The sequence below is a fragment of the Mauremys mutica genome, chromosome 4 (assembly GCF_020497125.1).
Source record: "Mauremys mutica isolate MM-2020 ecotype Southern chromosome 4, ASM2049712v1, whole genome shotgun sequence".
In the NCBI taxonomy this organism is placed as follows: Eukaryota; Metazoa; Chordata; order Testudines; family Geoemydidae; genus Mauremys; species Mauremys mutica.
In genome coordinates, this window is record NC_059075.1 from 122,043,345 (window position 1) to 122,174,795 (window position 131,451).

A 131,451-nucleotide genomic window follows, 5' to 3' on the forward strand; every position below is an offset into this window, starting at 1 on the left:
TCCAGGCTGCCTGTGTACGGCTTCATGAGCCATGGCATTAAGGGATAGGCTGGGTCCCCAAGGATAACTAGAGGCATTTCAACATCTCCAACAGTTGTTTTCTGGTCTGGGAAGAAAGTCCCTTGCTGCAGCTTTTGAAACAGACCAAGGTTCCTGAAGATGCGAGCGTCATGTACCTTTCCTGGCCATCCCACGTTGATGTTGGTGAAATGTCCCTTGTGATCCACCAGTGCTTGCAGCACCACTGACAAGTCCCCTTGCGATTTATGTACTCACTGGCTTGGTGCTCTGGTGTCAAGATAGGGATATGGGTTCCATCTATCGCCCCACCACAGTTAGGGAATCCCATTGCAGCAAAGCCATCCAGTATGGCCTGCACATTTCCCAGAGTCACTCCCCTTGATATCAGCAGCACTTTGATTGCATTGGCTACTTGGATCACAGCAGCCCCCACAGTGGATTTGCCCACTCCAAATTGATGCCCGATTGACCAGTAGCTGTCTGGCATTGCAAGCTTCCACAGGGCTATCACCACTCACTTGTGAACTGTGAGGGCTGCTCTCATCTTGGCATTCTTTTGCTTCAGGAGAGGGGAAAGCAAGTCACAAAGTTCCATGAAAGTGCCCTTATGCATGCAAAAGTTTCACAGCCACTGGGAATCATCCCAGACATACAACACTACGTGGTCCCACCAGTCTATGCTTGTTTCCCGGGCCCAGAATTGGCGTTCCACGGCATCAATCTGCGCTATTAACACCATGATGTCCACATTGCTGGGGTCTGTACTTTGAGAGAATTCTGTGTCCATGTCCTCATCACTGTCATCACCATGCCACCGTCACCTCCTCACCTGGTTTTGCTTTGGCAGGTTCTGGTTCTGCATATACTCCAGGATAATGCATGTTGTGTTTACAGTGCTCATAATTGCCGCGGTGAGCTGAGCGGGCTCCATGCTTGCCATGGTATGGCGTCTGTGCTTAAAAAAGGCATGAAATGATTGTCTGCTGTTGCTCTGACGGAGGGAGGGGTGACTGACGACATGGCTTACAGGGAATTAAAATCAACAAAGGGGTGGCTTTGCATCAAGGAGAAACACAACTGTTACACAAAATGGCCCCCTCAAGAATTGAACTCAGAACCCTGGGTTCAGCAGGCTGTTGATTTCACAGAGGGAGGGGGGAGCAAATTAACACAAAACAAAACTGGTTTCTTTCTTGTTTTGGTCCACTCCATTACTCTTATACATCTTAGGCTGGTAGTAGACGGTGCAGTACAACTGCAAGCTGTTGTTGTCTCCTGGCTGCTCACTAATAAGTGCTCTCTGGGGATGATTTTCCAACCAGTTATGCACCCACCTTGGGTGCTCCATCTAGGTTGTATTTACCTAGCTTGTTTATGCTAAAGTCATGCAATACAGTATCAAAAGCCTTACTAAAGCCAAGATATACCATGTCTACCACTTCCCCCCATCCACAAGGCTTGTTGCCCTGTCAAACTTCATGGGGAAGTGTTGCCCATTGGGTGTTCCCAGGGTGGTATATATAGTTTCCTAGATTTCTAGGTGGGGAGGTGGAGACAATGTTGCTGGAGTTTTTGGTAGGAACCCCTATAAAATTGAGCCTGTCCCTTTTTCCTGCTGCCAACATCTGCTAGAAGGATTATAAGTTAAGAATGCTATTGAAAAAGCTGAGTCAGACTAAATGAGTTAGGAAGGGGCTAAATTGGGAATTTACTTTTGTGTTGGTTGATTGATGATTGAAAATCAAGAGGATTCATCTTTATCCACTAAATGAAAAACTGTGGGAAGGAAAATGGTTTTATTTATGGTGTTAAATGGTGGAGATATTTGGTGCTTGAGAAGCAAAAAAAATCTTTTCTACCAGAAGTGGGGTTTGAACCCACGCAGACATATGTCTATTGGATCTTAAGTCCAACGCCTTAACCACTCGGCCATTCTGGTAATCATCCCATGATGCCTCTTGCTATAGTGAGCTTTGATCCCCAGAGCATCACTTTACCTGCTACTGGCTTCCATGGATTTTTAACAGCTCCAGGGCGGGGGGTGAAGCTGTGAGGTTGAGGATTCCCTCATCTCTCCCTTTTATTTCCTAAGAGTGGTTGCTTCATATAGTTTCTCACATGGCTCACTAGTGAAACTCTGCTTAACAGTTGCCTTCAGGCTTCCAGCTTGCTATGAAAAAAGCAGGTGTTCTTCTTGCAACGCCTGCCTTGGAACCTAGTATAAAGTGAATCTTGGCCACAGCTGGCACTTGTCCCAGCATCTTCAAATTTTTCTTGATGCTTGATGTACTTCCTCTCCAACCTTGCCAAATTCAGTTTATGGGTGCACTTCTTGAAGCATGGTAGGTGCCACCAAGCATTGTGTTTGACTAGGTCCTCCATGGTGGTAATCCCCAAAGATTCAGCTACTAGGTGATACACTTTGTCTCCCCACTGATGCCTAAAAATCATCAAGACCACAGTAAAATCAAGGATTTATGTAATAAATTACTTTGGGATTGTAATTAATTATGTTATGCAACTCTGCATACTGCTTGCTGATGGACTCTGGTAATTTCTGGCTGGATGCTGACATCACAACCCTTTTGACATAATCAACAAAGCGCATAATCAATACCACTGAACCACTTCTTTTTTGCCAATGACAGGAATCAACTTGAAGCCCTCCTTCTATTTATAGTTATCTGTAACATAAAAAAAAATAATTAGGTGTCAGCATTAACTGATAATACAGTAGTGTCAGTCAAGGGCCATCCTTTAATTTTGTGAGGGCTGCATGGTTGACATGCCTGTGTTAACGTATAATTTAAAAAGATATATTTTTAACCATTTTCTCAAATATATATCTGCGTAACGAAGAAGACAAATTGGAGAAAATCCAGAGAGAAGCAACAAAAATGATTAAAGGTCAAGAAAACATGATCTATGAGGGAAGATTGAAAAAATTGGGTTTGTTTAGTCTGGAGAAGAGAAGACTGAGAGGGGATATGATAACAGTTTTCAAGTACATAAAAGGGTGTTACAAGGAGGGAGAAAAATTGTTCTTCTTAACCTCTGAGGATAGGACAAGAAGCAATGGGCTTAAAAAACAGAAAGGGTTGGATATTAGGAAAAACTTCCTAACTGTCAGAGTGGTTAAGCACTGGAATAAATTGCCTAGGGAGATTGTAGAATCTCCACCATTGCGAATTTTTAAGAGCAGGTTGGACAAATACCTGTCAGGGATGGCCTAGATCAGGGGTGGGCAAACTTTTTGGCCTGAGGGCCACATCTGGGTGGGGAAATTGCATGCAGGGCCATGAATGTAGAGCTGAGGCATGGGGTTGGAGTGCAGGAGGGACTGTGGGAGGGGATGCGGAGTGTACGAGGGGGATCAGGGCAGGGGGTTGGGGTGCCCGAAGGGGTGCGGAAGGGGGCTCAGGGCAGGGGGTTGGAGTGCAGGAAGGGGCTCAGGGTAGTGCCATGGGGGTGGCGATCCTGCAGGCCCGAACCAAAGCCCTGAGGGCCGGATCTGACCCACGGGCCATAGTTTGCTCACCCCTGCTCTAGATGGCAGAGTTCACAGCAACCTTTCCCAGCAGTGGCGGGATGGCTCTGACTAGGCAATTCTGGTGGTGCAGCTGCTAGGTTCAGGAATGGGGCTTGGTATTATATAGTGTCACTAAGACTGAACCATGAACCCAGGACCTTCGGGTTATAAAGCAGAATGATAACAACTACACTACGGAACCTGCTGCTTAGAGAAACTGATGTCCTCTGTGCATTGGTCTATTGCTCCTAGCCAGGACTCTACAGGCCATTCCTGCCCCTTTTCCTAGCTCTTTAGCTCAAGCTGTAGGGAGCCATCATTTTAGCTCAGGAAGCTTGCTGATCTTAAACACAAAAAAGAAGCTTACAAGAAGTGGAAGCTTGGACAAATGACCAGGGAGGAGTATAAAGATATTGCTCAGGCATGCAGGAGGGTTTCTACAGATATGTTAGCAACAAGAAGAAAGTGAAGGAAAGTGTGGGCCCCTTACTGAAGTGGGAGGCAACCTAGTGACAGAGGATGTGGAAAAAGCTAATGTACTCAATGCTTTTTTTTGCCTCTGTTCACAGAAAAGGTCAGCTCCCAGACTACTGCACTAGGCAGCACAGTATGGGGAGGAGGTGACCTACCCTATGCGGAGAAAGAAGTGGTTCAGGACTACAGTATTTAGAGAAGCTGGACGAGCACAAGTCCATGGGGCCGGATGTGCTGCATACGAAGGTGCTGAAGGAGTTGGCTGATGTGATTGCAGAGCCATTGACCATTATCTTTGAAAACTCATGGTGATTGGGGGAGGTCCCGGATGACTGGAAAAAGGCTAATGTAGTGCCCATCTTTAAAAAAGGGAAGAAGGAAGATCCAGGGAACTACAGGCCAGTCAGCCTCACCTCAGTCCATGGAAAAATCACAGAGCAGGTCCTCCAGGAATCAATTTTGAAGCACTTTGAGGAGAGGAAAGTGATCAGGAACAGTTAGCATGGATTCACCAAGGGCAAGCCATGCCCGACTAACCTAATTGCCTTCTATGATGAGATAACCGGCTCTGTGGATGAGGGGAAAGCAGTGGATGTGTTATTCCTTGACTTTAGCAAAGCTTTTGATATGGTCTCCCACAGTATACTTTCCAGCAAGTTAAAGAAGCATGGGCTGGATGAATGGACTGTAAGGTGGATAGAAAGCTGGCTAGATCATCGGGCTCAACGGGTAGTGATCAATGGCTCCATATCTAGTTGGCAGCCGGTATCAAGCGGAGTGCCACAAGGGTTGGTCCTGGGGCCGGTTTTGTTCAATATCTTCATTAATGATCTGGAGGATGTCATAGATTGTATCCTCAGCAAGTTTGCAGATGACACTAAACTTGGAGGAGTGGTAGATACACTGGAGAGTAGGGACAGGATACAGAGGGAGCAAGACAAATTAGAGGATTGGGTCAAAAGAAATCTGATGAGGTTCAACAAGAACAAGTGCAGAGTCCTGCACTTAGGACGGAAAAATCCCATGCACAGCTACAAACTAGGGACCGAGTGGCTAGGCAGCAGTTCTGCAGAAAAGGACCTAGGGGTTACAGTGGACGAGAAGCTGAATATGAGTCGACAGTGTGCCCTTGTTGCCAAGAAGGCTAATGGCATTTTGGGCTGTATAAGTAGGTGCATTGCCAGCAGATCGACGGATGTGATCATTCCCTTCTATTCTGAATTGGTGAGGCCTCATCTGGAGTACTGTGTCTGGTTTTGGGCCCTACACTACAAGAAGGATATGGAAAAATTGGAAAGAGTCCAACGGAGGGCAACAAAAATGATTAGGGGGCTGGAGCACATGACTTACGAGGAGAGGCTGAGGGAACTGGGATTATTTAGTCTGCAGAAGAGAAGAATGAGGGGGGATTTGATAGCTGCTTTCAACTACCTGAAAGGGGGTTCCAAAGAGGATGGATCTAGACTGTTCTCAGTGGTAGCAGTTGACAGAACAAGGAATAATGGTCTCAAGTTGCAGTTGGGAAGGTTTAGGTTGGCTATTAGAAAACAAATTTTCACTAGGAGAGTGGTGAGTGGAATGGGTTACCTAGGGAGGTAGTGGAATCTCCTTCCTTTAAGGTTTTTAAGGTCAGGCTTGACAAAGCCCTGGCTGCGATTATTTAGTTGGGGTTGTTGTCAGAGTGGTACCGGTGTGGTGCTCTGCTTTCTCCTTGTTGATATCACTCGGCTGCGTGCGTGAGTTCCCTCTGTATGCTGCCCCAGCTCTGCAGATAGCTGATACAGCAGACCCGACAAGAACCCCCAATAACCACAGAGTCCAGTAAGATGCAAAGTCACGTCGGCTAGGTTTATTGCGACCTCGGACACAATGGCAGTTCCCTGTAGGTTTCTTAGCCTAATTCAGGGCATACTACGAGAAAGTGCCTCTTGGCAATGGACCCGGCTCAGTCAGTGGCGGGAATTTCCACTGCCCCCTCGGCCGGACAAAGACTCCGCCCCAGGAGTGCATTCTTATACACAGATACAAACAAGTTACACATCACACCTGACGTATTGAGGTGCAACCTCTCTACGTAGCAAGTTACAACCTTTCTACGTATTAAGGTACCGCCTTCTACCTTGTACATGTTGGTTCGATCAAAACAACTCTATCCATCATTTTACCCTTTTGCCCCTGTCATTGGGATGGGTCGGCCTGTCCTCCTGTTATCTATGGAATGTTTCAGTATAGTGTGTTCTAGTGCTGTGTTTATGCTAGCTGAATATATGTTTATGCAGCATCAGCCCTTTTCGTGCCAGCTTCTGTGAGCAGGGCCTACCTCTGGCTCACAGCTTAACTTTGCTTTATGTTAGCAAAGTCTTGACCATTACTTTAGTTCAGGCCTCAGGCCTCATACTGGGCCTTTATCAGGGCCTGCACTTACTACATTCCCCCGCTTTTTGTCTTTTTATGGGGAGGATGTTTACCCATCGTCCCGGAAAAGCATAATGTACGTACTAAAGATAACCCAGTGGGCTAAACACTGTTATGTGGTTACCTTATTTTACCATCCATACACTCATGCCCCATCTGTCCGTTTAGTCTGCACATTCCCTCGTACGACTATTAGACAGACTTTATTATCCAATTATTTTAGTCCCTTATGTTGGGCCTGAGAATGTTAGGCCCGGGACCATGGATACATGGGGGTCAGTAGCCTTTTTGGTGTTTTATTGAGGGCCTCGTGAGACCATACAAATATAAATGTAAATGTGAATGTAAAATATAAAATATAGAATATACATATTGTGTATATAGATATGAATATGTATATTATGTAATATAAAATATATGTAATATATACTAATTATTACACCCATATATAGGTATATAGCTTATAAATGATTGTTATTAATTTGTGAATTAGTGTGCTTTAACCTCTTACTCCATGACATAATTGTTTGGGTGTACCACAGCAGTGTTGATTGCCATTTCCATTCCCTTGTTCACTTTACCTTGCAACTTGGCTTTGTTTGATGGAACCTATAGCAGCACATGTCTATTAACACCACCACCATTAGGGCCTGGATCCCCATTAGGAATATGCTTACATCCTCGGGGATTGCCCACCAGGGTGTTTCCACCGCTTGTTGAACCCCATCCACTTCAGGCATTTGCTGCTGGATTAAGTGGGCTATTGGTATGAGGGATTCCTTAGTCCTTGTTACTAATTCATGTATATTTAAATGTAAGAATTTTACAGATGGAAACAAATTAACCAATAAGTTTTCCAAATGTTCCAGAATAATGACCGTTTCAGTGACTATCTCTTTCATTATTAGTAGGAGGCTGAGTGTTTTAAAATACTGGGATGGGGATTGTGATAGTGTGTCCCACAGTGCTGTGTATATGAGAAGTAAAACAAAAATTTGGAGCAGTGACACTACCACTGAGGCCTTTATAGATGAATATATTGTAATTAGTTACTACACAGTACTGTCCATTCATGTTATAGGTTATCCTTAAGGCTGGTTGTCACCCTCTGGTCAGCTTTACTGGGCAGGAAATAGAAGTGGGTAGCTTTTCTGTTCCATTGGTTGATGTAGATCCAGTTGTTTCTTATGGATGCCGTCTTCCAGATAACCTACTGAATGGACAGTAACCAATTTATGAAATATTGCTGTGTCAGTATTTAATATTGGTACCCAAACACTGAACAAGATTGTTTTGAATAACATGTGCCTCAGTTAGGATGCAGTGTTACTGACGCAAATTATGACTGGTACTAACAGGCAATTTGTTTACCCAATTTGTAGTTACTATGTAACTTAGTTTCTTTACCAATTTGTTTTTTCCTTGTCTTCATGTTGTTTGCTGCTATTCCTTTGTTGATTTGTACCTGTGTGTTGGTTAAACAGTTTAGCAAGGTTATACACATTGTACATGTTGTACAGCAATCATACAATACAGCAATAATACAGCAGTACAATAATAATACAGTAGTACAGCAATAATACAGTTGTTTTTACACAGTAACCAAGTTGAAATTAAATGACAGTTTTTCTGGTCCAGCTAGTGGTTTTTAGCTGATTGTTAAATTAATTGTCCATATATTGTAGATAGAGGTATAATTGACCAGTCTCTTATTTATAAAACACTTCATTTTTCTTTTCTTGATGCTTGGGGGTTTCTTCACTGTATACAGATATGAACTGGTGTCTTCAGGGTGTGATATTTTCTGGTTTCTTTGGTCTGTGGGATGCAACTTAAACAACTTTTGTTAGTTAACAGTAAAGTTTTTTTTGTTTGTTTGTTTGTTTTCAGTAACCCAAACTTAATACACACTTTTAACTTACTTTGTTTACAATGTAATAAGAACAATGTAATAGGGACCGAGCCTTTTATAACACAAGCTATACTTTTGCAATTGTTGTATAGACATTCATTTTTATTTGGGGTGCATTACTAATATTTAATACTAAATGTAATGCTTAATGGCTAAAATAAATGTTCACAATCTTCCATAAGAAGGTATATTGCTTTCCCTTGCTGAACACTTTGTTACAGCAAAAGAGTTAGTAACATAATTTTAACTAGCTTTCTAGAGTTAATTTGCTTGTGATACCAACTTCACTCTTGTTACTGTTTAGAAGCACAAACCTTAACAACCATTGCTTCCCATTAACATAACATAACAAAAGAAAAGCATATAAAATTAAACCAACTATAAAATTAAACCAAAATAAATTTAAAATATAGATACATGCAAATACTTTGAGGGTATTTGAGGGTATACTTTTATGATGCTTTGTTATGTTTGGGAGCCAAAGGTGGAAACCTGTTGAAAATGTTAAAACCTGTTGAAATTGTTTGGTTAGCTTTATGCATAAATTGTTATTTTAAGACATTTTGGTTATGACATTCTTATAACTATATTTAAAAGTGCAAACAAGTTTATAAAAAGCCCAAACAAGAAATTGACATTTTGTTAATATTATCTTTACCTTAATGTTGAGGTTTTCCCTTACATTTTTTCTTTGAATAACAATTAAAAAAAAAACTTAAAAAACAAAACTGTGATTGATAAAAGAGAATTCTTTTTGTTTGCAATTGCATTATTTGTTGAGGCAGAAATATATGTACATATATTTATAACTGAAATCTTTTTGAACTTTGCACAAAAAATTGGTGCTAATAATATGATTATACCTTAACCATGATTTTAAAATAGTGTGGTACCACATCTCATATATATTTTTAAATGGTATAAAATTGACTTTTGTTGCAACAAAATAAAAATAATTTTTAAAAATAGTCACGTGACACACACAACATAGACACACATGACATAAAGGACAAACATACAATTAAAAACAAATGGCGCCAGAATTCTATTCATAACTATACAAAATAACACAACCAAAAATAAAAAATAAAAAGGGTTAAACATTTGAATAAACAAGTTATTACCTTATTTAAAACTTGTAGCATAAATTTGATAAAAAATATATAAATGTTTGCCAAATGTATTGTATTGTATTTGGTAACAAGGAATTTTACATTACTTTATATTTAACATTATAAAACTCTGCTATATGGAAATAAAAAAAGCCCATATTTCAAATATTAGTTAGTGGTTTGTGGTTAGCAGAGAGTGCATTTCTGTTGCTTGGCAACCATATCTTCAAGAAAGTTAGGAATAATTTCAGCTGTTGCATTCCTGAAGGGTTAAAATAATTAATTTACTGGATTTAAAGTTTTTACCTTGTTTTCTTTTTGTTTCTTGTTTTATTCTGTTTTCAATTGCTTTATTTTTTGGAGATTTCTGTAAAAACTATAACTTTTAACTTTTAAAACAAAAAGAGAGAGCCAAAGTGAGGCGAGGCGGAGGGGGGGGGGGAAAGGGGGTTTGTGAAGAGCAACCTAGGAAGGTAGCGAGACCTGAGCCAAGAGAGATTAACTCCATCAAGGTATTTGAAAGTACAGGCAGCAGCAGCAAGTTTAGCAAACTGAGCAAACATCTAAAGGACAAAACTTAATTGGTATGTAAAAATATTTGAGAAAGAAGGTTCTATTTTCAGATATGAGCGTGGAGTGTGGTTCCATGGGTCAGAGTAATTGGGAACCTGCACAGTTGGGAATTGTGCCCCTGGTTTTTATCCTGGCTGTGAGAGGAGATTGGGGGTAGTTACCTGCTCTTGTAAAACCTGAATTTGTTCCCCCAGTGTCTGTTGCTTTTGTGTGCATGCCAAATGGATAGTGGAAGTGCCCTTTTTTGCTGCAGTTAACTGTTTTTGGGCAGCTCCCTGTATTAATGCATCAATTGTAGGTGTTAACCCGCTTAATTTCAGTTTTTTACTTTGAAATTCTTTTTTATTTACTCCCCTGCGATTGAGCAGCAGCTCCTGTCTCCTAATGTGCTCTGTGAACTGTTCCATTTTTTCCTTCATTTGATTTACCAATTCAGTGAGAGTATTGTTTGCTACTCTTTCCTTCTGTGCACTTACTAGACCCGTTCTGACAGGCACCAGTCTAGGTTCCGGTTTAAGTTTAACTGGAACCTGGTTTTTATCATAAGGTGACAGTTGCAATGCAGTGGACCCAGTTTCATCTTTTAATTTTACTAGGGTCACCTTTTTCCACTTCTGTCCCCATTCTTCAGGCACAGGGTAGCTACCTGAAGCCTGCTGTTTACCACCAATATTTATAACAGGGGATGGCACATGTATTTTTTGTAAGTTCCTTACAGCTGTTTCCAGTGTTTCACTCTGTTCCTGTACTGGTTGTCTCTGGGCTGCTTGCCACCCTGCAAGGGGGATGGGAGCATTCCAGGGCTGTGTAGCTTCTTTTGATTCTTTTAACTCTTTCTTTGTTACTGTTACTTGTTTGGCCAGCATGCCAGCATGCTGTTTAAGCCATTTCACTGCCATAGACAGGAGTTGCAAAATTCTTGCTTTTTTACTTTTATTTCTATTTCTCAGAGCCTCGGTCTGTACCGTCGCTCTACATATGCCAGTCCATGTTTCCCCACTCTCTTTTTTCAGTTCATATGGACCCCCTTTACTGGCAATCCAGCGGGTCCAAGAGTTATCAAACTCTGTGGGGATCATAAGGGAGGGGTTCAGGGGGTTCCCTAGCACGAGGTATGCTGCCATGTTGGATTGCGATTCTTACCACGGCAGGTTCGCTTACTCACCAGATCAGCGGTCGGGGTCACCAGTGTTGTCAGAGTGGTACCGGTGTGGTGCTCTGCTTTCTCCTTGTTGATATCACTCGGCTGCGTGCGTGAGTTCCCTCTGTATGCTGCCCCAGCTCTGCAGATAGCTGATACAGCAGACCCGACAAGAACCCCCAATAACCACAGAGTCCAGTAAGATGCAAAGTCACGTCGGCTAGGTTTATTGCGACCTCGGACACAATGGCAGTTCCCTGTAGGTTTCTTAGCCTAATTCAGGGCATACTACGAGAAAGTGCCTCTTGGCAATGGACCCGGCTCAGTCAGTGGTGGGAATTTCCACTGCCCCCTTGGCCAGACAAAGACTCCGCCCCAGGAGTGCATTCTTATACACAGATACAAACAAGTTACACATCACACCTGACGTATTGAGGTGCAACCTCTCTACGTAGCAAGTTACAACCTTTCTACGTATTAAGGTACCGCCTTCTACCTTGTACATGTTGGTTCGATCAAAACAACTCTATCCATCATTTTACCCTTTTGCCCCTGTCATTGGGATGGGTCGGCCTGTCCTCCTGTTATCTATGGAATGTTTCAGTATAGTGTGTTCTAGTGCTGTGTTTATGCTAGCTGAATATATGTTTATGCAGCATCAGCCCTTTTCGTGCCAGCTTCTGTGAGCAGGGCCTACCTCTGGCTCACAGCTTAACTTTGCTTTATGTTAGCAAAGTCTTGACCATTACTTTAGTTCAGGCCTCAGGCCTCATACTGGGCCTTTATCAGGGCCTGCACTTACTACAGGGGTTGGTCCTGCTTTGAGCAGGGGGTTGGACTAGATGACCTCCTGAGGTCCCTTCCAACTCTGATATTCTATGATTTTATAAGCTGCGAGTTGAGTCCCTCATGGACATCAAACTAGTAGCAATTACTGGGCAGCCTGCACACCCACAGATGGGTAGACACCACTGTTTTTTTCCCTAAGAAGAGCACTCCCTTAGCCCATTTGCTACATCTGCTCCCTCCATTCTAAGCAGGCACAAAGTGCATCTTGAACCCACAACCTTTGCACATCCCTTCTAGCTCTAGAAGTCCAATGCACAACAGGACTGCGAGAAGTATCTCTCCACTGCAGTGAAAGCCAAGGCTTAGCAGGAACTAAGGGTATGTCTACACTATGAAATTAGGTTGAATTTATAGAAGTCATTTTTTTAGAAATCGTTTTTATACAGTCAATTGTGTGTGTCCCCACACAAAATGCTCTAAGTGCATTAAGTTGGCGGACTGCGTCCACAGTACTGAGGCTAACGTCGACTTCCGGAGCGTTGAACTGTGGGTAGCTGTGGGTAGCTATCTCACAGTTCTCACAGTCTCCACCGCCCACTGGAATTTTGCATTGAGATCCCAACGCCTGATGGGGCAAAAACAGTGTCATGGGTGCTTCTGGGTACATGTCGTCAGGCCCTCCCTCCCTCCGTGAAAGCAATGGCAGACAATCGTTTCACGCCTTTTTTCCTGGGTTACCTGTGCAGACGCCATACCATGGCAAGCATGGAGCCCGCTCAACTCACCATCACCATACATGTCCTGGGTGCTGGCAGACGTTGGACTGCATTGTTACACAACACCAGCTCATTGTCTTTTGGCAGCAGACAGTGCATTATGACTGGTATCTGTTGTTGTACTACTCCTGGGTGCTCTTTTAGCCGATCTCAGTGAGGTTGGTCAGGGGCACCTGGGCAGACATGGGAGTGACACAGCCAGGTTATTCCCATCTTCTGCCAAGCACCCAGGAGATGACGATGGCTAGCAATCGTAATGCAGCATCTTCTACCAAGCACCCAGGAGATGACGTGGCTTGCAGTCATACTACACCGTCTGCTGCCACCCTAAGATTTAGAAGATAGATGGAGTGGATCAAAACAAGAAATAGACCCAATTTGTTTTGTATTCATTTACTCCCCCCTCTCTCCCTCCCTCTGTGAAATCAACAGCCTGCTAAACTCAGGGTTTAGAATTCAATCCTTGAGGGGGCCATTCTGTGTGACAGTTGTTTGTGTTTCTCCTTGATGCAAAGCCACCCTGTAGGAGGCTAGGGAACCACGGAAGATTTTGTTACGGCCTAGCTTAGGCAGTTCCGCTTTCTCAGCCTCCAGTTATTGTAGGACACAGCATGCTAGTTTTAACCTGCCGTAACTGGCTGGAATTGCTGCGTGGCAAGCCCCTAGGCTGTTGGCCAAAGGGGCGGCCCCGGAGGGTGGAGAGTTTCTATTGCATTATGTATGAGCTGGTTTGCTGCTGTTTGTATAAATATGAGCATGCTTTGTGTTTGCTTTTGGACTCCGAACCAGGCCGAGTTGTAGGGCGCTGGGTTCCCCGCCTCAGTGACAGCAACGCTTGGCGTCCCCGTTGCGGATGTGTCACTTTACCTTCATTAAAGCCAATAACTCACAGTGTGTGTGGGCCTCATTCTTACAGAGCACCCTGGGAGGGCCGGGGCCTCCCTGGAACGCAACACACCCCTTTTGTTGATTTTAATTCCCTGTAAGCCATGTCGTCAGTCGCCCCTCCCTCAGTCAGAGCAACGGCAGACAATTATCTCGCGCCTTTTTTCAGCACAGATGCCATAGGACTGGGAACATGGAGCCCGCTCAGATCACCACGGCAATTATGAGCACTGTAAACACCACGCACAGTATCCTGGAGTATATGCAGAACCAGAACCTGCCAAAGCAAACCCAGGTGAGGCGGCAATGGCAGCACGGTGACAAGAATGATGAGGAAATAGACGTGGACATAGACGTCTCACAAAGTATGGGCCCCGGCAATGTGCATAACATGGTGTTAATGGTGCAGGTTCTAGCCATGGAACACCGATTTTGGGCCTGGGAAACAAGCACAGACTGGTGGGACCGCATAGTGTTGCAGGTCTGGGACAATTCCCAGTGGCTGCAAAACTTTCGCATGCGTAAGGGCACTTTCATGGAACTTTGTGACTTGCTTTCCCCTGCCCTGAAGCGCAAGAGTACCAGGATGAGAGCAGCTCTCACAGTTCACAAGTGAGTGACAATAGCCCTGAGGAAGCTTGCAACGCCAGACAGCTACCGGTCAGTCGGGCATCAATTTGGAATGGACAAATCTACTGTGAGGGCTGCTGTGATCCAAGTAGCCAATGCAATCAAAGAGCTGCTGATATCAAGGGTAGTGACTCTGGGAAACGTGCAGGCCATACTGGATGGCTTTGCTGCAATGGGATTCCCTAACTGTGATGGGTCAATAGATGGAACCCATAGCCCTATCTTGGCACCAGAGCACCAAGCCAGTGAGTACATAAACCACAAGGGTACTTTTCAATGGTGCTGCAAGCACTGGTGGCTCACAAGGGATGTTTCATCAACATCAACGTGGGATGGCCAGGAAAGGTACATGACGCTCACATCTTCAGGAACTCTGGTCTGTTTCAAAAGCTGCAGCAAGGGACTTTCTTCCCAGACCAGAAAACAACTGTTGGAGATGTTGAAATGCCTCTAGTTATCCTTGGGGACCCAGCCTACCCCTTAATGCCATGGCTCATGAAGCCGTACACAGGCAGCCTGGACAGCAGTCAGGAGCTATTCAACTATCATAGAATCATAGAATCATAGAATCTCAGGGTTGGAAGGGACCTCAGGAGGTCATCTAGTCCAACCCCCTGCTCAAAGCAGGACCAAACCCAACTAAATCATCCCAGCCAGGGCTTTGTCAAGCCTGACCTTAAAAACCTCTAAGGAAGGAGATTCCACTACCTCCCTAGGTAACCCATTCCAGTGCTTCACCACCCTACTAGTGAAAAAGTTTTTCCTAATATCCAACCTAAACCTCCCCCTCTGCAACTTGAGACCATTACTCCTTGTTCTGTCATCTTCTACCACTGAGAACAGTCTAGATCCATCCTCTTTGGAACCCCCTTTCAGGTAGTTGAAAGCAGCTATCAAATCCCCCCTCATTCTTCTCTTCTGCAGACTAAACAATCCCAGTTCCCTCAGCCTCTCCTCATAAGTCATGTGCTCCAGCCCCCTAATCATTTTTGTTGCCCTCCGCTGGACTCTCTCCAATTTATCCACATCCTTCTTGTAGTGTGGGGCCCAAAACTGGACACAGTACTCCAAATGAGGCCTCACCAGTGCTGAGTAGAGGGGGATGATCACATCCCTTGATCTGCTGGAAATGCCCCTACTTATACAACCCAAAATGCCATTAGCCTTCTTGGCAACAAGGGCACACTGTTGACTCATATTCAGCTTTTCGTCCACCGTAACCCCTAGGTCCTTTTCTGCAGAACTGCTACCCAGCCATTCGGTCCCTAGTCTGTAGCAGTGCATGGGATTCTTCCGTCCTAAGTGCAGGACTCTGCACTTGTCCTTGTTGAACCTCATCATATTTCTTTTGGCCCAATCCTCTAATTTGTCTAGGTCCCTCTGTATCCTATCCCTACCCTCCAGCGTATCAACCACTCCTCCCAGTTTAGTGTCATCTGCAAACTTGCTAAGGGTGCAGTCCACACCATCCTCCAGATCGTTAATGAAGATATTGAACAAAACCGGCCCCAGCACCGACCCTTGGGGCACTCCACTTGATACCGGCTGCCATCTAGACATGGAACCATTGATCACAACCCGTTGAGCCCGACCATCTAGCCAGTTTTCTATCCACCTTACCGTCCATTCATCCAGCCCAGACTTCTTTAACTTGCTGGCAAGAATACTGTGGGAGACTGTATCAAAAGCTTTGCTAAAATCCAGAAATAGTACATCCACTGCTTTCCCCTCATCCACAGAGCCGGTTATCTCGTCATAGAAGGCAATTAGGTTAGTCAGGCATGACTTGCCCTTGGTGAATCCATGCTGACTGTTCCTGATCACTTTCCCCTCCTTTAAGTGGTTCAGGATTGATTCCTTGAGGACCTGTTCCATGATTTTTCCAGGGACTGAGGTGAGACTGACTGGCCTGTAGTTCCCTGGATCTTCCTTCTTCCCTTTTTTAAAGATGGGCACTACATTAGCTTTTTTCCAGTCATCCGGGACCTCCCCCGATCGCCATGATTTTTCAAAGATAATGGCCAATGGCTCTGCAATCTCATCGGCCAACTCCTTTAGCACCCTCGGATGCAGCGCATCCGGCCCCATGGACTTGTGCTCGTCCAGCTTTCCTAAATAGCCCCGAACTACTTCTTTCTCCACAGAGAGCTGGTCACCTCCTCCCCATACCGTGCTGCAGAGTGCAGCAGTCTGGGAGCTGACCTTGTCTGTGAAGACAGAGGCAAAAAAAACTATAGGCTAAGCAAGTGCAGAATGGTGGTCAAATGTGCATTTGGACGTTTAAAAGCACGCTGGCGCAGTTTACTGACTCAGAGAGACCTCAGTGAAACCAATATTCCCATTCTTATTACTGCTTGCTGAGCGCTCCACAATATCTGTGAAAGTAAGGGGGAGATGTTTATGGCGGGGTGGGAGATTGAGGCAAATAGCCTGGCCGCTGATTACGTGCAACCAGACACCAGGGTGGTTAGAAGAGTACAGGAGGGCGTGGTGCGCATCAGAGAAGCTTTGAAAACCAGTTTCATGACTGGCCAGGCTACGGTGTGAAAGTTCTGTTTGTTTCTCCTTGATGAAACTCCCCGCCCCCCGGTTCACTCTACTTCCCTGTAAGGTAACCACCCTCCCCTCCCCCCTTCGATCACCACTTGCAGTTGCAATAAAGTCATTGTTGCTTCACATTCATGCATTCTTTATTTGGGATAACTGCCAAGGTAGGGGGAAGGATGAAAGCACTGGGTGGGGTCGGGGAGGAGGAAAGGACAAGGCCACAGTGCACTTTAAAACTTAAAATCTTTAAAACTTATTGAATGCCAACCTTCTGTTGCTTGGGCAATCCTCTGGGGTGGAGTGGCTGGGAGGCCGGGGGCCCCCCCACTGTGTTCTTGGGCGTCTGGGTGAGGAGGCAATGGAACTTGGGGAGGAGGGCAGTTGGTTACACAGGGGCTGTAGCGGCAGTCTGTTCTCCTGCTGCCTTTCCTGCAGCTCAGCTATATGCTGGATCATATGAGTTTGATGCTCCAGCAGCCTGAGCATTGACTCCTGCCTTCTGTCAGCAAGCTGATGCCACCTATCAGCCTGCCACTTACTCTCTTCAGCCTGCCACCTCTCCCTGCATTCATATTGTGCTTTCCTGCACTCTGACATTGTCTGCTTCCACACATTCTACTGTGCTCTGTCAGTGTGTGAGGACAGCATGAGCTCAGAGAACATTTCATCCCGAGTGTGGTTTTTTTGCATTCTAATCTTTGCTAGCCTCTGGGAAGGAGAATATATATGCAGCTGGTGGAGGAAAAAAAAGGGAGAGTGGTAGTTAAAAAGACACATTTTATAGAGCAACGGGTACACTCTTTCATGGTAAACCTTGCTGTTAACATTGCATAGCACGTGTGCTTTCGTTACAAGGTCGTATTTTGATGGCTTCACCCCTCCCCCCACCGTGTGGCTATCAGCGGGGATGATTTCTGTTCAGCCACAGGCAAACAGCCCAGCAGGAACAGCCACCTCTGAATGTCCCCTTAATAAATTTCCCCTATTTCAACAAGGTGACCATGAATGATATCACTCTCCTGAGGATAACACAGAGAAATAAAGAACGGATGTTGTTTGAATGCCAGCAAACACCAGGACCATACGCTGCAATGCTTTATTCTGCAATGATTCCCGACTACGTGCTGCTGGCCTGGCATAGTAAAGTGTCCTACCATGGAGGATAGAATAAGGCTGCCCTCCCCAGAAACCTTTTGCAAAGGCTTTGGGAATACATCCAGGAGCGCTTTATGGAGATGTTCCTGGAGGATTTCCGCTCCATCCCCAGACACGTTAACAGACTTTTCCAGTAGCTGTACTGGCCGCGAATGCCAGGGCAAATTAATCATTAAACATGCTTGCTTCTAAACCATGTCTAATATTTACAAAGGTACACTCACCAGAGGTCCCTTCTCCACCTGGCAGGTCCAGGAGGCAGCCTTGGGTGGGTTCGGGGGTTACTGGCTCCAGGTCCAGGGTGAGAAACAGATCCTGGCTGTTGGGGAAACTGGTTTCTCTGCTTCCTTGCTATGAGCTATCTTCAGCCTCCTCCTCCTCATCTTCCTTGTCCCCAAAACCCGCTTCCGTGTTGCGTACTACTCCATTGACAGAGTCAAAGCACAGGGTTGGGGTACTGGTGGCTGCACCTCCTAGCATGGCATGCAGCTCATCATAGAAGTGGAATGTTTGGGGCTGTGACCCGGAGCGGCCATTTGCCTCTCTGTTTTTTTGGTAGGCTTGCCTGAGCTCCTTAATATTCACGCAGCACTGCCACGATTCCCTGTTATAGCCTCTGTCCTTCATGCCCTTGGAGACTTTTTCAAATGTTTTGGCATTTCATTTACTGGAATGGAGTTCAGCTAGCACAGATTTGTCTCCCCATACAGCAATCAGATCCCGTACCTCCCATTCAGTCCATGCTGGAGCTCTTTTGCGATTCTGGGACTCCATGGTCACCTGTGCTGATCAGCTCGCCATGCTGGCCAAACAGGAAATGAAATTCAAAAGTTTGCGGGCCTTTTCCTGTCTACCTGGCCAGTGCATCTGAGTTGAGAGCACTATCCAGAGCAGTCACAATGGAGCACTCTGGGATAACTCTCGGAGGCCAATACCGTCAAATTTCATCCACACTACCCCAAATTCGACCCGGCAAAGCCAATTTCAGTGCTAATCCCCTTGTCGGAGGTGGAGTAAAGAAATCAATTTAAAGAGCCCTTTAAGTCGAAAAAAAGGGCTTCGTCGTGTGGACGGGTCCAGGGTTAAATGGAGGTAATGCTGCTAAATTCAACCTAAAATCGTAGTGTAGACCAGGCCTGAGTCAGCAGACCTTGGGTTGGGGACCCAGGCCTTGAGCATCTACCCTGGTTGTCAGCATTCAGTTAAGGATTTTCTAACCTGGGTTCGCACCTGGGGCTCTGGTGTGCACGCTGCAACATGCAAACCTGAGTCAAACCAACCATACCCTAGACTCACTAGAATCTTCCCCAAACATGGCCGCTCTGGCCCTTTGACCATGGTGAAATGTGAGAAAACTTGACTGTCTTCTCTGCGCGTTGCAGGAAGTTCAAACTGCCTGCCGACACGTCCTGCTGAATTGTCCTTTTGGACTGTGCGGTCCCAGCAACCCAAGCCAGCAACATGGAGAAGCCACCTGCTGACGAATTTCTCTTGCGCTGTCATTCCTGTCAGGAGATGGACAGAGCTTTCTTGAGATGCTGGTGGACATTTTGGCGGCTTTTTCTGACCCACCAAAGGAACATAACAGAGCTTATGATGGAGCAGGAGGACATAGAAATGGCAAATTGAGATTGGCTGATGCTGCTTGTGACAGCTGCTGATGCCCCCTGTGTAGACCTGGAGCAGGGCCACAAGCCCAAACTGGTGGGATCACATCATCACGCAGATCTGGGGTGACCAGCAGAGGTGCCAGAACTTTGGCATGAAGAAAGCTACGTTGCTGGAGCTTTGCGAGCAGCTTGCCCCAACCCTCCAGTGTAAGGACACGTCCCCGTGCCGGCTGAGGAACAGGTTCCTGGAGTGGGTTGCTATAACTGTCTGGGACAGGGGTCGGCAACCTTTCAGCAGTGGTGTGCCGAGTCTTCATTTAGTCACTCTAATTTAAGGTTTCGCGTGCCAATAATACACTTTAACGTTTTTAGAAGGTCTCTTTCTCTAAATCTATAATATATAACTAAACTATTGTTGTATGTAAAGTAAATAAGATTTTTAAAATGTTTAAGAAGCTTCATTTAAAATTAAATTAAAATGCAGAGCCCCCCGGACCGGCCACATCTGGAGCATTGCGTCCAGTTGTGGGCCCCCCACTACAGAAAAGATGTGGACAAATTGGAAAGAATCCAGCTGAGGGCAACGAAAATGAGCAGGGGGCTGGGGCATATGCCTTACAAGGAGAGGCTGAGGGAACTGAGCTTGTTTAGTCTGAAGAAGCAAAGAGTGAGGGGGAATTTGATAGCCTTCAACTACCTCAAGGGGCTAGGCTGTTCTTAGTGGTACCAGATGACAGAACAAGGAGCAATGGTCTCAAGTTGCTGTGTGGGAGGTCTAGGTTGGATCTAAGTTGGAACTATTTCACTAAGAGGGTGGTGAAGCACTGGAATAGGTTATCTCAGGAGTTGGTGGAATCTCCATCCTTAGATGTTTCTAAGGTCCAGCTTGACAAAGCTCTGGCTGAGATGATTTAGTTGGGGTTGGTCCTGCTTTGAGCAGGTGGTTGGACTAAATGACCTTGTGAGGTCTCTTCCAACCCTACTCGTCAATGATTCTATGCCAGCCTTCATGGACTACAGAGGGAATTAATGAATGTTAGCATGGGTTGCATTGGAAAAGTTCATGATGCCAGGATTTTTCGCTGAGCAGTAATTTATATTCAGAGACAGGCTGGGACACTATTCCCACCAATGGGCTTTGTCATAACTGGACTTACTCGCCCCACAGTTATTCTGGGGGACCCAGTGTACCCTGTTTTGTCTTATGAACAGAGCCGGCTCCAAGCACCAGCACAGCAAGCTGGTGCTTCAGGGGGCCCATGGAAGGGGGCGACACGTCCATGTCTTTGGCGGCAATTCGGCGGTGGGTCTCTCAGTCCCTCTTGGAGGGAAGGACCGGCCGCCGAATTGCCGCCGAAGAATGAAGCGGCACGGGAGAGCAGCCACCAAAGTGCCGCCAGTCACAGCTTTTTTTTTTCTCTTCGCCGCTTGGGGCGGCAAAAAAGCTGGAGCCGGCCCAGCTTATGAACCCTGATATCAGAGGCCCTGGCAGATTACACTCTCAGCTGGTGCAGAATGATTGTTGAATGTGCTTTTGGCGGTGTGAAATCCCTTTGGAGATGTCTACAAACCCCTTGCCAGGCAGGCCCACTGCCATTACCACACCAAACCACCAGTAAGAACACAACATTATCAAAAGAAAAGGTGCATGAACCAGTGCAAACAGTGAAACCATGCACAAGACAGACACTGTCTACCATTGCCTGGCCCCTGCCTCCCCCTGCCCCTTCCCCTTCCCCTTCCTTCCCCATTTGCCATGACCCTGGGTCAGCCTTTCATATGGCTGGCTTTCTTCCCTGGGTCCTCCAGCTGATGAGCTAATTACCTCCTTAGCTCATCAGGCTCCCTACAGTTCTAAGTGATCTTCTACCCTGCCATACCCAATCAAGCCACCCAACTCCCTCCTACTCTAACCACACCTGGTGTCCTGGGTGATCTAAGTGACCAGCCACTGGCCTCCAGGCAGCTCTATTTGTAGCTGCTCACAGCCCCCTGTCCCTGTTGCAGGGCTGACCCTGCAAAACACACTACAGGGGTGGAAGCATAGAAGCATTGGGGATTGGTCCTGCTTTGAGCAGGGGGTGGGACTAGATGACCTCCTGAGGTCCCTTCCAACCCTGATATTCTATGCTTCTATGATTCTAAGCAGATACAATATACACGAATGGAGCCAAACTCTATTAGCTGAACCTCTGCATTATCTGAAGCCCTTCCTAGCCCCCTGGCATGAGTTACATGAGATAGTTCCCTCTGCTGCATGTAGCTCCTGCTGGGGGACAAGGAGAGGACTTGAATAATGAAGCAGAGACCAGCCAAGATTGCAAGGAGGAGGAGCCCTGGGCCATGGAGGAGGCCACCCTGCTGCTGAATGGCTCCTGCCACCTTGATTATCCAAACTCCCGATTATCTGAATAAAATCTGTGTCCGCCCTGCTATTCAGAGAATCGGCAGTGTACTGGAGACAGTACCATGGCCCTCACCCTGTGCTTTTCACCGGTTCATAGAACCATAGAATCTCAAGGTTGGAAGGGAACTCAGGAGGTCATCTAGTCCAACCCCCTGCTCAAAGCAGGACCAAACATAAGAACATAAGAAAGGCTGTACCGGGTCAGACCAAAGGTCCATCTAGCCCAGTATCTGTCTACCGACAGTGGCCAATGCCAGGTGCCCCTGAGGGAGTGAACCTAACAGGCAATGATCAAGTGATCTCTCTCCTGCCATCCATCTCCATCCTCTGACGAACAGAGGCTAGGGACACCATTCTTACCCATCCTGGCTAATAGCCATTTATGGACTTAGCCACCATGAATTTATCCAGTCCCCTTTTAAACATTGTTATAGTCCTAGCCTTCACAACCTCCTCAGGTAAGGAGTTCCACAAGTTGACTGTGCGTTGCGTGAAGAAGAACTTCCTTTTATTTGTTTTAAACCTGCTGCCTATTAATTTCATTTGGTGACCCCTAGTTCTTGTATTATGGGAATAAGTAAATAACTTTTCCTTATCCACTTTCTCAACATCACCCATGATTTTATATACCTCTATCATGTCCCCCCTTAGTCTTCTCTTTTCCAAACTGAAGAGTCCTAGCCTCTTTAATCTTTCCTCATATGGGACCCTCTCTAAACCCCTAATCATTTTAGTTGCTCTTTTCTGAACCTTTTCTAGTGCTAGAATATCTTTTTTGAGGTGAGGAGACCACATCTGTACACAGTATTCGAGATGTGGGCGTACCATGGATTTATATAAGGGCAATAATATATTCTCAGTCTTATTCTCTATCCCCTTTTTAATGATTCCTAACATCCTGTTTGCTTTTTTGACCGCCTCTGCACACTGCGTGGACATCTTCAGAGAACTACCCACGATAACTCCAAGATCTTTTTCCTGACTCGTTGTAGCTAAATTAGCCCCCATCATATTGTATGTATAGTTGGGGTTATTTTTTCCAATGTGCATTACTTTACATTTATCCACATTAAATTTCATTTGCCATTTTGTTGCCCAATCACTTAGTTTTGTGAGATCTTTTTGAAGTTCTTCACAATCTGCTTTGGTCTTAACTATCTTGAGCAGTTTAGTATCAAGCCCAACTAAATCATCCCAGCCAGGGCTTTGTCAAGCCTGACCTTAAAAACCTCTAAGGAAGGAGATTCCACCACCTCCCTAGGTAACCCATTCCAGTGTTTCACCACCCTACTAGTGAAAAAGTTTTTCCTAATGTCCAACCTAAACCTCCCCCTCTGCAACTTGAGACCATTACTCCTTGTTCTGTCATCTTCTACCACTGAGAACAGTCTAGATCCATCCTCTTTGGAACCCCCTTTCAGGTAGTTGAAAGCAGCTATCAAATCCCCCCTCATTCTTCTCTTCTGCAGGCTAAACAATCCCAGTTCCCTCAGCCTCTCCTCATAAGTCATGTGCTCCAGCCCCCTAATCATTTTTGTTGCCCTCCGCTGGACTCTCTCCAATTTATCCACATCCTTCTTGTAGTGTGGGGCCCAAAACTGGACCCAGTACTCCAAATGAGGCCTCACCAATGTCAAATAGAGGGGAATGATCACCTCCCTCGATCTGCTGGCAATGCCCCTACTTATACAGCCCAAAATGCCATTAGCCTTCTTGGCAACAAGGGCACACTGTTGACTCATATCCAGCTTCTTGTCCACAGTAACCCCTAGACAGTGATGAGCTGCCAAAATATTAACAACCGGTTCCCTCCTCCTCACCCCATGAGGGGGTCATGCCCCCCCCCAGGGACTCCTGCCCCATCCAACCCCCCCTTGTTCCTTGACAGCCCCCCCTGCCCCAGACCCGTGCCCTATCCACCCCCCTTCCCTGTCCCCTGACTGTCCCTTGCCACCCCATCCAACCCCTTCTCTCATTCCTGATGGCACCCCGGGACCCCTACACCCCATCCAACCACCCCTTCTCTCTGTCCCCTGACTGTCCCTGGAATCCCTACCCCTAACTGCCCCCCACCGCCCCATCCAACCCCTGCTCCTTCCTGACTGCCCCCCGGGACCCTTACCCCCGTTCAATCCCCCTGTTCCCTGCCCTCTGACCGCTGACACTAATCCACCCCCCCAACTCCCCTGCCCTCTTCCAACACCCGCTCCCTCCCCCCTTACCACGCTGCCTGGAGGTGGAGGCCGAGCTGGGCTGGGGCTGGGATCGGAGCCACCCAGCCGACGTTGGTGCCGGACCCGGGGGCTGGGCAGGAGCCGCGCCGGACCCGGGGGCCGGACCCAGGGGCTGGGCAGGAGCCGCGCTGCCCTGCCAGACGTGGGGGCCGGACCAGGGGGCCGGGCAGGAGACGCGCCGCCCCGCCGGACCCGGGGGCCGGGCAGGAGCCGCGCCGGACCCGGGGGCCGGACCCGGGGGCTGGGCAGGAGACGCGCTGCCCTGCCGGACGTGGGGGCCGGACCCGGGGGCCAGGCAGGAGCCGTGCCGCCCCTCTGGACCCGGACCCAGGGGCCGGGCAGGAGCTGCGCCGCGCTGCCTGGCGAGGTCGCAGCTGGACCCGGGGGGCAGGAGCCCCGCCGCCCGGCCCCAGGGTCCGGCCGCGACCTCGCCGGGCGGCATGGCGCCTGGAGCCCTCCTCCCGCTGGCACCCCCACCCCCTGGCCGCAGCTCACCTGGTGGAAGCCTTCTCAGTCCTCCCAGGCTTCCCGTGCGAACAGCTGATTCGCAGGAAGCTGGGGAGGGGGAGGAGAAGCCGGGGGAGCTTCCGAAGAGGAGGCAGAGGCGGAGTAAGGTGAGCTGGGGCCGGGGGAAGGGCAGGGAGCTGCTAGAGCTTTTGTTAAATTTAAAAGCCCTTTTGGAACTAGTTGTTCCTCCAGGAACAACTGGTTCTTAAGGGGCTTCTAAATTTAACAACCGGTTCTCGCGGACCGGTGCGAACTGGCTGCAGCTCACCACTGCCCCTAGATCCTTTTCTGCAGAACTGCTTCCTAGCCATTTGGTCCCTAGTCTGTAACAGTGAATGGGAAGTCAATGTCAATTTCCACCAGCCGAGGATCTGACCCTTTAAGTCTTTCTGCCACCTTAGCACCAAGGATAGTGGCTGTTTTGTGGCACTGCAGCCTGGGTAAGCTCACTCCCCGTGTGAGAGGAAGATGGTCCCAGTGCAGTCGCCAAAGTGGGTGACTGTGCCTCATCTTCCCAGGGATCATGGACACCATCGGTGGGAGGAAGAGAAGGGATTGTAGGCGCTGATCGCCAGGTCCCTCTCAACCAGATGCCTGTGGTGTTCCTGTCTATTTGTTAACTATGTATCTCACACAGACAGGCATTAAGTTACTAGCAGTGACTTATTGTTAAGACTCATGGATTACTTGAATATAAACAACACAACTCCAGGGGCTGGAATAGAGTGGGGGGGCTGCTCAAAGAAGAGCTGGAGAAAGGGTCCAGTCTACCCAAGGCTGGCTTCATTAGAGAGAACAAGCCCAACTCAGCCCACCTGTAGTGATTAACCATTGAGGTGGCTGGTTGACAGCTCATTGAGTAAGGAGCACCTGGGCCTGCAAAGCTACCAGAGTGCAGTTAAAAGAGAGTGGGCCCAGTGGGAGGGATTCCCCAATCATCCAGCCCGGCCACGATCGTATCCCCTGAGAGGAACCTGCCTGGTTTGTACCAACCCAGCGCCAGGGGCAGGGCTTGTGATTCCTGAAAGAGGAAGATGTGGGCTAACTGAGCCTTTATAGGGACCCTAAGGACAGGGCCGGCTCCAGGCACCAGCCGAGCAAGCTCGTGCTTGGGGCGGCAGATTGCAAGGGGTGGCATTTGCTGCTTCGGCCGCCCCCGCAGGTTTTTTTCTTTTTTCTGTTTGGTTCACTGCTCCGGCCGCCCTGTAGAGGGCAGCAGTGCAGAGAAGAGGCGCGCCCTGCTGGGAGCGGTGCCAGGTCTGTAGCAAGCACGGCAGGGCAGCCCGCCAACCCGAGCGGCGCGGAGCCCTCCTGGCAGGCAGCGTGGCAAGCACCCCGCTGAAGGAAGCCCTGGCTGCTCCCCTTCTCTCTCCCCCCCCCCGCTGCCCGGGGAACATCTGCAGGGCTAGGGGTCCCCTTGCACCCGCGCTCCAGCCGCCCTCCAGGTTTGTTTGTCCCCCCCCACTTTGCTGCTCCAGCCGCTCACAGGTTTGTTTGTCATTCCCCCCCCCACTTTGCTGCTCCAGCTGCTCGCAGGTTTGTTTGTCGTCCCCCCCCTTCGCTGCTCCAGCCGCTCACAGGTTTGTTTGTCGTCCCCCCCCACCTTCGCTGCTCCAGCCGCTCGCAGGTTTGTTTGTCGTCCCCCCCCCACCTTCGCTGCTCCAGCCGCTCACAGGTTTGTTTGTCGTCCCCCCCCACCTTCGCTGCTCCAGCCGCTCGCAGGTTTGTTTGTCGTCCCCCCCCCCACCTTTGCTGCTCCAGCCGCTCGCAGGTTTGTTTGTTGTCCCCCTTCGCTGCTCCAGCCGCTCGCAGGTTTGTTTGTCGTCCTCCACCCTTCACTGCTCTGGCCGCTCGCAGGTTTGTTTTCCGCCCCCCTTCGTTGCTCTGGCCGGGCTGCAGGTTTGTTTTTCCCCCTCCTTCGCTGCTCCGGCCGGCCCGCAGGTTTATATGTCCCCCGCTTCGCTGCTCCGGCTGGCCCACAGATTGTTTTTGCTTGGGGCGGCAAAAATGCCAGAGCTGGCCCTGCCTAAGGAAGAGGGGTTTAGACTCACTCCAACAGCTAATACATCAGACCTCCCTCTGCTTGAGGTACTCTGCTGTAAGTAACTGATTGGTAGAATGGAGGGAGCTGAAGGCAATGCACCCTCAGGGCCACCAGGGGGCAGGCTGGAGGCCAGCACCGCAACAAGCACCTGACTGGGGAGCTGAGGCCATAGCAGTGGGTCTGGCTCTAGCCAACCCCCAGCTCCCATTAAGCTCCTGGGTGGAGTTTCCCTCTGGCCGTCTCCTGTTTTCCCTCCCCTGTTATAGCTGTACAGCAGCCCCTAAGGTCAGTGCCGTAACAAGGACAAGGCGAGTGAGGCACTTGCCTCCGGCGCACAAAGCCGAGGGGTGCAGAAAGCGGCGGAGGAAAAAAAAAGGCGATATTATAACCCAGGTCATCTCCCTCCGGCCCCACCTGCCGCCCACCCCCCGCACCTCCCCCGAGTGTCCCCCTGCCCCAACTTGCTCCTCCCCGCCTTCCTGGCCCTGGAGCAGGGCGTCCCTGTCTCTCCCCTGCAGCTCCATGCTGCCTCCCTGCAGCAACTGCTGCCGCAGGCTCCTAGCGCCCCCCAAACTCGAATGCCAGGGCAGACTGACTCTGAGCCTGCCCTTCCACCTCAGACCCTTCCCTTTTCCGGCGGGACCCTCCACCAGCACAGGGGGGCCCCCTGCCTGCAGTCACTGCTCCTGGCCCATGCTGGGCAAGGAGGCAGCCCCATCCCTCACCCCCAGTGAGGCTACAGTCAGGGGCAACAGCAGGAGAGGAGGTGCATGCAGCACCCCCCGGCACCCACCATGGGGGAGGTGAGGGAGATTCCTGGACCTGAGAGGGGCCCTAGGAGCACATGCAGTGACAGTGGTGGGGGTGAGTGTGCTGCTGGGGGGGCAGGAAAGGGGGGGCCTCTTCCCCCAGAGCTTGGTGCTGCCAGCAGGGAAAGGGATGGGGGGAGTCCTCCTCTTTTGCCCCTGTCCCGGAGAAGCCTGCCTGCACCCCAAACTCATCCCCAGTCCTGCCCCACCCCAGAGCCCACACCCCCAGTCAGAGATTTCACGCCCCCACTGCACCCTCAACCCCCTGCCCAAGCCCCTCCAGCACCCCAAACACCTTATCCCCAGTCCCAGTCAGAGCCATCACCCCCCACACTCCTACTCTCGCCCTGAGCCCCTCCTACACCCCAAACCTCCCAGCCCAAGACAGAGCCCTCACCCCTACTCTCACCCTGAGCCCCTCCCACACTCCAAACCTCTCATCTGCAGCCACAACCCACAGCCCTCACCCCTGCACCCCATCCCTCTGCGCCCCTCCCATCCCCAAACTCCCTTTTAGAACCTGCACCCCCTCCCATCCCCAAACTCCCTCCCAGAGCCTGCACCCCAATCCCCTTCCCCAGCCTAGGGCCTACACCCCAGACCTCCTTCCTCACCCAACCTCCCTCCCGGAGCCTTGGGCGGGTAGGGGGGGTGGAGTTTGGGGGGGCAGAGTTTGGGCAGGGGCGTGTTCTGGGCACCACCAAAATTTCTACAAACCTGCCACCCCTGATCCTGCCCTGCAGACCTGAACTACCAGCATTCTCAGGACACATACTGATCCCTAGTGGCCACTGCTGATATCCCGCACCTCCCTCCTCTCTTAACCTGTGAGTCCCTCTCTGGATTGGAACTGGACTGGAACCAAAGGCCATCTTGGACGCAACATTACCAGCCCAAGCAGTAAAAAATCATGAGTTAGACCCCCCAAAATCATAGGCTCTACTGCTGCCGCTTCATTCATCCTTTGGCGGCAATTCGGTAGCAGGCCCTTCCCTCTGAGAGGGACTGAGGGACCCGCCACTGAATTGCCGCCAAAGAGCCGGCCCTGGGGGAGGGCGCAATTTTATATTCTTACCCCGGGCACAAAAATACCTAGTTACGGCTCTGCTTAAGGTCTTCCATGCCCTCGGGGCCAGAGGCAGCCTTGGGGCCCTTAGACCTGCTGCGTCATGCTTTCTCTGGGCAGCTGCAGCCCAGTTCCCGGCTGGCTTGTCCCCGCCGTCACAACCAGCTTAGTGCCACTCCCACTTTGGAAAGAAATCAGGATGGAGAGGCTATGGGTCAGGAAGGTGGGCCTTCAGCAGAGCAGGGGGAGCCCAAGGCTGGGGTAGCAGGGGGGCTGTGAGTCAGGATTGAGGGGCATTGGCACAGCTGCAGGGGGCTGGGCTTGGATAGCGGGGGCGGGGTGGCTGCAGGTCGGGCCTAAGCTGCATTAGAAGAGCTGGTGTGGCGCTCCACCTGGAGTAGTGAGGGACAAGAGCGGATCAGCAAGGGGGCCAGTGGACAGTGGAGGGGCGGGGCAGGAGGCACTAGGGCAAGAATAGCAAGGGGCTGAAATCAAGCTTGCAGGGACTTCCTGTCTATTCTACCAGCTCCCACCACCACCAGCTGATAATTACACACACACACATATACACACACACACACACCTCTCTCCCTGTGTGGGGCAGGCTGGGAGAGAATGTGGGGTGCAAGAGAGGCACTGAGAGATCTGGGCAGGCTTTAGATAAGCCTCTGGGTGAGAGGGATAGCTCAGTGGTTTGAGCACTGGTTTGCTAACCCCAGGGTTGTGAGTTTAATCCTTGAGGGGGCCACCCAGGGATCTGGGGCAAAAATCAGTAATTAGTCCTGCTAGTGAAGGCAGGGGGCTGGACTCCATGACCTTTCTAAGGTCCCTTCCAGTTCTAGGAAATAGGTATATCTCCTATTATTATGTGGGGCCTGATCCTCAGTGGGTGTAAATGAGCACTGACTCCAGTGGAGCAATACAGATGTACACCTGCTAGGGCCCTGTCCCTTGGACCCTGGGATATGGAGGAATCCAGACAGTGCTCCCCACCCTTCCCAAGGCCTGGGGTTTGCCTTCATTTCCTGGGGACTGTACATCCAACATCTGGGCCCCTGAGATGCCTGTGATCTGGGGATGGACTGCCCCACCAGCAGCAGAGGTGCAGCAGGTCTCTGGGCTGGAGGCCATGAGGGATGCCTCAGTGCAGAGGTCACTGCAAGCCTTGGGGTATAATTCATCCAAGTCCCAACAGCAGGAGGTAAATATTAAACACTGAGGGGCTCTGTGGCTTGCACCTTGAGCAGATTCTCACACCTGGGAGCCCTGAGGAGAGATTGTTATTGATGGCCCTCAACAGGCTGTGAACAGGATCGGAGCTGAGGGGTCTTTCTTAACATACACCCCCAGCCAGCAGGTGGGCTGGGACCTTTATCGGCTGCCTGAGAGGTGAGTGTTCAGCACTCCCAGGATATGCCTTTGGCTGGACCATTTCTAGCCTGTTTCACTCACTGTCACCTTGCCCCCACCTGGCAAAAAGAAGGGGATGCGCCATGGAATGTAGCCAACTGATCAGAGGAAAAGCCTTTGTACCCCACACCCAATCAGCCTGCACAACTCATTGCCACGAGGTATTGCTGGTGCTTAGCAGGATTTCTAATAAGGGCAGTCTTTTGGGAGGAAAACAAGACCATGCAGAGTTAGGATACATGTTCAAGGAATAAGCTAGGGTTATGTAAGGACTTTAAACCCTCATGCTTCGAGGCACAACCCTGCAGCCTCTAACGAGTAGGGGCTAAAATGACCTTTCTCTGGGGGCTGGTGATCGCGCAACTGCAGCATTTCTTGCATGTGAAACAGCCGGGGCTGGCTATTGTACGAATCAAGATGCTGGGCTAGATAAGGCATGGGTTGGATCCAGTCTGGCAGTTCCTCAGCCCTGTGCCCCCAGGGGAAGAAGGCACAGGAGGGAATGGTGGAGGGCCAGTCTCTGCCCTCAGTGCCTGGAAACTCCTCCCCATCCTTGTGGGCTTTTCTTTTTGGTGACCTTGGCAGATTTGGCTTCCTGCCAGTGGCTTTTGTGTTCCTCTTATAACCCACTGGCCCCAGCATCCTGCTGAGGATTCTGTCCCCATCTGGATCGTCCTGAGGTTCTTCCACACCTGCCTGTGAGTAAGTGCGGCTGCCTGGGTATCACGGGGTGACTGGCCCTGGGCAGCAGGGAAGCCATCACAGGTGCTCCAAAACCCCACTCCCTCTTAAAGGGCCAATTGCCCTGTGTCATAGGTTCCAGCCTTTGGAGAGCCTGCTGTGGCAAGTGCACCTGCTGAAAGCCAGGAAGGCCGGCCACAATGCCCCCGCCATGCGCTGTGAAGCCTGGCATGGGCACTGCCCCAGCAGATTCCCAAGAAGAGCAGGGCACCGTCCGTTGTCTGAGCGAGGGGAAGCCCATGTAACGCCTACACCGCTGAAAGGAAGCCATTCCCAGAGGCGTGGAGACAGGGGTGGGTTCCGCACTCCTCTGGCTGAGGAAGCCCCAGTAGATACTGATGGGGGGAGATACCAGCAGCGGCTCCAGCTGGAGGGTGACTGTAGCAGGGGGCATCCCAGCTGGCTTCTGGGCATCAGTCCCCTACAGTTGCCCGGGTGGTGATGGGGGGGCAGCAACCCCACCACCACCATCAAAGGCCAGGCCAGTGGAGATGACATCAGAACAGCAGAAGAGCCACTGGATGGGGAAGATCCCATGTGGGCTCTGACCTGGGCAGCATTCTCTGTTCTTCCCCCTCCAACAGGAGCAGAGCAGCCGCAGAAATGGCAGCCTCTTGTCGTATCAAGCCCTTGAGCCGTGTGGCGGTGTGTGGAGGCACCCACGGTAATGAAATGTCAGGCATCTACCTGGCCAAGCACTGGCTGCGGGATCCCATGGAGCTGCAGCGTGGCAGCTTTACTGTCACGCCCTTCCTGGGCAACCCACGTGCCATTGAGAAGTGTGTGCGTTACGTGGGACGGGACCTGAACCGCACCTTCACCACCGAGTTCCTCAGGTGAGCTGCCCCAGCATGCAGCGCTCTGCACTGATCCCCAGTGTGGTGGGAAGAGCTGTCACAGCATGCAGCGCTCTGCACTGGTCCCCAGGGGAGAGCTGTTCCAGGATGCAGCGCTCTGCACTGGTCCCCAGGGTGGTGGTGAGAGCTGTCCCAGCATGCAGCGCTCTGCACTGGTCCCCAGGGGAGAGCTGTTCCAGGATGCAGCGCTCTGCACTGGTCCCCAGGGTGGTGGTGAGAGCTGTCCCAGCATGATGCACTGTTTTGCACTGGTTCTCGGGGAGTGGCTGGGAAACTTATCCCATGATGCATCACTGTGGAGAGGCTTCCAGTGATGGGTAAGGTTTCCCATGATGCATCCTTCTGCATGAGTTCCCAGGGTTGGGATGAGTTATCCCAGCATTCAACACGCTGCACTGCTATCCCAGGGGGTGGTGGGAAGCCGAGGGATCTTCCATGAGCTGGGGCTTCGTAGTCCATGAGAAAGCACGGTGTGAGGTGACTGATCACATGCCCCTCATCAGTGGATAGGCTTCCCCTCACACCACCCCCCATGGAACCCCTCTTCACTCACACTACTCCCCCCCCCCCCAGGATCCTGCCCCAGAGGGATCCTCCACCCCTCACACTGACCCCCTGGAACCTTTCCCACACCATGATTGGGGCCAGAGCAGTACTAGGTATTTTTACACCCAAGGCAAGAATATAAAATTGTGCCCTCCCCCAGGGCCAGCTCTTCGGCAGCAATTCGGCAGCGGGTCCCTCAGTCCCTCTCAGAGGGAAGGGCCTGCCGCTGGATTGCCGCTGAAGAATGAATGAAGCGGCGGCGGTAGAGCCTGTGATTTTGGGGGGTCTAACTCATGATTTTTTACTGCTTGGACTGGTAATGTTGCTTCCAAGATGGTCTTTGGTTCCAGTCCAGTTCCAATCCAGAGAGGGACTCACAGGTTAAGATAGGAGGGAGGTGCTGGATATCAGCAGTGGCCACTAGGGATCAGTATGTGTCCTGAGAATGCTGGTAGTTCAGGTCTGCAGGGCAGGATCAGGGGTGGCAGGTTTGTAGAAATTTTGGTGGTGTCCAGAACGCGCCCCTGCCCAAACTCCACCCCCCCCACCCGCCCAAGGCTCTGGGAGGGAGTTTGGGTGAGGGAGGAGGTCTGGGGTGCAGGCTCTAGGCTGGGGAAGGGGATTGAGGTTCAGGCTCTGGGAGGGAGTTTGGGGATGGGAAGGGGTGCAGGGGTGAGGGCTGTGGGTTGTGGCTGCAGATGAGGGGTTTGGAGTGTGGGAGAGGCTTAGGGTGAGAGTATGGGTGAGGGCTCTGTCTGGGGCTGGGAGGTTTGGGGTGTGGGAGGGGCTCAGGGCGAGAGTAGGAGTGTGGGGGGTGAGGGCTCTGTCTGGGACTGGGGATGAGGTGTTTGGGGTGCTGGAGAGGCTCAGGGCTCAGGCAGAGGGTTGAGGGTGCAGTGGGGGGTGAAAGCTCTGACTGGGGGTGTAGGCTTTGGGGTGGGGCAGGGCTGGGGATGAGTTTGGGGTGCAGGCAGGCTTCTCCGGGACAGGGGCCAGAGAGGACTCCCCCCAGCCCTTTCCGTGCTGACAGCAGCAAGCTCTGGGGGAGGAACCCCCCTTTCCTGCCCCCCCAGCAGCACACTCACCCCCACCACTGTCACTGCATGTGCTCCTAGGGCCCCTCTCAGGTCCAGGAATATCCCTCGCCTCCCCCGTGGTGGGTGCCGGGGGGTGCTGTGTGCACTTCCTCTCCTGCTGTTGCCCCTGACTGTAGCCTCACTGGGGGTGAGGGATGGGGCTGCCTCCTTGCCCAGCATGGGGCAGGAGCAGTGACTGCAGGCAGGGAGCCCCCCTGTGCTGGTGGAGGGTCCCGCCGGAAAAGGGAAGGGTCTGAGGTGGAAGGGCAGGCTCAGAGTCAGTTTGCCCTGGCAGTTGAGATGGTGGGCGCTAGGAGCCTGCGGCAGCAGTTGCTGCAGGGAGGCAGCATGGAGCTGCAGGGGAGAGACAGGGACGTCCTGCTCCAGGGCCAGGAAGGCAGGGAGGAGCAAGTCGGGGCCGGGGGACACTCGGGGGAGATGCAGGGGGGGGCGGCAAGTGGGGCCGAGGGGGCCTGGGGGGGAGATGACTTGGGTTATAAATATCTCCGTTCTGCACTCCTCGGCTTTGTGCGCCCGAGGCAAGTGCCTCACTCGCCTTGCCCTCGTTACGGCACTGATTGGGGCCGCCAATGTGAGCTGGAGGGGAGCAGGATCCCAGTGGCATTGGGGGAGGGTGAGCCCTACTTGGAGCGGTCGCCTGGTTCCAGGGGCCCTGGTGGCTCCATGTGACTCGTCTCTCCCTGTCCCAGCTCCGCAGAGGCAGAGGACGAGCCCTATGAGGTGGTCCTGGCTCGCGAGATCAACCAGACCTACGGCCCCAAGGGCTCGGCCCAGGCCTTTGACTTCATGTTCGACCTGCACAACACCACGGCCAGCATGGGCATCTGCCTCATCGTGGACTCAGAGGAAAGCCTGCTGCCCATGCACATGTGCCACTACATCCAGGTGGAGCCAGCCCCCGATCTCTCCACTTGCCCTGCATTTGGCCAGGGTCCCCCATCCTAACCCCTCTCCTCTCTCTCCCCCAGATGCACTACACACGGAGCCCCTGTCCCATCTACCTGTACAAGTTGCCAGGCGAGGAGACTTACTCCATCGACTCGGTGGCCAAAGCCGGGCTAGGTAGGGAGCAGGCGCTGCCAGGGGGCAGGGAGAGCCCTGTGGAGTGAGCGAGTCTGTCCCAGGGCAGGGAATGGCATTGCTTGGCTACCCCCCAGAGCCCACCCTCCCATGCCCCTCTGGCACCAAGCACTGCTGCCCCCCACCATGTCCTTGATTATGTCACCTCCTCACCACCCCATCACCATTCCATCAGCTTCACGCCCCTTCCCTCTGTGCCCCATGTCCAGCACCCACTGCACCCTCAAGCCCCATCTCCCCATCCCCAAGTCCATCCCTCTACTCCCAAGTTCTGCCCCCACTACTAACCCCTGCCCTTTTCTCCCCAGCCCTCAAGCCCTGCCCCTTAGTCACTAACCCCCAAGCCTTCGCTCCCCCCATTCCCAGTGCCCTCTCTTCCCCTCATTTCCATGGCTCCCCATCTCCTTCTCCTGGGAGACACACACCCTCCCACTGCTGCTCCCAGCTAAGCCCCACCCTGATCTCCTCCCTCATAGGGCACTGCCTGCCCCAGCTCTGAGACTGGCTCCTTCGGGGCTCCCATGGTGAATGGGGTGAATTGTGGGTGGCTCGACAGAGTGCAGTAATGCTGTGTGGGGTTCTATCACCCTCTAGTGTCCAGAACACAAATACAGGTTTCTGAGGCTGCTGCCTCCTGTAGCTCACACTGTAGTGGCTGTGATGGGTTGGATCACAGAAACCGCCCTGGGAGCTGCCACCTGATGCGCAAAGACTCCCCTTGCTCCTGTTTTCCCTGACAGCTCAGGACTCCAGCACCCTGTCTTGCTGAGCCAGACACTCCCGTCTGCTCCAACACAGACCCAGGGTCTGAATTACTTGCCCCAAAGCTGCAGGTTTATCTGAAAACAGCTCACAGAAGTGTGCTTGTCTTTAGCACTCAGATGCCCAACTCCCAATGGGGTCTAAACCCAAATAAATCCATTTTACCCTGTATAAAGCTTATGCAGGGTAAACTCATCAATTGTTCGCCCTCTATAACACTGATAGAGAGATATGCACAGCTGTTTGCTCCCCCAGCTATTAATACATACTCTGAGTTAATTAATAAGTAAAAAGTGATTTTGTTAAATACAGAAAGTAGGATTTAAGTGGTTCCAAGTAGTAACAGACAGAACAAAGTAAGTTATCAAGCAAAATAAAATAAAATGCGCAAATCTATGTCTAATCAAACTAAATACAGATAAGGTCATCACCAGTTCCAGAATGCTCCCTTTTACAGGCTAATCTCCTTTTAGCCTGGGTCCAGCAATCACTCATACCCCTTGCAGTCACTGTCCTTTGTTCCAGTTTCCTTCCAGTATTCTGGGGGGTTGAGAGGCTCCTTCTTTAGCCAGCTGAAGACAAAATGGAGGGGTCTCCCAGGGGTTTAAATAGACTTTCTCTTGTAGGAGGAGACCCCCTCCTCACCCTGTGTAGAATCCAGTCACAAAATGGAGATTTGGAATCACACGGGCAAGTCACATGCCCATGCATGACTCAGGACTTGCAGGTAGCAGCCATTACTCACATGCTACCTTGAATGTCCTCGGGTAGACTTCTTATGTGGATTGGAGTCTTCCAAGCTCTTTTGTCTGTTAAGTGCTCCCTGATTGAGCACCTAATATACACATTCCTTTCCCAAGAAGTGACCAAATATTCTAACTAAGTCTACTTAGAAATCAAGCAATTATACAGCCAATGTTCATAACTTTGAACACACAAATGGTGCCTGCATAAAACTAGGATGAACATAACCAGTAGATCATAACCTTTACATAGATATGTTACATGGCATATGTAGCAAAACTCTATACCAGTTATCTCATACATACATTTATGAGCACCCCCCCCCATAAAGCCTTATGGGGTACACTGTCATAGTGGCTTCTAGCTGTGACTATAGAGGCCAAGGGTTCAATCCCCATGCTGAGGATCATTGCATAGGTGCTCTGTCTGCAGATAGTAGCCATCCTTTCTCCAATCCTGCCTGGTTCATTGAATCCACATTCCTGCTGACGCACACAACCAGCTCACAAACTTACCATGCTCCATCTTAACCTTAATTAGTTATCACACTGCTTTTCTAAGCAAGAACATTTATTCCTAAGGTGAAATCAGAACAGATAAAACCTGCTAAAACAAAAGAATCTAAACCACTGCTAATAAGCTTCTCAGCAATCACCCTGACTCCTGCCATGGTTCTGCTCGGTGATCAGTCCTTCAGACTCCACCCATGGGTGTTTTTGTGCTCACCAGTTAATAATAGTGGGGGGCTCAGAACAAGCACCTCCATGAATTCGTGTGTCCCTCCTTCCTTCAGCTTGGCTCTCTGCTCTTGTCCTCATGTAACCGGTGATCAGCAGACAAAGTTCCCATCATCAGGGCGAAGCTTCTGGCATAGCCCAGAGGAGTTACGTGTGCATCCTCCTCCCGTTTGAGATTTCCTGGGGAATCACTTCACTTGAAAAGCCCAGTCTTGCCTGGCCCATTGCTCCAAATAGTCCTTTGAAGTGCCAAATGTGTCCCAGGGTTTACATTAGTCCCGCCCCGCAAAGAGACGTTCCGTGCCATCCCCCAATAAAACACAGACATCTGTATTTTCAATACAAGCAACGCCTAAGGTGCTTAAACATATCAAATTAAGTCCAGGATATTGCAGGGAATTTGCCCTACACAGACCCTCACCCCACTGGGAGGCTCATCTGGACCCTCATTGCTCTGATGGGTAGAACCCACCTTTCATTTCCAGCCTGCGTTTATTCATGGCTGGGTGATCCCCCTTCATTCTTGTGCTGATGCTGCCCCTTTAGGTTCTCTAGCTCACCCCCGGCCCTGGTGTTTGACCCCCGAGGTGGTTAAAGTTTTCCCAACCCCTGGGATTGAGCCAGGCGTAGCGCACCGGGCTAACGCTCTCCTGTTCAGATGCCTTCAGAGAGAGATGAGTTCGAGGTCACACCTGAGGTTGGTGGCAGAGGCAGAGATGGACCCCACGGCTTCTGCATCCCCATCCAGAGTCTTTTCCACTGTCCCATGCATGGGAGTGTCTTGAGAGCAGTGAGGGCCAGGTGTGTGAGGTAGGGGTTGGGGTTGGGTGGGATGAAAGGACAGAGGTGGTATTTCAGCAGGCACCTGGGGCATAGCTGTGATTGAGGGAGGTGGTGGGTGCTGGGCAGGGCCCCAGGGGTAGCAATGGGCATTGGGGCATGTTCGGGGGACTCCTTGCAGCATGCTCTTGGGAGGCGCGCTGGAGAGCGCACAGTAACTGAGCCGTAACCGAGTCCTTGTGGTGTCCCTGCAGCACTGGAGCTGGGGCCACAGCCCCAGCAGGTGGTGAGAGCTGACCTGTTCACTCAGATGAGAGACCTCATAGCTTGCGCATTGGACTTCATTGAACTCTTTAACAAGGGTGAGTTATCCCAGAGGGGGCATGAGCTATCCCATCAGGCATCACCCTGGAGATGAATTGAGCTATCCCATCATGCATTGCTCTGCAGTGGCCTCAGGGATAGGTGAGGCTAGGGTGACCAGACAGCAAGTGTGAAAAATCAGGACGTGGGTGGGGGTAATAGGCTTCTATATAAGAAAAAGCCTCATATATCGGGACTGTCCCTATAAAATCGGTACATCTGGTCATCCTAGGTGAGGCTCTCCTCCTATATCAGTACTGTGAGGGGGTCACCTTCCTCTCTAGCCACAGTGGTGGGAGCCTGTTATTAACTGGGGTGGGGTGGGAAGGACAGGGCAGCTTTCCTATGCAGTGCTGCCCCCCCGCCCCCGTTCTGAGCCCCCTTTGCCCCATAGGCACAGTGTTCCCTGCCTTTGAGATCGAAGCGTACAAGATCACCGGGCACATGGACTATCCCCGCTACCCCGATGGGGAGATCTCGGCCATGGTGCATCCCAAACTGCAGGTGGGTGTGGTCTGGGAATAGGGTGGTCCCAGCCCCTGCATTGTTGTTCTCTTTGGGAGGCAGAGATCACAGCTGTAGCTCCAGCATGCCCACAAAGCCAGCCTGGCAACGACAAGAACTGACTCACCGGCCCGGATTCTCCCCCAGCCCTTCTCTGAGCTCAGAGCAGAGCAAGGGGGGGTGGCTTTAAACCACCTCTGTGCCTTGCATTGTGGGCTGTGCCCCTGGCCCCTGGTGTGGGTTAAAGCAGTCCAAGAGCTGCTGTGAGCTACCCTCTGCTCTCCATGGTCCCAGGGAGCAGAGAATAGCCAGAGCATAATGCACCCCTCCCCCCCATCCCAGTCTATCCCATAGTGGGGGCTGGGAGCAGGGCTCTTACACCAGCTCTAGAGCAGCTGGGATACCTCTGCTCCTGTTTCTTCTACTGAGTGGCAAAAAGGGGCCTTAGCATAACTGAGGCCTGGACCTCAAAGGCTCCGCCATGGCAAGGCAGTGCCAGAGTTAGCCCCCGAGCTCAGTGGGGTGAAGCTGGATTTACTCTGGGGCACGGGGCGAGTGGAGTTGATTCCATGATCTTGGAAGGGAACTGTAGACTGCACCAGGCTGGGTGACACTGGACAGCCAGGAGATGAGTTGAGGTGGGCTTAGTTCACAAGGCACTGTGACCTGCATGGGGTCTTGCCACATGTTTAATAAAATGTTTGATTACCAGAAGGTAATTCCAGGACAGTGAGGATCCTGGCCTCAACCAGAAGGGGGCACTGTAGGGAGCAGGGCAAGAGCACTGGCTGTGCGGGGAGCTCCCAGCTACTCCAGCCCCAGCCTATCACCGAGCTGTTCCACCCTTAGGATAAGGATTTCCTCCCCTTGAACCCCAGGGACCCAATCTTCCAGACCTTCAGCGGGGAGGAGATCCTGTACGAGGGCAACACCACCATCTACCCGGCCTTCATCAACGAGGCTGCCTACTATGAGAAGAAGGTGGCCTTTGCCAAGATGGAGAAGCACACGTTCTCCATCCCCGGCCTGCAGAGAGAATGAGCCTGGGGCCAGGTGGGCCATGGGCTAAGAGGGAATAAACAGACTGAATGGATATGATGGTGTGTGCCATGAGGGATGGGATGGAGGTTATTAGGCGGACATCTCCCTTGTGTTGTGATGGAGGGGCTGGGCTGGGTGTTGACTGCACCATCTGGTAGCACCACCTATTATCCAGGTTCCCCGACACTTCCCAGTGCAAGACTCTTTGTTTTTTCTTTCTTATAACTTTGAAAAATTTTAACCGTTCAGGCTGAAACTTTCCAGGCAGGTCTGGTGTCTGCCTCAGGCAGACAGTTTTGAGGAATGTTTCAACCATTCGGCCTTTTCCCAAGAACGAGGCTAGGGCAAAAGCCATTGTTTTGCCAGGTTAATTTATACAACAGTTTCTTTGCAATGCTCTAGTGCCTCCAAGCAGCAGGGTGGCTTGGAGGAAGGGATGTGCCTTTTGCTGTCCCCATCGAAATCCACCCACATTAGGCCAAGTTATAAGTCTTTGGAGAATCTGAGTTTGCACATGCTCAGTAGATCCTTTTTAATTCCCTGAAGATTCTGCTTCACCCCATCCCAGCTCCTAGAATGGATTAGAGTGCCCATGGGCCCGCCCTACCGGGTGACTGAGCACGCTCCAGCCTGGGGCTGCAGGAGCTGAGCCTGATTTTCGCTGCAATTGTTGTTGCTCCTGTCTGCTGTGGTGCCAGGCACCAGCACACAGAGCAGGGCACCTTTCTCTCCTGTGTACTCAGTGACCCCCTCAGGTGGTGTGGGGGAGGTGTGACCTGAATCGACTGCAGTTGCAGGAGCAATGCAGGAGTGAGAACAGGTGCAGGGTGGGAGAGTGAACAGGCAGGATCTGTCCTGGGGAAGGCTGTGGGGGAGGAAGTTGGGCAGGAACCAATGAAGTGGGATGGGGGCTGGAGCCAGGGAAGTGATGAGGTGGGGAAACAGGGCTAAAGGTGGGGGTGGGAGGTGTGGTGAGTCCCATCAGGCATGCCATGGCCTGGCTCAGAACTGGGCGATCATGGAGGCCGGTTCCAACCTGCTGAGGGGAAGCAGAAGAGGCTCAGGGTAGCATGGGATGGGTCTGCCACAAGCAGGACTTACCCACACACCCCCACACACCCCCACACACAGGGGATCCAGTCCATTGTTTTCTTCTTCTCGTGAGGGGCCAGGGCAATAACCAGGATCGTTAACACCCCCAAAAAAATCATGGCCTTGACCCCGAGTGTCTCCTGCTGCCACCAGTGGGCCAGCTCCAGCGGCTGCCCCTGCCTTCACAGGGGATTGATTGCTCAGCATGGCTCTGCCACCTGTCTTCACAGACAAGGTAAGTGGGGAAGTGGGATTCCGGGAGGAAGCACAAGCAGGAGACTGCAAGAGGGGAGGACTCCTGTCTCAGACCGAGAAAGCGGGACAATCAGCGAGTTATCTTAAGTGCCTATACACAAATGCAAGAAGCCTGGGGAACAAGCAGGGAGAACTAGAAGTCCTGGCACAGTCAAGGAATTATGATGTAATTGGAATAACAGAGACTTGGTGGGATAACTCACATGATTGGAGTACTATCATGGATGGATATAAACTGTTCAGGAAGGACAGGCAGGGCAGAAAAGGTGGGGGAGTTGCATTGTATGTAAGAGAGCAGTATGACTGCTCAGAGCTCCAGTATGAAACTGCAGAAACACCTGAGAGTCTCTGGATTAAATTTAGAAGTATGAACAACAAGGGTGATGTCGTGGTGGGAGTCTGCTACAGACCACCGGACCAGGGGGATGAGGTGGACGAGGCTTTCTTCCAGCAACTAACAGAAGTTGCTAGATCACAGACCCTGGTTCTCATGGGTGACTTTAATCACCCCGATATCTGCAGGGAGAGCAATACAGCAGTGCACAGGCAATCCAGGAAGTTTCTGGAAAGTGTAAGGGACAATTTCCTGGTGCAAGTGCTGGAGGAACCAACTAGGGGAAAAGCTCTTCTTGACCTGTTGCTCACAAACAGGGAAGAAATAGTAGAGGAAGCAATAGTGGATGGGAACCTGGGAGGCAGTGACCATAACATGGTCGAGTTCAGGATCCTGACACAAGGAAGAAAGGAGAGCAGTAGAACAGAGACCCTGGACTTCAGAAAAGCAGACTTCGACTCCCTCAGGGAACTAATGGGCAAGGTCCCCTGGGAGAATAACATGACGGGGAAAGGAGTCAAGGAGAGCTGGCTGTATTTTAAAGAAACCTTATTGAGGTTGCAGGAACAAACCATCCCGATGTGTAGGAAGAAAAGTAAATATGGCAGGCGACCAGCTTGGCTTAACAGTGAAATCCTTGCTCGTCTTAAACACAAAAAAACAGCTTACAAGAAGTGGAAGATTGGACAAATAACCAGGGAGGAGTATAAAAGTATTGCTCAGGCATGCAGGAGTGAAATTAGGAAGGCCAAATCACACTTGGAGTTGCAGCTAGCCGGAGATGTTAGGAGTAACAAGAAGGGTTTCTTCAGATATGTTAGCAACAAGAAGAAAGTCAAGGAAAGTGTGGGCCCCTTGCTGAATGAGGGAGGGAACCTAGTGACAGAGGATGTGGAGAAAGCTAGTGTACTCAATGCTTTTTTTGCCTCTGTCTTCACAGACAAGGTCAGCTCCCAGACAGCTGCACTCTGCAGCACGGTATGGGGAGGAGGTGACCTGCTCTCTGTGGGGAAAGAAGTAGTTCGGGACTATTTAGAAAAGCTGGATGAGCACAAGTCCATGGGGCCGGATGCGCTGCATCCGAGGGTGTTAAAGGAATTGGCTGATGAGATTGCACAGCCATTGGCCATTATCTTTGAAAAATCATGGCGATTGGGGAAGGTCCCGGATGACTGGAAAAAGGCTAATGTAGTGCTCATCGTTAAAAAAGGGAAGAAGGAAGATCCAGGGAACTACAGGCCAGTCAGTCTCACCTCAGTCCCTGGAAAAATCATGGAACAGGTCCTCAAGGAATCAATTCTGAACCACTTAAAGGAGGGGAAAGTGATCAGGAACAGTCAGCATGGATTCACCAAGGGCAAGTCATGCCTGACTAACCTAATTGCCTTCTATGATGAGATAACCGGCTCTGTGGATGAGGGGAAAGCAGTGGATGTGCTATTTCTGGACTTTAGCAAAGCTTTTGATACAGTCTCCCACAGTATTCTTGCCAGCAAGTTAAAGAAGTCTGGGCTGGATGAATGGACGGTAAAACTGGCTAGATGGATAGAAAACTGGCTAGATGGTCGGGCTCAACGGGTAGTGATCAATGGTTCCATGTCTAGTTGGCAGCCGGTATCAAGTGGGGTGCCCCAAGGGTCGGTGATGGGGCCGGTTTTATTCAATATCTTCATTAACCATCTGGAGGATGGTGTGGACTGCACCCTTAGCAAGTTTGCAGATGACACTAAACTGGGAGGAGTGGTTGATACGCTGGAGGGTAGGGATAGGATACAGAGGGACCTAGACAAATTAGAGGATTGGGCCAAAAGAAATATGATGAGGTTCAACAAGGACAAGTGCAGAGTCCTGCACTTAGGACGGAAGAATCCCATGCACTGCTACAGACTAGGGACCGAATGGCTGGGTAGCAGTTCTGCAGAAAAGGACCTAGGGGTTACGGTGGACGAAAAGCTGAATATGAGTCAACAGTGTGCCCTTGTTGCCAAGAAGGCTAATGGCATTTTGGGTTGTATAAGTAGGGGCATTTCCAGCAGATCAAGGGATGTGATCATCCCCCTCTACTCAGCACTGGTGAGGCCTCATTTGGAGTACTGTGTCCAGTTTTGGGCCCCACACTACAAGAAGGATGTGGATAAATTGGAGAGAGTCCAGCGGAGGGCAACAAAAATGATTAGGGGGCTGGAGCACATGATTTATGAGGAGAGGCTGAGGGAACTGGGATTGTTTAGTCTGCAGAAGAGAAGAATGAGGGGGGATTTGATAGCTGCTTTCAACTACCTGAAAGGGGGTTCCAAAGAGGATGGATCTAGACTGTTCTCAGTGGTAGAAGATGACAGAACAAGGAGTAATGGTCTCAAGTTGCAGAGGGGGAGGTTTAGGTTGGATATTAGGAAAAACTTTTTCACTAGTAGGGTGGTGAAGCACTGGAATGGGTTACCTAGGGAGGTAGTGGAATCTCCTTCCTTAGAGGTTTTTAAGGTCAGGCTTGACAAAGCCCTGGCTGGGATGATTTAGTTGGGTTTGGTCCTGCTTTGAGCAGGGGGTTGGACTAGATGACCTCTTGAGGTCCCTTCCAACCCTGAGATTCTATGATTCTATGATTCTGACTTCCTGCGCAGCCCTGAGCCTGAGTGGTGGAGCCCCCTTTGGACGCAGGGTTTTGCCCCCTGCCAGGAGCAGGTGCAGCTGGGGCCGAGAGCAGGGAATGGGCCCCACTTTGGGCTCAGCTGTTCCACACCCATCCCTGGGGTTTAGCTTTAACCAGCCCCACGGGAGGCAGAGAAGCTACAGGTGGCTTCAGCCAAAGGCCAGAATTAAACATTAGCCCTGCAGACTGCTCCGGCCTGGGGCTGCCGCGTCTGCCTGCTGGCTCCCCTGGGGAGCACGGGATGAATGGCCCTTGCTCAGTGCTTCAGGGGCCAGGGGCGGCGCCAGCCTCTTCCTGGTGTGGGGCTGAGGTGAGCTAGACAGAAAAGCAGGGGCTCTGCCTCCCTCACCATGAGGCCCCACCCCTCTCTGTGGCCCCACCCCCTGCTACTTCACAAAAGGTTTTACCTCCTCCTTCCCCACCCCAGGTCCCACTCCCTGGCCAGGTTAGAGGCTGGAAGCCGGAGCCAGGCAGTTTGGGGCGCTGGCTACTCACAGCCAGTAGGAGCTGCCTGAGCAGGGGGACTCAGCTCTAGGGCCAGCAGAGCCCTCAGGGGGCAGCGACCACAAGGGGTGGGGCCCAGGAGCCCCAGCCAGAGTGGGTTAGGCCAGGCTGCTGTGGGGAGCCCCGGACCCTCCACCGGCCCTGGGCAGTGTACCCCAGCACGCAGGGCCAGGGGCTGCTCTCGGGCACGACGGCTCCCCTGCACAGGCTTACTTCTGCGCTGCTGCTGGAGCTGGGTGCCCAGCCAGCAGCCACTGCTCTCTCCGCTCTGCCTTCAGAGCTGGGCGGCCAGAGAGCAGCAGCTGCTACAGGGGGCTATGGTGGTGGTGTGCTTCGGGGGAGGGGGAGAATGCAAATTTTGGAGTGACTATAGCTCCAGCAAGTCCCCTCCCCTGCTGGAGACACTGTTGGACACATAAACCTCATTGTGGAGCAGCCACTGGAGGGAGACAGAGACCAGCACAGCAGTAACCTGGAGGATTGTAAACTCATCCCCATCATTGCTTTATCTTCCTGGGGCTGGACAGGAGCTGGGGACCTGCAGGAGAAAGGCCCTGGATCTCATTCCCTGCTCCCCTGAGCCAGACAGTTCCACCCCCCTGGGAGCACATTGGATCCAGCACCCCCAAAAGAAGAAAGACACCATAATCCCACTTCCCACCCCCCAGCCAGCCAGCCCCCTACCCTCCGGGGCTGGGTCAGAACACAGGAATGGCTAGACTGGATCAGAGCTGGTGCAGCTAGCCCAGTGTCCTATCTCGGACAGTGGCTAACACCAGATACATGAGTTTAGTAGCCACAGCACTTGCCACGATCACTGTCTCTGCGTTCCCAGACACATTCACCTCTCCCTCCCACCTCTCCTAGCTCCTTTATTCATAGGAACAAGATGTCTCCTTCTACTAAACCTCAAAGAAGGGGAGCCATGTGGACTCCTCCCCCCAGCCAGAAGGGGGTGCTGCAGGGTTACAGGGATATAGCAAATTGAGACAGAAAAACATTCCATCCCCCTATGGAAAAAATCCCATCTCTGCCTTCCCAGGAATCTGGCCTTGCTTCCTATAAGCAAGAGATAAACAACAGGTGTGTGGGAATACCTCCATCCTAGAACCACCCCAGTATGTGGAGAATCTGGTGGGAAACAGGTTTGTTTCTATTTATTCTATTGTGCTGAAGTTTGGATGCAAACTGGCAGCAAATATTTCACCATGATGAAAAAGAGCTGGTCTTCACAAGCTTGAGCCTAATTTATCCATAGCTGCTGTCAAGCCCCATGACTGAGCTGTCCTCCAGTATCTCTGGCCACCCTCTGAATAGGGGCCTCTATTGTAGGCAGCAGCCTCCTGTCTACTGCACACATAACAGGGGCTTTTTCCAGTCTTGCGTAGTGTCACAGAGTGTGGGGGAGTCAGGGCTCTGCACCCACCACTTCCTGCGATTCACCGTGACTCTCAGCCAGCCAGTAAAACAGAAGGTTTATTAGATGACAGGAACATAGTCCCAAGCAGGGCTTGTAGTTACAACCAGGACCCCTCAGCCAGGCCCTCTTGGGGGCAAGGATCTTAGACCCCAGACTTGGGGTTCCCTGCCTCTTCCGAGCCAGCCCAAAACTGAAAACAAAAAAATCCTCCAGCAGGCTCTCTCCCCCTCTCCCTTTGTCCAGTTTCCCAGGCAAAGGTGTTGACTCTCCCCATCCCCCTTCCTGGCTCAGGTTACAGGCTCAGGTACTGTCCCTCATCTAAAGTCATCCCCTGCTCTCCCATCCCCCATGCAGACAGTCCCAGTAAAACTAAATGACATTCCCAGGTCAATCCGCCCCGCTCCCTATTGCGTCACACATAGGAATCACATATTGTGCAGTATTCCTCAATGTTTGCCCTGTTCAGTGGGGAGAAGCCCCAGGGAAGGGTAAAGCAGCTGGACGGCAGCTACTGGACATGGCCACAACTTGTCAGGGCATGGCCATGGAACTGATGGGCTCTCCTACGCAAGACAGCCTGAGTCACAGCCCATCGGGGCAGGGAGCCCTAAGACAGGACTCTGTCCTGAGGGTGAGGGCAACAGGATGACCCCACCAGCGGAAATACATTCCCAGCATATGCATAGCCCTGGCCTTGAGACAGCTCCAGAGGGGGCCTGCCAGTGTGGGGCACCCCCCAGAATCCATACCTAAGCACTCCTGGGACAGCGGCACCCCAGAGATATGGCTGGGTTAAGACCAACCTTGCAGGGGAACAAACCTACACTGATACCCCACCAGATGCTCATGGGGTCACTTCCTAGCCAACCTAGGGCTCAGGACACCCCAGGCTGCAGCCAGGATGGCTGACCCATGGAGGAATGTGGGTTCCCTCCCCTCATCTTCCCCTGGAAGAAGAGAGGGAGGAGGTAGCAGCTGGACCCAGTTTCAAACCCAAAGGTTCCGGAGTGGCCAAAGGGCTGGGGGCCGCATGAAAACTTCCCATGTGCACTCTGCTCATGTCATCAAACAGACCAGCCCGAAGGGAGGACGTGAAACTGCTCTGCCCTGTGCTGTGAAAACTGTACGCTTGGTTAGAAACTGTGCTGTATGCATCTCACAAGCACCAGGTAGAACTGCTACCATGGAAATGGGCGCTATGCTGGGGTGTCTCCGAATAACCATGGTGGACTCGAACCTCCCAGGTCAATGGATAAAGCAGCTCTGCTCAGTTCGGCCCCCGAGGGAGAAGAGCTGTGACGAAGTGGGAATCTTCTGTAATATTTTTATGAACCTTGTGTGCCTCAGTTTCCCTCTGTACTCTGCATTGCTAGCCAGTTTGGGAGTGGAGAGTTAAATCTGCTCTTGGGGGGCAGTGCGGGGCAGGAGAGGGGGTGTATGTGAGAGACCTTTCTGACTGGGCCCCAATGAATAGGGTCATCAGGGAATTGGTTGAAACTGACCCAGCTCAAGAGAGGGTCCTGAGGGACAGTGGGAAGCCCTAAGGACTGGACACTGGACAGCAGGCAGGACTGTGAATTCTGCATGGCCTTGCCTGGAGCCAAAGGATTGGGAGGTGACCAGTGGAGGACCAAGAGTAGGCTTCTGGAAGAATTGGCCTGACTAAGGATGCCAGAGAGAGACAGTGCCTGAGATGGAATCCACTATAGGGAGGCAGGTGGGTCGCTTGGGCTTGGCCAGAGGGATTGTGCTTTAACCTTCCTTTCTCTGGGCTACCCTCAAGACTTGGAAAGCCATGTGCCAGGGGACTAACCAACCCTTCTGTGGTTGGAAAAGCTGCCCTGTGTCACTGCAGACACCGGCTGGGGTGCATCAGAGTTACACATCCCTAAGGGCAGGTCCATACTCACCGCACGGGTCGACACGGTGAGTTCGACTTCTCCGAGTTCGAACTATCATGTCTAATCAAGACGCGATAGTTCGAACTCCCCGCGCGCTCCGGTCGACTCCGGAACTCCACCACCGCGAACGGCGGTGACGGAGTCGACGGGGGAGCCGCGGAGTTCGACCCCGACGCGTCTGGACGGGTAAGTAAGTCGAACTAGGGTACTTCGAGTTCAGCTACGCTATTCGTGTAGCTGAACTTGCGTACCCTAGTTCGACCCCCGCCCTTAGTGTAGACCAGGCCTGAGAGGACGTCTGGCTCAGTTGGCCTCACTGGCCAGAGCTCACCAGATGAGGCAGGAAGACTGGAGCCCAGAGGCAAGTGAGGTTGTGTGGCCGGCCCTGGAGGAAGAGTGGGACCCCCTTGGGGGCCTGGTCCACTGAGCAGAGTCCCCCAAAGCATTGGTTCCCAACGTTTTTCTCTGCCGTGGCACACCTTGATACCATCATGTGACTCCCGTAGCGTCAAGTTCACATGACTGTGGTGTAACATTGCGTCTATCATAGGCCACTCTTAATTTTGACTCATGAATATTCAGGAACCAATCCAGAACGAGGCTAGTAGGGTTAAAATCAAAACAAACATGGCAGCTAGTGTTAGATCGCGATCTGTTGTTTGTGCCAGAATTAACATTTTCAGACAGTGGAAACTAACATTAAAGCTAAATATAAGAACTCTGGACATAAGCATGCCCAGTGGAGACAGCGACATGCCCTTGAGAATAATGTTTGGAGATGACAAGCAATTAATAGTTAAGCATTTCTGCTCATTCCCAAAATAGTCTTCCCAAGTGCATGTCACTTTCTCCACTGTTTTTAATGCGATATAATTACTTACAATGCCGTTCCAGGTCTGGCTCGTTCCAGCTATTACCCTAAGTCAAATATAAATTTAAAACTTAGGCTTGAATTCTATGTCTTTTTTTATGTGCATCATCATCAAAGGCTCATTGCAACACATTGCATTCATCAGGGCACGTCCGTCTGTGTTTACTTTTTCTCCCTTAGCCTCACTTTGGGGAATGGAATGTGAGCTCTGCATAGTATTTGAAAGAGGCCTCGTCCGGGGAGCAAACGTACAGACTGCCATCCAGCTCCAACGCTCATTAGAATACAAGAGAAGGTTTTTTGTTCTCACATGTAGTTTTTCAAAAAATTCCACAGCCCACCTGCCAGCACAGCAGTGTGCCATGGCACACCGGTCGGGAAACACTGCTCCAAGGGACTGTGGAAAAGCCAGGGTGTAACGCCGACCCTGTGGATCCATGACAGAGGACAAATGGAAACAGCACCACTGTTAATGCTCTGTCACCGCCAGGCATTTTAGCAGAGCCATTCAGTGAACAAGGGGATGGGGTGGAGCTGGAGTAGTGAAGGACTGGGTGGTCTCCCCCACTCCAATCTAGCCACCGGTGGGAAGGGGGGATTTCCCTGACTTGGGGCAGTAGCAGGAAGGTGGGCACTTAGGAGCAGGAAGGTGGGCTCATGGGCTGGGCTGGAGGCGGAGACCAGCACAGCACAGCAGCAAAGGCGAGCTGCCGGGACAGTCTGATTGGGAGTGAGGGGAGATTATCTGGGATCCCAGCTGGGGAGCAGGGCCTGGCCTAGTCAGAGCCTTAGCAGCCCCCAATGGGGTTGCCAACTGGGCATTCAGGCCCTGCCCCCTGGCAACGCACTGTGAGGGAGAGGAGCCAGCAGAGGGGCAGGCAGACCCAGAGGGAGGGGTCTTCTTAGAAAGGCCCATAAGGGAGTCGTGAGGGAACTTCCTGCTGACAAAGAAGGGGAGTCACCAGCTGTCAAGAAGCGGGGATCCATTTGGAGCTGCTCTGTCCCCCTGGAGGCTGGAACGGCGACGGTGATGGGGAGTGAGGACCCCCCTCCCCCAGGCCTTGTTAGCGGGAGGACAACATCATCACAAACTCTGAGAGAGACACAATGTGGGATCTGGAGTGAGCGAATACCAGTGCCTCCCTCTGCACATCCGGCACAACACAGCCTGACTGCACTGTCCTGTGCATCCCACTCCTCCACCCCCTGGACTGTACCCCCAGCCACGGCTCCCTCTACCAGGCTTCAGGATGCTGCAGCCCACCCCAAGCAAGTGGAGCTTCCGCAGCAGGGGGCACGGGGCTGCAGGGGGGGCTGTGGAGAGCAGGGTGAGGGCTTGGAGCAGCCAAAGGGCAGGAATCATGCCCCTGGGAGGCAGAATGCTGGGGGGAGATTGTCCCCTCCACCCCCCAGCCATCACTGCCCCTCCTCTCATCTGCCCCTCCCCAGTCCTAGCTCTGGCTCCCTCCTCTGCTCCAGCCAATCCCACAGCAGGTAGCTCTGCCCCAGGCACCACCCACCCCAACCCTGTGAAAAAACAGCCCTCCTGGGGCTGCAGAAAGTGGGGCTGAGCCTCACCCTGTTCTGGAGGGGGTCGGGGGTGGTTTTTTAGCCCAGAGCCCTAGACCCTATAGCTCTGGGTTAAGGGCCCAGCACACAACTAAACACAAGAGGGAGAGCACAGACAGGACTGGGGGCGGGGAGTGTCACAGGAAGACACTGGCAGGGAGCCGGGCTGGCTCTACCACTTTTGCCACCCCCAGCAAAAAAAAGCTGCTCGGACTGCGGAAGCAAAAAAAACAAAAAACAAAAAAAACAAAAAAAAAACACCGCTCGAACTGTGCCACCCCAAGAATGGACAGAATGCTGCCCCTTAGCATGTGCCGCCCCAGGCATGTGCTTCCTCCGCTGGTGCCTTGAGCCGGCCCTGGCAGGAAGAGAAGGGGGAGGTCTCTGCAAGGATAAGTCCTTGCTGCGGGGGCAGAGGAGGTATCCCCAGGGCTCAATGTGGAGGAGGTGGGGGGTCTCTGGCATCAGTGGGTGGAAGGCAGGTTCCCAAAGGTCAATGCAGTCAGTGGGGGGAGGGGAGTCCCTGGAGTCAATGGGTGGGGGCTGCAGAGCATCTCTCACCGTCAAAGTCCACATGGCCGTCCCCATTGAGGTCAACATCGCGCAGGATCTCCTCCACCTCCAGCAGCGGGATCTGCTCCCCCAGCAGGGCCAGGAGGGCGTCCTTCAGCTCTGTGCTGCTGATCTCCCCATCCCTGTTCCTGTCCAACTGGGGGTGGGGGGGAGGAAGAGAACGGGGTGAGTGTGGAATGGCCCGGCTGGATGGGTGCCAGCCACATCCTCGCCCTGCTCCCCCTCCCCCGTGAGCCCATGTTCCCCCTTCTTCCTACACCCCCATACCTCACGGAAGGCAATCTTGAGCTCACACCCCCCCACCATGTGGGATGTCTCCTCATGCAGCTTCGGCCCCATCATCTCCACAAAGTCCTCAAAGTCCACGCGCCCACCCACTGCGGGAGAGACACGGAGATCAGTGCCCAGCCCCCGCAATGGAAGTCGAGTGAGGGGGGGGGTCTCTCTGGTGCTGGAGCAGGTCCCACGGGGGTAGCAGTGTGAGGGGAGGGGGGTGCCCAAGGTGAGTGCCTGGGCTCCCAACCATGCTTCTTTTTCCCCTGAGGTAAACCAGGCTCCCCGCTTTACACTGGGCTTCAGCCCCTCCCTTTGCAGTTTGCACTCGCCGGATGCTCTAGCTTGCACATAATCATCAGTGAGATCAGCTGCTTTTTTGATAGAATCCAGAGGCTTATCCCAAATGGCTTGCCTGATCTCTTCAGAACAACATGCTCAGGAACTGTTGCTGGGTGAAGAGATCAAACAACTGGTCCTAATTCTCTGCCTCTGTCCCCTTGGCCCATTTTCTCCTCAAATCCCACTATTTATACACACATTCCCTATAACTCATCTTGTCATTTGTTCTGAGGCCTCACCATTTCATCTAAATGCTTCAGGAGTAATTCACATCCTTTGCAATGCACCCTTTTTAAATTCATCATATTTCAAAGCTTGGTCAATTGGCATCTCATTAAATACATCCAATGCTTTACCCGAGAGCTTAGTAATCAACATTACGTTGTTCTTCTGCTCTGGACCTTTATGGACTTCACAGAGCCTTTCGAAAGTGGTAAGGAATTCCTTAATATGGTCCACTCCTCTGTATGCAGGGCACAGCTTATCCCAGCTGGGTGTCCCTTGGGGAGAGAGAGCACCTGTGGGTTGGGGGAATCTGTCCATGCCTTTCCTGCTCTTTCAGCTCCATCACTCATTGGTAGGCAGCCGCTTCCAGTTCCAGGGCCCACCAATGTGCTTCTTTGGCTCTTCGCTCCACTTCTCATTTTGGGTATTCACACTTGCTCTCTCATTGTTCAGCTTCCCATTCTGGTGTCCTCGTGCTGCTTGCTCAGCATCTCTTGTCAGAGCTTCTTCCTCCTTTTCCAGGCTAGCCAGCTCTTCTTTGCCATTGTTTCACTGTCACTCATTTGAAACTTCCTTTGTTCTATTTCCACACCCAAAATAAACAGAAAATAATCAAACTGTATCCATTCTTTGATTTGTACTTGGGCATCACTTACAACTATTATACAAAAAAATGGCCAAACAGACCAATGGTCCATCTAGCCCAGTATCCTGTCTGCCAACAGAGGCCAATGCCAGGTGCCATGGAGGGAATGAACAGAACAGGGCAATTATCCAGTGAGCCATCCCCTGTCATCCAGTCCCAGCTTTTGGCAGTCAGAGGCTAGGGACACCCAGCGCATTGGGTTGCACCTTTGCCCATCCTGGCTAATAGCCATTGATGGACCTATCCTCCATGAACTTATCTAGTTCTTTTTTGAACCCTAGTATAGTTTGGCCTTCACAACATCCTCTGGCAAAGAGTTCCACAGGTTGATTGTGCATTGTGTTTGTTCTAAACCTGCTGCCTCGTTTTTGGGGTGGAATGACCAGAACTGCACACAGTAGTCAAGATGTGGGCACACTACAGATTTTACCAGTGCTTGAAGTGCAAACCCCAGTCAGATAGCAAGCTGTGTGTGTAAATCTTGTTTGACTACACCAGTGTGATGCTTGGGGGTTCAACCCAGATCAGTAAGGGGTTTTGTCACCACCTGCCCTATAACCCTGTTGTGCAGCTTTGAATAAGTGCCCTAACACCAGCAATGGGTATAACCAGGGCCTCCGGCACATCATCTCCCAGAGCCCTCTTCCCCACAGCATTCTCCCTTATGGAGTTCAGGGGGTGGGGCCCTGGAACAAGGAGGGGGCGGGATTTCTCTCAGGACCCACATCCCCAGACTGGTGATTAATGAGGCGCAGGAGCGGATTTACCATGAAACAACCCATGCGGTGGCATGGGGCCACCAATGACAGGGAGGCTCCCAAAATGCAGGACAAATCTCATCTGACAACCTGCCCCCAAGTCCCAGCCAGCAGCGCAGCAAGGTTCAGGCAGGCAGGCTGCCTGCATGCCGTGGTCGGTGGCCCCACTCCTGGAAGTGGCCAGTTGCTGGCATGTCTCTGCACGCCCCTGGTCGGGGGAGGTGGCTCTGTGCGCTGCCCCTGCCCCAGGCAGCAGATGGAGACCCACTGCCCCCCTCTTCCCAAGGGGCATGCAGAGACGTGCCAGCAGCAGGGCTAAGGCAGCTCGCTGCCCTCTCTGCCTTCCTCCCTCCCTCCACGCTGCGCCACTCCCGGAAACAGCCGGCATGTCCCTGCGACTCCTGGGGGGGGGGTGTCTTCACACGCTGCCCCCGTCCCCAGTGCCAACTCCGCAGCTCCCATTGGCCAGGAACTGCGGCCAATGGGAGATGCAGGGGCGGTGCCTGCAGGCAACAGCACGTGGCGACCCCCAGCCCCCTCTTTCTAGGAGCCGCTGCCAGAGGGGGGTGTGTGCTGGTCACTTTGGGAGCCGCGCAGCCTGAGGTAAGTGCCACCTCCTTGCCCCCTCCTACACCCCAACCCCCTGCCCCAGACCAGATCCCCACCCAGCACCCAAACTTCCTCCCAGGGCCTGACCCCTCACTCCTCTTGCACCCAAATCCCCTCCCCCAGCCCAGAGCTCACACCCTCACCCACTTCCACACCCTAACTCCCTGCCCCAGCCCAGATCCCCACCCAGCACCCAAACTCCCTCCCAGAGCCTGACCCCCAAACCCAACCCCCTACCCCAGCCCAGAGCCCCACCCAGCACCCAAACTCCCTCCCAGAGCCTGACCCCCACATCCCCTACTGAACCCCAACCCCTTGCCCCAATCAAGGTACCTCACTTTATTTTCATTTACTTCCCATTACTTATAATATAGGAGGATGAAGAAAAAAAGAATGAAAAACTGGGGAAGGGGGAGATAAAAGAGAATGTTCTTTTTCTTGGCTTGTTCCTGAGGGGTCCCCCGAAAATGAAGCTGTGCACAAGGCCCCACTAACTCTAAATCCACCACTGATGAGCTGACACTCAGATGCAGCAAGGATGGGGATGGGGGTGCTGGAGTACAGTGAGGTTCAGAGATCCTTATATATCCCATTACTCCCCTCACCCCAGAGGAGACCCCAGAACTTGCCCTGTCCAGGGCCCATCCTCCCCTCCACCTCGGCTGTCCTAGGAGACCAGCTAGTGGTTGCTGTGGTGGTGAGTTCTCATCCTCCCCTCCAGGGACCACACACCCAAAGCCCTGCACCCTCATGCCCAGCCTTGCTCTGCCCTGGCATCCTGTCCAGACCTCCCTGGGCGACGGGGCCAGCCCTGCAAGAACCTCTCAGCTAGGGTAACTGTGCCCTGGGGGTTACGGCACTTGACTGGGCCTCAGGAGGCCTGGGTTCAAGCCCAGCTCAGCCAAAAACTCCCTGTGGGACCTTGGGCAGGTTCCTGTATCTCTCTAGGCCTCGGTTCTCCAGGTGCACAGGGGAGCCAGGGTTGCCATGGGTATGGGTAGTAGCACACTAGATCAGTGGTTCTCAAACTATTTACCATGGGGGCCACATATGCAGCTCCCTAGGTGTTATGTGGGCCACTTCCACACAACATATATACTACCTATATGGCTGTGAGGATGTCACATGGGCTGTGGCTGTGTGCTGATTGGGCCGCAAGCAGCCTGCGGGTTGAGAACCACTGCACTAGATACTACTATCAGCCTGGCCCTTCCAGTAGGGTAGGGCTCAGCCCAGAACTGCATATTGCATGTGGGTTCTAGCCAGCCTCCCGTGCCTTGCAGTCTGCTCTGCTCTCATCATGCCCATGGATTCCTGGCTGGAGGCCACAGAGGATTCTGGATCTGTGCTTATGGGATCCCTTACTCTGCAGATGCCAGATAAGGAGCTGCTTCTGTCACCTTACTATCTCGTGTGGCAGCTACTCTCTCTCCTGAGCTTAGCATATTCCCCTCCCAGCTACAGTGATAAGGGGAAACCACTAATAGATAGAGCCAGGCTGTTGTGCGGCTGCTTCCTCTTGCACATCTGATAAACCCCACTGGCACTTGTTCTAGGTGGCTGATAAGCTGTTCATTGCCCCGGTTAGCTGGCCTTAACAGATCTTGGCTTTTTCTGTTGAGCTGAATTTTTGACTGGGATAGGAGATGCCAGATAGGCTGGCTAGGGAGGGGGCCCAGGGGAGCCAACTCAGGTCACTCAGTTAGGGTGAACTGCAAAGAATGGTGCAGACAATCCCCAAAGTTGGTGGATATTCCAATACTTAGATTTACCAAAACAGCCCAAAACAGCTTCTATAATCTCACTGGTTACCCGGAAGTCAACAACATAGTTCCCTTAAATTAACCCAGCCTCAGGCCTCCACCTAGATACCCAAGTCAGATATGATGAGGATTTCTGAAAATCTTATACACCATATAAAAAAGCTCTACCAATCCCAAAGGATCAGACACATTACCTTCCAGGTTAATGAATATTCCAGATCTTACCCAAATACACACTTACAGCCAATTCTAATTAACTAAACTAAAATTTATTTTAAAAAAGAAGAGAATGGTTAAAAGATCAGTATACATACAGACGAGTACAATTCTTGAGATTCTGATTCATAGCAGAGATGACGAGCTTTGTAGCTGCAAAGAGTTTTTTCAGAATTAGTCCGTAGGTTATAGTCCAGTGTTTATAGTCAGGATGGTCCAGTCAGGACTGGGATCTCAGTCCTTGGGATTGGTAGAACTTTTTTACATGATGAATAGGATTTTCAGTAATCATCATCATATTTGACTTAGTTCTGTCTCATTATCTATTTCTTTCTTAACGGTTCCTAACAATCTGTTAGCTTTTTTTGATTACTGCTGAATGGCTTGATGGCTTGGGTGGTGGCAGCATCTACCCAGCCAAGGTCAGAGAAAAGCTGTAACCTTGGGAGTTTAATACAAGCCTGGAGTCGTCAGTGTTAATTTTTGAATCCTTGCGGGCCCCCACCTTCTGCACTCAGAACGCCAGAGCGGGGAATCAGCCTTGACACCCCTCTTCCTCAGCAACAGAGAGCTTTTCTGGCAATGAGACCATGTGTCAGCGCCCAGCCTGTCTGCTCTCCTGGCAAACTCCTCAAGAGGCTGCCAGTCCAAACCTTGACTTGCTGGTAACAATCAATCCACCCCAGTTCCTGCGTTCCCCAGGGATGTCTCCCTGCAGCGTCCAGTCCCTCTCGCGGGACACTCACTGAAACCACTATGTTTTCTGCCTGTAGAGAGACAGAGCACACATCAGCCTCATAGGTTAGCTGGGGACTCACACCTACATTGGTACAACAGCCCTGAGATGGTTTATGGGAAAATGAAGATTAAGTTAAAGAGCAGAGGGTTAAGTCAGGGGTTCCCACTCTGTGGGATGCGACACAGTCCTGGGAGGTCTGCCGGCAAGGGTGGAGATGGGGGATGGGGCATGTAGGGGCATTGCCCCTCCTCCAAACTACCCTGGCCCTTCAGCACAGCTCCAGGGCACACAGCCCTCTCCACCTGCCCTGCCTGACAGAGCCTGCCTGGAGACCATGTGTGGGGGGAGTTTGAGGGGAACGGCCTGGAAGAAAGGGATTTTACAGGGTGGGAAGCTGGGGTCGGGGGAAGCAGCAGAGGTGCAGCTGGAAAGTTTCCTCCTCCCTTCCTCAGCATCTGGCTTGCAAGCAGAAGTGCCAGTAAGTGAGCCACAGGGAGAGAGGGCCCATATCTGCCAATAGTGGAGGGGGGGCAGCATGAGGGCAGCCAGCTTCAGCAGTGTCATTGAGCATGCTCACTCCATGCCCCCACATGCATCACCGCGCCTATTGCAGTTGTACCGGTGGGTGTCAGGGAAATAATTTGGGGAGCCCTGCTTTTAGTGATACTACACAAGAGGAAAAGACAGGGCATGGGGACAAAAAACAAAACAAAAAAAAACCCAAAACAAACCCGCTTCCTAGGGTCCAAACCTTTGTTTTGGCCAGTCGCAATCTTTGTCTAAGCAGTTTTCTTACTCACACCAGGTTGCCAGCATCTCTAGCCCCACAAGCTAATGGCTCCAACTTTCACAGGCTCTGAAGGCGCTTTACCCTACGCCCCTGAAGAGATGGATAACTAGGGGGTCTTTCTCCTTCTTTTTCTAGTCCAGTAAACATTTTACAAGTATTCTTTGGAGGGTTCTCCCCCATGTGTGTGTCTTCCTATGGATTTCCCATCCCCCTGCTACCTCATATATAATTGGGGCTTCTATTGTTTAGGGTCCACAATGACCCATGTCCATTAGAGACAGGGAGACAGCTGCCCTCCCTGCCTGCCTGCGGGAAAATCGGTTTCTCCCTTTATTTGGTCACAGACTTTAAAGCTTAATGTCCATGAGTATCCATGATTCCACATGCAGTGATATTACAGACTGTGACCCGAGATGCCTAGAGTAGCCCACACTGAAAATGCCAGGGTCAGGGCAGGCAGCCAAAACTGGTGGTTCACAGTGACGTTAGATTCACCAACCTGTCACAAACTGCTCCTGATTCCCCCACACTGCTTATCAAGAAGCTGCAAAAAAGAAATCACACAGCTCCCTTTATTGCATTCCAGTTCTCTGGCTCATAGATCCGGTAAAGCGAGAAGTTACTTAAAACTCTATTCATTATATAAAATGTTAGTCTGATTCCAAAAGGGCAAGCTGCATTACCAGATCAAACTGATAAGATATTAAACTGATAAGTATTACCCAAAATACCACACTGCCAGCCAATCCTTTAGTACCTAAAACCGAAGGTTTTATTATAAAAGGAAAGAACGAGAAGAGAGTTGTTAAATGGTCAAAGCAATCAGATATAGACATATGACTTCAGAGTCCATATATCAGGTTTTTAAGCAGCATTGGTGAGTTTGCTGTATTGTAAAGTCCCTCTGGAACACATCGAAAGCTTGGATGGGTCTATAAGTCCTTTGTCCAAAACTTCAGTTTGTAGAGAAGTTGTTCCAGAGGTGAGACGCAGGATTGAAGACAAAATGGATGCGATGCTGCTGCCTTTGTCATGTGGCTTGTGCATCCTTTGTCCCAGACACAAGCTCACTGCATATGGGCATGGAAAAGTGTTTGCAGTTCCCTGTTCACAGGCATGTCCCCAGGGGCGGCTCTAGGAATTGCCATGCCCCAAGCAGGGCGGCGCGCCACGGGGGGCGCTCTGGTGGTCGCCGGTCCCGCGGCTCCGGTGGACCTCCCGCAGACGTGCCTGCGGAGGGTCCGCTGGTCCCGCGGCTCCAGTAGACCTCCCACAGGCACGTCTGCGGGAGGTCCACCGGAGCCACGGGACCAGCAGACCGTCCGCAGGCACGTCTGCGGGAGGTCCACCGGAGCCACGGGACCAGCAGACCGTCCGCAGGCACGCCTGCGGGAGGTCCACCGGAGCCGCTTGCCGCCCTCCTGCGGCATGCCGCTCCAAGCGCATGCTTGGCGCGCTGGGGTCTGGAGCCGGCCCTGCATGTCCCTACATGTTCTGCTGACTCATAGGCTTGATAGGCCATCCAGCGGGCTGGATAGTGCTGATGCTAATCTGTCTGGGAGTGTGACCCAGATACACAGCACAAGTTTGAGATATATCACATATTTGCACTCATGAGACAAAGATGATACATATGGTGAAAAAGTTCCTCCTCTACCTTGGTGGGTCCTGCGCTTTTTGGCAGATTTGCTCACCTCAGAGATTTACCCTGTGGATCAGGAAACAGGCTAGAGACCTTCCCCTCTGGTAGAAACCACAGTCCAGGTCAATTTCTCCTGTGTTTGAGGTTGGGAGGAACCTGGGCCCACCCTCTACTCCAGGTTCCAGCCCAGGGTCCTGTGGATTGCAGCTGTCTAGAATGCCTCCTGGTACAGTTGTACAACAGCTACAACTCCCTAGGCTACTTCCCCATGGCCTCCTCCCAACACCTTCTTTGTCCTCACCACTGGACCATCCTCCTGATGTCAGATAACGCTTATACTTCTGTCCTCCAGCACTATGCCTACTCACTCTCAGCTTCTCATGCCTCTTACTCCCAGCTCCTCTCACACACACCTCCTCTCCCCTGACTCTGTTTGGCCTGACTGGAGTGAGCCCTTTTATAGCATCAGAGGGGCCTTAATTAGAGTCAGGTGCTTACCAGCCTCACCTGACTCTTAGAGGGTTAATTGGAGTCAGGTGTTCTCATTAGCCTGGAGCAGCCCCTGCTCTGGTCACTCAGGGAACAGACACCTGCTTTTCCAGTGGCCAGTATCTCTCTCATCTACTCCTCTGCTGTAGAGAGAAGGAGGGAGAGGGCTGCTGCTGCTGTTCCTGCTGGACACTGGGCCCTTGCTACTGCTGCTGCCCCAGCTGCTCCCCTGACTGGGCTAGACACCACCACCCACCCCCTTTCTCTGCTACCTGCTTGCTGGCTGGCTGGCTAGTGAATCCCCCACCCTTAGTTGCTGCTGTTACTCCAACTGTAGACCCTTGGGGGGGGGGGGCTGCTGGCCTGCTCCCCAGAGAAGGGGAATGCAAGACCCCCAGCTCCAGCCCTTGTTGTAGAGGATACCACCACCACCACCACCTGAGCGGGGTCCCTCCTGCCTGGCCACCAGACTGTCACCTGGAGCTGCTGTGTTTGCTGCTGGGGAGCTGCTGGAGCCCTGAGGAGGTGAAGAAAAGGATCGCCTGCTGCTGGGGGAACACACAGAGGCTCTGAAGACCACCGTGGAGCGGGCTCTTAAGGACTGAGTATTTTTTGAACTGTGCTCTTGTGGTGGGGGTTTGGACTGTGTTTGAGAGGACACTGGAGGTGTGGTGTGGAGCCTGCCCCCGGTCCATCCGTGTCCCCCTTCACCCCCATTGTTGCCCCCTCCATCACCTCCGCTGGCTGTTTTCCATCTGCCTCGACCTCCTGCCTCTGGGACTGAGCTGCTCGCCTGGCTTGCCGCACCCACTTCCACCGTTTGGGCCTGCAGCAGCAGCCAGCAAAACATTGACTTTTTGCACAAGTGTTTGTGGGCGCACCCCCTGGACTGACCCCCTCTCCTTTGCAACAGGCCCCCCCAACTTTATCCTTTGCTACCTCTCCCATTTGCCCCTGCAGCCTTTGCCCCCCCCCCCACCTCAGCTCCGGGTTGTTTGTCTGCCCCGCCCGTTTCCCTCTGCAGCCCTGACTGTCCTGCCCCAGTCCTGAAGCCAGACCCTTGGTCCCTCCGCCCCATTCCCAGTTCGATTCTTTTTCTCCTACCCCGTGGTTCCCCAAGCCCTGATTAGCCCCGCCCGCGTGCTTGTACCCCTCCCCTGTTTAAGTTTACCCTTGTTCACTGCACTCCCTTATGCCATTATCGCCCCCAATCCCCTAGTGCAGCTAGAGGAGCCGGAATTCCCCTCTGAGTCAGTGACTGACACCCTCCCCCCTCCTCAAGTCCTTGATAGCTCCCCACGCCCATTTAGCCCTCCCCTTCTGGTGCTCTCCTCCCCTGCCTGCAGCCTAGTGGGGAGGGGTGGTTGCCTCCTCTCCCTCCCCTCCCTGTTTGTCCCCCTCCCCACTCTCATTATGGCGGGGGACACGGCGGGGGGGACTTCTCACGATGCTCCCACTGCCCCTCGTCCACCTGCCCCCGCGTCCATTCCTCAAGCCTCTACGTCAACCACCGCTGCCGGTCCACCTGCTACCGCCCCCGCTGGGGCGCCGGCAGCAGCGAGTACCGGGGAGACCTTCACTGCTCCCATGTCCCTTGCCCCTTCCGATTCGGGGGGAGGCCCCGTGGCCGGCGGGAAAGGTCAGAGAAGAAAGAAGGGTAAGGGCCCCGCTAAAAAATCTGGGTCCTCCATGGCAGGGGCTACCTCCACTGCCACAGCCCCGCTACCGGCTGCGGCATCCCTCCCCGCTGCTCCCTTCAACAGCTCTGTGGGTGCCCCTCCCCCAACCCCCAGGGCATACGCCCAGGTGGCGTCGGCCCCCCTGCCTGCTGCTACTCCTCCGGCCACCGCTTCCACTACCATCTATAGTGGCCGGGGCCCCTTCCCCACCTTGAACAGGAAGCATGGCATCCGTTGCCTCCTGGTGTCCACCTCACCCCACGTGGAGACCTACGTGCGGGCGCTGGCGAGGGTGGTGGGGCCCACGGCCATCGTGGCGGCCTCCAAAATGTACGGAAGGGTAGTCTTCTTCCTAGCCTCAGAGGCCGCCGCCCAGGAGGCGGTAGAGATGGGCCTGGCGGTGGGGGGCGTGTTCGTCCTCCTGGAGCCGTTGGAAGACCTGGTGGTCTGCTTAATCCTGACCTCCGTCCCTCCCTTCCTGCCCAATGCCGCCCTGCTGCCTGCCCTCTCTACCCTGGGGCACCCTATCTCTGTACTCAGCCCTCTCCCGTTGGGCTGGAAAGACCCTTCCCTCCGTCACGTTCTCTCGTTCCGCCGGCAAGTGCAGCTTCAACTGCCGCTGGCGGTGCATGATGGAGAGGCGCTCGAGGGGTCCTTCTTGGTCTCTGTACAAGAGTTCACAGTGGTTCGACCCTCTCCAGGGCAGAGGGGAGCCACGCCGGCTCACTGCACCCCGATGGGTCCGGGGGATTAGTCCGGCCCGGGGTCTCCCTCGGTAGCCCTTGCAGGAGTCGGCTGAAATGTGGTTAGTCTGGGCCTGGCTCCGGCGGGCCAACAACCACTGAGTCAGGAGGCTCAGGACCTCAGGCAGGGCTGAGCCACAATAATAATTAAGCCCGGCTCTAGGTCAGGGCAGGGCAACAAACGCTGGGTCCAAGTGCTCTGGCCCTCAGGCAGGGCTGAGCAGTAATAATAGTTTTAAGCCCAGCCCTAGGTTAGGGTGGGGCAACAAACGCTGAGTCAGAGGTGCTCAGGCCCACAGGCAGGGCTGAGCAGTAATGATAGGCTTCGGCCTCCTCAGTCCAGGGAGAGGGGGAGTCTGCCACCCAGGAGTTGGGTGGCAGTGGGGACGCAGGCCCCCACCACTCCACTGCATCCCAGCCCGGGGCCTTAGCAGCGGCTGAAGATCCGGTGCGTAGTCAGTGGGGATCCTGGTCACAACACACCGACATAGGCTCTGGTAGTGTTACAGCCAGATTGGGGTCGGCTGCCCCCGGGCCACTTCCACACTCCCCCTCGGGCCCTACCTGGGTCCTGGCGTTGGCCTCTGCGGGCTCCAGGAGCATGGGTTCGTCGTGGCAGGAGTTGGATGGCAGGTCCGGCTGCTCCCCCGGATAATGGGTGCAGGGTAGGTCCGGCTGCTCCCCAGATATTGGGCACAGGGTAGCTCCGGCAACTCCTCCAGATAGCGGGCACAGGGCAGCTCCGGCAGCTCCCCCGGGTAGCGGGCACAGGGCAGCTCCGGCAGCCCTGGGCAGCCACCTCGAGCCGCAGGAGTTTCCCAGTCTCGGGCCCCACTAGGGACATCTGCTCTCTCCGGCGGCTGGGCTCCTACTGAGCTCTAAGGGCCGGCCTTTATAGTTCCGGGTCGCCGCCTGACCCTTTGAGGGGCGGGCTCAGATCTCCCTAGCTCCGCCCACTCTGGCCTCCGAGTGGGCTCTTCCTCCTCCGGGGTGGAGGGGAGCCACACTGCCTCACTACAGTCCCCTACCAGGGAGCCCGCTACCGGGTGCATTATTCTACACAAGAGGCCCAGTGCTAACTTTGCCGGGTGATGTAGCAGGGGAAGCGGGGCAAGCGGAAGGCTCAGGCCCCGTTCCATCCTTCAGATTCGGAGACCCCCCGGAAGAGCAGGAAGGGGGGCACGGATGCCGAGCCTTCCGCTTTGCCACCTGACAACACCCATTCGTTGGTGCCAGCTGGGGACAACGTGGCAGCACCGGAAGGTAATATCGCCCCTCCTCCGGAGTCCCTTCCTATGGAAGCCCCCAATGGAGCCTCTCTCGCCCCCTTACCATCCGAAGCCCCTGCGAGCACCGAGGTGAGCATCGCTTCGGGCACTGGCGGGGAGAACCCTGGGGTGGTGGAAGGTGATCTCCCCTCCATCTATGAGGAGATTGAGGCCCTGGGTCTGATCCCGGTCACCCCGGGGGAGGACGACCCTCTGCCAGCGGGCCTCGATCTGAGTGACCTCACCCCAGTTCCCCGTTCCCCGTGTTCCCTTCCCCTAACTGCTGCTTCCGCTCCTGCCTCTGAGGATCCCCTGGAGTCTTCCATCTGCCCAGCCGCAGGTGGCACCCCGCTGACGGCCGCCGAGGCTATTGAGGTGACGGCCGGTGCCACGCTGCCAGGACCCGATTCCCCTGGGGTATCCCTCTTAGGTGTGGGGCAACCGACCTCCTTCCCGGGCAGGGACCCCACTGATGACCATCCATCTCCAGATGCCGTGGCTGCCACATCAGCCATAGTGGCTGAGCCCGGCATCGTTAAGGGTCCCCTTCCCATTCCCCAGATTCCTGAGCCAGACCGAGAGGGGCCGCCTTCCAATGGCCCACCTACTGGGGCTCGGGATCCTGCCTTTGCCCCCCTCCCCAATTCTGTTCCTGATCCCTGCCCTGACCCTACTCCTGAACCCTGCCCTGTCTTTGATGCCAGCCCCGTCCTTATTCCCTCCACCTCCCGTGATGCCAATGCCGCCCCTGGGCCTGACTCCTTTCATATCCCACAGGATACCTCCCAGGGAGCGGCCTTTGTATTTCCCTGTCCCAACCCACCAGGGGCTGCTGTTTTCCCTCCACCGCCCCCTGTTGAACTGGGGAGCGGGGCAGGCAACGTGGCGTCAGACCATTGGATGCCACGTCGGGGGTCTGCCCCCTGCCTGCCCACTTTGGTGGGCCACAGGGCTGTGACAGGGGCCCCGCTGGGGGACAGTCGTGGATCTTTAACCCCGCCCCCACATACGCTGAGAGAGGAGCTGCGGGAGTTCCCAGAGGACATCCGTGGCTCCCGTAACAAGGTCCACCTTGCGCTCCAGTGGTGGGGGGATTTCCATCAGATCCTCCAGGTCGCGAGGGCCCTCATGGGGGAGGGTAAGAGGACTGGGAAGCAGGCCGCCGCGGCCTACCAGCAGGTCCACCTCTTCCATGACTCTTTACTCACCTACAGGGTAGGTCATGGGTTGCTGCGTGGCCCGATGGAGTCCGTGGGCGTGTCTGCTGGCGAGGATCCTCCCCAGCCCTCCTCATGGCACCGATCATCTTTGCAACATTAAACACCCGGGGCTATAGCCAGGTGCTCTCCTTCCTTCGAGAGGGGGTGTACTCTGTCGTCTTCCTGCAGGAGACCCATACGGATCCGGCCGCTGAAGCTAGCTGGCGGCTGGAGTGGGGGGACAGGGTCTACTTTAGCCACCTCTCGGTTCGCACGGCTGGAGTGGCAACCCTGTTCTCCCCCGACCTATGGCCCGAGGTGCTGGGGGTCGCCGAGGAGCATGGAGGAGCTTGTGGTCAATCTTGTCAACATTTATGCCCCGACATCGGGCCCGGAGAGGTTGCATTTTTATCAGCAGGTGTCAGCCTTCCTCTGCTCCTTCGATCCTCGCGAGTGCCTGGTCCTGGGCGGGGACTTTAACACCATCCTCAAGGAACGGGACCGCTCAGGGACCGAGCAGTGCCTGGCCACTGCAAATGTCCTCCAGGAGATCGTCGAACGTCACTCCCTGGTGGACGTCTGGCACGACCACCACCCAGACGACATCTCGACGTTCACCTTCGTCTGGGTGGAGGCCCATCGGTCATGCCACTCCTGGCTGGACCGCATCTACTTGTCACGTCTCCACCTTTCAGGGGCACACTCCTCCAGCATTCAGCTGGTCCCTTTCTTGGATCACCACCTTGCCACCGTGACGGCCTCTCTCTGCGCGGAGAGGCCGGGGCCGGCCTATTGGCACTTTAATAATAGTTTGCTGGAGGATGCGGGCTTCGTGGCGTCCTTCCGGGAGTTCTGGCTAGCCTGGCGAGGGCAGAGGCGAGCCTTTCCCTCAGCGCGGCGGTGGTGGGACCTGGGGAAGGTGCGTGCCCGGCTCTTCTGCTGCGACCTACACCCGGGGCGCCAGCCGACAGAGGGATGCGGCAATAGAGCAGTTGGAACGGGAGGTCTTAGAGCTGGAGAGGCGTCTGGCCGCCAGCCCCGAGGATCCATCCCTCTGCGGAGCGTGCCGGGAGAAGCAGGAGGAGCTCCGGGCCCTCGAGGACCATTGAGCCTGGGGCGCCTTTGTTCGATCCCGCATCCGCCTCCTTCAGGAGATGGATCGCGGCTCCTGCTTCTTCTACACCCTGGAGAAAAAGAGGGGGGCCAAGAAGCACGTCACCTGCCTCCTGGCGGAGGACGGCACCCCCCTCACGGATCCGGCGGAGATGTGCGGGAGGGCCAGGGCCTTCTACGTGACTCTTTTCTCCCCGGATCCGACTGATCCTAATGCTTGCAGTGTGCTCTGGGACGGACTCCCGATGGTCAGCGTGGGCGACTGGGACAGGCTAGAGCTGCCTCTCACTCTGGCCAAGTTCTCGGAAGCCCTCCATCGCATGCCCACCAATAAATCTCCGGGCATGGATGGGCTGACCGTGGAGTTCTACCGCGTGTTCTGGGATGTCCTCGGCCCAGACCTAATCACCGTCTGGGCCGAGTCTTTGCAGGGCAGGGTCCTCCCTCTTTCGTGCAGGCAAGCCATGCTCGCCTTATTGCCGAAGAAAGGGGACCTCCGCGACTTACGGAATTGGCATCCCATCTCGCTCCTCAGCACAGACTACAAAGTCATAGCAAAGGCCATCTCGCTGCAGCTAAGGTCCGTGCTGGCGGACGTGGTCCACTCAGACCAGACCTACACCGTCCCAGGCCACACAATATTCGATAACCTGTATCTGGTCTGGGATCTCCTGGAACTAGGGTGTACGGATGGTCTGTCATTCACCCTCTTGTCCCTGGATCAGGAGAAGGCATTTGACAGGGTGGACCATGGGTATCTCCTGAGCACTCTGTGAGAATTTGGCCCAGTTTGTGGGTTTTTTCCAGGTGCTGTAAGCTTCCGCAGAGCGTCTGGTCAGGCTCAACTGGACCCTGACTGAGCCGGTCAGCTTCAGGTGAGGAGTGCGGAAGGTGTGTCCCCTCTCGGGACAGCTGTACGCTCTGGCGATCGAGCCTTTCCTCTGTCTCCAGCGTCAGAGGCTGACAGGGTTGGTGCTCCGAGAGCCGGAGCTGTGGCTGGTCCTGTCGGCGTACACCGACGATGTGCTCCTTGTGGTCCAGGACCCAGGCGACTTGGTGCGGGTGGAGGCTTGCCAGGCCATTTACTCGGCAGCCTCCTCCACCCGAGTCAACTGGGTCAAGAGCTCTGGCCTGGTGGTCGGGGACAAGTGGCAGGCGAGCTCCCTCCCACCTGCGCTTCAGGCCATCCAGTGGAGTGCAGATCCACTGCTCTATCTCCGCATTTGCCTTTCTGCCACGCATCCATCTCCGCTGGAGAACTGGCATGGCTTAGAGGGCAGGGTGATGGAGCAGCTCCAGAAATGGACAGGACTACTCCTGTGCCTCTCCCTCCGAGGGAGGGCACTAGTGTTCAATCAACTAGTCCTGTCCATGCTCTGGTACCGGCTCTATTCCCTGGTCCTGGCCCTGGATTTCCAGGCCAACCTCTGGAAGTCGGTTCTGGAGTTCTTTTGGCCAGGAGTGCACTGGGTCTCTGCAGGTGTCCTCCACCTGCCCCTGGAGGAAGGAGGGCAGGGCCTGAAGTGCTTACACACTTCTGCCTCCAGGCAGAAGCTTCTGTATGCTGCAGGTAGTCCGGCATGGAGAGTACCAGCGCACGCCTTCCTGTGCCGCTTCCGAGGGCTCCGATACGACCGGCAGCTCCTTTATCTCCATCTGAGAGGTCTTCCGCAAAACCTCTCCGGGCTGCCGGTCTTCTACCAAGACCTCCTCCGGACCTGGAAGCTGTTTTCAACAACCAGGTCTGTGGCAGCAGCTGTGGGGGCTGATCTCCTCACAGAGCCCCTGCTACACAACCCCCAGCTCAGTGTGTAGGTGGCAGAGTCCCCCGCTGTGCACCAGAGGTTGGTTCTAGCAAAAGTCACCAGGGTCAGAGACCTCCTGGACTATGACTGGGAAGACTGGCTGGATCCCCTGACGCTCATTCAGTGCATAGGGCTCTCCAGACCTCATACTTCCCAGCACGTACTTCAGGACGTGAAGGCCGCTTTGTCGCCCGCTGCTCGGGCCTATCTCGACCAGGTCCTGCGAGAGGGCACGTCCCGCCCACCCTCCACCCCAGGCCCTCCAGACCTTTTCATCGGGTCCCTGCCCCATGGACCCAACCGGCCCCCCCTCCCTTTCACTGTGAGCCCGCTGCACAATTTGCAGCCAGTTCGGTTCCAGACCACGCCAAGGAAATATTTGTACACGCTCATGCTCCACACTCTTCACTTCCTCACCCTCTCGTCCCGCCCTGACACGAAGTGGCGGGACCTCCTGCCACCTCTCGGGGGTGAGGAGCCCCCGTGGTCCAGCCTATACTCCACCCTGGTTCCGAGGCCAGCCATGGATATCAATTGGTGGCTCCTTCATAGGGCCATGAGCACGGGCGGGTACTTGGCATGGTTTACCTCCGTCCCAGACACCTGCCCCTTCTGCTGCATGAGGGAGACCATGGCACACGTTTACCCAGAGTGTGCCAGGTTACAGCCCCTATTCCGGCTCCTCTTAGATATATTATTACATTTTTGGTTGCACTTTTCCCCTCACTTGTTCATCTATGCACTCACCATCCGTGGCCCTATTAAGTCACGGGACCTCCTTGTCAACCTCCTCCTAGCTCTGGCCAAAATGTCCATCTACAAAACCTGGGAGAGGAGATTGGCCGGTGGGATTTCCTGCAACTATGGGGCCTATTTCCACTCCTCCATCCGTTCACGCATCCGGGCAGAGTTCCTCTGGGCAGTGTCCGCTGGCTCCCTTGAAGCCTTCAATGAGCAGTGGGCGCTGTCTGGGGTTCTCTGCTCGGTGTCCCCGTCAGGTTCCCTTCGTTTAACCCTGTGACCTCACTCCCGTTCCTGTTATTTCATTAGTTATCCCCTGGAATTATTTGGTATCACAGACCTGTGGATCCTCCCCTTAGGCTGGGGGGAGGTCCTTTAGCAGTGGGTGGGCTTTGCCCGCCTACTCCCTGGATACCAACAGGACTACTCTGCTGTTCCCAACTGGCCTAGGTCTGTCACAATATAAACAAGCGTATCATATTTAACAAATTCTACCTTTTCCACTGATCATTTACATCGCCTATCCAGTATAAGATTCATTGCAATTTTGTGATATTGGTATCGATAATATTATAAATGGTCACCCATATTCCATACAGTGTCACACAGACATCTCACAATTATATTAATCACCAGGGTGTCCCTGGCTTCCCTAAAAGACCTTACTCACTACACTTTTATAAGTACAATGATATTGTAGGCAACCAGTTGATTCAATTGCTTATTCTTTGAGGTTTAGATCCCCGCTGGGGGTGTATCGACCCTGATTGTCACTTATTGTCGTGATAGCTGGAGACAACAGAAGCCACTGCCCAAGGCAATCAACCACCAGAACTGAATTAAGATGTGTGGTTGGAAGAGTTTCCGTGTCTCGATTGACGGCAAATGCAGGGGCTAAGAGATTGCTTGGCAAATTCTGTGAGAGGTTGTTGCCTGATTTAGGAAGTTAATAATATTAATTTGGCTAGTATGGGTTTTCAGCTTGCCAATCTGTTTGATCAGAAGATGATAAGGTTCCTGTCCTCGGGGGTATGACAGGAAATTCACACTGAGACAGATATAGCCTTAAAGACTTTTTATTAAGATAAAGGACATAGTAATTAAATGGTAAAATAATCAGAGTTAGCAGTAATACAATTGTAACTTTGTATTTAAAAGATACATGTTGTATTATATGTTACAAAGCTTTGATTAATATACCAGACTCTTTCTTGATAACCTGGTGGTGAGAGACACAGGACCAGCCTCGCCTCTGGACGTTCAGGTTCCTTAATTCTTGAGTGAGAGGTGCAAAGCTTAGAAGAAGCTAGCGCTAAGAACTATCAAAGCTAACTTAGCGTTTACTTAACTAACTTAAACTAACTAACAAACTTAAAATTAAAACCCAATAAACAAAACTAAGAACAAAACCTTAGGGAAACTAAGCTTTGCCTAGTCCCCTTGGAACTTAGAAAGCTCTAAGGAAAACAAGCAAAGCCTCTCTAGCAAGGCCCTCTTTTATAGGGCACAGGTGTTTGAACCCTCCTTTTATGCCCAAACTTCATTGCTTACCCACAAAAATGTTAGGGTACACTAATTCCATAGGCTAGTATGTTTGTATGTATTGATGACATGTACATACATATTAATGACATTAGAATATACACACTTTTTTTGTTTGTTTTCGGTTCTTTCCTTGTGGTGTGCATGTTAAGTTTGAGGGTACAGACTTACAACCCCCCTATGCCATTCTACCATTATCTTTTTATCTAGGTGAAAGTTCCCAGACGTGTGTGTGTTGACTTTGCTATCTGGGTGAAAGGTCCCAGACATAGATATGCTAACTTTGCCTTAGCTCAGCATACAAGATGTGGCCTGTAGGTGCCTTGCATTACAGCTGAACTTACTTTAATATAAATCTATAAACCTATTACAATAAACTAAATACTTTAATTATAAGAAAAGATATAGATATAGAGCTATGCAAGCAAGCGGGTTAATCCTATAGGCTACATGCCCCCCTTTGACAGCGTGGCTTGCAACAATGAACCCCATCACATAGGTGTGGATGTAGGTGGTTAAGTATCTGTGGGGACAGTTTTAATGCCATTTTTCCTCAGTTGGGGTGGACGAAGGGTATTATAAAGATGGTATTCTGGACCCTGCCACATTTCTGGTGTGGGCACCATGTATACATATTTATTTTTCTCAACATTTGGTGCCCGTCTAGGTCTCAGCTTGGGCATTTTGGATTTATACTGCAGGCATCCTAAAACAAAGAAATTAATTATTTGCAATTCCTTGGATAAAAACCCATTCTTTTAATCCAGAATTCTCCCCGGGAGTTGTTGCAGGCTCATTACCCTCATTTATTAACTGGGCAATAGTTTGTTTGGCTTTGTCCATATCTTTAGTAATTTGTATGAGGTGGGTCTAATTACAAGCCAATGACGACTTTAACTGTAACCGTAGTCAGGGAACGTAGACAAGAAAGGTGAGTGTACTTTGGATAGTTAAATCCTGATAGGCTGGGTCATACTGGATAATGGTGATGTTTTCAAAAGTGGTATAGGGGAAATAGCTTGATTCCCTAACAAAGTAGGTTGCTTCGGAGTAAAACAAAAATTTGGTTCTGTCACAGGACACTCCAAGGGACATACTGGTACCTTTTTTGATTGCTAACCATGCAAAATTGGCTATTTCCAGCATAGGTCACCCTTTCCATCAGAGTCTTCCACTTGGTCAGCCTTATCAGGCATGACGATGATGAATTCTATCATTTTTTTCCCCTGCATTTCACACAGAACCGTGTCTGTCTCAAACATGTTACACCTACAGATATACTCAGGCCCTTTTTCAGAGCAACAGGCCATCTGTGGTACTTTTCACATCTGAGTTGGTGTGAGATAGACCACCAAGGGAGGTGCATTAATGCGTTCCCTATAGATGTTGCCTTTGAGGTGACCTATAGAATGGACAGCTACCAATTGTCTGTACACACATTTTTGTCTGGGTCAAATACGGGTAACAAGACTGTGAATGAGACATAGAAGGATAGTGCCATCCTATAATCTTTAGAAAGAGAACAACCGTCTCGGCTGGGGTGAGGTATCACAGATACCATCTCTCTCATAGCATCCACTGATAAATGCTGGCATGAATCCAAATGTGAATCGTTTCTTTTCCAGCCTTTGAAAACATTTGAGACAGTACCTACCAACTTAACAGTTGCTCATCTTTAATTAAGTTAGGAACCTTTCCCAATCTTCAGGATCGTAATGTATCAGTGATTGCATTTACAATATATTCCCCATATCTCTGCATATCATCTTTTTTTCTAAATGTTGATCCCTGTGCTGATTGTTTAAAGCAATTAGCTGATTAATTTTACATTGGGTCTCATTAAATACTTGGGTTATGTTATGCATATTATAAACAGTAAATCGCTCTTCCTGTGACAATCCCTTTATTTCCTGTAACATTGGATTGACCACTCGGTTGGCTTCCTCTTGTAACACATAATTTATGTTTGCGAATTTTACAAATATCTGCATGGTTCCAAATTGACACTCCTTAACCAAATAGTCCTATTAGGGATCCTAAACTTCCAAGAAGATTCAAGCTACACTTTCTCCTAGAGGTATGTGGTTTATGGATTTCATTATCCATTCCCAACAGAACAATATTTTGCAGTTGTTGTTGATAGGCTGCAATTCTAACCACAAGTTGTACTGAGGAAAAAAAGAAGCCACTTTGGTATGCTGACAAAAGCTAAATTTTTCTAGATACCAATTAGACAACTTTAACACTACAGGAATAAGCATAAACTGAACTTGATTAATCACTTCCCCTATTATGGGCATTGTTGTGAGACCACTAGCAGGTTCTGGGTTTATCCTTGGACAAGTTACATCATTTGGTATTGGATTGTCATAATTGTAGTCAATAATTGGATTCCGAACCTTAAGTTTAAATGTTACATTTAGTACATATTTTTTGCTTCCTGATTTGATTTGAAAAGCAGCTATAATGAGCACTTTATATTGTCCTTTATCCTTTATATATGGTTAACCTCCCCTCCGTTATTAGATTATTACAAATGGCTTTGTTTCTCCAAGTTCCATAAGGTATTTCGTGTCTTAGGGAAGTTGAATTTGTTGGTGACGAGGTATAGGTTTTACCAGTAGCGTAGCCAGGTTCTAACATCAGGGGGAGCGAACACATAAAAAAAGGTGCCACCCGACATATCAAATTACTAATTACATCCACTCCCTCCCACTTCCTGCCCCCCCTCAGAACCCCCAACACCCCCCGCTCCTTGTCCCCGGACTGCCTCCTCCTGGGACCCCTGCCCCTAACTGCCCCCCAGAACCCCACCCCTTGCCTAAGCCTACCTGCTCTTTGTCCCCTGACTGCCCCCTCCTGAGACCCCCCCCACCTTAACTGCCCCCCTAGGACTCTACAACCTATCTGTCCCCTGACTGCCCTGACCCTTATCCCACAGCCCTGCCCCCAGACAGACCGCCAGGACTCCCACACCTATCCAACCACTCCCCGCCCCCTGACAGGACCCCCCAATATACACCAAGACACATCCCATAATCCAAAGTGTGTGGGGGGGGGCGAGGGACCAAGCACAGATCCTGCCATTGAGGGTACATGAGTAGCTGCTTCTGCCCTAGCAGCTGGCTTTAGTGTTTAGCCAGAAGCCTTTGCGAGCAGGCCGAGGGATACTGCTATCAAAGGGAGCACTTGATTTTAGAGTCTGATCCAAACAGACCTAGCAGAGAACACAACAATAATAGCGTTGCCTCTGCCATCCCAGCACAGAGCCCATGAACAAGAGAGGCAGAGACGTGCTTAATACAGTGCATGGGGTGGGGAGGGAGTACAGACAAAGGGATGGGGCATGGAGAAAAACGGAGAGACGGAGAAAGTGAGGAAGGAGGAGAAGCCAGGAGGCTGTGTCTCTGGAGGGAAGGCCTGGGGGAGGGGCGTTCAGATGCAGCATGTTAATGAGACCCTTGCAAATACAAGGGGAAGAAGCAGGGGAGGGATTGCAGAGAACAAGCGGGGCTACTCACTCAGTCTCCCCTGTGGGGCCCTGTGGCATTGGGTAGCAGGGCCCAAGAAATAAAAATCTCTTAACCACACAGAATTGTTAACTGCTCCCAACTCCTTTTGTGCCATGGCTGCAAGCTTAGAAGAGCTTAAGCTGTGAGATGCATAAACTGCCTCAATACATATCTCTTGTCCAGTGCCTCAAGCAGGTTTGCAGTGTATGACCCAGGTGAAAAGCCCAGCAGAGAAAGCTTGCAACTTTCCCAGCTCTTTCAGCAGTGTTTTAGGCCTTTAAATCACTCAGGCTGCATCTTCCAAATAAAATGCATTAATAATACAGCTCAGGCAAGCAGGCTGGGTGCCACGCAGGCTGCCCGGGCCAGCTGATAGTACTTCACACTGAAGGCTGCTTTTATAAGCTTGTGTTTTGCTGTTGGAAAGAGGCCCAGACTGCCTCCCATCTAACCCCCCTTGCTCCCTGACTGCCCCAGCCCCTCTCCATGCCCCCAGAAAGTCCCCCCTGAATCATCCAACCCTCCTCCTGCTCCCTGACTGGCCCCCAGGACTCCCCTTACCACCACGCAGCTCCAGCCCCTGGCTGCCTCTGGAGCCAAAGTTGAACACGCTGCCAGCACACAGCCCCTCCCCCGCAGCGTGCTGAGGCGGGGGGGGGGGGTCTGGCTGCTGGAGGCCCAATGGGAGTGGCTCAATCAGGCCCAGGTGGCCAATCAGCAGTGTCGTACTCTGCAGGCGGGGGGAGGGGAGAGGGGGAAATCCGGGACCTTTCTCCCTTATTACAAATTCCTACTAAGGCACCACTTTGGGGGAATGTGCTCAGTGGGGGAGCGGCGCCCCCTCCTCCCCACTCTCCCCCTAGCTATGCTCCTGGATTTTACATCCTCCCCTCTTTGAGTGGTCATCTAAGCACCAAATCTTTTTCCAGCCACTGGATGGCAACGAGATTACTCCAACCAATTGATATTCAAAGGTGACATCTTCCCCTCTAATTTCCTTAACCTGGTGGATAGGACTGTGGATACATTTTGGGTTGAGTATAATAGTCCATCCCTTTTGTGTCAGTATGTTCTGTTTTACATGCTCAGGCAACTGAGCACAACTGTGTCATCTGGTTTCATGGGGTTGTAACAGTTTAGTCCCAGATTTGTGATTTTGGCTCAGTCTTACTCTTAGAGCAATGATGGGGCGGGGGTAGTACATCAGAAATATCAATGTTCATTTTATGGTTGCAATTTGCTGGACTCCAACTGTTGCAATTCTGTTGGATGCTGTTCATTTAAGTCCTGAGGAGGAAGTTGCTCCTGCGACCTAAATGATCGATACAGCTTTAACTGATTAGCATGGTAGATTCTGTCTCTATTACGCTTGCCTCCTATTATTCTAATCTTATACACTGCTGAACTGAGTTTATCGATGACCCAGAAGGGTCCAGCCCATCGGTTACACAGTTCATGGTCTGGTGCTTTATATGATAACAGCATTACTTGGTCTTTAACCTCCCAAGTATTCTCTCTCTGATTTTTTTTCAAAGTAAGCCTTTGCCTTTCATCTGGATTTCCCCAATTTAGCTGCTACCTGCAAGTGGACCTGATTTAAATGTTCTTGCAGATTCTGCAGGTAGGTATCCATTTTTATTTCCTCTAATTGAGTGCCACCGGTGTGCCAAATTAAGTGTTTCAGTAATCGCATTGTTCGGCCTGTTATTACTTTAAAGTGTGTTTTATTAGTAGATGCAGCCAGTGTCGCTCTCAATGCCATTAAAATTAAAGGCATGAGTGTCCCAGTTATGCCCATTGGCATCTACCAGTTTCCTCAACATTACTTTTATAGTCCGATTGGTTCATTCCACCATCCCAGATGATTGTGGTCTGTATGGGATGTGTAGTCTCTGCAGGACTCCCATTAATTTAAGGCAGTCCCTAAAGAACTGTCCAGTGAAGTGTGATTCCTGGTCCGATTTTAACTTTGTAGGGATCCCCCATCGAGAGAAGACTTACTCTACTAGGACCTTGGTGGTGGCTTTTGCAACATTGGCCTTAAGAGGAAATGCCTCTACCCACTTTGAAAAACGATCGACAGCCACTAACAGGTATTGGTTACCTCTTTGAGTCCTTGGCAAAGGACCTAAAAAATCAATCTGCAAAGCCATCCAAGGACCTTCATGCACCTGAGATTTTAATGATGCATTTCTTTTGGATGGAGTTGGATTGGCCTGAGCACATACCAGACAGTTATTACAATATTGTTGCACATTTATCCTAGGAAGTGGCCACCATTCCACAGATGCAAGATGCTGGACAGTTTTGTCCAGTCCCTGGTGTCCTCCTGTAGGAGTGTCATGAACCATGCACATCATTTCCCTCCGTAAGTGAGCTGGAACTACCCACACAGGGAAAGAACCTCCTGTATACATGAGAACTCCATTCACTACCTGCAAATGCTGCTCATATCTTCTGTACAAAGGACCCACTGTTAGCAACCCTTCTTCTGCCTTGGAAAGCTTTTGGATTACTTTTACTGTGTCTTTATTTGATTTTTGCATTTCTTTTAAATGCGGTATGTCAGCCTGTACAACTTTAGTTGTGGCAATAGGGCATTTGGGTAGTAACAAAATATTTCTGATTTTTTTTTTCCAGAATCCCCTGATTGGGCTCCTTTTGGGGCTAATTTATCAGCCTTCCCATTTTTTGTAGCATAGGGTTCTAATTTCCAGTGAGCTTTTATTTTTTTAACTTTACTTGGCCACCCAGGGACAGTGATTGTTACTGCTAACCAGTGGATGTATTTCACCAGCGATGCATACCTAATAGGTGAGCCATTAGAAGATGTGAACCTAGTTGTCTCCCAACATGGTAGAAACTCTGTAAGAGAATTGCATACCCATGCAGAGTCTGAAAACAGACAGATACTTTGGTATGTGGCAGTGATGGAGACCTGCACACAGTACTCCAATTCACAAGCCACTGCTGCTAAATCAGCATATTGAGCTGAATGTGAAATGCATGAATATCCCTTTTCCCAAGGCTCTCCTTTCTCCTCAGAAGGAACTGCATAGATTCCAAACGCGATATAAGGTTTGTCTTGATGGTAATAACTAGAACAGTCAACAAAGAAATGATACCTCTTAACAAAATCTATCTCCTGGATCAATGGTCGGAAAAGCTTTTGTTTTTCCTCCCCCCTTAGATCCAATTGATCAAGATTGGGACACACATGTGGCTCCCTTGGTACAGTAGGGCAGTTGGTAACAAAGATAATGTCCTAAAAGGTTTTACTGCAATATCTTTTCCTTGTATCAGCAATGCCCTATTGGCTAGGCGAGCATTTGAGACTTGCCCATCTTTTACCCTGTTGGACAGTAAGAACTGAAGGGGAGTGTGCGATGAGTGTAATATGATCGGCTGAGGCCAATTAGAAAAGTGTTGTATGGCCCAACTGGTTGCCAATAGGTACTTTTCATAATTGTCATACTTAAGTTCAATTGATGACATTAAACGTGAGGCATAGGCCACAGGTCTGATTTTCCCATGTCTGTCTTGTGAAGCCACAGCCGCTAACTCATTAACACTCACCACTACCTCCAGATGATAGGGTGTCTCAGGATTTGGAGTGATCAACACTGGAGCCTTGACAATGGCCTGTTTCAGTTGGGATACTGCTTCCATGTGTTGCACATTCCATTTCCATTGGACACTCTTCTTTAACAGTTGGTACAAGGGACCTGCAATAGAAGCAAAATTGGGAATGAAATCCCTATGGTACCCAGTTAAACCCAAAAAGGATTTTAAAGCCGTTGGGTCCCGTGATAAAGGCAATGTTTGGATTTCATCCACTTTCTGTTGCGCCGGGGTTCTACCCCATTTTGTCAGGGTGAGGCCCAAGAAAGAGACACTGTTGGCCATTAGCTGTGCCTTGGCTGGATTGCATTTTAGCCGTGCTTCCTTTAGGATCTGCAGGAGCTCGTTAAACCTTTCCAGATGCTCCTTCTTGGTCCGTGTTGCCAAACAAATGTCAGAAACAGAACAGTTGGTTTAGAAAATTGCGATAGTACCCGCCTCATTTGCGCATGGAATAAAACTGGAGAATTTTTAAACTGGGGGTAAACGTGTCCAGGAATATTGGACCCCCTGGAAACTAAATGCAAAACGGTACTGTGAAATGCGGGCCAATGGTAATGTCCAAAAGCTGTTACTGATGTCAAGGACAGTAAACCATGTGGCCTCTGGATCAAAGGACTTGATTACATCTGGCATCTTGGCCACTGTAGGGGCACAAATGGGTGTGACTTGATTCAGGAATCTGTAATTAATCGTGAGATGCCAAGAACCATTTGGTTTCTTCACAGGCCAAATAGGGGAATTAGAAGTGGAAGTACATCTAGTAGTACTCCCTATGTCAATAAAGACTTGATAGTCTTTCCTATGTATGGGTTCGCATGGTCTGGGTAAGGATATTGTTTTTGGGCTGATATATTTCCTCCTTCCACAACAATAGTGACTGCCATACATTCACAATCATGTTTGTGTTTAGCAAAGGCATCCGCATGCTTGCGAAGTAGAGCCTGTAACTCAGGCTGGGCTGTATGATTAGCCACTATTTTGTTCAAATCATACCGCTCAGGTTCAGAGTCCTCCACTGGAGACACCATGCCACACTCAGGTATGATTACTTGTGAGTCATCCTTTGCCTGTTCTACAGTAAGACACAACAATTGGTTAACCAAATCAAGAACACATTCCTGTTTGTATAATAAATCAGTTTCCAATAGGCAATTCCTTGGGTCTGCTAATTTCATTAACGCAAAGGTATGAACCTTTCTTAGGTGACCTATCTGTACTTCAGTGGGTTTAGAAAGTGTGGTAACAACCTGATTGCTTGCAAAAGTTGAAAGTGTTTTTGTACGCCCTGATGACAGAGAAGAGGATCTAGGAGCCTTGACATGGATAATACTAATTGCTGCTCCAGATTTTATAATAAAATTCCTGTGGCGGCCTCCTACCACTGCAGATACTGTGGGTCTCCCACTTGCATCCCTGCCTAAAGGGGCTATGATTAAACTTGGGGTCGGTTGGCGTCATGCTGAGTAATTTGTAGAGTATGCAGACAAATAATCTACAGGTTCTCCTTCTCTCTCTTTGGAGGCAGCCAACTCTGGAGGAGGAGAGGCTGTCCATCGAAGAGAAGGAAATGGGTCTACGGAGGCCACCGGACAGTTTGAGGGTGCTGGGCCTTGGCCCTCCATCATTAGTTCATTCACGCGTGCTTAGAGTTTCCGGATATTCTGTTGTTGAGCTTTAAGTGTCTGCTGCACTATCTTAAACATTATTACAACTGAGTCCTCATCTCTGTGGGGAGGTGCTGACTTTGATCTCTGCAGGCGTGAACTATTCTGGGCAGCATCTGAAAAGAAAGGAACACAGGCCCAGGCCCCTACATGGGGTCCAAATGCATGACCCTGTCGAGGGGCACGCCCACTCAAAGGTCCAGATCTCATTTGTATGTTGATTCTTTGGGATCGAGAGAACCCTTTTTTTTTCTTTATTGGGGTATTGGTTTTCATAACCATTTGTCCCCATAACGAGTGGCACTGGGGATGATACTGGGAAACTGCAGTGTCTAAGGGGATTGCTTGTGGGACTTGTGGTTAGCCAGTGGAGTCTTCTTTGTCTGGCTGGTTTGGTTTGCCTTAGAGGTGGAAAAACCCCAGCCTTGGGCTGTAACTGCCCTGTTTTAAGCAATTTGTCCTGAATTGGCACTCTCAGTTGGGTCCTGCCAGAACTGCATTGTTACAGTGGCATAGTCAGAAATCAGATCTTACTCACCAATCACGCTGTTGCCAATCCTTTAGAATCTAAAATCTAAAGTTTTATTCATAAAAGGAAAAGATATATATGAGAGCTAGAATTGGTTAAATGGAATCAATTACATACAGTAATGCCAAAGTTCTTGGTTCAGGCTTGTAGCAGTGATAGAATAAACTGCAGGTTCAAATCAAGTCTCTGGAGTACATCCCCAGCTGGGATGGGTCATTCAGTCCTTTGTGTAGAGCTTCCATTTGTAGCAAAGTCCCTCCAGAGGTAAGAAGCAGGATTGAAGACAAGATGGAGATGAGGCATCAGCCTTTTCTAGTCTTTTCCAGGTGTAAGAACACCTTTGTTCTTACTGTGGAAAATTACAGCAAAATGGAGTCTGGAGTCACATGGGGAAGTTCCTGCATACTTTGCTGAGTTATAAGGCATATCTGCCTTCTCTCAATGGGTCAGTTGTGTAGCTGATGGTCCTTAATGGGACATCAAGCAGGCTAGGCAGAGCTAACACCAACTTGTCTGGGATGTTACCAAGAAGCATAGCATAAGTTTGAAATACAGACAGGATATAGCCAATATTTATAACTTCAACTACAAAAATGACACATGCATACAGACAGCATAATCATAACCAGCAACCTATAACCTGGTCTTAGACATCTCATTTGACCCTCTTTATACAAGATTTGGTGCCACTACAGGACTTTGGTTGCAACCATGTTCTATATGGTCCCAGATTATGTCAATAACGTCACATATGCCTGTTAACCTTTTCCTGTAAATGGGGAAGAGTTATTGACCACCAAACTAATGTATGGTGGCTCATATGTTTCCTCTTTCATGTGACTGTGCCATGCTGCACTTAACCGCAGGTGAAACTGATGTGGGGACTCATTAGGTCTCTGCTTTAAGTTAGATAGGATGGACACTCCAGCTTGCTGATTATGTTTCAATAGGGCTACTGTGTATTTAAAAGATCTCTCTCCTACCCTAAACTCAGGTGGCAAAGTACTCCATAATGCTTGATTTACTGTGAATTGTAAGATTTTAATCCAATCTTCCCTTGGTAAACCAAACACTTTTGCTGTTTTTTGTACACGTTGTGCATGCATTGCAACCAAAGAATTCTCCATCATCCCTACTTGCTTAGCTACCAGATCTAGGGTCTTAATATCTGTAACAACTGCTACAGGTCAATCAGAATTAGAATTTGAGGATCTTCTCTCCAGATCCGGATTTGAGCTTCTGTCTGAGTTTGAATCTATAATTCTTATGTTTTTACTTTTTCTACCCAAATCCACATTTTCCTCATCAGAGCTATCAGAACTTTCCTCTGGAAATAATCCTGGATGAGCAGGGTAACTTTCCATAAAACCTCTACATCCTGCACTCAAGGCATTTCCACACTGATGCAGGATATCTCTCAGTCCATTAAGATCTGGTGTAGTAGGGTGTTCTACCCATACATCAGGTGATACTGGCATATAACAAGGGGGTGTAGAGGGTCCATGAAATTCTAGGGACCTAGGCAATGTTGATGATCGCCCAAATGCCAATAAGTGTCCACCCAAAGGGACTGGGACTCCTGATCTATATGATGCCAATGTAACATTGGGTGGAGGAGCAGGAATTGCATCCCTTGGTTGTTGTATCTCTCTCTGTTGTAACCTAGAGATTACTACATCACAGACACTAGCTACTTGTGTCACTTGTGACATCGCATATTCTAGTTCCTGAACAATCACTAAAGGCACTCCCCCTTTACTATCAGAGACGGACACTAACAGAGGAGAGGCTATTTCCTCCCCCTTTGCTCTGCTCATCTCATTCTTTACATCATTAGTCGCCGCCTCTATGATGACACTCAACTCCACCTTTTGTCATGCTACCCTGGGACTTCCTTTTTCTATCTGCAGACTGCTAGTAGCTTCTGCACTGCTAACTTCCTCTTTTAACTCTCTCACAGAATTTACACAGGACCCTCGGGGGCATGATAGGAAGCTCACACTTAATCTCCAACTCCACTCCTAAAGATACTGTATTAGCTCTGGTCTACACTACGAGTTTAGGTCAAATTTAGCAGTGCTAGATCGATTTAACCCTGCACCCGTCCACATGATGAAGCCATTTTTGTCGACTTAAAGGCTCTTAAAATCTATTTCTGTACTCTTCCCTGACGACAGAATTAGCGCTGAAATCAACCCTGCTGGGTCGAATTTGGGGTAGTGTGGACACAATTCGACGGTATTGGCCTTTGGGAGCTATCCCAGAGTGCTCCATTGTGACCACTCTGGATAGCACTCTCAACTCAGATGCACTGGCCAGGTAGACAGGAAAAGCCCCGCAAACTTCTGAATTTCATTTCCTGTTTGGCAAGTATCGCGAGCTGATCAGCACAGGTGACCATGGAGTCCCAGAATCGCAAAAGAGCTCCAGCATGGACCAAACGGGAGGTACTGCATCTGATCGCTATATGGGGAGAAGAATCTGTGCTATCCAAACTCTGTTCCAAAAGATGAAATGCTGGAATATTTGAAAAAATCTCCAAGGGCATGAAGGACAGACGTTATAACAGCGACCTGCTGCAGAGCCCCAGACATGCTGCTTCTATGATGAGCTGCATGCCATTCTAGGGGGTGCCCCTACAACTACCCCACCCCTGTGCTTCCCTCCTCCCCCACCCCTCCCGGGTTACCTTGGCAGTTATCCCCCCCCATTTATGTGACAAATTAATAAAGAATGCATGAATTTGAAACAAGAATGACTTTATTGCCTCTGCTGTGCTCTTCTAACCACCCTGGTGTCTGGCTGTGCATAATAAGTGGCCAGATGATTTGCCTCAACCCCTCACCCCACCATAAATGTCTCCCCCTTACTCTCATAGTCTTATTGTGGAGCACACAGGAAGAAATAATAACTATGGGAATACTGGTTTCGCTGAGGTCTGAGTCAGTAAACTGCGCCTGTGAGCTTTTAAATGTCCAAAGGCACATTCTATCACCATTATGCACTTGCTCAGCCTATAGTTGAACTGTTCCTTATTACTGTCCAGGCTTCATGAGCCATGGGAGCAAGAGGTAGGCTGGGATAGGCGTGACCGCACGGTGCTGCTGACTGGGAGAGCAGCCTGAGGTAGAAGCCTCCAGCTGGTATGATATTCCAGGCAGGATTGAATCTCCATTAGACGAAACTTAAAGAAGAGAATGACCTGGAGTCATTCCCATTTTTGTCCAGGCGCCCCCAACTGACCTCACCGAGGCTGGCCAGGAGCACCCATGTCTGCCCAGATGCCCCCAACCAACCTAAACGAGGTCGGCCAGGAGCACCCACGGGATGACGACGACAGCTAGCAGTCGTATTGCACTGTCTGCTGTCTGCAAGGCAAGGCAAGGGGATGCTGCTGTGTAGCATTACAGTACCGCGTCTGCCAGCAGCACCCAGGAGACATACGGTGACAGTGAGCTGAGCGGGCTCCATGCTTGCTGTGATATGTCATCTGCACGGGTAACCCAGGAAAAAAGGCAAGAAACAATTTTTTCCATTGCTTTCACGGAGGGAGGGAAGGAAGGAGAGGGCCTGACGACATGTACCCAGAACCACACGCAACAACGTTTTTGCCCCATCAGGCATTGGGAGGTCAACCCAGACTTCCAATGGGCACCAGAGACTGTGGGAACTGTGAGATAGCTACCACAGTGCAACACTCCAAAAGTCGACACTAGCCTCGGTACTGTGGATGCACACCACTGACTTAATGCGCTTCGTGGGGACACACACAATCGACTTCATCAAATAGATTTCTAAAAAAATTGACTTCTATTAAATCAACCTAATTTCATAGTGTAGACATAACCTTAGTCTGAACTAACTTTTTTGCCCTACTTCTAGTAATTGGCCCTGCAGCTTTCTCTATTTCCATTGGTTCCACCATGCCAATAGGGATGGGAACCGATTCTTTGTCTTTCTCTAACAAATCTTCTATCTTTTCCAACTTTTTTATTCTTTCCAACAGCTGACCATGGTCTGATTTATAGCTGTCCAGCGATTTTAAGCTGACATCCACTCACTTCTGCCAGCAACACTCCTGCTTCCTGTATCTGGAGGATAAAGTAGGACCTACCTGAAGTGTCTGCAGCAAGAGCCAGGCAGGGGTTAGGATGGAGTGAGCTGATCAAGAGGTCTCTTTCCTCTGTTAGGACCTGCCAAACAGCTGGGTGAAACTGAGGCAGGTGGATCAGAGGTGCAGCCTGGGAGAGTTGAGGGGACTGAAATAAGGTAGCTCAAACCGTACAAGTTCTGAGTTATTGTGCCCTATTGGCGGCAATTAATATATAGATCTATCAAGTTCCCCACCAGCACTAGTGTGGGTCATTGGACCCGATGCTACTGCTAATATCTCATCGGTACTATTAGTTATAACTTCAACCTTTAACAAAGCCCCTTAAACCCACGTATCACTTTAAATAATAACACTATTAATCTTTATCTTGTAAGATTAAATTTAAAACCTCTAAGCTAAAACTCTAAGTCAAACCACAGTACATAACAGGAAATACGGGGAACACTGCCAAGAAGAAGTCACAAGAAATCAGGTTTCTGTCTTCTTAAGAGTGAGTGAGTAAGACACACAATCTTGCTCTCTAACTCTAACTCTTTACTAATGCCTCAGATGAGATTCTCAGGGATCTAAAGATGCCTGGAATCCCTGAAAATCCCTGTCACACACTCCCCGAGTCTCCTGGCTGCCTCACCAGTCTCTTGCCTGATTAGGAGGTTAATAATATTAATTTGGATAGTATGGATTTTAGGCTTGCCAAACTGTTTGATCAGAAGATAATAAGATGCTTGTCCCAAATCAGGCTTCACAGACTTTACAAAAGACCCTCAGAGGCATGACAGGAAGCTCACACTGAGACAGATATAGCCTTAAAGACTTTTTATTAAGATAAAAGACATAGTAATTAAATAGTAAAATAATCAGAGTTACAAAGTTACAATTGTATTACTGCTATTTAAAAGCTACATGTGGTATTATATGCTACAAAGCTTTGATTAATATACTCAGACCCTTTCTTGATAACCTGGTGGTGAGAGACACAGGACCAGCCTCGCCTCCGGACGGTCAGGTTCCTTAATTCTTGAGTGAGTGGTGCAAAGCTTAGAAGAAGCTAGAGCTAAGAACTATCGAAGCTAACTTAGGCCTGGTCTACACTACGCGTTTAAACCGAATTTAGCAGCATTAAACCGATTTAACCCTGCACCCGTACACACAATGAGGCCCTTTATATCGATATAAAGGGCTCTTTAAACCAATTTCTGTACTCCTCCCCGATGAGAGGAGTAGCGCTGAAATCGGTATTGCCATGTCGGATTAGGGTTAGTGTGGCCGCAAATCGACGGTATTGGCCTCCAGGCGGTATCCCACAGTGCACCATTGTGACCGCTCTGGAAAGCAATCTGAACTCGGATGCACTGGCCAGGTAGACAGGAAAAGCCCCACGAACTTTTGAATTTCATTTCCTGTTTGCCCAGCGTGGAGCTCTGATCAGCACGGGTGGCCATGCAGTCCCAAATCCAAAAAGAGCTCCAGCATGGACCGTACGGGAGATACTGGATCTGATCGCTGTATGGGGAGACAAATCTGTTCTATCAGAGCTCCGTTACAGAAGATGAAATGACAAAGCATTTGAAAAAATCTCCAGGCTATGATAGACAGAGGCCACAACAGGGACTCAGCACAGTGCTGCGTGACAAGCATAACGGAAAGCCAAAGAATCAAATGGATGCTTATGGAAGGAGGGAGGGGGGACTGAGGACTCCAGCTATCCCACAGTCCCCGCAGTCTCCGAAAAGCATTTGCATTCTTGGCTGAGCTCCAAATGCCTGAAGGGTCAAAAACATTTTCCGGGGTGTTTCAGGGTGTATGTCGTCAATTTACACCCTTCCCCCCCCCCCAAAAGAAAAGGGAAAAAAATCGTTTCTTGCCTTTTTTCAATGTCACCCTATGTCTACTGCATGCTGCTGGTAGACGGGGTGCTGCAGCACTGAACACCAGCATCCCCTTTTCGGTGGCAGAGGGTACAATATGATTGCTATCCATCATCATCAGCTCGTGAGTGCTCCTGGCTGGCCTCGGTGAGATCGGCCGGGGGCGCCTGGGTAAAAATAGGAATGACTCCCGGTCATTCCCGGCAGATGGTACAAAAGGATTGATAACTGTCCTCATCATAGCAACTGGAGGCTGCCTCCCCCTCATTTTATCTCACTAAAAGTCAGTGTTTCTTATTCCTGCATTCTTTATTACTTCATCACACAAATGGGGAGGACACTACCATGGTAGCCCAGGAGGGTTGGAGGAGGAGGGAAGCAAAGGGTGGGGTTGTTGCAGGGGCACCTCCTAGAATGGCATGCAGCTCATCATTTCTGTGGGATCTCTGGGGCTCTGACACGGAGCGGCTGTGCTCTTTGGTTCTCTAGTACACTTGCCCCATATTCTAGGCAGGACTGACTCTATTTTTAGACAAAACATAAAGAAGGGAATGACTTAGGGAGTCATTCCCATTTTTGTCCATGTGCCCCCGGCCGACCTCAGCAAGGCCAGCCAGGAGCACCCATGACAGCAGCAGACGGTACAAAAGGATTGATAACCATAATTGCCAATTTCCAAATGCAAATGGTGCAAAATGACTGATAACCATCATCTCATTGCCAATTTATGATGGCAGACGGTGCAATAGGGATGGTAATTGTCTCTGCTACCTTGCAAAGGCTGCAGTGTAGCACTGCAGTACCGCCTCTGTCAGCAGCATCCAGTACACATACGGTGACAGTGACAAAAGGGAAAACAGGCTCCATGGTTGCCATGCTATGGCGTCTGCCAGGGCAATCCAGGTGAAAAAGGGCGCAAAATGATTGTCTGCCGTTGCTTTCACGGAGGAAGGATTGAGTGACGACATTTACCCAGAATCACCCGCGACACTGTTTTTGCCCCATCATGCATTGGGATCTCAACCCAGAATTCCAATGGGCGGGGGAGACTGCGGGAACTATGGGATAGCTACGGGATAGCTACCCACAGTGCAACGCTCCGGAAATCGACGCTAGCCTCGGTACATGGACGCACACCGCCGAATTAATGTGCTTAGTGTGGCCGCGTGCACTTGACTTTATACAATCTGTTTTACAAAATTGGTTTATGTAAAATCAGAATAATCCCGTAGTGTAGACATACCCTTAGAGTTTACTTAACTAACTTACCTTAAAATTAAAATTAAAACCTAATAAACCTAAGAACAAAATCTTAGGGAAACTAAGCTTTGCCTAGTCCCCTTGGAACTTAGAAAGCTCTAAGGAAAACAAGCAAAGCCTCTCTAGCAAGGCCCTCTTTTATAGGGCACAGGAGTTTGAACCCTCCTTTTATGCCCAAACTTCATTGCTTACCCACAAAAATGTTAGGGTACACTAACTCCATAGGCTAATTGTATGTATTGATGACATGTACATACATATTAATGATATAGAATATACACACATATGTTATTTTTGATTCCCGGTTCTTTCCTTGTGGTGTACCTGTTAAGTTTGAGGGTACAGACTTAGAACCCCCCAAGCCATTCTACCATTATCTATTTATCTAGGTGAAAGGTTCCAGACGTGTGTGTGTGTTGACTTTGCTATCTGGGTGAAAGTTCCCAGACATTGATATGCTAACTTTGCCTTAGCTCAGCATACAAGATGTGGCCTGTAGGTGCCTTGCATTACCGCTGAACTTACTTTAATATAAATCTATAAACCTATTACAATAAACCATATACTTAAACTATAAGAAAAGATATATATATATATATATATATATATATATATATATATATATGCAAGCAAGCAGGTTAATCCTATAGGCTACAAGGCAGGAAGGCAGCAGACAGCAAGGGCAGGAGTTGTGAGCATGGCCGTGAGAAGCTGAGCTCCTTGGGATTGCTTCCTCAAATGAGCTTCGGGATTTCTGAGCAAGGAAACAGTCAGCTGCTGATTGTTCCGGTTGGTGCAGGAGCACAGGACTGTGTGGGAGAATTCAGTAAATAAACAGGACTGCACCAAGGAAATACAGTTGGAAATAACCCGGCAAGGCCCCAAATACTCGGGGGTGGAGCAAACTCTGGGACAAACCTGGTCTCATTGCACTGCTGTCCCCTCACCTGCAGCCGTGGTTTCTAACAGGCACTAATTGAGGATCCTGTGGGCTGAGCTTCCCTTTGATTGCTCAGTTACCAAACCCACCCGCTCCCCTCACACACACACACACACCAGGATCTGATTCTCAGAAATGCTCTCTCTTCCTTTAACCCAAACCCACATTTTCCTCCCCAAAATAACCCTATCTCAGCCTGCCTCTCTCTATCACTGGTTGCTGAGCAACACATGTTTTTTCTCCTCCTTTTCTCCTTCTGCTCTCAGCCCACAACTCAGATCAGCGTGCTCCCTGGGCCAGGGCCAGCTCCCTTGTTTAACCCCACACTGATCACCCAGAGCCAATCCCTGACAGCTGATCAAAACCTCCTGCCCCAATTTTGCCCTAGGCTTTGTAGCTGGGTAGCGTTTGCAGCCGTGGTTTCCAAGTCTCGCTGGTCGGCAGTTTTCTTTAACCACATACCTGCTAGGGTGGCAAATCTTAACTCACCTCCCTCAGGACCCCCAAAGGAGAGGAGAGGAAAGGAGCAGGCGGCAGACCGGCAGCACCTCCAGGACCCATCTGAGTTCAGTCCCATCCCGTCCCTCCCTTCCCCCATGCTGGGTGCTGTACAACCATCCTGTGAGACAGCCACTGCCCCAAAGAGCTTACAGTCTGAACAGACTAGTCAGAAACAGGGCGGGAGAGGAAAATGAGGTGCAGGGCTGGGAAGTGACTTGATCCTAGTTACCCAGTAGGCCATGGGCAGAGCCGGTCTCCTGGCTCCCAGTCCAGTGCTCTATCCACTAGGCGACACTGCCTCTTAACTCATGTTATTCCCCAACTCTCCCAGACAAGGCACTTGGTCCCAACAGCCTGTCCCTGCAGACACACTCCTAACCCCGTGAATTCCCCACCCCGGGATGGCATGTGCCCTGTCCCTGTCCATAGGAGCCATCCTTGGGCTTTCACTTGACAGAGTCTGCAGCCATGGGTGAAGGTAGCTGGACATGTGAGCACAGGATCCCAGGCTGGACGTCAGCTCTTCCCAACCCAACTGGGCCCAGGGGGCCTGAGACTTGGGGGTGGGGCCTGGAGGTGGGCTGCGGCAAGCGCTAGCTGGACTGCCACAGTGTTAGATGGTATCTGCCTCCCCTCCCGACTGGCTCACACCATGTGCCTCCACCCCACACCCCTCCCCTGCTGCTTCCTCCCCTGCCACCGATATAAATCAGCGTCCTGCTCCTGCTGGCTTTCCTCCTTCTCCAGTGACCGGGCAGCAATTGGACACCAGGCGGGGGCTCACTCCATCCTAACCCTGCCTGACTCTCGCTGCAGACACTTCAGGTAGGTCCTACTTTATCCCCCCATTCCCATGGGTAACCTCCCAGCCTTTGGTGGCAGGTTGCAGGGGGGATTGAGACTCACACTTCGTTAATGGCACTAATTAGCTGGCACCGGACCCTGCCTGGCTGGCTCTGCAGCCTTGTCTTGCTCTGACGGGCTGGACATGACCAGGGAGCGTGTGACTGATGCCCAGGTGGCCCTGCCCATGGTCTCCATCTCAGGGACAGACGGTACAATTTGGCATTGGTGGGCACTGTGCCAACATGGGGGAGGGAATATCTTCTCCCAGCCTCAGAGTCAGGTCTTGGGGAGAGCCCTGACCCAGGAGACAAGTTCTGCTGGGTCTCAGCCTGTTGGTGCCAGTCTGGGCAGAGGGGCACTGGGGGTAGAGCCCAAGCCCCAGTGCCATGAGCTGCATGTCATGGCAATATCCATGCCCACCAGGCTGCGGCTGTGTGCCGTGGCAGTCAGAGGGAGCCATCCCTTCCCTCCCTCCGCTCTAGGCAAAGTCTCTCTCTCCCTGCCACTCCATCCCTACCCTCTCCTGTCCTGTCCGTTTCCCCCAGGGGCAGATCACCTCTCCCTGGGGGCAGTTATGGGGCCTGAATCCCAATGGGTGACCCTGGAACAGGGCAGGCAGGCAGCACGGGGGGAACAATGACCAGCGTGGGTGCGGGGATGGATAGCAGCCACCCTCCTGGACAGACCCTCTGCTGAGCTGGCCCGCTTTCCCAGAGTAGGGGAGCAGTAGTGCCTGGGTTCCTGATTGCCCCCCTGCAGGGGTATCAGGGAGGTGCTAGAGGGTCATTAACCCCACTAGCTTCCATGGGGTGGCTCTGATGGGGCATAGGGTGAGGCTTCCGGGGCATGTTCTTTGAGCCGGGGGTGGTGAGCAGATGACAAAAATCGGTCCCTGTGCCTGGCCCAGATGGGCCCTGCACCCAGATGGAGTGAGCAGGCACTGAATAGCTGAACAGGGCTGGTGCAAGGATATTTTGCGCCCTAGGCGAAACTTCCACCTTGCGCCCCCCGCCTTCCCCTCTCCCTCCCCTCCCCTCTCCTCTCCCTGGAGCATTGCTTATTATAAACTTTCAAAAATGAATAGAGTGGAGTCACATCTTATGTCGCTGCCAGCCTGGGGTTCCATTCACTCAGCCGGCAGCCGGCTGAGCGGGCTGACGGCCGGGACCCCGACTAGCAGGAGCCGGTGGACAGAACCCCAGACCGGAACCCCAGGCCAACTGCCAGGAACTGGTGGATGGAATCCCAGACCGGCAGCGGGCTGAGCAACTGAGCAATTGGTACCACTGCCGGTCTGGGGTCCCGGCAGCCAGCCCCGCTCAGCCTGCTGACAGTCTGGGGTTCCATTCACCCTGGCTGGCAGCAGGCTGAGCAGGGCCGGCGGCTGGGACCCCGGCTGGCAGCAGGCTGAGCGGGCTGAGTGGGGTCAGCGGCTGGGACCCCGGCTGGCAGCAGGCTGAGCGGGCTGAGTGGGGTCAGCGGCTGGGACCCTGGCTGGCAGGAGCTGGCGGACGGAACTCCAGATCTGCAGTGGGCTCAGCGATGGCTGGGACCCACAGCCTGCCATTAAAAAAAAATCGTCTCACATGCCACCTCTAGTGGTGTATACTGTTTGTACTGTACTTTATGGTAATTTTCACTATACGCGATTTTCCTCTTACACGCTGACCTTAAAACCTAACCCCTGTGTAAGATGTGACTCCACTATAATGTAAAAAAAAGTTTTGGTGCCCCCAAAACTTGGCGCCCTAGGCAGCTGCCTAGTTTGCCTACTGGTTACACCGGCCCTGTAGCCAGGGCTGGCGCCCTCAGCAACAGCTGTCATGCCAATCAGACCTGCCCCACCCCCTCTCTGGGAGAAGCAGGATGGGCTGAGAGCAGATGCAGGGAGAGCGGACCCAGATGCAGACCAAGGGAAAGGGACAGTGGCTGGATGGAGAGACGGTGAGATGTTGGAGGGGAGGAGGAGAAGCCCCATCCCAATGCCTCCTGCTCTGGCTCAGGAATGCGGCTCCCGCCCCGAGATGGGGAACCCCTGCAAGCCATCCCTTGGCACTTCTCCACCCAGGACCTTGTGCATCCTGCTGCTGCAGTCCTCCCACCCACAGGAGACCTCACTCAGCACGGGGGCAGGGCAGCTCCTGCTCTCCAGAGGGGGAAACTAATGCACAGTGCTCATCTGGCCCATCAGCAGCAGAGCTGGGGATAGGACCCAGGAGTCCTGACCACACCCTCCCCTCACTCCTAACACCACTGCTCGCTCACTGTTAGTGGCTAGGTCTCTCTGTTCTCCATACCCTGGGCACCCCCTCACTGGGCCAACAGTCCCTGATTGGCAGGTCTATGCTGCCCCGCAATGGGAGGGAGGGAGTGGGTCAGAGCCACTCTGTGCTGTCCAGCTGGGAGCTAGTTAGAGCAGCCATGAGGCTGGCACAGCCTGGCACACCTAGGGCAGGTCTCAGATCAGAGCCCCGCTGTGCCAGGGGCTGCACAGGGTAAGAGACAGTCCCTGCCACAAAGAGCTCATGGTTTAACTAGACAAAGGACGGCTCATCATTCCCTATGGTTGCCTGTGGGAGAGGCAGACATTGAAGCCAGATCTCCTGGGTCCCACCCCAGTGCATCAGCCGCAAGCCCAGCTGCCCCCGTCACGCTGTCTGGAATGGCTCATGAGATTGTGAGTGCCAACCTCAGGGCAGGCTGTCAAACACAGGGCAGACACCCCAAACTGGTGGAGTATCTATCATTAGATTTCACCAACCAAGTTCCAAACGTAATCTCCTGGATCACTATACCAGTGTTCCCCCAGAGTCATAGACAGTCCCTCAGACGCTCCACTCTATCTTGTCACCCAGACAAACTGGACTTAGTGATAAATGGTCACTTACACCAAAAATCACAGGTTGCTCCCAGTCCCAAGAGACCAGTCACTTACCCCAGATCAATTGGTACCCTAGATCTTACACCAAAGACAACGCCCTGCAATAAACTATCTAAAGGTTTATCAACTAGAAAAGAGAAATAAGAGAGTTATTTACAGGTTCAAGCAAAGCAGATGTAAGCAGAGTCTGAATGAGCTCTCCTCTGACATCTAGTGGTGAGCTGTGGAAAAAGACTTCAGAATCTGATCTCGTTTGCATGGACACACCCACCCTGCCTAGGCGCTCAGCATGATGGGATTGCTTCCCCAAATGATCACATGACACTGGTGTTGGATCCTCAGTCTCCTTGTTATTGGGGCAGGAGTAATAAAGCGTTGTTATCCTTGTTGTGTGAACTGAGGGCAGCAGAACTGTACCAGGCATATCCTGATGGAGGGACTCACCCTCAAATTAAATAGCATTTGCTAGGCAAGGGACATCGATTCCAAAAGCTAGAGAGTTGAAAGAGTAGGGATAAGAATGGGGGTGCCTTTTTGGGTTGTTTAGTCTAATGGTCCTAGTTCTGTGATTTCAAGTTCTTATTTGAACCTAGATTTGTTGGGGGGGGGTTTTGTGATAGTATAAGAAAAATGAGGTGTTTTAGTTTTTAAGTGTTAGATCTGTTTTGAGATATTGTCTCTATTGCACAAGTTTCTTCAGTATCCACTAGCAGTGAGGCTCCCTCATTAGCAGCTGAAATTACTGAGAGTTGTGTTGGTGGGGGAGGTCAAGATATCTTGGCAAGTGGCCAGCAGGATGATGGGTGAATATCTGCATGTAAGGTGCCTTCTTCTGTTCCCCCACCACACACACATATAGGTGGGGAGAGGAACTCTGTGATGAATCTCTGGACTCAAGGGGTTCCACTGGCTAAGGACAGCAACTGTGAGTGGGGTACAGAGAAGGGATGGGTTGCTGGACATAAGAACCTCAGGACACTGACCAACTTACTTGGGGGTGGGTTGTTTGTGTTTATGAACCCTAGTTGTGCTGTTTTCCCAAATTAATGCTGAGTTATTTCCGCCCTATTAAAAGTTTTTGCTACACTCAGACTCTGTGCTTGTGAGAGGGGAAGTATTGCCTCTTAGGCCTGGTCTACACTACACGTTTATACCGAATTTAGCAGCGTTAAACCGATTTAACCCTGCACCCGTCCACACAACAAAGCCCTTTATATCGATATAAAGGGCTCCTAAAACCGATTTCTATACTCCTTCCCGACGAGGGGAGTAGCACTGAAATCGGTATTGCCATGTCGGATTAGGGTTAGTGTGCCACAATTCGACGGTATTGGCCTCCGGGCGGTATCCCGCAGTGCACCATTGTGACCGCTCTGGAAAGCCATCTGAACTGGCCAGGTAGACAGGAAAAGCCCCGCAAACTGTTGAATTTCATTTCCTGTTTGGCCAGCGTGGAGAGCTCACCAGCACAGGTAACAATGCAGTCTCCTGAGAACTGAAAAAGAGCTCCAGCATGGACTGCACGGGAGGTACTGGATCTGATCGCTATATGGGGAGAGGATTCCATGCTAACAGAACTCCGTTCCAAAAGACGAAATGAAAAAACATTTGAAAAAGTTTCCAAGGCCATGATGCAGAGGGACCACACCAGGGACTCAGTACAGTGCCATGTGAAAGTTAAGGAGCTCAGACAAGCCTACCAGAAAACCAAAGAAGCAAACGGAAGGTCCGGGGCAGGGCCGAAAACATGCCGCTTCTACACTGAGCTGCATGCAATTCTAGGGGGGTCCGCCACCACTACCCCACCCCTGTCCGTGGATTCCGAGGTGGGGGTGGTAATCTCAGCCATGCCTGAGGATTCTGCGGACGGGGAAGATGATGAGGAGGAGGAGGAGGACAAGCTTGCAGAGAGCACACAGCACTCCGTTCTCCCCAACAGCCAGGAGCTTTTTCTCACCCTGACGGAATTACCCTCCCAGCCCTCCCAAGCCACTATCCCAGACAATGAAGCCATGGAAGGGACCTCTGGTGAGTGTACCTTTGTAAATATAAAACATGGTTTAAAAGCAAGCATTTTTTAATGATTAATTTGCCCTGAGGACTTGGGATGCATTCGCAGCCAGTAAAGTTACTGGAAAAGTCTGTTAACATGTCTGGGGATGGAGCGGAAATCCTCCAGGGACATCTCCATAAAGCTGTCCTGGAGGTACTCCAACAGCCTTTGCAGAAGGTTTCTGGGCAGGGCAGCCTTATTCCGTCCTCCATGGTAGGACACTTGACCACGCCATGCATGTAGCAAGTAATCTGGTATCATTGCATGACAAAGCCTAGCTGCGTGTTTGCTGGCATTCAAGCAACATCCGTTCTTTATCTCGCTGTGTTATCCTCAGGAGAGTGATATCATTCATGGTAACCTGGTTGAAATTCAGGAATTTAATTAAGGGGACAGAGATGGTTGGGCTGTTTGCCTGTGGCTTAAAAGAAATCTTTCCCTGCATTTAGCCAAGCAGGGCGGGAGGGGTGATTGGCGCTGAGCTTTTTTGTGTTTGGCTAGCTGGGATCTTCCCTGCTACCAGCCACGCGGTGGGGGAAGGGTGGCTAGCAGCGATCTTCCATGATACCAGCCACGCGGTGGGGGAAGAGGTAAAGCGATCATCCCAGAGAATTGGATGGGGGCGGTTCTGGTGCTGCATGTTAACAGGAAAGAAGCAGCACTCAATGGGCTTTGCTTGCTATTTGGGAAAGGAGGGCGCTGGATATATGAAGGCTGCAGAAGCCGAAAGACAATGGCTTACCATGGCCGCATGCAAGCCGAATTCTGATGCCCGGACCTGTGTCTGTGATCGCTAACACCAAAGCCGCAGGCACTCAATATTAAGATGCAAAATGCGACCTTGTAGTGAGATCACATGTGCTATGTAAGGTGAATAGTGTTGTTCACCGTGAAAGAGTATAACCATTGTTCTGTAAAATGTATCTTTTAAAATACTTCTCTCCCTTTTTTCCCTCCCTCCTGCAGCTGCAAATTTTTCAAGTCTTCCTCCTCCATCTCGAAGGCTATCTCAGATAAGGCGGCAGAAAAAAAAGACGCGAGACAAAATGTTCTCGGAAATCATGGAAGTGACCCACAATGAAAGAGCTCATCTGAATGAGTGGAAGGACGTGGTATCAAAGTACAGGAAAGATGCCAGTGACCGTGAGGACAGGAGGGACCAACGTGAGGATAGGAGGTATGAACGTGAGGAGAGGAGAGATGCTTGAGATGAGAGGTAGCGGCAGGAGGATCTGAGGTGTCGGGATGCAACTCTGGGGCTGCTGCATGATCAAATGGACATGCTCCAGTGTCTGGTGGAGCTTCAGGAATGGCAGCAGGATCACAGAGTGCCACTGCAGACCCTGTATAACCGCCCTCTCTTCTCACCATGTTCCTTAGCTTCCTCACCCACCAGACAACTAAGAATGCATGGGGGGAGGCTCCGTGCACCCGCCCATTCACCCCAGTGGATAGCCCAACCAAAAGACTGCCATTATTTTGAAATTGTTTTAGTGGCCTTTTCCTTCCCTCCTATCCTCCTCCCAAACCCCACCCAAGCTACCTTGTCAGTTCTCGCCCTCTTTTTATAATTAATTAATAAAGAATACATGATTTTTAAACGAGAGTTATTTTATTTCCTTAGGAAGCAAGCGGTAATCGAAGGGGGAGGGTGGGTGGCTTATAGGGAATGAGTTAATCAAGGGGGAGGGGGGGTTCATCAAGGAGAAACAAACACAACAGTCACACCGTACCCTGGCCCGTGATGAAACTGGTTTTCAAAGCTTCTCTGATGCACACCACTTCCTGGTGTGCTCTTCTAATCGCCCTGGTGTCTGGCTGCGCGTAATCAGCAGCCAGGTGATTTGCCTCAGCCTCCCACCCCGCCATAAAGGTCTCCCCCTTACTCTCACAGAGATTGTGGAGCACACAGCAAGCAGCAATAACAATGGGGACATTGGTTTGGCTGAGGTCTGAGCGAGTCAGTAATGTGCGCCAGCGTGCCTTTAAATGGCCAAATGCACATTCTACCACTATTCTGCACTTGCTCAGCCTATAGTTGAACAACTCCTGACTACTGTCCAGGCTGCCTGTGTATGACTTCATGAGCCATGGCATCAAGGGGTAGGCTGAGTCACCCAGGATAACTACAGGCATTTCAACATCCCCAACTGTTAATTTCTGGTCTGGGAAATAATTCCCTTGCTGCAGCCGTTTAAACAGAGTAGTGTTCCTGAAGACGTGAGCGTCATGAACCCTTCCCGGCCATCCCACGTGGATGTTGGTGAAACGTCCCTTGTGATCCACCAGTGCTTGCAGCACCATGGAAAAGTACCCCTTGCGGTTTATGTACTGGGTGCCCTGGTGCTCTGGTGCCAAGATAGGGATATGAGTTCCATCTATCGCCCCACCACAGTTAGGGAATCCCATTGCAGCAAAGCCATCCACTATGACCTGCACATTTCCCAGAGTCACAACCTTTCGTAGCAGCAGCTTAATGATTGCTTTGGCTACTTGCATCACAGCAGCCCCCACAGTAGATTTGCCCACTCCAAATTGATTTCCGACTGACTGGTAGCTGTCTGGCGTTGCAAGCTTCCAGAGGGCTATTGCCACTCACTTCTCAACTGTGAGGGCTGCTCTCATCTTGGTATTCTGGCGTTTCAGGGCAGGGGAAAGCAAGTCACAAAGTTCCATGAAAGTGCCCTTACGCATGCGAAAGTTTCGCAGCCACTGGGAATTGTCCCACACATGCAACACTATGCAGTCCCACCAGTCTGTGCTTGTTTCCTGGGCCCAAAATCGGCGTTCAATGGGTAGAACCTGCCCCATTACCAGCATGATCTCCAAAGCGCAGGGGTCTGCGGTTTGAGAGAATTCTGTGTCCATGTCCTCATTACTCTCATCGCCGCGCTGCCGTAGCCGCCTCCTCCTCAACTGATTTTGCAGGTCCTGGTTCAGCATTGACTGCACGAGAATGCGCGAGGTGTTTACAACGTCCATGATTGCTGTCTTGAGCTGAGCAGGGTCTATGCTTGCCGTTGTGACGTTATTGATATAAACTGGGACCATATAGAACATGGTTTGCAACCAAGGTCCTGTAGCGGCACCAAAACTTAGGTAAAGGGGGTCATATAAGGTGTCTAAGACCAGGTTATGGGTTGCTGGTTGTGATTATGCTGTCTATATGTATGTATCATTTTGTAGTTGAAGTTGTAAGTACTGGCTCTATACTGTCTGTATTTTGTATTTGTGCTCTGCTTCTGGGTGACACCGCAGACAAGTTGGTGTTAGCTCTGCCTAGCCTGCTTGATGGCCCATTAATGACCATCAGCTACACAATTGACCCATGGAGAGAAGGCAGACACACCTTGTGACTCAGCAAAGTATGCAGGGACTTGCCCATGTGACTCCAGACTTCATTTTGCTGTAATTTTCCACAGTAAGGACAAAGAGGTTCTTACACCTGGAAAAGCTTATGAGGCTAATGCCTCATCTCCATCTGGTCTTCAATCCTGCTTCTTACCTCTGGAGGGACTTTGCTATAAACTGAAGCTCTGCACAAAGGACTGATGACCCATCCCAGCGGGGGATGTACTCCAGACACTTGATTTAAACCTGCAGTTTACTCCATCACTACTACAAGCCTGAACTAAGACCTTTGCCATTACTGTATGTAATTGATTCCATTTAACCAATTCTAGCTCTCATCTCTACCTTTTTCCCTTTATGAATAAACATTTAGATTTTAGGTTCTAAAGGATTGGCAACAGCGTGATTTGTGGGTAAGATCTGATTTGTATATTGACCTGGGTCTGGGGCTTGATTCTTTGGAATCGAGAGAACCTTTTTCTTTTATTGGGGTGTTGGTTTTCATAACCATTCATCCCCAGGACAAGTGGCACTGGTGGTGATACTGGGAGACTGGAGTGTCTAAGGAAATTGCTTGTGTGACTTGTGGTTAGCCAATGGGATGAAACCGAAGTCCTTTTTGTCTGGATGGTTTGGTTTGACTTAGAGGTGGAAAAACCCCAGCCTAGGGCTGTAACTGCCCTGTTTGAGCAATTGGTCCTGAATTGGCACTCTCAGTTGGGTCCCGCCAGAACCGCATTGTCACAGCCGTGCTATGGTGTCTGCACAGTTCACCCAGGGAAAAAGGCGTGAAACGGTTGTCTGCTACTTGCACGGAGGGAGGGGTGAGGCTGTACCCAGAACCACCCGCGACAATGTTTTTTGCCCCATCAGGCACTGGGATCTCAACCCAGAATTCCAATGGGCGGGGGAGACTGCGGGAACTATGGGATAGCTACGGGATAGCTACCCACAGTGCAACGCTCCAGAAATCGACACTAGCCTTGGTACATGGACGCACACCGCCGAATTAATGTGCTTAGAGGGCCGCGTGCACTCGACTTTATACAATCTGTTTTAAAAAAGCGGTTTCTGTAAAATCAGAATAATCCCGTAGTGTAGACATACCCTTAGAGGCACCTGGGAGGTGGTGTGTAATTGTCCCAGGTCACTGGGTGGGGTCTCGAGCCACTTTTGTGTTGTATTGTTGAAAAGGAAGCCCTAGATACTGAACCCGGCCCTTGTTGCTGATGGCTCCACCTGGCAGAAGGGTTACCCAAACATGTAAACACCAAGGAGTTACCATCTAAATCCTAAGAGTGACAGAGTTGTTGAGAGCTGTCATTTCAACGGGTCTTTCAGGGCAGATCCAGGAGGCAGCCCAGGGGATCTCTGGCTTCAGAGTTAAAAAAACAAAAGAAGATGGAAAATTTTCCTGTGGCTTAATTTCGTCCATTCAGCTTCCAAGCCCACATGACCAGCTTCCTGACACATAGCATTTCCCAGGTCTGACAGGGCTATTAATTAATCATTTGTATTGCGAGGGTCCATGATTCCCCATCTGGAGGGACGGAAGGGGTGGGGCATGAGAACGATTCCCAGGCCTGAGCATAGGCGGCAGGTTTGTATAATTTTTGGTGGGGCCCAAAATGGTGGTGCCCCCCCGCTCCCACCCTGTAAGCCGATATAAAATGAAGCTACAATGCATCAGTGCCACAAGATTACAAGGGTCAATTAAAAGTGGAAAGTCAGAAGCAGCACTTGCCTACTTCAATATACAGTATTATATTTTGTTGCACCTGTTGTGATGAAGTGGGAATGTCCTTAATATTTTCTCTGAATACTGTGTGGGTGCCTCAGTTTCCCCTGCAAGATGCCAACTGAAGGTGTTGGGGACAAAGATCAGGTGGCCTCCTTGTCCGGAAGAGACACAGAGGCCAGAGGAGGGAGTGTCAGTTTGGAGCTGGCTGGGGAAATGGGGAGAGACCCAGAACTTGGTTCTGGGCTCACCAAGATGGACCTGACAGAGGGGTTCTGTGTTCTGTACCTACAAGCTCTGTTTAAACTGTGTTCCTGTCATCTAATAAACCTTCTGTTTTACAGTCTGGCTGAGAGTCACATCTGACTGCGGAGTTGGGGTGCAGGGACCTCTGGTTGCCCCAGGAGAGGTCAGAACCTTCAGTTGGCACCTTGCAGAAACTGATTTGGGAGAAATGAAGTAAAAGCTGCCCAAACCGAGCTTGAGCACACCTGAATTTTGAGGTGTTCAAATCTGGAAGGCAGGTGCTGGGGGTGGGAGAGGGCTGTGGGCTCCATGGGGCAGCAAATGTCTGGAGCTGCACGGAGCCAGACACACTGGTCTGAGTGGCACAGTAAGCGGTTTGGGGGTTGGAGAAGGGGTAGGGAGTTCCGCAGTCAAGGGGGTTGGATGGGGCAGAGGTTCGGAGGGGCAGTGAGGGGACAGGCAGCAATTGGATAGGCATGGGAGTCCAGGAGGTTTATCAGGGGACAGGTAGAGGGGTTCTGGGGGGAAGTTGGGTGGGGTCTCAGGAGGGGGCAGTTGGGGACAAGGAGAAGGGAGGCTTAGATAGGGGCTGGGGTCCCAAGGGGCAGTTAGGAGCAGGGGGTCTCAGGAGGGGGTAATCGGGGGACAAGGACCAGTGGTGCTTAGATAGGGGGTGGAGGTCCTGGGGGGCAGTTGGGGCAAGGGTCTGGGGAGGGGGCAATCAGCGGCCAGGGGCTGGGATTCAAAGGGCTCTGGGCTGCTGGCAGCTGCGGGGAGCCCTGAGCCCTTTAAATCCCAGCCGCCTCCCCGGCTGGGATTCAAAGGGCTCTGGGTTCCCTGCCCCTGGGGCAGTGCAGAGCCCTCTGACTCCCGGCCGCGGCTGGGATTTAAAGGGCTCTGGGCTCCCCGCGCTTGCAGGCAGCCCAGAGCCCTCTGACTCCCGGCCGCGGCTGGGACTTAAAAGGCTCTGGGCTCCCCGCGGCTGCAGGCAGCCAGAGCCTCTGATTCCCCAGCCCAGAGCCCTCTGACTCCCGGCCGCGGCTGGGATTTAAAAGGCTCTGGGTTCCCCGCGCTTGCAGGCAGCCCAGAGCCTCTGACTCCCGGCCACGGCTGGGATTTAAAAGGCTCTGGGCTCCCCGCGCTTGCAGGCAGCCCAGAGCCCTCTGACTCCCGGCCGCGGCTGGGATTTAAAAGGCTCTGGGTTCCCCGCGGCTGCAGGCAGCCCAGAGCCCTCTGACTCCCGGCCGCGGCTGGGATTTAAAAGGCTCTGGGTTCCCCGCGGCTGCAGGCAGCCCAGAGCCTCTGATTCCCGGCCGCGGCTGGGATTTAAAAGGCTCTGGGCTCCCCGCGCTTGCAGGCAGCCCAGAGCCCTCTGATTCCCGGCCGCGGCTGGGATTTAAAAGGCTCTGGGCTCCCCGCGGCTGCAGGCAGCCCAGAGCCCTCTGATTCCCGGCCGCGGCTGGGATTTAAAAGGCTCTGGGCTCCCCGCGGCTGCAGGCAGCCCAGAGCCTCTGACTCCCGGCCGCGGCTGGGATTTAAAAAGCTCTGGGCTCCCCGCGCTTGCAGGCAGCCCAGAGCCCTGTGACTCCCGTCCGCGGCTGGGATTTAAAAGGCTCTGGGCTCCCCGCGGCTGCAGGCAGCCCAGAGCCTCTGACTCCCGGCCGCGGCTGGGATTTAAAAGGCTCTGGGCTCCCCGCGGCTGCAGGCAGCCAGAGCCTCTGATTCCCGGCCGCGGCTGGGATTTAAAAGGCTCTGGGCTCCCCGCAGCTGCAGGCAGCCCAGAGCCCCTGATTCCCGGCCGCGGCTGGGATTTAAAAGGCTCTGGGCTCCCCACGGCTGCAGGCAGCCCAGAGCCCTCTGATTCCCGGCCGCGGCTGGGATTTAAAAGGCTCTGGGCTCCCCGCGCTTGCAGGCAGCCCAGAGCCCTCTGACTCCCGGCCGCGGCTGGGATTTAAAAGGCTCTGGGTTCCCCGCGCTTGCAGGCAGCCCAGAGCCTCTGACTCCCGGCCACGGCTGGGATTTAAAAGGCTCTGGGCTCCCCGCGCTTGCAGGCAGCCCAGAGCCCTCTGACTCCCGGCCGCGGCTGGGATTTAAAAGGCTCTGGGTTCCCCGCGGCTGCAGGCAGCCCAGAGCCCTCTGACTCCCGGCCGCGGCTGGGATTTAAAAGGCTCTGGGTTCCCCGCGGCTGCAGGCAGCCCAGAGCCTCTGATTCCCGGCCGCGGCTGGGATTTAAAAGGCTCTGGGCTCCCCGCGCTTGCAGGCAGCCCAGAGCCCTCTGATTCCCGGCCGCGGCTGGGATTTAAAAGGCTCTGGGCTCCCCGCGGCTGCAGGCAGCCCAGAGCCCTCTGATTCCCGGCCGCGGCTGGGATTTAAAAGGCTCTGGGCTCCCCGCGGCTGCAGGCAGCCCAGAGCCTCTGACTCCCGGCCGCGGCTGGGATTTAAAAAGCTCTGGGCTCCCCGCGCTTGCAGGCAGCCCAGAGCCCTGTGACTCCCGTCCGCGGCTGGGATTTAAAAGGCTCTGGGCTCCCCGCGGCTGCAGGCAGCCCAGAGCCTCTGACTCCCGGCCACGGCTGGGATTTAAAAGGCTCTGGGCTCCCCGCGCTTGCAGGCAGCCCAGAGCCCTCTGACTCCCGGCCGCGGCTGGGATTTAAAAGGGGCGAAACCTAGCTCCAACTATTGGTGGAGCAGAGCCCCTGACTGTAAATATTCCTGGGGCTAAAGCCCCAGGAGCCCATATAAGTCGGCGCCCATGGGCCTGAGTTCACAAGCTCCGACCAAACATTTTCAAAGTTATAAACTAAAACTTACATATTTCCCCGTAGCATGGAGTGCCGCCATGGCAAGTGAGATGAATGTAGGCAGAGACTGACAAGCATTTCACAGAGTCTAAGCACTAAGTATATTCTTGTAAAACTAATCCCTGTTTTGAGCAAAACTACTGTACAGGTGTGACCTGATCTGGGCTCCAGCTGCGAGGGTGTCAGTTCTTCGCTAACATCAGCAGCCTGGGCAAGAGCTGGCATCTGGCCTGCCAGGGTCACACCTGCTGGCATTTCTATGTCACGACCGGTGTCTGCGGCAGTGGAGCGGAGGGGCTGTTCTCGGCGTGTGGTGAGGAGGGGACAGACACCCCGTGAGGCTGCAGGTTCTGGGCCCTCATGGTTTCATGGATCCATAGATTGGAAAGGCAAAAGGGGGTGCTGTGATCATTCAGTCCAACACCCTCTTCCCACCCCCTGGTGACACAGCCTAGGAGCGTCCCACACAACAGACCCAGAACTCCATGGCAAATGCCCCAGCCTCTCCATGGGATCCAGGAGTTCTTCCCCTCCCCATTGTCCACAGCCCTGTTGCTTCCAGGCAGCTCATCAGGGGCAGTCTGCCAAGGCTCAGCTCATGAGGCACATTCTGATCCGACCAAGGGATGGGGAAAGCTAAGCTGATAGCAGAAGCAGTGGCATGAGGCCATGACCAGCACAGATTAGCCTGCCTTGCCCCACCACAGCCTGGGAAAGGACACCTCCCCGCCCAATGGAGACAAGAGCTAGAGAGCTCCAGTGAGGTCTTCCCCCACTGTTGGGATACAAGGCCTCTGAGGGGCTCAGATTAGACAGATCAGTCACTGCCTCGGAGAGAAATACCTTGATCGGCTGCCAGGCAGGCAGGCATGAGTCTGTCTAAGTGTGGAAGGAGGCACGAAAGAGAAACTGAGTCTTCAAACTAGGATCTGCACACGGTGAGACCCAGGGTTCCATATGTCCAGTGGCAGGGAGTTCCACAGGACCCATTCACAGTGACGTCATCCTACGGGACCATGGCAGTATGTATGGGCATCTCTCCGGGATCCCTGGAGGTACATATCCTGTGAGGGTTAGGGTGATGCATTTGCAGCAATCTGTATGGCTGTACAGTCAGTTAGCTGTGCTACAGCTGGAATCTTTTCACATCTGCTCCCAGCCAAAATAAGCCAGGCTGCAATGGCTGGATCCCTCCAGACAGGTCCATGTCCCTAGGACGGGGCGACCTCTGCTGGCCAGGGAGCATTTTGAGACAACATGGCTATTTGAGTACCATAACAAGTGGGGTGGCAATGCAGCCCAGTGGATCGGGATTCAGGGACCCATCTCTGCCCCCAAATCAGTGGGTGATCTCGAGTAACTAGTTTCCCACCTCTCTGTGCCTCAGTTTCCTCTCTCAAACTAACTCTCTATGGGTTGTTGTTTAGACTGAGAGTTTTTAAGGGCAGGGACTGTCCGTCTGAACATACCTGGTTCGGTCTGGTGCAGATCTCAGCTGGGGTGTTAGCACAATGCCATTGACAAGGTAAATGTTAATTCCTAATTCTGACAGCTATCTTGTAGGGGCCCCAAAGGGGCTGGCAAACCGGCTAATCCCACAGGCATCAGAGCAAAAAGGGTGGTGCTTTTGGATGGAAACCCCTGTGGTGCCAAAGCTATGCAGGATCCATGACCGGAGCAGCTGGCTGTATCAAAGCAGCTGGGAATAGAACTCAGGACTACTGACTTCCCCCATCCCCAACACCTCCCTTCTCAGGACATGTGCCAGCCTCTCCCTGACAGTGAGTTGGGGAAAAGTCCCCCTGGAGACAAAGGTCTGATTACTATTCCTAGCACTTGGAGAGCCTGCGATAGACAGGCCCTCCTGCAAAGTGCTGTCAAGGTATATAGACACAGAGTGAGGAAGGGAAACTGAGGCACCAGGGGAACGTTACTTGCTTAAGGTGGCCCAGGCCAGTGGCACAACTAGGTCTCCACCTGCTGATCTAGACACTGGACCACGCTTCCCCTGCAGGAGATGAAGCTGGCAGTGCCCATGTTCTAGAGGCAATAGTTGGGAGAGAAGCCCAGTCCTGATTCCTGCCATGTCCTTTCCATTGGCAGGTTGGCCCGCCTGGTGCAGCCCTCGCTGAGACTAGTGGGAGCGGTGGATGGAGTCGTTTAACACCTCACACTCCAACTGGACGCAACCCTTTATACCGGCATCATGGCGGCCAGCTGTCCTGATCGCCACGCTGGCCATCGGGCTGCCAGCCAACGCCTTCATCATCTGGCTGACAGGGTGGCGGCTGCGGCGCCGGGGCCTGTCCGTCTTCATCCTAAGCCTGGCCACCTCTGACTTCCTCTTCCTCTCCACCATGGTCATGCAGATCATAGAGACTCTGCTGAATGAAACCTGGGTGCTGGGCACTGCCATGTGCCGCCTGCACTACTTCCTCTACGACTTGAGCTACCACTGCAGCCTCTTCCTGCTGGCTGCCCTCAGTGTGGACCGCTGCCTGCTGGTGCTGCTGCCCCTCTGGTACCGCTGCCACCGCCCCCTGCGGCTCTCCAGCTACATCTGCTTGGGGGCCTGGCTGGTGGCCGCCCTGCTCACCATCAAGGGCTTCGTCTTCGCCGACGTCGTCCTGTATCCAAACAGGATGCTCGTCTGCTCTAGCGACCGGGGAGAGTACGAGTGGCCCCTGCTCCTCCTGGAGGTGCTGGTGGAGGGACTCTTCCCCTTCGTCGTCATGGTGACCACCCATGCCGCCACCTTGTCCCGCACCTTCCGGCGCCACACCCGGCCCCCCAGCAAGTTCTACCACATCGTGGCCGCCACCCTGTCAGCCTATGTGCTGCTCAACCTCCCCTTCCAGATCGTCCAGCTGCTCTTCCTGGTCTCCTGGAAGCACGAGAGGTTCAATTATCGCATCTTCCCCTTCATGGTCTACTTTGGCTACCTGATCAACCTCAACAGCAGCATCAACCCTCTTATCTACATCTTCTTCGGCTCCAGCATCTGCACGGGCTGCGGCCGCCACACAACCTCCTCCCTTGCCATGGCCCTCAACGAGGAGCAAGGGAGGAGCCCTGGGAACACGCCCAGCACGTCCTTCTCAGCCTAGCCTTGCCAACAAGACCCTGCTCTCCTCTCCCTCCATGGCCCAGCCTCTGCACTGGCACAGCTCCAGTTACCAGTCGAGTGATCACTGGCTCCCCTCACAGGGCCTGGCCACAATGGGGGGGGGGGCAGGATCTGTGCACAACTGTAGGTTCACTAGTGCAAAGACTTGTGTAAATCGGTGCAAGGTAGGGTTTGGTAAGGAGCAACCAGCTCCTGGAAGCTACTAGGAGAAGTCACACCAGTGCCAAGGCCCAGTTTGCCCCATTTCCCCAGCTTAGACAAGCTCCAGCAGGGACAGATCCTCAGCAGATGCAAAGCAGGCCCAGCTCCACACAGGTCAATGGCCCAGGAACACCTGGCCCTAGGCAAGGCAATGTAAACACTGACGTGGCTGCAGCTGCCAACCCACAGGTGCCAGGAGACACTGCGGTGAAGGGGACTCTGCCCCTTTGGGCCTATTTGTGCTTAGCAATCTTGCCTTTAGGTGTGGCTCCAAGGTCACTGTGTTCTAATACAATGGCTGTTCTGCACACTACAGCCAGATACCCAGCGCTGAGGGTACAGGTGCCCCCCTAACTCTGTCCCCCTGAGCCCCTGCAGCCTGACCGTTCTGACCTGCTAAAAGCAGGCCCAAGCTCCTCTTAGCACACATGACCATGACACAGAAGCTGCAGCCCAAGTGTATGTTGGGGGTGGGGCTGCATCAGAACCACACACCCGAAGGGTCAGAATTAAGGCCACGGGGCTGTCCTGGGGATCCCCACCTTCCCACACCCACCAGGGCACAGGTACTGCTCCCCCCCACCACTCCATGGGGGCAGGACACACCAAAGAGGGCCACACCCCATGGCTTTAATTCTGACCCCTTGGGCATGTGGTTAATTCTGACCTTCCCCCCAACACACACACAGAGCTCCCCCAGTTGTCCCAGCAGGGTGTCCAGTGTGTGGGCCTGGCTGCCCACCAGCACCTCCTGCTAGGGACTCAGAGCCACCTTTGCCCCCACCAGGCGGGAGTGGGGTAAGAGAGGTGCCCTGGAGATGCGCTGAGCTCATGTCAGCCCAGGGGCTCCCAGGTAAGTGACCGCAGGTAGGGGCATGGGGGATCAAGGGAAGAAGGGTTCCCCCTGCTGAGCAATCTCAGCCACACTGACACTGGGCTAGGGGGCTGAGAGCTGCATCACAAGGTGTTGGAGGGGGAAGTGATTTTCTACTACCCCCAGCTGGGGACTGGCCCAAATTTCCAAGGAACTGCCCAATTGCATGGCAAAAGGGGATCCATCGGGGGCCTTGGGATCCAGACCCCAGTTAGTCTGGATCTGCCCAGTGACCCCAGCAGGACGAGACAGGAGCTGCAAATTCATTCCTGGAGTGAAGAATGAGGAAGCAGGACAACAGCCCCTCTTTCCCACACAGGCCATTGGCAGGAGTGATTGAACCTGTGACCTTGGGAGCTAAAAACCATAAACCTCAACTGCTTGAGCTAACCTCCCCACTCTGGGAGAAGAAGGGTTGCTACTAACAGTAATTTTCCCTCTGCTGATACTCACCACTTCTTGTCAACTGTTTGAAATGGGCCACCTTGATTGCATTGGCCTCGTTAGCACTACAAAAGTAATTCCCTTCTCCCCCTTGGTAATCACCCCTTCTTGTCAACTATTGAGAATAGGCCACTTCCACCTTAATTGAATTGGCTTGTTAGCACTGACTTCCCCTCCCCCGCTTGGTAAGGCAACTCCCATCTTTTCATGTGCTATTATATTCTGCTTACTGTATTTTTCACTCCATGCATCTGATGAAGTGGGTTTTAGCCCACAAAAGCTTATACCCAAATAAATTTGTTAATCTCTAAGGTGCCACAAGGACTCCTCGTTGTTTTTGCTGAGACAGACTAACACAGCTGCCCCTCTGAAACCTGCCCCCTGCTCTGTTAGCACAGGTGGAGCAGGCCCAGTGAGCTGTAGCTAAGGCCCAGGCACCCCAGCAAGAGCAGAGCACCATGCAGAACGGGCCTGAGTCACAACAGCTCCCCACAGTCCGATTCCACTCCCCTCCTTGGGGCCACATTCTGCCCCCTGCATCCCACAGGCCACCAGTCGCCTCCTACAGTCACAGTTGCTGCAGCTTCACGTCCCCATCTGAGGGCTCCTTTTACCCAGCGGTGCCAAGCTAGGGTGGGGACCCCATCTGTGTGTGTCCTCCTGGGCTGTAAGCAGGGGTGAAAGCAGAAATAGGGACTTACCGGCACAGGGCTGGGCTGGGGCTGGCTCTGGCCCCTGGATGGGATGGGGCCTCAGGCGGAAGGGGCAGGGATGGGGGGTCAGAGCCAGCCCCAACCCAGCCCCGTGCCGGTAAGTCCCTATTTCTACTATTTCTACCTATTTCTAAGTGCCCTCCCCCTCCTCCGCCGGGGTAGCAGCGGCAGCCAGGGGCTCCAGCAGCAGTTTAAAGGGCCCAGGGCTCGGCCGCCACTACTGCCCTGGGCCCTTTAAACCACTGCCGGAGCCCCCGACTGCCGCTGCTACCTCAGGGCTCTGGCAGTAGGGCTCCAGTGGCTATTTAAAGGGCCCAGGACTCCCCTGCTTCTACCACCCCAGCCCTTTAAATAGCCCCTGGATCCCTGGGGTAGTAGCGGCGGGGCTCCGGCAGCTATTTAAAGGGCCCAGGGCAGTAGAGGCAGTGGGAGCCTCGGCCATTTAAATAACCCCCGGAGCCCCGCTGCCGCTACTCCAGAGCTCCAGCAACAGGGTTCTGGTGGCAATTTAAAGAGTCTGGGGCTCCAGCCACTGCTGGGAGCCCCAGGCTGTTATATCCTTGGGGCAGCCGGTGTAGGAAGCAATCACTTGAGGCCAGAGAGCAGACAGCTACCAAAACCTCCATTTTATTTACAGATTACAGAGAGCTCACACAGCCGGTTGAAACCGGCTGAGCTATCCCTTAATAGTCTAACTCAGTTGCCATAGTAACAAAACCCATGACAACCAAATACACAACATATTCCTCCCCCCCTAATAAGAACATCCCCTAAATAAAACACACACTAAACTAGAGAAGGAGGGTAGACTGCCTCCATTCCCGGCTAAACCCTGGGGATTATTTTGCCCCATAACCGTGGGTTCGCCCTAACTAAAGATCCAGCCGATAAGGAGGCCTTCTGTCTCTAGGTGGATTACGGCGAACTTCTGGTGTTGTTGCACCCGAAAGTACTAGGGGCTCAGGGTCCGCAGCACGAATAGGTGAGGAGGTGGTATCAGCTCGTGCTGGGCAAAGGGGTATCTCAGCTGCCGGCAGTAATGGAGGAGAACAGTCAGGAACAGGTGACTCATGATTCAGTGTCTCACCAGGAGGGGTGAAGTCAAACCCCTCAACTGCAGATGGGTCCTGAAGACTGGCATGACCTGGCAACAGCTGATCTACATGTCGCCGCCAGGTAAGATTCTCTGCAGTCCGGACTGTATAGGAAACAGGTCCTGTTTGAGTGATGACGGTGGCCGGGACCCATTTAGCTCTGGAAGTATAATTCCGAGCCAAAACTGGCTGTCCTGGGCTAAAGGTTCGGTCTTTTGCTCTGGGTGCCCGTCTGATGACTTGATATTGCTGCTGATGTTGCACAGTTTGTCTGGGTTCAGAAGGTTTCAGCAGATCAAAGCAAGTGCGCAGCTGTCGTCCCATCATTAGAAAAACTGGGGAAGCCTGGGTCGTAGCATGAGGTGTGTTTCTATAGGAAAGTAAGAAGGTATCCAGACGCTTTTGAATGGAGTGTTGTCCCCTTGCTGATTTCAAAGCGTTTTTCATTGTCTGCACAAATCTTTCAGCTAATCCGTTGGTGGACGGATGATATGGTGCTGACGTGATGTGGTGTATCCCATTTGCCTTCATAAAATTTTGAAACTCCTGAGAGACGAACTGCGGTCCGTTGTCACTCACAAGTTGTTCTGGCAGACCAAAACGACTAAAGAGTCCTCGTAGTTTTTGGATAGTACTCTCTGCAGTAGTGGACTGCATTATAGAGACTTCTGGCCATTTAGAATGGGCATCTACTGCCACCAAGAACATGCTTCCTTCAAGGGGGCCAGCAAAGTCAACGTGAATACGTTGCCAAGGGTTTTCAGGCCAGTCCCATGGGTGTAGGGGTGCCCACAGGGGTGCATTTCTTACACCCTGACATGACATACAAGCTATTGCCTTCTCTTCAATAGCACCGTCCAATCTAGGCCACCAAAAATAGCTTCGTGCAATTTCCTTCATGCGCACTATTCCACAGTGACCGGAATGTAGCTGTTCTAACATCTGTGATCTCAGGGGTGGTGGAATAATGACACGCCTCCCCCACAACAAACAACCAGATTGGACCGATAACTCCGTCCGCCTGGACATGTAGGGAACAAGGTCGGGTGAGACCGGAGAGGTTTGTCGAGTTTTTCCATGCATCACCAGGTCCATAACTTGGGATAATACTGGGTCAACGCGGGTTGCCTTCTTTATCTGAGTAGCAGTGATGGGTGTATTCTCTACCTGTTCAAAGTAGAAGATTTCCTTTTGGGCACTATCTTGATGTTTGACCGGTAAAGGCAACCTTGAGAGGCCATCTGCATTGCCGTGCAGAGTGGATTTCCGATATTTGATTTCATATGTGTGTGCAGAAAGTATCAATGCCCAACGTTGCATACGACTAGCAGCTAATGGGGGAATGCCTGTGTAGGGTCCAAATATTGATGTCAGAGGTCGATGGTCTGTAAGAAGAGTAAACTTTCGCCCAAACAGGTACCGATGAAACTTCCTAATTCCAAAAACAATTCCTAATGCCTCACGTTCGATTTGGGCGTAGTTAGTTTCTGCTTTGCTTAGAGTGCATGAAGCAAAAGCAATAGGTCTTTCTTCTCCCGAAGGCATAATGTGTGACACGACCGCTCCCACTCCATAAGGGGAAGCATCGCAGGCCAATTGCAGGGGTAAGGATGGATCAAAGTGCGTTAGAACTTCAGAATTTAGCAATGTATCCTTAGCTTTGTTAAATGTAACATCACAGGCTTCAGTCCACTTCCAGGCCTTGTTCTGCCCAAGGAGCTCATGAAGTGGTTTTAGCAGTGTGGCTAACTGTGAGATGAACTTTCCATAGTAGTTCAGTAGTCCTAGAAATGAGCGTAGCTGGCTTACATTTCGAGGTGGGGGAGCCTCCACAATAGCTTTAACTTTTGCAGGGGCCTTATGAAGACCTGCAGAATCGATGATGTGTCCCAAATATTCAACAGAGGGCTTGAAGAATTCACACTTGTCTTTGCGAACTCGTAGGCCATACTCTTCCAGTCTTTGTAGGGTAGCCTCTAAATTCTTTAAGTGATCCTCTTCATTTCTTCCAGTGACCAGGATATCATCCAGATAGCACTGAACTCCTGACAAGCCACACAAGATCTGGTCCATAGCCCTCTGGAACAGGGCGGGAGCCGATGTGATTCCGAAGGGTAGGCGACAGTATCGATAAAGCCCCTTATGAGTCACAATAGTCAACAGCTCTTGGGACTTTTCATCGACGTGCATCTGTAAATATGCTTGACTCAGATCAATCTTACTGAACCTTTGTCCCCCAGCCAGGCCTGCGAAGAGGTCATCGATGCGGGGAAGCGGGTATTGCTCTGCACACAACACTGGGTTGACAGTGACTTTAAAATCACCGCAAATCCGGAGAGAGCCATCTTTCTTCACTATTGGAACGATAGGAGTGGCCCATGAGCTATGGGTAACTGGTATTAGGACTCCATTGGTGACCAGGCGCTCCAGGTCTGCTTCAACTTTTGGCCTGATGGCATATGGCACAGTTCGGGCTTTCAGATATTTTGGTGGACTGCCAGGTTTAATGTTCAATGTCACAGTGATTCTCTTCATACTTCCCAAATCATCTCCAAAAACAGCAGCATGTTTCCTTAGTATAGGGGTTAGACTGGTTTCTTCTTTAGTCATCCGGTGCACTTCTGCCCAGTTCGGCTGAATCTTCCCAAGCCAAGACCTACCCATTAAGGCTGGGTAGTCACCTCTCACCACAAACAGTGGCAATTTAGCCGCCTGTCCATTGAGCTCCACCTTAACATCAATAGTGCCCAACATGGGCACAGCTTCACCTGTATACGTCTTCAGAACAGTTTTTGTTGCCTTAAGCGGAAGATGCTGTAGCTTTTCTTTATACACAGTCTCAGGAACCAGCGAGACAGCTGCACCGGTGTCTAGTTCCATGAGTATAGGTTTGCCCTCCAATAAGGGGGTTACCCAGTATTCATGTGAGCCCGCTGCCAAAGACAAAACATGCAGTGGCACTTCCTCTTGTGAGGAGGTGTCACCTTGATCATCCTGGGTCTGCTCTAGGGTATGCAAGGTTCCTCTTTTTGTCGGCCAGACCACAGGCCTCTTTTTCTTTTGTTTACAGGCATACTCAATGTGTCCCTTTTTGCCACAGTGTCGACACACCAGGTCCTTACACCAGCATTCTGATGCCTGGTGACCCAGCTTACCACAGCGGTAACATTCTTGACTCTGCACCGTTTTGTGGGTCAGTTCTTGTGACACTTTTTGCACCCTAGGGGATGCACCGATGTATTGTGCCTCCCTTGTAGCCAGTTCCATGGAGACAGCAATATCAACAGCCTTCTGTAATGTAAGCTGAGCCTCTGTCAGTAGGCGCTTCCGTATAGCTTCACTGTACAGGCCACACACTAACCTGTCACGCAGGGCATCATTTAACATCTCTTTAAATTCACAGTGTTCTGCTAGCTTTTTTAAAATGGCTACAAATTGTACAACTGTTTCATCTTCCTTTTGGTCTCTTTTGTGGAACCTATATCTTTCAGCAATTACCAGTGGTTTTGGGGAGAAATGAGACCCCAGGATTTCCACAATGTCACTGTAAGATTTAGTCTCAGGCTTAACAGGGTGTAGTAAGCTGCGTAGCAGGGAGTAGGTTTTAGCCCCTACAACAGTTAAGAATATTGGCACCTTCTTCACTTCTGTAATGTCATTTGCAATACCAAAAAGCTCAAAACGCTCAGTATACACATGCCACTGCTCTGTATTCTCATCAAAAGGCTCCAGGGGCCTGGTCAGAGTAGCCATGATTTTTAGTTTCACTTTCACAGTCAGTGCAAACAAGCAGCTTTTTTTCTTTGTTTGGTCTTTACCTTGACTTCTACTTCCTTCTGTTACTGGAGCAGCACCAGGATCCTGTTATATCCTTGGGACAGCCGGTGTAGGAAGCAATCACTTGAGGCCAGAGAGCAGGCAGCTAACCAAAACCTCCATTTTATTTACATATATACAGAGAGCTCCCCCAGCCGGTTGAAACCGGTTGAGCTAACCCATAATAATCTAACTCAGTTGCCATAGCAACAAAACCATGACAACCAAATACACAACATATTCCTCCCCCCCTAATAAGAACATCCCCTAAATAAAACACACACTAGACTAGAGAAGGAGGGTAGACTGCCTCCATTCCCGGCTAAACCCTGGGGATTATTTTGCCCCATAACCGTGGGTTCGCCCTAGCTAAAGATCCAGCCGATGAGGAGGCCTTCTGTCTCTAGGTGGATTACGGCGAACTACTGGTGTTATTGCACCCGAAAGTACTAGGGGCTCAGGGTCCGCAGCACGAACAGGTGAGGAGGTGGTATCAGCTCGTGCTGGGCAAAGGGGTATCTCAGCCGCCGGCAGTAATGGAGGAGAACAGTCAGAAACAGGTGACTCGTGATTCGATCCCTCACCAGAAGAGGTGAAGTCAGACCCCTCAACTGCAGATGGGTCCTGAGGACTGGCATGACCTGGCAACAGCTGATCTACATGTCGCCGCCAGGTAACATTCTCTGCAGTCCGGACTGTGTAGGAAACAGGTCCTGTTTGAGTGATGACTGTGGCCGGAACCCATTTAGCTCTGGAAGTATAATTCCGAGCCAAAACTGGCTGTCCCGGGCTAAAGGTTCGGTCTTTTGCTCTGGGTGCCCGTCTGATGGCTTGATATTGCTGCTGATGTTGCACAATTTGTCAGGGTTCAGAAGGTTTCAGCAGATCAAAGCAAGTGCGCAGCTGTCATCCCATCATTAGAAAAGCCGGAGATGCGTGGGTCGTAGCATGAGGTGTGTTTCTGTAGGAAAGTAAAAAGGTATCCAGACGCTTTTGAATGGAGTGTTGTCCCCTTGCTGATTTCAAAGCGTTTTTCATTGTCTGCACAAATCTTTCAGCTAATCCGTTGGTGGACGGATGATATGGTGCTGATGTGATGTGCTGTATCCCATTTGCTTTCATAAAATTTTGAAACTCCTGAGAAACGAACTGCGGTCCGTTGTCGCTCACAAGTTGTTCTGGCAGACCAAAACGACTAAAGAGTCCTCGTAGTTTTTGGATAGTACTCTCTGCAGAAGTGGACTGCATTATAGAGACTTCTGGCCATTTAGAATGGGCATCTATTGCCACCAAGAACATGCTTCCTTCAAGGGGGCCAGCAAAGTCAACGTGAATACGTTGCCACGGGTTTTCAGGCCAGTCCCATGGGTGTAGGTGTGCCCACTGGGGTGCATTCCTCACACCCTGACATGACATACAAGCTTTTGCCTTCTCTTCAATAGCGCTGTCCAGTCCAGGCCACCAAAAATAGCTTCGTGCAATTTCCTTCATGCGCACTATTCCACAGTGACCGGAATGTAGCTGTTCTAACATCTGTGATCTCAGTGGTGGTGGAATAATGACACGTCTCCCCCACAACAAACAACCAGATTGGACCGATAACTCCGTCCGCTTGGACATGTAGGGAACAAGGTCGGATGAGACCGGAGAGGTTTGTCGAGATGTTCCATGCATCACCAGGTCCATAACGTGGGACAATACTGGGTCAACGCGAGTTGCCTTCTTTATCTGAGTAGCAGTGATGGGTGTATTCTCTACCTGTTCAAAGTAGAAGATTTCCTTGTGGGCACTATCTTGGTGTTTGAACGGCAAAGGCAACCTTGAGAGGCCATCTGCATTGCCGTGTAGAGTGGATTTCCGATATTTGATTTCATATGTGTGTGCTGAAAGTAACAATGCCCAACGTTGCATACGACTAGCAGCTAATGGGGGAATGCCTGTGTAAGGTCCAAAAATTGATGTCAGAGGTCGATGGTCTGTGAGAAGAGTAAATTTTCGCCCAAACAGGTACTGATGAAACTTCCGAATTCCAAAAACAATTCCTAATGCCTCACGTTCGATTTGGGCGTAGTTAGTTTCTGCTTTGCTTAGAGTGCGTGAAGCAAAAGCAATAGGTCTCTCTTCTCCTGAAGGCATAATATGTGACACGACTGCTCCCACTCCATAAGGGGAGGCATCGCAGGCCAATTGCAGTGGTAAGGATGGATCAAAGTGCGTTAGAACTTCAGAATTTAGCAATGCATCCTTAGCTTTGTTTAACGCAACATCACAGGCTTCAGTCCACTTCCAGGCCTTGTTCTGCCCAAGGAGCTCATGAAGTGGTTTTAGCAGTGTGGCTAACTGTGAGATGAACTTTCCATAATAGTTCAGGAGTCCTAGAAACGAGCGCAGCTGGCTTACATTTCGAGGTGGGGGAGCCTCCACAATAGCTTTAACTTTTGCAGGGGCCTTATGAAGACCTGCAGAATCGATGATGTGTCCCAAATATTCAACAGAGGGCTTGAAGAATTCACACTTGTCTTTGTGAACTCGTAGGCCATACTCTTCCAGTCTTTGTAGGGTAGCCTCTAAATTCTTTAAGTGATCCTCTTCATTTCTTCCAGTGACCAGGATATCATCCAGATAGCACTGAACTCCTGACAAGCCACACAAGATCTGGTCCATAGCCCTCTGGAACAGGGCGGGAGCCGATGTGATTCCGAAGGGTAGGCGACAGTATCGATAAAGCCCCTTATGAGTCACAATAGTCAACAGCTCTTGGGACTTTTCATCGACGTGCATCTGTAAATATGCTTGACTCAGATCAATCTTACTGAACTTTTGTCCCCCAGCCAGGCCTGCGAAGAGGTCATCAATGCGGGGAAGCGGGTATTGCTCTGCACACAACACTGGGTTGACAGTGACTTTAAAATCACCGCAAATCCGGAGAGAGAGCCATCTTTCTTCACTATTGGAACGATAGGAGTGGCCCATGAGCTATGGGTAACTGGTATTAGGACTCCATTGGTGACCAGGCGCTCCAGGTCTGCTTCAACTTTTGGCCTGATGGCATATGGCACAGTTCGGGCTTTCAGATATTTTGGTGGACTGCCAGGTTTAATGTTCAATGTCACAGTGATTCCCTTCATACTTCCCAAATCATCTCCAAAAACAGCAGCATGTTTCCTTAGTATAGGGGTTAGACTGGTTTCTTCTTTAGTCATCCGGTGCACTTCTGCCCAGTTCAGTTGAATCTTCCCAAGCCAAGACCTACCCATTAAGGCTGGGTAGTTACCTCTCACCACAAACAGTGGCAATTTAGCCACCTGTCCATTGAGCTCCACCTTAACATCAATAGTGCCCAGCATAGGCACAGCTTCTCCCGTATACGTCTTCAGAACAGTTTTTGTTGCCTTAAGCGGAAGATGCTGTAGCTTTTCTTTATACACAGTCTCGGAGATCAGTGAGACGGCTGCACCGGTGTCCAGTTCCATGCGTATACGTTTGCCATCCAATAACGGGGTTACCCAGTATTCATGTGAGCCCATTGCCAAAGACAAAACATGCAGTGGCACTTCCTCTTGCGATGAGGTGTCACCATGATCATCCTGGGTCTGCTCTAGGGTATGCAGGGTTCCTCTTTTTGTCGGACAGACCACAGGCCTCTTTTTCTTTTGTTTACAGGCACACTCAATGTGTCCCTTTTTGCCACAGTGTCGACACACCAGGTCCTTACACCAGCATTCTGATGCCTGGTGACCCGGCTTACCACAGCGGTAACATTCTTGACTCTGCACAGTTTTGTGGGTCGGTTCTTGTGACACTTTTTGCACCCTAGGGGGTGCACCGATGTATTGTGCCTCCCTTGTAGCCAGTTCCATGGAGACCGCAATGTCAACAGCCTTCTGTAAGGTAAGCTGAGCCTCTGTCAGTAGGCGCTTCCGTATAGCTTCACTGTACAGGCCACACACTAACCTGTCACGCAGGGCATCATGTAACATTTCTTTAAATTCACAGTGTTCTGCTAGCTTTTTTAAAATGGCTACAAATTGTACAACTGTTTCATCTTCCTTTTGGTCTCTTTTGTGGAACCTATATCTTTCAGCAATTACCAGTGGTTTTGGGGAGAAATGAGACCCCAGGATTTCCGCAATGTCACTGTAAGATTTAGTCTCAGGCTTAACAGGGTGTAGTAAGCTGCGTAGCAGAGAGTAGGTTTTAGCCCCTACAACAGTTAAGAATATTGGCACCTTCTTCGCTTCTGTAATGTCATTTGCAATACCAAAAAGCTCAAAACGCTCAGTATACACATGCCACTGCTCTGTATTCTCATCAAAAGGCTCCAGGGGCCTGGTCAGAGTAGCCATGATTTTTAGTTTCACTTTCACAGTCAGTGCAAACAAGCAGCTTTTTTGTTTGTTTGTTCTTTACCTTAACTTCTACTTCCTTCTGTTACTGGAGCAGCACCGGAATCCCATCCTCGTCGCCAGTGTTATATCCTTGGGACAGCCGGTGTAGGAAGCAATCACTTGAGGCCAGAGAGCAGGCAGCTAACCAAAACCTCCATTTTATTTACATATATACAGAGAGCTCCCCCAGCCGGTTGAAACCGGTTGAGCTAACCCATAATAATCTAACTCAGTTGCCATAGCAACAAAACCATGACAACCAAATACACAACAGATCCCACCCTCGTCGCCAGTGTTATATCCTTGGGGCAGCCGGTGTAGGAAGCAATCACTTGAGGCCAGAGAGCAGACAGCTACCAAAACCTCCATTTTATTTACAGATTACAGAGAGCTCACACAGCCGGTTGAAACCGGCTGAGCTATCCCTTAATAGTCTAACTCAGTTGCCATAGTAACAAAACCCATGACAACCAAATACACAACACAGGCCCTTTAAATTGCTACTTTGGGAAGCCAGGCCACTCCGGTACGGTGCACTGGTTCTTGCCGGTACGCCGTTCCGGGGCGTAACGGCTTACTTTCACCTCTGGCTGCAAGGAGACTGTGATCGTCCATTGCATTTGCTGTACTGCCATGTCCAGCACCAGTGGATTTGGTGGCTATGTGGCTCGGAGTGACTGGTACAGATGCTGCTTTGCCACCTGCTGCAACCCATATGCTAGTAAGCTTTTGCTCTGTTCTAAGGCCGCTGCACCAATCCAGCTAGGGAGGGGGTAGCGTTAAAGCTGCTGTCACCCCCAGGGAGGAGGGATCACATGCCAGTCATGAGAGGGACATCCTGTGTTTGACAGCCCACAGCGGGTCTGTCCCCTGTTAGCCCAGGCTCTGCGAGGGGTGCTAGACCTGTGGATATCCCATCAGGCATCACCCTTGAGATGAATTGAGCTATCCCATCATGCATTGCTCTGCATCATGGCCCTCCTCCCATATCAGTACTTTGAGGGGGTCACCTTCCTCTCCAGCCACAGTGGTGGGAGCCGTCCTAAGCAGTGTCCCTCCCCCCCCCCCAATTCTGAGCCCCCTGCTGCCCCCTTTGCCCCATAGGCACGGTGTTCCCTGCCTTTGAGATCGAAGCATACAAGATCACCAGGCACATGGACTATCCCCGCTACCCTGAGGGGGAGATCTAGGCCATGGTGCATCCCAAGCTGCAAGTGGGCGTGGGCTGGGAATAGGGTGGTCCCAGCCCCTGCATTGTTGTTCTCTCTGGGAGGCAGAGCTCACAGCTGTAGCTCCAGCATGCCCGCAAAGCCAGCCTGGCAATGACAAGGACTGACTCACCGGCCAAGATTCTCCCCCAGCCCTTCTCTGAGCTCAGGGCAGAGCAAGGGGGGGTGGCTTTAAATCACCTCTGTGCCCTGCATTGTGGGCTGTGCGCCTGGCCCCTGGTGTGGGTTAAAGCAGCCCAGGGGGCTGGGAGCAGGGCTCTTACACCAGCTCTAGAGCAGCTGGGACATCTCTGCTTCTGTTTCTTCTACTGAGCGGCACAAAGGGGCCTTAGTGCTACTGGACCCCAAAGGATCCGCCATGGCAAGGCAGTGCCAGAGTTAGCCCCCGAGCTCAGCAGGGTGAAGCTGGGTTTACTCTGGGGCACGGGGTGAGTGGAGTTGATTCCATGATCTTGGTTATGCAGCCCTCGGGCTCAAGGGAGCTGTAGACTGTAGCAATACAACACCAGGCTGGATGACACTGGACAGCCAGGAGATGAGTTGAGGTGGGCTTAGTTCACTAGGCACTGTGACCTGCATGGGGTCTTGCCACATGTCTAATAAAATGTTTGGTTACCAGAAGGTAATTCCAGAACAGCTGAGCGGTGAACAGCAGAGGCTAACAGAGAGAGTTTGCCTGGGATCTGTCCAAGAGGAGGTGCGCTAAGTGCTGCATTAGGGGGGCTGTGTTGGTGAGTATCTGAGGCCTGGTCTACACTAGGAGGTTATGTCGAACTTAGCAGCGTTAAATCGAATTAACCCTGCACCCGTCCACACAACGAAGCTATTTAGTTTGACATACAGGTCTCTTTAGTTCGATTTCTGTACTCCTCTCCGACGAGGGGAGTAGCGCTAAATTCGACATGGCCATGTCGAATTAGGGTAGGTGTGGATGGAATTCGACGCTAATAGCTCCGGGAGCTATCCCACAGTGCACCACTCTGTTGACGCTCTGGACAGCAGTCCGAGCTCGGATGCTCTGACCAGCCACACAGGAAAAACCCCGGGAAAATTTGAATTCCTTTTCCTGTCTGGCCAGTTTGAATCTCATTTCCTGTTTAGACATCGTGGCGAGCTCAGCAGCACTGGCAACGATGCAGAGCTCTCCAGCAGAGGTGTCCATGCAATCTCAGAATAGAAAGAGGGCCCCAGCATGGACTGACTGGGAAGTTTTGGATCTGATCGCTGTGTGGGGCGATGAGTCTGTGCTTTCGGAGCTGCGCTCCAAAAAACGGAATGCAAAGATCTACAAGAAGATCTCCAAAGCCATGACAGAGAGAGGATACAGCCGGGATGCAACACAGTGCCGCTTGAAAATCAAGGACCTGAGACAAGGCTACCAGAAGATCAAAGCGGCAAACGGATGCTCCGGATCCCAGCCCCAGACATGCCGCTTCTACGAGGCACTGCATTCCATTCTAGGTGCGGCCGCCACCACTACCCCACCACTGACCGTGGACTCTGACGATGGGATAGTGTCCACGGCCAGTTCCTCGGAGATGTTCGCGGACGGGGAAGATGAGGAAGGAGATGAGGAGGACGAGGCAGTCGACAGCGCTTACAACGCTGATTTCCCCGACAGCCAGGATCTCTTCATCACCCTCACGGAGATCCCCTACCAACCCTCCCCAGCCGTTATCCCGGACCCTGAATCAGGGGAAGGATCAGTCGGTAAGTGCTTTAAACATGTAAACATTTATTTTTAACAGAACAGGAATATTAACTATGTGAAAAGAAGCTCAATATGTACGGGGATAGAACAGAAATCCTCATGGGAGATCTCCACGAAGCTCTCCTGGAGGTAATTGAAAAGCCTCTGCATGAGGTTCCTGGGGAGAGCGGCCTTATTCCGTCCTCCGTGGTAGCACACTTTTCCTTGCCAGTCTATCAACAGGTACTCGGGTATCATTGCCTCAACAAGCATGGCGGCATAGGGCCCTGGTTTTTGCCGGCTTTCACGCAGCATGCGGTCTTTATCAGCGTCACTGATCCTCATCAGGGTGATCTCGCCCATGGTGGCCTGCTTTGAATTAGAGGAATGTTAGTATTGGGACTGCTTGCCTGTTCCTTTACATAACTGTAACCGGCGGTTTACAGCCACATGGTGGAGGCGGGACAGGGGCAGCATACAGGGATCTTTCCCGGGGACAGCCGCGAGGGGGTGGAACAGGGGCAGAGTTCATGCTTTCCGGATTGCCTGCAGCAGGCTATAAATTAAGTTTTAAGCAGCCAAAAGTCTACGGCTTACCATGTCTGCCTGCTACACGAATTCTGCTGTCCTGCCCCGCTTGTCTGATCTCCACTCCAAGACCCCAGGCACTGAATGCGAAGGCCGAAAATTCGAACTTGTCCTGAGTGCGCATGAGATAGGTTCTGTGCATGGTCTTGTTCACAGAGACAGACTAGACTATGTTCATTGTTCGAAAAAATGTATCTTTGTAAGGAATTCACTCCCTTTTTCCCATCACACAGCTGCGACTGTCTCCCGACCTACCCTGGCATCCCCCTCACAGAGGCTGGCGCAGATTAGGCGGTGAAAGAAAAGGACATGGGACGAGATGTTCTCAGAACTTATGGGCTGCTCCCGAGCCGAGGCGGCCCAGCAGACCCAATGGAGGGAGAACATGTCTCAGTACCAGCGCTCACACAGTGAACGGGAGGACAGGTGGCAGCAGGAAGACCAGCAGGCGACTCAAACGCTGCTTGGACTAATGAGGGAGCAAACGGACACGCTCCGGCGCCTTGTGGATGTTCTGCAGGACCGGAGGCAGGAGGACAGAGCCCCACTGCAGTCTATCTCTAACCGCCCTCCCCCGCCACAAAGTCCCATACCCCCCTCACCCAAAGTACCAAGAAGGAAGGGCGGCAGGGGCCGTGAAAACTGTCACTCCACCCCTGCAGAGTGCTCAATTACAAAAAGGCTGTCATTCCCAAAATTTTGATAAGTCCTTTCCTTCCCTCCTCACCCAAGCCCCTGTCCCAGTTTCATCCCCTAACTGTCTAGTTGATAATAAAAAATACTTTTCTGTTAATTACTGGTTCCGTCCTGTTCTTTTAGAGGAGACTGTGTTTGAAGGGGGGGAAGGGGGTTGGTAATTGGACAGGACAGTCACCTTTACCAGGGTACAGATACGGGGGCAGGTTCAGCAGCAGGTCACACACACAGTGCAGTCACTAGGCACCCTGGTCAGTCTAGGAGGTGGTTTTCTTGTTCTGTGGGGAGTGGGGGGGTATGTGACTTTGTGGCGGGGGAGGGTGGTTAGAGATCTTATGCAGCGGTCCTTATCCTGGATCACAGAGCCATGCAGCAGGGGATCTGTAACCGTCCTCCCCCGCCACAAAGTCACATAGCCCCCACACACAGAGTCCCGAAAAGGAGGGGTGGCAGGCTCCGTTGAAACAACCAGTCCGCCACTGCGTACCGCTCTAGGAGCAGGAGCCTGTCATTCCTCGAGTTTAGAAGCGGTCTTTACATCACTACACACCCTACCACCACAGTCTGCGTCCCAGTTTCAACCCTTTACCGCGAAATCAGTATTAAAGAAAACGGTGTTAATTAACAAAGTTCCATGTATTTTATTTTTAAGCATGCGTTGGAAGGGGGTGAACGGGGTGAACGGGGTATGTAACTGCAGAGGATAGTCAACATTAGCTGGGTAAAGAAACGGGGGCAGGTTCAGCTTCTCTGTAAACAAACTTAATAGTCACAGGTTACCCTGCTCACTGAGGAACCTAGCTTTCAAAGCCTCCCGGATGCACATCGCTTCCCGCTGGGCTCTTCTAATCGCACGGCTGTCTGGCTGGGCGTAATCAGCAGCCAGGCTATCTGCCTCAACCTCCCATCCCGCCATAAAGGTCTCCCCCTTGCTCTCACAGAGATTGTGGAGCACACAGCAAGCTGCAATAACAATGGGGATATTGGTTTCGCCGAGATCTGAGCGAGTCAGTAAGCTTCTCCATCTCCCCTTGAGACGTCCAAAATCACACTGCACCACCATTCTGCACTTGCTCAGCCGGTAGTTGAAGAGTTCTTTGTCACTGTCCAGGGCGCCTGTATAGGGCTTAATGAGCCAGGGCATTAGCGGGTAGGCTGGGTCCCCGAGGATCACTATAGGCATCTCCACATCCCCAACAGTTATTTTGTGGTCCGGGAAGAAAATACCTTCCTGCAGGCGTCTAAACAGACCAGAGTTCCTGATAACACGTGCGTCATGAACCTTGCCCGGCCATCGGACGTTGATGTTGGTAAAACGTCCCCTATGGTCCACCAGTGCTTGCAGCACCATTGAAAAGTAGCCCTTTTGGTTAATATACTGGCTGGCCTGGTGGTCCGGTCCCAGGAGAGGGATGTGAGTTCCATCTATAGCGCCACCGCAGTTTGGGAATCCCATCGCGGCGAAGCCATCTATGATGACCTGAACGCTTCCCAGGGTCACTACCTTTGAGCGCAGTAGCTCAACGATTGCGTTGGCTACTTACATCACAGCAACCCCCACGGTAGATTTGCCCATGCCAAAGTGGTTTGCTTCTGACCGGTAGCTGTCTGGCGTTGCAAGTTTCCAGAGGGCTATGGCCAGTCGCTTCTGCACAGTCAGGGCTGCTCGCATCCGGGTGTCCTGGCGCTTCAGGGCAGGGGACAGCAAGTCACACAGTTCAAGGAAAGTGCCCTTACGCATCCTAAAGTTTTGCAGCCACTGTGATTCATTCCAGCCCTGCAGCACTATGCGGTCCCACCAGTCCGAGCTTGTTTCCCGGGCCCAGAATCGCCGTTCCACAGCATGAACATGACCCATTGCCACCATGATGTCCACGGCGTGGGGTCCCGTGCTTTGTGAGAGGTCTGTGCCACTCTCAGACTTCATGTCCTCACCGCGCTGCCGTAGCCTCCTCGCCCGATTTCTCAGCATCTGACTGTGAAAAAGGTGGACGATAAGGTGCGAGGAGTTGACAACAGCCATAACTGCAGCGATGATCGCAGCGGGCTCCATGCTCGCAGTGCTGTGGCGTCCGCGCTGTCACTCACCAGAAAAGTGCGCGAACTGATTGCCCACCGGCACTTTCAGGGAGGGAGGGCGGGAGTGACGGTTGAATGACGACAGTTACCCAAAACCACCCTCGACACATTTTTTCCCCCAGCAGGCATTGGGGGCTCGACCCAGAATTCCAATGGGCAGCCCACAGTGCACCGCTTCCAATGTCGACGCTTGCCCCATTAGTGTGGACTCACAAAGTCAAATTACTGTCCTTAGTGTGGATACACACGTTCGACTTTGTAATATCGGTTCCACAAATTCGATTTAAGTAGAATCTAACTACTCTGGTAGTGTAGACATACCCTGAGTGTCTGTTGCAGGAGACAGTTTGTCAGTTTGTCAGTTTGACCGTGTGCTTGATTGTTTGATTGTTTGTTTGAAAACTGTGTATTGGGCGTGCTTTGTTCCAGGTGGGCCTTGAGTGGGCCTGACTGTTATAAAAAGGCAGCCAGCAGCGAACCAGCTGAGTGGTGAACAGCAGAGGCTAACAGAGGGAGTTTGCCTGGGAGTTCGCCTGGGAAGAGCCTACTGAGGCTTTCATCTCGCGGGCTTCTGTGAGTTGCTGCAACAGCTGAGGAAGCTCCTAGAAGGAAGAAATAATGGAAGGTGAGCGTTCAGCTGTTGTAACCTGCACAGGTTGTGCCATGTTTGTCTTTCTTCCACAGGACAGAAGCGACTTTGTCTGTATAAAGTGCAAGCTGGTCTCCATATTGGAAGAGAAAGTTCGAGGTCTGGAGCAACAAGTATCGACCCTGCGTTGCATAAGAGAAAATGAAGATTTCCTGGACAGATGTCAGGATATGCTTCTACAGGCACAATGTCTTGAAGAATCGGAGCAGGCTGTGCAGAGGGGAGAGAGGGACGGTGAAGAAATTTGGCAGCATGCGACCTCAAGAAGAAGAAAGAGGAGCGTCCATTTACCAGCAATGGAGATACAGATGAGCAAGAGTTTTCATGTTCTTTCCACAGGTACTAATGCGGAGAGTGGACTAGATGGTACATTTGAGAGAAGGGAGCAGAAGGAGACTCCTCCGACTGGAAGGCACGAGATGCACTGCCCTAGGGATGGGGGTTCCACGACCACCGCTCCCAAGAGGAGGAGGAGGGTGGTGGTGGTTGGGGACTCCCTCCTCAGGGGGACTGAGTCAGCTATCTGCTGCCCCGACCGAGAAAACCGAGAGGTCTGCTGCTTGCCAGGAGCTAGGATTCACGATGTGACAGAGAGACTGCCGAGACTCATCAAGCCCTCGAATCGCTACCCCTTCCTGCTTCTCCACATTAGCACCAATGATACTGCCAAGAATGACCTTGAGCGGATCACTGCAGACTACGTGGCACTGGGAAGAAGGATAAAGGAGTTTGAGGCGCAAGTGGTGTTCTCGTCCATCCTCCCTGTGCAGGGAAAAGGCCTGGGTAGGGATCGTCGAATAGTGGAAGTCAGAGAATGGCTACAAGGTGGTGTCGGAGAGAAGGCTTTGGATTATTCAACCATGGGATAGTGTTCCAAGAAGGAGGAGTGCTAGGCAGAGACAGGCTCCACCTAACCAAGAAAGGGAAGAGCATCTTTGCAAGCAGGCTGGCTAACCTAGTGAGGAGGGCTTTAAATTAGGTTCACCGGGGAAAGGAGACCAAAGCCCTGAGGTAAGTGGAGAAATGGGATACCAGGAGGAAGCACGAGCAGGAGAGTGCAAGAGGGGAGGACTCCTGTCTCAGACTGAGAAATCGGGACAATCAGCGAGTTATCTTAAGTGCCTCTACACAAATGCAAGAAGCCTGGGAAACAAGCAGGGAGAACTGGAAGTCCTGTCACAGTCAAGGAACTATGATGTGATTGGAATAACAGAGACTTGGTGGGATAACTCACATGACTGGAGTACTGTCATGGATGGATATAAACTGTTCAGGAAGGACAGGCAGGACAGAAAAGGTGGGGGAGTTGCATTGTATATAAGAGAGCAGTATGACTGCTCAGAGCTCCAGTATGAAACTGCAGAAAAACCTGAGAGTCTCTGTATTAAGTTTAGAAGTGTGAGCAACAAGGGTGATGTCATGGTGGGAGTCTGCTATAGACCACCATACCAGGGGGATGAGGTGGACGAGGCTTTCTTCCGGCAACTAGCAGAAGTTACTACATTGCAGGCCCTGGTTCTCATGGGAGACTTTAATCACCCTGCTATCTGCTGGGAGAGCAATACAGCAGTGCACAGACAATCCAGGAAGTTTTTGGAAAGTGTAGGGGACAATTTCCTGGTGCAAGTGCTGGAGGAACCAAGTAGGGGCAGAGCTCTTCTTGATCTGCTGCTCACAAACAGAGAAGAGTTAGTAGGGGAAGCAAAAGTAGATGGGAACCTGGGAGGCAGTGACCATGAGATGGTCGAGTTCAGGATCCTGACACAAGGAAGAAAGGAGAGCAGCAGAATATGGATCCTGGACTTCAGAAAAGCAGACTTTGACCCCCTCAGGGAACTGATGGGCAGGATCTCCTGGGAAAATAACATGAGGGGGAAAGGAGTCGAGGAAAGCTGGCTGTATTTTAAAGAATCCTTATTGAGGTTGCAGGAAAAAACCATCCCGATGTGTAGAAAGAATAGTAAATATGGCAGGCGACCAGCTTGGTTTAACAATGAAATCCTTGCTGATCTTAAACACAAAAAAAGAAACTTACATAAAGTGGAAGCTTGGACAAATGACCAGGGAGGAGTATAAAAATATTGCTCAGGCATGCAGGAGTGAAATCAGGAAGGCCAAATCACACTTGGAGTTGCAGCTAGCAAGAGATGTTAAGAGTAACAAGAAGGGTTTCTTCAGGTATGTTAGCAGCAAGAAGAAAGTCAAGGAAAGTGTGGGCCCCTTGCTGAATGAGGGAGGCAACCTAGTGACAGAGGATGTGGAAAAAGCTAATGTACTCAATGATTTTTTTTGCCTCTGTCTTCACAAACAAGCTCAGCTCCCAGACTGCTGCACTGGGCAGCATAGTATGGGGAGAGGGTGACCAGCCCTCTTTGGAAAAAGAAGTGGTTTGGAACTATTTAGAAAAACTGGATGAGCACAAGTCCATGGGGCCGGATGCACTGCATCCGAGGGTGCTAAAGGAGTTGGCCGATGAGATTGCAGAGCCATTGGCCGTTATCTTTGAAAAATCATGGCGATCGGGGGAGGTCCCGGATGACTGGAAAAAAGCTAATGTAGTGCCCATCTTTAAAAAAGGGAAGAAGGAAGATCCAGGGAACTACAGGCCAGTCAGCCTCACCTCAGTCCCTGGAAATATCATGGAGCAGGTCTTCAAGGAATCAATTATGAAGCACTTAGATGAGAGGAAAATGATCAGGAACAGTCAGCATGGATTCACCAAGGGCAAGTCATGCCTGACTAACCTAATTGCCTTCTATGAGGAGATAACTGGGTCTGTGGATGAGGGGAAAGCAGTGGATGTGTTATTCCTTGACTTTAGCAAAGCTTTTGATATGGTCTCCCATAGTATTCTTGCCAGCAAGTTAAAGAAGTGTGGGCTGGATGAATGGACAAAAGGTGGATAGAAAGCTGGCTAGATCATTGGGCTCAATGGGTAGTGATCAATGGCTCCATATCTAGTTGGCAGCTGGTTTCAAGCGAAGTCCCCCAAGGGTCAGTCCTGGGGCCAGTTTTGTTCAATATCTTCATTAATGATCTTGAGGATGGCATGGACTGCACTCTCAGCAAGTTTGCAGATGACACTAAACTGGGAGAAGTGGTAGATACGCTGGAGAGTAGGAATAGGATACAGAGGGACCTAGACAAATTAGAGGATTCGGCCAAAAGAAACTTGATGAGGTTCACAAGGACAAGTGCAGAGTCCTGCACTTAAGACAGAAGAATCCCATTCACTGCTACAGACTAGGGACCGAATGGCTAGGCAGCAGTTCTGCAGAAAAGGACCTAGGGGTTACAGTGGACGAGAAGCTGGATATGAATCAACAGTGTGCCCTTGTTGCGAAGAAGGCTAATGGGATTTTGGGCTGTATAAGTAGGGGCATTGCCAACAGCTTGGGGGATGTGCTCATTCCCCTCTATTCAACATTGGTGAGGCCTCATTTGGAGTACTGTGTCCAGTTTTGGGCCCCACACTACAAGAAAGATGTGGAAAAATTGGAAAGAGTCCAGTGGAGGGCAACAAAAATGATTAGGGGGCTGGAGCACATGACTTATGAGGAGAGCCTGAGGGAACTGGGATTGTTTAGTCTGCAGAAGAGAAGAATGAGGGGGGATCTGATAGCTGCTTTCAACTACCTGAAAGGGGGTTCCAAAGTGGATGGATCTAAACTGTTCTCAGTGGTACCAGATGACAGAACAAGGAGTAATGGTCTCAAGTTGCAGTGGGGGAGGTTTAGGTTGGATATTAGGAAAAACTTTTTCACTAGTAGGGTGGTGAAGAACTGGAATGGGTTACTTAGGGAGGTGGTGGAATCTCCTTCCTTAGAGGTTTTTAAGGTGAGGCTTGACAAAGCCCTGGCTGGGATGATTTTGTTGGGTTTGGTCCTGCTTTGAGCATGGGGTTGGACTAGATGACCTCCTGAGGTCCCTTCCAACCCTTATATTCTATGCTTCTATGATTATATGACAGTGAGGATTCTGGCCTCAACCAGAAGGGGACGCTGTAGGGAGCAGGGCAAGAGCTCTGGCTGTCGGGGGAGCTCCCGGCTACTCCAGCCCCAGCCTATCACTGAGCTGTTCCACCCTTAGGATACGAATTTCCTTCCCTTGAACACCAGGGACCCAATCTTCCAGACCTTCAGCAGGGAGGAGATCCTGTACGAGGGCAACACCACCATCTACCCGGCCTTCATCAACGAGGCTGCCTACTATGAGAAGAAGGTGGCCTTTGCCAAGATGGAGAAGCACACGTTCTCCATCCCCGGCCTGCAGAGACAATGAGCCTGGGGCCAGGTGGGCCATGGGCTAAGAGGGAATAAACAGACTGAATGGATATGATGGTGTGTGCCATGAGGGACGGGATGGGGGTTATCAGGCGGACATCACCCTTGTGTTGTGATGGAGGGGCTGGGCTGGGTGTTGACTGCACCATCTGGTAGCACCACCTATTATCCAGGTTCCTCGACACTTCCCAGTGCAAGACTCTTTGTTTTTTCTTTCTTATAACTTTGAAAAACTTTAACCGTTCAGGCTGAAACTTTCCAGGCAGGCCTGGTGTCTGCCTCAGGCAGACATTTTTTGGGAACATTTCAGCCATTCGGCCTTTTCCCAAGAACGAGGCTAGGGCAAAAGCCATTGTTTTGCCAGGTTAATTTATACAACAGTTTCTTTGTAATGCTCTAGTGCCCCCAAGCAGCAGGGTGGCTTGGAGGAAGGGATGTGCCTTTTGCTGTCCCCATCGAAATCCACCCACATTTGGCCAAGTTATAAGTCTTTGGAGAATCTGAGTTTGCACATGCTCAGTAGAGCCTTTTTAATTCCCTGAAGATTCTGCTTCACCCCATCCCAGCTCCTAGAATGGATTAGAGTGCCCATGGGCCCGCCCTACCGGGTGACTGAGCACGCTCCAGCCTGGGGCTGCAGGAGCTGAGCCCAATTTTCACTGCAATTGTTGCTCCTGTCTGCTGTGGTGCCAGGCACCAGCACACAGAGCAGGGCACCTTTCTCTCCTGTGTACTCAGTGACCCCCTCAGGTGGTGTGGGGGAGGTGCGACCTGAGTCAACTGCAGTCGCAGGAGCAATGCAGGAGTGAGAACAGGTGCAGGGTGGGAGAGTGAAGAGGCAGGATCTGTCCTGGGGAAGGCTGTGGGGGAGGAAGTTGGGCAGGATCCAATGAAGTGGGATGGGGGCTGGAGCCAGGGAAGTGATGGGATGGGGAAACAGGGCTAAAGGTGGGGGTGGGAGGTGTGGTGAGTCCCATCAGGCATGCCATGGCCTGGCTCAGAACTGGGCGATCATGGAGGCCGGTTCCAACCTGCTGAGGGGAAGCAGAAGAGGCTCGGTAGCATGGGATGGGTCTGCCACAAGCAGGACTTACCCACCCCCCGACCCACACAGGGGATCCAGTCCATTGTTTTCTTCTTTGGGGTCAGGGCAATAACCAGGCTCGTTAACACCCCCCAAAAAAATCATGGCCTTGACCCCGAGTGTCTCCTGCTGCCACCAGTGGGCCAGCTCCAGCGGCTGCCCCTGCCTTCACGGGAGATTGCTCAGCATGGCTCTGCCACCCGGGGCATAGCCTGGCTCAGCTGCTCCACACCCAGCCCTGGGGTTTAACTTTAACCAGCCCCGCAGGAGGCAGAGAAGCTGCAGGTGGCTTCAGCCAAAGGCCAGAGTTAAACATTAGCCCTGCAGACTGCTCCGGCCTGGGGCTGCCCTGTCTGCCTGCTGGCTCCCCCGGGGAGCGCGGTGTGAATGGCCCTTGCTCAGTGCTTCACAGGTAGTGTCTGCCAGCTGGAGACCAGGGGCGGCGCCAACCTCTTCCTGGTGTGGGGCTGAGGTGGGCTAGACAGAAAAGGGGGGACTATAGCTCCAGCAAGTCCCGTCCCCTCAGCACTGCCGCTGCTGGAGACACTGTTGGACACATAAACCACCAGGGGTTGGCCACCTTTCAGCAGTGGTGTGCCGAGTCTTTATTTATTCACTCTAATTTAAGGTTTCGCGTGCCAGTAATACATTTTAACATTTTTACAAGGTCTCTTTCTATACGTCTATAATATATAACTAAACTATTGTTGTATGTAAAGTAAATAAGGTTTTTAAAATGTTTAAGAAGCTTCATTTAAAATTAAATTAAAATGTAGAGTCCCCCCACCCCCGGACCGGTGGCCAGGACCCAGGCAGTGTGAGTGCCACTGAAAATCAGCTCGCGTGCCGCCTTTGGCGTGCGTGCCATAGGTTGCCTACCCCTGCACTGGAGGGAGACAGAGACCAGCACAGCGGTAACCTGGAGGTTGGTAAACTCATCCCCATCATTGCTTTATCTTCCTGGGGCTGGACGGGAGCTGGGAACCTAGAGGAGAAAGGCCCCGGGTCCCATTCCCTGCTCCCCTGAGCCAGACAGTTCCACCCTGTAACGGAGGTGAGACTCACGGCTGCGGCTCCTCCTGCTGTCGTCCTAGGAATTAGCTCATTCACAGCCTTGGAGTGCCCTCTGCAGGCCCCTGTCTCATCTTGCCGCTGGGTCCCCGTGTCCCTCCCGGACCCCGGTGCCCCTTTCCATTGGGGTGCTGCCCCTCACAATACCCCCACAGTCTTGGTGGGTCTCCCCTCCCCAGGGAACCCCTATTCCCCTATCCCCACTTTGCCTCAGTCTTGGCTACTGCCAGTCCCCATCTAGCCCCCACTCACTGGGGCCGACTGCAATATAATTGCCACTTATCGTTGGCGAGGAGGGTCTGGGCCTGCTGCCTCTGCCTACCCATGGGCTGCCCTCTGCAACCCAGGGCCGGTGCAAGCACTAGGCAAACTAGGCTGCTGCCTAGGGCACCGAGATATGGGGGGCGACGAAAGGCAGTGCCTAAAAATAGGACCAGATAGCAATCAAGACACAGGCTGCAGATCACAGACTGTAGGGAGGACGTAGATAAGAACCACGCTCCCAATGAATTGCTCTCCTGCCATTTAGACAGCCAGCGATTAGGGAAGTCCTTTGATTAGATCACAGACTATAGGGAGGTGATAAGAATCACGCTCCCAATTAATTGCTCTCCGAAGCTACATTTGGATCAATCAGAGAGCTATACCCTTGAAAAAGTACTGGAAGAAGCAAAGACTTCAATCCAGAAGTTGACTAATGAAGGCATTTATATTGAATCCTTAAGTGAAGAGGACAAGAAGTGTTTGTTAAGACACAGACTTGATTCTTAAAAATCTACAACAGCGACTTCTAGATTCTACTCAACCTCTACGTAGCTTTTACAGACCACCCCGCTGGTCTGGGGAAAGAGGCAACTTCCTAGGTTTACAGCCCCTCAGTTAGCTAGTTATCTCCAACTTTGGATCGGACCAATCAGATGCTATTCTACAGCTGTGTCATAGAATACATTTTCCTGAACCAATCCTATAGTCCCAAGATTTTTAAACTGAGCCATCTCCCTCCCCCACCTTTAACTGCCTTATTCTTATCTAAAAAAACAGACCCCCAAGCATCTTTTCCGCCCTTTTACATAGCGGTTAAAACCATAAGCCCTTAGTAACAAACAATTTTTAAAAGTTTTCCCCTATGTTTTAGACTAAGATTGGTTATTTTTTAGTGAGGACAATTTGAAACTGCAGCAAAGCCCCTCTTAGCAAAAACGGCATCTGTGAGTCAGTGGATCACAGATAAGAAGGCTGCTTCTTCCCCAACGTTTTAACAAATAGAGGTGGAAGTTATATTAAGTTTTGTAAAGGAATAAACACTTTAAAAAACAAGACTATATGAAGACAGAGCCTTTATTTAACATTTTTACATGTGTTTTGATTTAAAAAAAAGAGCATGCAGAAACACCCCAGGTTTAAAACCACAGGACCTTAGTAACAGCTAGTTTATATTCCCCTTATTCTGTAATCCAGTGGATCACAGAGAAGTTTATTTTCTTCCCCACTTTTTAACAAATCCCTTGGAAAGTTATATTGAGCTTTAATTTTCTTAGGATTTTTAGATTTAAGTATAAATTTTTCTATTTCATTATCAGAATGTCTTTGTTTTTAAATGTTTGTAACCCGTTTGCTGAGACAGAGGTACAAGCTCTGTGTTTGTTTTGGGTCCATAGATTTTATTAAAATAATACATCACAGACTGGAACTGTGGCTTTCTCTACATTTTAAAAACAGATAAGACTAATTAGGCTAGCCAGTTATGCATGCACTATAGTCTGCCTTAGCAATGCCCTAGGGGTCACCCCTTCAGTTTGCTTGTTTTTTCACACAGACGTCTTTCCTAACTTTTTTAATGCTGTTAACGTTTTAACAAATGGTGAGATTGCATTGACAGACACTTTGTGAAAGTTATAACAAGTATTTTATTCCATTTTCTGATTGTAAAAGACAAAAACCATCGCTCTGTGACTGCATGAAGCTCAGAAATAGCCTATCTGAAGAACACCCCATCCCTTGACTTTCCGCCCATACTTTTAGCACTTGCAAAATATGCAGTGTTTCATTATATAAAGGTTTTATAAACATTTAACATGAAAATACAGATTTGACTGAGATGTAACATAACACAGCCTTTTTTAAGGATATTTTGTATGCAGTGAGGCCTATTTGAAGCATTATGTTTGTTTAACATAAGAACATAAGAACACAAGAATGGCCGTACCGGGTCAGACCAAAGGTCCATCTAGCCCAGTATCTGTCTAGCGACAGTGGCCAATGCTAGGTGCCCCAGAGGGAGTGAACCTAACAGGCAATGATCAAGTGATCTCTCTCCTGCCATCCATCTCCATCCTCTGACAAACAGAGGCTAGGGATGCCATTCCTTACCCATCCTGGCTAATAGCCAGTGGTGAGCTGGAGCAGGTTCCCACAGGTTCTCAAGAACCGGTTGCTAAAATTAGACGTCCG

The 131,451-nt window shown here is 51.4% G+C and overlaps 3 protein-coding genes and 1 non-coding gene across 11 annotated transcripts; 2 read left to right on the plus strand and 2 right to left on the minus strand.

Annotated features, from left to right (window-relative positions):
- Positions 1-1,877: 1,877 nt before the first annotated feature.
- Positions 1,878-1,960, minus strand: TRNAL-UAA. Its single transcript has one exon. It is a non-coding gene; the product is annotated as a tRNA-Leu (tRNA).
- A 24,039-nt stretch (positions 1,961-25,999) lies between these two features.
- Positions 26,000-39,350, plus strand: ACY3 (aminoacylase 3). Of its 5 annotated transcripts, XM_045017018.1 has the most exons (8): positions 26,000-26,162; positions 30,632-30,748; positions 31,372-31,623; positions 33,977-34,172; positions 34,256-34,349; positions 37,645-37,752; positions 38,148-38,257; positions 39,107-39,350. In XM_045017018.1, exons 3-8 carry the CDS (start codon positions 31,391-31,393, stop codon positions 39,296-39,298), a joined length of 933 nt encoding a protein of 310 aa, XP_044872953.1. In that variant the 5' UTR covers positions 26,000-26,162; positions 30,632-30,748; positions 31,372-31,390; the 3' UTR covers positions 39,299-39,350. The 5 variants fall into 5 exon arrangements, with proteins under 5 accessions (XP_044872953.1, XP_044872952.1, XP_044872954.1 ...); XM_045017017.1 differs by lacking the exon at positions 30,632-30,748; XM_045017019.1 differs by lacking the exons at positions 26,000-26,162; positions 30,632-30,748 and adding an exon at positions 27,044-27,137.
- A 9,175-nt stretch (positions 39,351-48,525) lies between these two features.
- LOC123369042 (calcium-binding protein 5-like) lies at positions 48,526-62,747 on the minus strand. The gene is made up of 5 exons (XM_045014413.1): positions 62,714-62,747; positions 61,946-62,168; positions 50,735-50,918; positions 50,456-50,603; positions 48,526-49,418 (listed from the first exon to the last, which is right to left on the minus strand). Exons 1-5 carry the CDS (start codon positions 62,745-62,747, stop codon positions 49,390-49,392), a joined length of 618 nt encoding a protein of 205 aa, XP_044870348.1. The 3' UTR covers positions 48,526-49,389.
- Positions 62,748-73,371: 10,624 nt separating this feature from the next.
- LOC123368127 (probable G-protein coupled receptor 152) lies at positions 73,372-105,710 on the plus strand. Of its 4 annotated transcripts, XR_006578698.1 has the most exons (3): positions 73,372-73,535; positions 74,097-74,182; positions 74,828-77,554. XR_006578698.1 is itself a non-coding variant. In XM_045012661.1 (2 exons), the coding sequence occupies exon 2, from the start codon at positions 103,125-103,127 to the stop codon at positions 104,079-104,081; it is 957 nt and encodes a 318-aa protein (XP_044868596.1). In that variant the 5' UTR covers positions 73,372-73,535; positions 103,078-103,124; the 3' UTR covers positions 104,082-105,710. The 4 variants fall into 4 exon arrangements, 3 of the variants coding, with proteins under 3 accessions (XP_044868596.1, XP_044868595.1, XP_044868597.1); XM_045012661.1 differs by lacking the exons at positions 74,097-74,182; positions 74,828-77,554 and adding an exon at positions 103,078-105,710; XM_045012660.1 differs by lacking the exons at positions 73,372-73,535; positions 74,097-74,182; positions 74,828-77,554 and adding exons at positions 87,800-87,886; positions 103,078-105,710.
- The last annotated feature ends 25,741 nt before the right edge of the window (positions 105,711-131,451 follow it).

Coding starts and splice junctions, on each gene's coding strand:
- ACY3 (XM_045017018.1), top strand. CDS start 31,391: ATGGCAGCCTCTTGTCGTATCAAGCCCTTGAGCCGTGTGGCGGTGTGT. Junction 31,624..33,976: donor TTCACCACCGAGTTCCTCAG/GTGAGCTGCCCC, acceptor TCCCTGTCCCAG/CTCCGCAGAGGCAGAGGACG. Junction 37,753..38,147: donor CATTGAACTCTTTAACAAGG/GTGAGTTATCCC, acceptor TTTGCCCCATAG/GCACAGTGTTCCCTGCCTTT.
- LOC123369042 (XM_045014413.1), bottom strand. CDS start 62,747: ATGCTCACCTCGGTGCTCGCAGGGGCTTCGGATG. Junction 62,169..62,713: donor GCTCGCAGGGGCTTCGGATG/GTAAGGGGGCGA, acceptor GTGGCTGCCCAG/GGCTGCCGGAGCTGCCCTGT. Junction 49,419..50,455: donor CGGCCATGTGGACTTTGACG/GTGAGAGATGCT, acceptor TGTCTCTCTCAG/AGTTTGTGATGATGTTGTCC.
- LOC123368127 (XM_045012661.1), top strand. CDS start 103,125: ATGGAGTCGTTTAACACCTCACACTCCAACTGGACGCAACCCTTTATA.